The sequence below is a fragment of the Cetorhinus maximus genome, chromosome 1, assembly GCF_964194155.1.
Source record: "Cetorhinus maximus chromosome 1, sCetMax3.hap1.1, whole genome shotgun sequence".
In the NCBI taxonomy this organism is placed as follows: Eukaryota; Metazoa; Chordata; class Chondrichthyes; order Lamniformes; family Cetorhinidae; genus Cetorhinus; species Cetorhinus maximus.
The window spans coordinates 56,146,056-56,290,234 of NC_135879.1; the positions used below are offsets into that span (position 1 = coordinate 56,146,056).

General features: G+C 41.4%; 1 protein-coding gene across 3 annotated transcripts; it reads right to left on the reverse strand.

Annotated features, from left to right (window-relative positions):
• Positions 1-16,313: 16,313 nt before the first annotated feature.
• otud4 (OTU deubiquitinase 4) lies at positions 16,314-118,880 on the reverse strand. 3 transcript variants are annotated; one of them, XM_078540906.1, is made up of 18 exons: positions 118,547-118,880; positions 109,346-109,429; positions 108,710-108,760; positions 101,625-101,671; positions 99,831-99,903; positions 97,677-97,758; positions 92,817-92,967; positions 86,810-86,876; positions 82,706-82,826; positions 82,547-82,611; positions 72,228-72,325; positions 51,374-51,483; positions 50,853-51,051; positions 42,708-42,855; positions 29,418-29,574; positions 28,488-28,760; positions 22,824-22,864; positions 16,314-18,804 (listed from the first exon to the last, which is right to left on the reverse strand). In XM_078540906.1, the coding sequence occupies exons 1-18, from the start codon at positions 118,715-118,717 to the stop codon at positions 17,161-17,163; spliced, it is 3,582 nt and encodes a 1,193-aa protein (XP_078397032.1). In that variant the 5' UTR covers positions 118,718-118,880; the 3' UTR covers positions 16,314-17,160. The 3 variants fall into 3 exon arrangements, with proteins under 3 accessions (XP_078397032.1, XP_078397041.1, XP_078397051.1); XM_078540915.1 differs by lacking the exon at positions 109,346-109,429 and having other exon boundaries at positions 118,547-118,854; XM_078540925.1 differs by lacking the exon at positions 118,547-118,880 and having other exon boundaries at positions 109,260-109,355.
• Between the last annotated feature and the right edge of the window lie 25,299 nt (positions 118,881-144,179).

A 144,179-nucleotide genomic window follows, 5' to 3' on the forward strand; every position in this document is an offset into this window, starting at 1 on the left:
ATGCCCCACAAAGAGCCATTTTTGTGCTCGGAGGCTCGAAGTAGTTCTGAGCAGCTGTCAACATCTCAGGTGGTATTTAAAGTGTTATTATGGAGCATATAAAGTGTAAAAGAAAACAGAAGCTTGCACTCTGAAAAGTCCTTGAATTTGTTGATTTATTGGAATAGTTCATAGTGTAAAAATCATAAAATCATATTATGGTTACAGCAGAAATGGAAGCCATTCAGCCAATAGAGCCTATGCCAGTTCTCTGCTGGTCCAACTCCACATCTGTTGCCAATAGCCCAGCATTTTTTCTTTTCAAATGCTTATTTAATTCCCTTTTTAAAGCCAAGATCAAATCTGCCTTCACCGTACTCTAAGACAGTCTCAGTGCATTCCAGATCCTAACCACTCGCTGTGTAAAAAAGAATTTCCTCGTGTTGCCATTGCTTCTTTTGCCAGTCACTTTAAATCAGTCTCTTCTGCCAACAGAAACAGTTTATCTCCATCTACTCTGTCTAGACCCCTCCTGATTTTGAACACCTCTATCAAATCTCCTTTCAATCTTCTGTAAGGAAAAAAACTCCGCTTCTTCAATCTATCCAAATAACTGAAGTCCCTCATCTCTGGAAACATTCTCGTAAATCTTTTCTGCAGACATTCCAAAGCCTTCACATCCTTTCTAAAGTGCGATGCCTAGGATTAGGCACAATACTCCAGTTGTAATGTTTTCTAAACATTCATCATAACTTCCTTGCTTTTGTACTCCATGCCTCTGTTTATAAAACTTGGGATCCTATATGCCTTTTTAACATTTCCTCAACCAGCTGTGCCACCTTCAACAATTTATGCACATATACCTCCAGGTCTCCATTTCTGCACCCCATTTAGAATTGTACCTTTTATTGTATTGTGCTTCTCCTTGTTCTTTCTATCAAAATGTATCACTTCTCGACACTAAATTTCATCTGCCTCATGTTCTACCAGTCTCTGTCCTCTTGAAGTCTATCACTATCCTCCTCACAGCTCACAATACTTCCAAGTTTTGTGTCATTTGCAAACTTCGGAATTGTGCCCAGCACACCCATGTCTTGGTCATTAATACATCTGAAGAAAATCTGAACACTAGGCAAGGATATGACACTGTGTAGAGTGACTGTCAAATGTGAACTTCTTGTTTTCCAATCAGTGGCATACTAGGAGGAATGGAAGGAGCTTATGTGAAGGCTCATTAGTGAAGATCAAGTGTTTCCCTGCGTAGGGAAATGTGTTTTATCAAGTGGTTTATGCTTCAGTGAAAGCATCTTAAACAAGCTTCACAAATCTTCTTGCTGCTGTTGTAGTTTTTGTGACTGCTTCTTCTTCCGATAACTGATAATAATCTCCATTTATTTCTTTCATCTGGCAAGGCAACCACTATGTATTTAGTGAAATTGTGAACAAATAATACTGTGCTAAAGAGCATATACACACACTGCAATTTTCTCTTCAGCATGTCTATTAATTGCTCAATGTGAACGACATTCTTATGTATGAATCCTTCAATCGCTTATCTGCTGCATTGATAATCCCATGCAGTGGTGTCAAAGACCATTGGCAGAGAGTGTCTTTTGTCCATGTTTGATCCAAGGCTGTAATGAGATCAGGAGCTGAGTTGGCCCGGCAGAACACAGAGTGAGTCAGTGAGCAGGTTATTGCTAATCAAGTGCCGCTTGATAGCACTGTTGATGACCCCTTCCATCACTTTACTGATGATGGAGAGTAGGCCGATGGGCCGGTAATTGGCCACGTTGGATTTGTCCTGCTTCTTGTGTACAGGACATACCTGGGCAATTTTCCACATAGCTGAGTAGATGCCAGTGTTTTAACTGTACTGAAACAGCTTGGCTAGTGGTGCGGCAGGTTCTGGAGCATAAATCTTCAGTACTATTGCTGGAATATTCTCAGGGCCCATAGCTTTTGCAGTATCCAGTGCCTTCAGCTGTTTCTTAATATCATGTGAAGTAAATCGAATTGGCTGATGACTGGCATCCGTGATGCTAGGCCCTCTGGAGGAGACTGAGATGAATCATCCACTCGGCACTTCCAGCTGAAGATTCTTGCAAATGCTTCAGCATTATCTTTTGCGCTGATGTGCTGGGCTCCTCCATCATTGAGAATGGGGATGTTTGTGGAGTCTTCTCCTCCAGTGAGTTGTTTAATTGTCCACCACCATTCACGACTGGATGTGGCAGGACTGCAGGGCTTGGTTCTGATCCATTGGTTGTGGGGTTGCTTAGCCCCGTCTATTATTTGCTGCTCATGCTGTTTGGCACACAAGTAGTCTGGTGTTGTAGTTTCACCAGGTTGACGCCTCATTTTTAGGTATGCCTGGTGCTGCTCCTGGCATGCCCTCCTGCACTCTTCATTGAACCAGGGTTGATCCCCTGTCTTGTGGTAATGGTAGAGTGGGGGAAATGCCAGGCCATGAGGTTACACATTGTGTTCAAGTACAATTCTGCTGTTGCTGATGGTTCACAGTGCCTCATGGATGCCCAGTCTTGAGTTGCTAGATCTGTTCAAAATCTATCCCACTTAGCGCGGTGGTGGTGCCACACATGATGGAGGGTATTCTCAATGTGAAGAGTGGTCACTCCTACCATTATTGTCATATACAGATGCATCTGCGGCAGGCAGGTTGGGGAGGATGAGGTTCAGTACATTTTACCCTCTTGCTGGTTCCCTCACCACCTGCCACCCATCTCGTTTAGGACTCAGCCAGCTTGAACTGTAGTGGTGCTACTGAGCCACTCTTGGTGATGGACATTGCAGTCCTGCAGCTAGAGTATATTCTATGCCCTTGTCACCCTCCAAGTGGAGTTCAACATGAAGGGTGGTGGGGGTTGGTGCTGGCAGTACCTGATAATCAGCAGGAGGTTTCCTTGCCCATGTTTTACCTGATGCCATGAGACTTCATGAGGTCCGGAGTCGATATTAAAGACTCTCAGGGCAACTCCCTCCCGGCTGTGTAGCCACCTCTGCTGGGTCTGTCCTGACGGTAGGACAGGACATATCTAAGGATGGTGATGATGCTGTCTGGGACATTATCTGTAAGGTATGATTCTGTGAGGATGACTATGTCAGACTGTTGCTTGGCTAATCTGTGAGACAGCTCTCCCAATTTTGACACTTGTCCCCAGATGTTAGTAAGGAGGACTTTGCAGGGTCAACAGGGATGAGTTTGCCATTATTGTTTCTGGTGCCTAGGTTGATGCCAGGTGGTCCATCCATTATGGACTTTCTAACAGTCTGATCCAACTGAATAGCTTGCTAAGCCATTCCAGAGAGCATTTAAGAGAGGGTTGGGTCTGGAGTCACATGATAAGGACAGGACATTAATGGACCAGATGGGGTTTTGTAACAATAGTTTTATGGTCATCATGCCGTGGTGGGTTTTAAACCCAGGTCCCCAGATCATTACAGTGGGTCTTTGGATTACGAGTCCAGAGACAATACCACTAGGCCACCACGTGCCCCCCATGTGTGATTCCATTCTTATTTATCCAGTCGTGGCCAGGAAATCACTGCACTGGCTTCTCTTCACACCGTTAGCTCTGGAATTTATTACCCTTGGACCCCTTCTATTTCTTATCCACATGTTGCCCTGCAGTGACATCTTTCGGAAACATATGGCTGGGGACTAGGCTAATAAAACAGAGGGGAGCGCGTCAGGACAGTGACCTGACATAATCCCAACACCTGGGAGGTTTCCCAGTGACAGACTAGGAGCCAGATCAACTGTTCAGCATTTGGAAGGGGCAGCTAGTTTAAAGAATTCAGCTCCTCATTAGAGGTGATTTCTAAGGGCGTGGAAGCCACCAGCTTTGGGGAGCTCATCTCCCTGCACTAGCCCAGTAGGGCTCCATCCCCCAAAAGGGGAGGAAAGGAACATAGAAATAGGAACAGGGGTAGGCCATTCGGCCTCTCAAGTCTGCTCCACCATTTAAATAGATCATGACTGATGATCTACCTCAATGTAATTTTCCCACACTATCCCATATCTCTTGCTATCTTGAATATCTAGAAGTCTTTGTCTTGAGCATACTCAACGACTGAACCTCCACAGCCCTCTGGGGTAGGGAATTCCAAAGATACACCTCCATCAGTGAAGAAATTTCTCCTCTTCTCAGTCTTAAATGGCCTGCCTCTTATCCTGAAGCTGTGCTCCCGGTTCTAGACCCCCCCAGCCAGGAGAAACATCTTGCATCTACCCCATCAAGCCCTGTAAGAATTTCTATGCTTCAATGAGATCACCTCTCATTCTTCAGAACTTGTCTCCTCAATTCTCCTTATAGAACAATCCTGCCATCCCAGGGATCAATCTGGTGAACCTTTTTTTGCAGTCACTCTATTATAAGTATATCCTTCCTTAGGTAGGAGACCAAAACTACACACAATACTCCAGGTGTAGTCTCAACAAGGGCTCCATAGAATTGCAGCAAGACTTCTTCACTCCTGTATTCAAACCCTCTTGCAATAAAGGCCAAGGTACCATTTGCCTTCCTAATTGCTTGCAGTACCTGCATGTTAGCTTTCTGTGGCCTATGAACAAGGACACCCAGGTCCTTTTGGACATCAACACTTTCCAATCTCTCACTATTACAAAAATACTCTACGTTTCTGTTTTTTTTCTACCAGAGTGGATAGCTTCACACTTTTCCACATTAAATTCCATCTGCCATGTTCTTGCCCACTCACTCAGCCTATCCAAATCCCCTTGAAGCCTCTTTGCACCCTCCTAACAACTCTCATTTCTGCCAAGTTTTGCAAACTTGAAAATATTACCTTTAGTTCCTACATCCAAATAATTGATCTAGATTGTGAATAATTGGGGCCCTGGCACTGATCCTTGCAGTACCCCATTAGTCAGCCTGCCAATGTGAGAGTGACTCATTTATTCCTATTCTGTCTGTTAACCAACTCTCAATCCATGCCTGTATATTACCTCCAATCCCATGCACTCCAATTTTGTTTACTAACCTCTCTTGTGGGACCTTATGCAAAGCCTTCTGAAAATCCAAATATGCCACATCTACTGGTTTCCCCTTATCTATTCTGCTAGCTATATCCTCAAAAATCACTAACAGGTTTGTCAAACGTGATTTCCCCATCATAAATCCATGTTGACTCTGCCTAACCCTACCATTATTTTCTAAATGTCCAGTTATCACATCCTTCACAATAGATTCTAACATTTTCCCCTCTACTGATGCCAGGCTAACAGATCTGTGGTTTCCCCGTTTTCTCTCTCCCTCCTTTGTTAAATAGTGGGTTACATATGTCATCTTCCAATCTATAGGAACCATTCCAGAATCTATAGAATTTTGGAAGATGACAATCAATGCATCCACGCTCTCTACAGCTACCTATTTCAACATCATCAGGTCCAGAGGATATATCAACTTTCAGTCCCATTAATTTTTCCAGTACTACTTTTTAACTAATTTCTTTCAGTCCCTCATTCTCGCTAGGCCCTTGGTTCTCTAGTATTCCTGGGAAGTACTTTTGCATCTCCCTCCGTAAAGACAGGCAAAGTATTTATTTGCATTTTTTTCTCTGCCATATCCTGATTCCCCATTTCAAATTCTCCCTGATTCTGTTTGTAGTTTGTCTTTGCTAATCTTTTCCTTTTTACATACCTATTGAAGATTTTACAGTTTGTTTTATGTTTCTCAAGTTTACTTTCATATTTGATTTTCTTTCTTCATCAGTTTCTTAGTCCTCTTTTGCTGAATTCTAAGATGCTCTCAATCCTCAGGCTTACCACTTTTTTGGCAACTTTATAAGCATCTTTCTTTGATCTAATACAGTCTTTAACTTCTCTTGTTAACCATCGTTGTGTCACTATTTCTGCTGGGTTTTTGTGCCGCAAAGGAACATAAGCTGTTGTAAACCACTCTTTAAATGCGAACCATTGCTTGTCTCTCATCATACATTTTAATGTAGTTTCCTAATCTACCACAGCCAATTTGTCTTTCATACCTGCATAGTTTCAAAAGTCATACGGACTCAAAACATTAACTCTGTCTTCTTCTCCACAGATGCTGTAAGACCTGCTGAGTTTTTCCAGCGATTTTTGTTTTTGTTTCAGATTTCCAGCATCCACAGTATTTTGCTTTTATCTTCATAGTTTCTGTTTAGATTTAAAATCCTAATTTTGGATTGAACTACATCACTTCCAAACTCAATGTAAAATTCTATCATATTATGGTCACTCTTCCATAAAGGCTCCTTTGCAATGAGATTATTAACTAGCCCTTTTTCATTGCACAATACTAAATCTAAAATAGCCTGTTCTCTAGTTGGTTCCTCAACATACTGTTCTAGAAAATCATCTCGTATACATTCCAGAAATTCATCTTACACAGCATGTGTGCTAATTGGGTTTACCCAGACTATGTGTGGATTGAAGTCCCCTGTGATTACTGTATTACCCTTGTTATATGCACCTCTAATTTCCTAATTTATACAATGCCCTACATTGCCACTACTGTTTGGTGGCCTATAAACAATTCCCACCAATGTTTGCTGCTTCTTGTTGCTTCTTAGTTCCACCCAAACTGATCCTGCATCTTGATCTTCCAATCTAAGATCCCCTTTCACTAATGTAATGATCGCATCCTTTATTGACAGTGCTACCCCACCTCCTTTACCTTTTTGCCTATCCTTCCTAAATGTCAAATACCCTTGAACAGTCAGTTCCTAGCCTTGGTCACCCTGCAGCTACCTCTCCATAATAGCAATTAGGTCATACCTCTTTACTTCCATTTGTGCCATCAATTAATATACCTTGTTGTGAATTCTGTATGCATTCAGATAGAGTGCCTTTAATTCAATCATCTTATTATTTTTGCAACCTCTCACTTTATCTGCTAGCGCACTCTAAAGTTTGCATGTTCTATCCCTTTCTGCCACACTCAGGTTAATTCCCTTATTGCCACCTTGCTGTCTTGCCATGTCCTCTATCTTTAATTTATCACATCTTCCCTCATTTGATCCTTCACTCCCACTATTAAGTTAAAAGTTTTTAAGTTTTAAGCAGAGGCTGTGCACAGAGGGAGGAAGAGGAGGGCTCTTAATAGAAGGCCTTTCCCACCACAGGTTTTAAAGGAACACATCCTACCTATGCCTCACCCAGGAGCAACGTGTGAGGCATCTATAATTCAGCAAATAGCTAGTCACTGAACTGTGCCACCTCCTTCAACAGGGCCTGCAGTCTCACAGCAGGGTGAGGACAAAGTTGACAGTGGACAAAGTTGCCATCCTACTCAATATTAATGCACACAAATCCTTACCAGAGAGAAGCAGGCAAAAGCTGTGTCAAGGTATCAGTGCAGGGAACCATCGACTGCATGGATATGGCTCTGTGGGCCCCACGTGTAAATGGGGAAAGGTAAAGGAACAATGAGGGATACTATTTCACCAATATGCAGTTAGTGTGTTACTATGCACAGAACATAATGTTGGTGAATGCCCACTACCCTGGTAGCAGCCACAATGCCTTCATCCCATGGCAGTCCTTTGTGCCACCATGACGAACCAGTGGCTGGCTGCCTCGTAACCAGGGATACCTTCTATAGACATGGCTCATGAAATCCCTGCGCTACCCAATCACTCAAGGACAACACAGCTATGAGAGTCCTGCAACCTCAAGCAACCTCCGAGTAAACCATTGGCATCCTGTAATAATGGTTCCACTCCCTGTACTGTTCAGGGGTAGCCCTCCAGGACTCACTAAAGCAGCTCCAAGTTTGTGGTGGTATGCTGCTTCAACCACAGCATCATTATTGAGGACACAGTGCTTTCCACCAGGCATTTGGAGGCCACCTTGGCAGGAAGAAGTGGCGAGGAGGCAGCATCCTGGACTCCTTTGCCCTGGACACGTTGTCTGTGATCAGCTACCGAGACTCTGAATCCCCCAAGACGTCATCCCATCATCACCAATGCTCCACAATTCCATACCTATCAATCCCTCTGTTACGCACTAGCAGTGTTCTCTTAGCCAAAATCCTGAAATAAAAGCCACCAAGAAGAAAACCAGTCTATAGCAACTTTATCTAACAACACATCCAATAATGCAGAAGAAACTGTTCATCCTTGTGCATTCCTTTCATGCCTGTCTCGCCTGGCCTAGTGCTATTATGCAGTGCTATCCCAGTGGTTGCAGCATAGCCTGTGGAAGGCTGCTGACTATCAGTGCAGGAGACTGCAGATGGCCTTGAATGATAACATCCAGGAAGAAGCAACGGGAAAATAAAATCCAAGGGAAGTCTTGGACTTAGCCAATCTCTGATGCCTTCCAAACTGTCAGTTCTGTTCTAGAAGTGCTCAGTCATTTTAACCTTCACTTTGCAGTACATTGAAAGGCATTACCTGCCCTCTCTCCTGCCTTTAACATTGGATCAGACTTTTTACAGTGCCTCAGCACACTATTTTACTTGGGATAGAGTTCAGACTGGGGAAGACTGCAACATTAATAAGAATGCAGGATGGGCATGTTATTGGTAAATTAATTTCAATTTTAGTAGAAATAAGCATGTCACATATTTCTTGGAAAATAAGAGTCTAAATGTCATTGTGGAGCAAAGGGATCTTAGAATCCACAAATCTCTAAAAATTAGTGAAACAGATTCATAAGGCCATTAAAAAAAGCACTAGGGTTCATTTCTAGAGGAACAGAATTGAATAATAGACAAATTATGTTAAACCTGTAGAGACCCTCAATTAGGCCACACTTGTACAGGGTTCTGGTTTCAAGTTTATAAAAAGATACAAAAAGAAAGGATGTACAAAGAAAGTTAACAAGGATAATATTAGGAAGAAAGACAGGTTGGGATAAAAACAAAGTACTGGAAAAACTCAGCAGGTCTAGCAGCATCTGTGGAGAGAGAAACAGAGCTAACATTGAGTCCAATATGACTCTTTGGAACAGTTGGGGTTCTTTTCCATTGAAGAGAACTGAGCAGTGACTTAATGGAGGTTTTCAAGATTATGAAAGGGTTTTGAAGGGTAGACTTGGGAGATGTTTCAATTTGTGGGAAGGGCAAAACTAGGGGCCATAAATTTAAGATAGTCAGCAATAAATCCTACAGGAAATGGACACTTCTTTAACCAGAATGTATGTGTAACTTTCTACAAGAAATAGTTGAGACAAATAGCACTGATGCATTTAAAGGGAAGCTAGATAAGTACGTGAGGGAGAAAGAAATAGGTTATGCTAGTAGGGTTAGATGAAGAAAGATGGAAGTGGGCTTGTGTGGATCATAGACTAGGTCATAATTCTCATTTCGAGCGCTTATGCAGACACGATGGGCCAAATCGCCTTCTTCTGTGCCATTCAAATTCTGAGATTCTGTAAACATGAACTTATTGGGCAGAATGATGTGTTTGTGCTGTACATTCTATATAAATATAAGCAGTAGTGGACCCCTTTGAAGAGCACAAATACGCTGGGAGAATCTTCTCTCAGCAGGCAAGGCTGAAACTCAAACCACCTAAAGGATTATCTAGTGAGTTAAAGGGTTAACCGCTGAAGTTTTCACAAACTTTACAATCCTGGAAATTGTGACTCATTGGTTGACAATACAAATAGAAGTCATGTTGTGATCCAGAGAGAAATGTGTAGATCTAGAAATCAGCACTAAACAAAGGACATGGTAAGCAAAATTGAAATTCAAAAACAATAAACTGTGTTCTTGAATCTGCAGCCAACAGCTGAGAAAACATGCCAAATACAAATCTAAAATATCTCTTGTTTGCAAAATTCAACTGAAGGTAAATTGTTTCATGTCCTGGAAATAGGGGAGGCTATTTATGATTAAACAAAAGACACAAATCAAAATGATACTCATTTACATATAATGAATTAGGGAAGTCCCTGTCTGACAATGATTCCTGATAGTATCAAGTTCTTTTTCTCTCTTTTGCCCCAGTTTACCACCTTATCAAAGGTCAACAGATACTGCAATCCAAGACACCAGTTCTTTTTTTATTTGATATGCAAGGCACCAGTTTTTAATGTTTTGCTCACAAGCACTTCAAAATAAAAGTACAAAATAATGAAGCGTATTTCCACAACTAATGAGCACTGCACTTTGAAAAATAGAAAAAGATACAAAATATAGTTCAAGTTTACATTACAATAAAATAAACCCCGTTAAGGTTCAGTCTAGCTCAGGTTATATTGCATCCCTTTATGCATTACACAGTAAAACATGTACAATGCAAAACAGGCACAATGCAATTAACACCACATCCTCAAAAGTAAACAAACAATCCAATATAAAATAAGAACTAATTGATCTCAAGTAACTTCGCTACTATTACAAAGCATCTCTCAACAATATATTTTCAAGTGTTTTCGTTGATAACTCTAACAAAACAGAAATAAATCATGAATGTAGACACACACACTCTTCCACTTAAATGTGCTATTGTGTGTGAAATGATTTAAGACATCTAATTTGGGCACTAATGTTCCAGTAATAAGTCTTATTGCATAATCATAATTAAAATACACCTATAGTCTCAAATACCATTATATTGTGAATAATGTTTTCCTGATCATGTTAACAAGTGTCAGTGCAATATATAATCCCTGTAAAGATATGTAACAAAGTTAGCAAATTAACAATTCAATTTTTTCAGTCGCCTTTCAGTAAAAAGGTTCCAACATTCATTGTAAACTGGATACACTGATATCCACATTTGTGATGTGCCCACTTATATTGACTTCTAGTTAAGCAACACCTCAGTTTTGAAATTCTCACCCTTATTTTCAAATCCCTCTTATGCTTTGCCTCTCCCTACTTCTGTAATCTCCTCCAGCCCTACAACCTGCTGAGATACATGTGCTCCTCCAATTCTGGTCTCTTGAGCATCTCTTGATTATCATTGCTCAATTACTGGGGATTGTGCCTTCAACTGCCAAGGCCTTAAGTTCTGGAACTCCCTCCCTAAACTTCTCCACCTCCCTACCTCTTTCCTCCTTCAAGATGCTCTGTAAAATCTACCACTTTGACCAAGCTTTTGGTCATCTGCCCTAATATCATCTTATGTGGCTGTGTCAAGTTATACTCTGTGAAGTGCCTTGGGATGTTTACTATAGTAAAGGTGCTATTTAAGTAAGTTATTGTTGCAAATAGTAATTTTTAAAAAAAATTCTGTACTACACTGAAAAATGTCACAAAGGGAGCAATATTTATAAATTTAAAGCTGAAATATTGAGAATGGGCTGGATCAATGCACAGTCACTTGGATAAGGAATATTAGAGAACTTAAGTTACAAGCCTGTAAAGGTATTGCAATTTCTATCGGAAGATTATGCAGAGCTATGGAAGAGCATGGGGTAGTTGAATAGTTACAGTTCACTATAGCAAAGATACAGATACAATAGTTCTAATGGCCTCTTTCTGTGCTATTGACTTCTTTGGTTATAATTTGGAAATCCATAGTATCCTACGAAAGTATACAGGTCAGGCAGGAGTCAAAGTCAAAAAGCTGCAGTCAAATTGTTTATACATGTATGCCAAAAGAAAACAAGGCCCATCTCTGGGCAAAAATAGGTGTGCTTAGTCCACCAATACAAGGTATTGCAGCCAACAATAGAGCAGCAGATTATCATAACATTCAAGGCTCTGTAATTTGAAACAGCTCATTAGCAAAAGTTTGCTTTACAATCTGGTTTGAATTTGAAAATATTCACTTTCATTATTAGCCAAATATATCTTTGAGTTAATAATGTTGTTTTTGCTAATGAAGCCCAACTATCTCTCCCAGATCTTAAATGCTACCACCATCACAGGAATCCAGTGGCCCAAGGTTTCACTGAACCTGTATCCACACTGTGGCTACAAAAACAACACAGATGGAGAAATCTGTGACAAATGGCTCATCTCCCAAAACCTCAAAGTCTCCCCATCAACTACACAACTCAAGTCGGGATTGTGATGAAATATTTACCACCTACTTAAATAAAATGTCACACAAAAATGTTTTTGCAGTTTCTGAAAAGCTTGAGGTTCAACAGTAAGAGTACTTCACAGGAACACACAGCGGGTGCTCAACGTGCTATGCACAAAATGATCAATTGAACTAACATAGATATTGTCTTCCAAGTTCAATGTTGGATCTACCCTTTTAAATCATTGCACTGCTGCTTTGATCAGTTGATTTCTCCCCACTGTACTGTACACATGATCTGTTCCTAACACCTTTAGATCTCTGAGCAGAAACAGCAGCATCGATATTATTTGTAAAACATCAGCATTAAACAAACCAAAAAGAGTTCCAAGCGACAACACACCAGAAAGAGAAACAAAGACTAGGATAAGAAGTTTCATACATGGAGGTTGAACTGCTTTCAAATAATTAATTAGATATCTATAAAAAAAAGTTATTCTAATATTCTTTCCTCATTCGTTTAAGCTTTGTGCATAGAGGAATATAATCAAAGTACTAAAGCAACTGCCAGTAAGACTTCGGGAGGTATATATTCACGTTTGATTGGAGTACTGCAGCACAAAAGCACTTACATGGGCTGTTAGATCAAAGCAGTGATAAAATTATGTAAACTGCTTACAGATCAACATACCTCATGAGCATTAATCACTGGAGAAAAATGCAACATTCAATGTAAATACTAAACCAGAGAATGAGCATGAGCTAACCAGTACCAAAGTTAGCTGAGGTAGGTCTATGCAGCCTAATGCAAAGGCACAAAAGTACTTAAGGAAAGTGGCAGAGACAACCAAGCAAAAAGTGAAACGTTGGATAAGCTTTACAGACCTATTTTGACAACTGCTATCACAAAGTCTCACCGATTATTAGAAAGAAATACAAAACACACTAAATTAACTTTTCTGAGGTGCAGAAATCAAGATTGTTGCTTTCAACAGGAGAAAAGAAACAAAGTTGTCATTCAAAATGAGACCTTAGATTCAAAAGAACAGACACAAGACAAAGATCACCTGAATCATGTGTAGTGCACAGTGCAAATCTCTTTTAAAAGGACAATTCTATATGATTTTTCTCATCTGTCAGATGTTAACCATTTCTAAATTAATGTGAAAGAAGAATTTTCTCCCAATTTATGTTAATCATATAACTATTTTGCCAGACAAAACTCTGGAATGTCAAAAGCTATTAGCAATAACAAACTTGGGTCCAGATTTTGATTGGTCAATGGTCACATGACTAAACTCTAAATCCCACAATAAATTATCTTTATCATTCTTCACATTAACAGCTTAATGAAAATCAACTGCCTAAACAGGTTGTCACATCTATGCCTAGCCCTAATATGTACACTGCAATTGTGAAAGTTAATACCACGACCAGAATTAATTTTGAAATTGTCTAATACTACAACTGACCACAGAATTGATTACAACTGAATATTTTGCCTTTTATGGGTAGCTGTACTTTGCATGTTAATGTGAAAATAATTGTAATTTATTCCATTCAGTGTAAATTTTCCAAACACTACATCACCTTATTAAATTGTGCCCTTAAATACCTAATTTTGAAAAATAATTTTGAGAAGTATTCTTCTTTGGCTTCCTGTCAAGGTGAAATTTATTCCTGGCCAAACAGTACTGCATTCGGTTGGTTTTCTGGGTGCCACTGGATTCATTTTTAGAATTGATTCAACTTTTAGAATCAATTTAATATCATAGCTGTGGCAGCTGGACAAGAATGGTGTTGCATATCAGCTTTAAGTCGTCACTCAAGGAAGGATTTGAACTTAATTCAGAAATTCAGGATTTCATGAAATACAGGTTTTCTTCAATGGAGTGACGGGGGGCCGCGCAGTAGGAAAGAGGGAATAAAGGGATAGATAGGGGAATCAAATTTGTGCAGAGCACTAGGTAAGCTCCCAGACAACCACAGTTACAATTACATGGGACAGGTATGGCATCTACTATCGACTGAGCAAGTGTAGATACAGTTGGAATCACAGAATCATACTGCACAGAACGAGGGCATTCAGACCATGATGCCTGTTCCGGTTCTGTAAACAAGCCAACTAATTTATATCTGAATTAAACTAAATTGTTAATTTAAATATGGAAACTACCCAGGCCTAATTCCCCACTTCCCTCCTGTCTTTGAATAAAGCCCTACAGTATCTCAACTGTATCACGTTCTTTCAGGTTTACACAGAGTGTGGACTTAATATCATCTAAAATGACACTGCCCTCTAATATGTAAGAAAAAGGTTTCTAGATTAACTGAAATGACAAATCTCATATTTTTAGTTTTGACGACTTGCAACTGTTTCTTCCCTCAAGTATTTATCCAGACTTGTAAAACAACCCTGCAAAAGATTGTTGGGATGAAAAAGAAGAGATCCATCATTGTGGCACCTACAGGTTTCACTATAACCTTTACCTATTATGTCTTTTGATCTACTTTAAAAAAAATGCAATGCAGATACCTGTACTCTCAAATCAGCCCATCGAGTTTCTGCCTCATCTATTTATCTTTCCAGATAACACTGAACTACCAAGTTCTTTTCCTGTTGATATCATTATTTAGGAAATTCTATCTATTTAATAGTAATACCTCTGATAATGTAACATGTGTTGTGCTGGAAACAAAGATTAGCCAGGAAAACATTAAGTAAGCAGTCGCAGGCTTTAAAGGCAGAGGTAGCTCAGTACAACCAGCAAGGGGATGGGGCATCTGGATGGCAAAAGAAAGAGAGGTTAAAATGAAACTGAAAAGAGGCTTATGACGAATGTCAGGCACAGAATACAGATGAAAACCAGGCAGAATACAGACTATGCAGGGGGTATTGATAAAGGACATGAAGAAGGACAAGAGAATATGATAAAAGATTAGTGGGTGACATAAAGAGGAACCCAAAAGTGTATTATCAACATGCAAAAAGTAAAAGCATAGCTAAAGGGGTGGTAGGGCCAATAGGGAACAAAAAAGGAAATATTTTTGTGGCACATGACTGAAGTACTGAATGAATACTTTGCACCTGTACTCAAACGATGAGCATGAAGTTAATGTTGCAATAGAGGAGGGAGGAGTAGAGATATTGGATAGGATATAAATAGATAGAAAGTAGATGCTAAATAGACTGGCGTCACTCAAAGTTAACAAGTCACCTTGTCCAGATAGGATGCAATCTGTGCCCCAGAACTGGAGGATTATGTATGTTAGACACCTGCACTAAAAAGGGGACAGGAATAAACCTGGGAATTATGGCCAATCAAACACTAGTGGTGGGAAAACTACTAGAAACTGTCCAGGATAAAAATAATTCTTATTTGGAGAAGCATGGGGCAAGCAGCAGAGATTTGTTAAAGAAAAATCAGACTGAATTTTAACCTAAAAAGGGTGTGTCTGGGGCAATTGGGCGAGAGAGGGTTCATATCTTCAAAAACCTATCTCCCAGCCCAAACCCAACACCAACCTGAGGCCAGAAATTAGGTAATCAGCTAACCTGCTCCAAAGAGGTTTTTTAAATAACTGAACAAGGAGTGCAGCCTACCACACCCTATATAAGCATGGTCCACGGACTCCACAAGACCACAAAAAGGGTAGGTATCCTGGAAGTCCGTGAACCTACATATTCTTCAGTTGTAGGGGACTGCTGCATGCAACACCCTCCACCCGAGGTCCCCGATGGAAAGCGGGAGGACACCTCCGTTGAGGGCCTCCCAACGGGGACCTGAGGTGGACTGGATCTTTAAATAAGTTAATGAGGCTGTCAGCCACATTCTCAAATTTGATGAGGACTAGTTGGATTCAGAAGGTAAGTGCCTACCTTCTGAATCCAAGAGCCTCCACAATCAGGCCACACCCACCACCACCCAATTCCATGGACCTTCCCCGCCACCCTGGAAGTCTCCACGAGGCCCACAATTGTACCCCTGATCACCAGGCTCTGATCTCCCCCACCACCACAAGGCCTCTGTCCCCCTGCTACATCCCCACTCCAGCCTCTGAACTGCAATCCACCTCTCCCCCACCCCAGTATGACACCTCCAATCTTTCCCCCAGTTCAGCAGCCCACTACGTTCAAGACATTAAGCACCACATAACAGGTTAATGTAATCTCTCCTCATACATCTAATCCTTGGAGCCCTGGTAACATTCTGGTGAATCTTTGCTGCACTCCTCCCAAAACTAATATATCCTAAGGTGCACTGCCCAGAACTATATGCCATCCTCTAAATGTGGTCTAACCAGTGCTTTGTACAGCTGTAATAAATCTTCCTCCCCTTTATATTCTAGCCCTCTAACATTCCATTGGTCTCTGATTATTTTTTGTACTTGATGATATTTTAGTGATGTGTGTGTGGACCCCTAAAAATTTCTTTGGACCTATTCCTAGTTTTTCACCCTTTAAATAATATCCTGATCTACCCTTTTATGGGCCAAAATGGATAACTTCACATTTAACTGGGTTATAAGCCATCTACCACATTTCAACATCTTGCATAACCTATCAATGTCTCTTTGTAATTTTATGCTTTCATCATTATTAGCTACTGAATCACGATTATGCCATCGGTAAACTCGGATATATGGCCCTTCGTGTAAACTAAGTTATTAATAAATAGAGTAAATAGTTGAGGCATCAACATATATTCCAGTGGGACCCCACTCGTCGCTTCTCTCCAATAATGGGAGACCTAATAGAGGTATTCAAAACTATGAGGGGGTTTGATAGCGGAAGTAGGGAGAAACGGTTTTCTCCAGCAAGTGGGTCAGTGACCAGGGATCATAGATTTAAAATAATTGGCAAAGAATTGGAGGGGATTTTTGTTTTCATACAATGAGCTAATATCTAGAACATAATATGTGAAAGGTTGGTGGAAGCGGATTCCACAGGAGCTTTCAAAAAGGTAATTGGACATATACCTGAAGAGGACTAATTTACAGGGTTATGAGGAAAAGGCATGGTACAGGACTAAATGGATAGCTCTTTCAAAGAGCAGAGGCACAATGAGCCAAAAGGCCTCTTTCTGTGCTGTAAGATTCTATCAATTCTATGATTGTTGCATAAAAGGGGGCAAAAATGTTTAAATTCTTGTAAAAATTGCTGTAACATCTGTTTAAATGCACTGGTTTTATTTCTAGTTCTCCCAGTGTCAATGTTTACTACTATTTTCTCAGTTACTACTTTCTTGCAGCAGGATTAGGTTTCCCCCCCTCTCTATATCTCTGTTTTTTAAAACTATTGCGTTTCCCTTCACACAACACTCCACTGGCATTTTCCACAACCACCCGATTCTGAAATTCTTTTACATCATGATCTCTCCTGTTGCCAGGACCAGGTTCTTCATCCAGTCTATTCTGACTCATACAAAACCTTTGGTTTTTCACTTTTTCCTGTATATTTTCATTTTTGCTTTCATGCCTGTCAGCACCAAGACCTACAGGTGTTTCAGAACCCTGTGCAACACTGTTTACACCCTGAACACTGCTGTCTTTAATTGGTGACTTGCTCGCTCTTTTTGTGTCAGCTGCTGCGCCCCTACTGTCAACATGGCTGTCAGATAGGCAACATGGGCTTTTTGATGACAAAGGTTTCCCTTGCCATTTTTTCCTGCTGATTTCCCTTTCTCCCTTCTTACGGACATAGGGGGAACGTCGATATACAGTCCTTTCTGAAGAACTATCTTCCTTTATGTAGTGTCTCTCCTTTCCCAAAGTCTGACCGTAAAACTGCACAGGTTTGCTGTTGCTTAACATGGCAGGCATTTTGTAATTATTCTCAGAGGTCTGATCCATGAAGGTGACTTCTACACCATGTGCCATGGTATCAACTTTTGATTCACCAACACACTGCAAAGTTAAATCACTTCTGGATTTTGCCTCAAAGGGCTGGCTAGCAAATTCTGAATGACTTGCATCAACTCCTGCAAGCTTTGGGGGCTCGATATACTCTGCATCCACACCAGCAAGCCCAGTGACAGATGCTGGATTTAGCTTATCTATCAGCAATGATTCTTTCTCCTTTCTAAGGGAAGAGTGCTGCTTTGCACATCCTTCATGAGGATTAGCAGTTGATTGCTCCTCACCAAAGGGGCATTTGTTTCCAATTCCACCACCAGGTTTTACCGATAATTGAGAATTTTTGAAACTAACAGGCTGAGCCTTCGACAGCCTGCCATCTCCAGCACTGGTGAATACTTCTGGCTGTCTCTCCATCTCTCCTATTTCATCACTCTGAGAGTTGCCTGACACCTGTTCACACACATCTGGTGCACCAACCTTCTGGTCATTTTGACAAGCAGAGCTCCCACTATTTACCTGCAATGGAAATACATGATTCGGTAGAGCCATGTACATCGGATGGAAACTGAAAGCGTGCATTTGTGTATTCTGGCTAAATAATGCCTGTGGTATAGGTGCTCTCCAGCCAGAATGCTGGGTTCCATCTGAAATAAAGTTAGGAAAATACCGTGCGAAAAGCGGATTAAAGTTTTGAGGCAGTTGTTCAGGAGTTGGTGCCTCTAGGACAGATTCATTTTTGTGAGGCAGGAGTGGTGTAGTTGCCTGTGGTAGTGGTGAATGGTCACCATCATCATTGACATCTCTTTGCACTGACTGACCAGGAGCATTGGTCTCTGGAGGATTGGATATGTGCGGTGGGATCGTAACATTCTCATTATGCATTAGTCCAGCAGTCACATGGAACCAAGGATTTGGGTGAAATACCGGAGCAGGACCCCTTGGATAGATCCCACAACTTTTCAAATAAGCCTGGTTCAATGGATACAGATACGAATATGGTGCCCACAATGGCAAACTGTAAGCCTAGAAAGAAAAAGAAATGTAAGTTTGATATGAAAAATCACAATCGCTTATATGTGATATAACAAATTGCTGGCTACTAATACAGCAGTTCCCAAACTACTAACATACAAGCTTTCATCAAGTGAGTCAACTTTATTCCTGTGCACTGCAAGTCCTGCTCCACCTCCTGCATAATGCTGCTGCTGCTTCACTCCAAGATTTCACACTGCCACCTTCAGTGAGCCAAACTTCCGAATCACACAATAGCTTTTGGCAGATGAGCAATTCCTGACCTTACTGAAAACTTCCCTGAACAGTGAAGCATCAGCAGCAAAGCTGGAGCAAAACCTACAGATGAGAAAAATCAGTGTGCAATATTATGTTTTTTTCATTCATTCAAGGGATGTGGGCGTTGCTGGCTAGGCCAGCACTTATTGCCCATCCCTAATTGCCCTTGAGAAGGTGGTGGTGAGTTGCCTCCTTGAACTGCTGCAGTCCATGTGGCGTAGGTACACCCACAGTGCTGTTAGGAAAGGAGTTCCAGGATTTTGACCCAGCGACAGTGAAGGAACAGCGATATATTTCCAAGTCAGGATGGTGAGTGACTTGGAGGGGAACTTCCAGGTGTGAACTGGAAGTAGGGGTAAAGTGTAAACAGACAGAAAGAGGGAAAGTGCCTCTGCAAAATGGGCAGGAATTTTTAGAAAGCCGTGGATACCTAATGGTTACGTGGTGTACACGGCAGGGGGGTGGGGAGAGTGGTCAGGAGGTGCTGATGTCTTTTTCAAATGACCAGAGTGTCGAGTCAGGTGAACGATTTAAAAGACTTGTGTGAAATTAAGACGATTCAAAATGTCTGACCATGTCAGGGAAAAGAAACATCATGCAGTGTATGGGATGTTTCCTGTCTTATATAATCTACTCAAAACACAATTTATTAGAGCTATAAGCACCTGCTGCAGGCCTCAATTAATGGACAACTCGTGAAACAGTGATGCAATTAAGATAGTAATCTGATCTGAAGGGGGTCAGAAATAGTAACACAGGAACAGGAGTGAGCATTTGGTTCCTCATGCCTGTTCAGCCATTCAATGAGAGCACTGATCTGCAATCCTTGACTAACAAAAATCTATCAGTTTTAAAACTGACAATTGGTTTGGCATCAATTGCCATTTGTGCGAGAGTTCTGACATATACTACCCTTTGTGTGTCGAACTGCTTCCTAATTTCACCTCCGCAAAGTTTTTGACGATGCATCCCCCCCCTCTCTATTAGATAAATTCATGCAACATTAGGCCGTTAACCAAATCTGGCTCATTACTCACCACTAAATCTAATACGAGCTGCTTACTTGTTAGTTCTAGGGCACATTGTTGCAGAAAGCTATCCTGGACACACAAGAAATTCACACCCTTTCAAACGTGCTAGTCTGTTTATTCAAATCCATGTGGAAGTTAAAATCACACATTAAAACCACTGTCTTTGATACATGGTTGTCTAATCCCATCATTCATATAAGCTACCACTTCAAGGCAACTACCAGGGGGCCTATACACAATTTCTGCTACATTCTTAAATCCTTATCTATTTCTTAATTTGACCCATAAAATCTACACTCTCCACCTACGTCTCATAACATCACTGAAATGATTTCATTCTGAATCACTAAGAGTACTTCACCCCCTCTACCATTTCACTATCTTTCCAGTCTTAAAACCTGGCATATTTATTCCCCAATTCTAACCATCTTGCAGCCATGTCTCATAATAGCTACCATGTCAGACCTTCTAAGTTGACTTTCTGCCTTCAGTTAGTTCCGTATACTTGGTACTTTTGCACAGGGTCTGCTTATTTGGATCACACATCCTAACCTGTCCTTCCGCTCTAATGTTGGTTTAATTCCTTAACATCTTTTAGTTTTTCCCTTTACCTGCAGTGCCTTAAGCATAATTTCTACTGCTCATTCTCTTCCCTTTTGTTTTTGAATTATCTATACTACCTTTTGCACCTGCATTCTCCCTCCTACTTAGTAGCTTAAAGTCCTTGTGACTACCCTATTTATCCTTCCTACCAGGACCAATGTCCCAGCCTGGTTCAGGTGGGGCCCATCCCAACCATACAGTTCCTTCCTTTTCAATACTAGTGTCCCGTGAAATAGAATCCCTCTTCCCCACACCACTCCTTCAGTCACCTCCCTGATCTGTATATTCCTGTGACAGAGATTAGATCCCCAAGGTCCAATTCTATAATTTAGCTCCTGGATCCTAGTACTCTCCAAAGAGGACCTCTCGCCTACTCTTTCCTCTGTTGTTGGTCCCAACATGGACCACAACAACTGGATCCTCCCCCTCCAAAATCCTTTTACATCAGTTTGAGATATCCCTCACCCTGGCACCAGGTAGGCAAATGATGTGGGACTCTCCATTTTGCTTACAAAGGATGCTATCTGCCTCTCTAATTAGTGAAAGCCTTAAAACTACCACATTATGCTTTCCCTCCTCCTTGTCCTATTTGGACTGCCTGGTGCTCCAAGGTGCCATGGTCACATTCTGGTTGTCCTTCCAATAGTCTTTATCCTTACTTTCAGGGACACCAAATACACTGCACCTGTTGGATAGAGTCAGTTTCTGTTTTTCGTCAATATCTCACCTGAGTTCGCCTTAGTGTGCACACTATCAGAGTGCACTATACACACTATTACAACATTATTCTGAACCTGTATCTCTATATGAGGTGTGACCGAAATCTAGAGCAAACTGTCCAGGTACTGCTCCCCTCCCTTAAATGTCGAAGTGTCTCCAACTCTCAGTCCAGTTCAATGATTGAACTGGAGAGACTCGGGATGCGTTCACTCAAGACATCTCTCTGACCACAAACACCCACACAGTGCAGTCCAGACACAGAACTTGTGCTACCATATCTTAGTCTAAATTTATTTACATCATGTTTTTAGTCTGTTGTAAATTTTTTTTTTCTTTTTCAATACATTAACTTGCACTAAGCTACTAAATACTTACTACCTCAACTTCTACATTAGGAGGGGAATAAAAGCTGTACCTCCTTCCCCCTCTGCACCAAATTCCCAATTATGATCATTATGTGTTCCCCACGACTAGCTGGATGAGATGCACTGGATACCATCATTAAAAGAAACACTAAATAGAATGAGGGTTCTTTAATAAGGTATAAAAAGCATGTTATTCTCTTAATTCAGTAAAAATTTCTGTATAGCGTTTTAACTGTGCACACACTTACAAATGCTTAATAACCAGTTGAGAGTGTCCTCGAAATGTAAAAAAATGCCTCAGAATGATCTTGCTCATAGCTCAATGACTAAATGCATAATGTGTGGCAGATCAATAAGATTGCAAATTCCAGTTCTACACTGAGTTAGTTGATGTGGCTTATTGGGGGTGGGGTGTTGACGCATTACAATTAGCCCGATTATTCTCTTAGCTCCTGATGGGATACAGGGAAGAAATCAGCCTGGGATCCTGCTTCCTATGTTTATACAGTTAACTACTATTTGAAAATGCACATATGCAGTCGTCAGGTAATGGCAGGGAAACGTTCACCATGTTTGCTGACACCTGATGTCCAGGCACAGACAGGAAAAGCCACCTGAAGGGAGAAAGTGCAGGGCTACCAGCACCAATGCAAGTGCATCCTAATGAGAGTCACCATCCTTAGGAGAGGGGTGATGGGAGGACAGGGAGCAGAGGAAGGGATGTGGTTAAGAGAAAATGTGAACAAGCATCCATAGGATTGAGCTTAAGTTGATCCCTCACAAACATTTTAATACCATAAAGACAGTAGCAATAGCAATTCATTTCATGAAAAAAGTACATATACTGTAGTGTGCTATAATGGTCACCAAGCTGTTTAAAATGAGAATGTAGTTTTAAGAAAACCAATTAATCTGGAATTAAAATTAGTCATGCAGAGCCATGTGTAATGTAAATCAATAGCGCAGACAAGTTTCCTGTTAATGATCTTTTAACACACTGATGTGAACAGCTACTCCAGGCAAACTGGCCTACCTTAACACCAAGGTTGTAGAAGAAGCGTAGGATGCTTTTATCTATTTGAAGAAAGGAGACAAGAAAACAAGGTCAGAAATAATGACTCTTCCTACAGTTGCCACAAGTGCAATAATGCAACAATCCTGCGGGGCTTCAATCTTCATATAGACTGGGCAAACCAAATTGGTAGCTTGGAGGACAGGTTCATGGAATGTATTCAAGTCTTCTAGAATAATATGTTAAGGGAGCAACTAGGGAACAGGCTTTTTTAGATCTAGTGTTGTTTGAAGGTCAATAAGTAATTTAAATTTAAAGGATCACAACATGACAAATTTCATAGAATATAAAATCGAAACAAAAAAACCTGAAAATACTCAGCAGGTCAGGCAGCATCTATGGAGAGAAAAACAGAGTTAACTTTTCAGGTCAATGACTTTCCATCAGAACTGATGAATTTCATAATCAGGTTGAGAGTGATGTTGTTAGGTTTGAAACTAGAGTCCTAAATTTAAACAGCCATTTACAGAGATACGAGGGGCAAGGTAACGGAGATTAAGAAATATGAAAAATATGACAGTAGTTAAGCAATAGCAAACATTTAAAGAAATAATTCAGAATAGTCAATGGTTATTCCCTCCCTTAAGGAATAAAAGCTCCTATGGAAAAGTGGTACAGCCAAAGCTAACTAGAGAAGTATTAGATTAAAAGCAGTTTACAATAGTGCCAAAAAGACTAGTAAGGTTGAGGATTAGGAAAGTTTTAAAAATCAGCAATAGACGACCAAGAAATTCCTAAAGAGGTGATTATTAGAGCTTTTACAAATTTTTTAAATGGTGAAGAGTACCAAAAGTAAACATGGGTCACTTAGAGGCCGAGATGGGGGAAATTAGGAAATAAGAAAATAGCAGAGATATTAAATAATTATTTTGAGTTTATCCACACAGCAGCAGACACAGAGAACATACCGTAAATTGTGGGGAATGAATCGTCTAATGAGAGTGAGGATCCTATTGTAGTTAATATTAGGAAAGTAGTAGTACTGCAAAAATTAAGGAACTAAAAGCTGACAAATCCCTTGACCCAATAGCCTAGATCCTAGGGTTTTAAAAAAGAGATGGTTGCAGAGATAGTGGATGCATTGGTTTTGAAATTCCAAAATTCCCTAGATTCTTGAGTGGACCCAGAGAATTGGAACGTAGCAAATTTAGCCTCATTGTTCAAGAAAGGAGGGAGAGAAAAACAAGGAACGATTGGCCAGTTAGCCTGATGTCAGCAGTAGGGAAAATGCTGGAACCTATTAAGAACATGGTAATGGAGCCTTGGAAAGTCACCATGTTGTTAGGCAAAGTCAAAGTTTAAAAGGGAAATCACATTTGACAAATCTTTTGAGTTTTCTGAGTTTAAACAAACAGGGTAGATAAAGGGTAACCAGTACATGCAGCATATTTGGATCTTTAGAAGGTATTCACAAAGGTGCCACAACACAAGTTGTTACACATGTTATGGGTTCAAGGAATCAGGAGCAATATGTTGGCATGGATAGAGGGTTGTTTAACAGACAGATAGTTAGAATAAACAGGTCATTTTCAGGATAACAGGATGTAACTAGTGGACTATAGCAAGGATCAGCACTTGGGCCTCAGCTATTTAAGGTCTATTTCAATAGCTTGGGTGAGAGGGCCTCTGTGTAACATACCCAGGTTTGATGACATATTGTATGGTTTGGTCTCCTTACCTAAGGAAGGATATACTTGACCTTAGAGGGGATATAATATAAGTTCATTCAATTGATTACTGAGATGAAAGGGCTGCCCTATGAGGAAAAATCAAGTATAACAGACATACATTTCTTGGAGTTTAGGTTGATGAAAAGACGATCTCATTGAAACATACAAAATTGTTCCAGGGTTCAACAGGACAGATGCTGAGAGGTTGTTACCCCTTTCTGGGGAGTCTAGAATTAGAGGCTATAGTCCCAGGGCAAGGGGGCAGCCATTTAGGACTGTGATGAACATTCTAACAGTCACATGGGTCAAGGACAGAACTGGAGCCTAATCTTTACAAGCTTTTATCTACAGAGACACAGTACTGATATGCATCTCCAAACCCAACAACCAGTTTCAGTCTGCTCCTACACAAAGAAGCATAAATAAATCCCCAGTTAATGCACATCTCCTGAATACACTTAAGCACTCAAAATAATGTGTGTTAACAAGGAGAAACCTCTTCACATATAAGGTTGTGAATCTTTGGAATTCTTTACCCTGGAGGGCTCTGGATGCTCAGTCAATAAGTTTATTCACAATTTATATCAGCAGATTTTGGGTCCTAAGGGAATCAAGGGATAGGAGAATAGGGCAGGAAAGTGCAGTTGATGTAAAATTCAGCCATGATCTTATTAAATGGTGGAGCAGGCTCAATGGGCCATATGGCCTAATCCTGCTCCTATTTATATTCTATTGGGCCTGTCAAGTTTGCCACATTGTGCATATCCTAAATTATATAACAGTCTTTGAAATCCAAGTACAATGCACGATGTGTTGGAAAAGCCACATGGTGTGTATTTGATGTCATAGCACAGTCTTGAACTTAACAATTCTCATACACAGGAGCAAGAAAGATGAGGAATTAACTTCAGACCATTCCCACACATTTCACAAATAGGTAGCTCAAAATGGAGGCCTGGAACCAAGTTTCTCCAATCTTTCCTCATCGCTCAATCTAACCCTTTAAGATTTAGAAGAATGGATAATAGACTGATAATGGGGTTTGCTCTAAAATACTATAACTTCTTTCACACCCAATTTTCATATGGGTTCAGTTTCAATTCAGATGCCAAGAGGCTAGTATCCAATTCTGGTTTTAAGCTACTGAATCTAGCTCCCTTACCCTGGCAGTAGCTTCAATAATCCACAAGAAACATTTGGCTCAAAGCATCAGTCTCCCAGAATAAAACTAAAACATGACTAGCATAAAAGTATCTTTGTTGAATGATTTAAACTTCACAGGGCAATTATTGAAAACAGAAAGTACCGGAAACACATCTGTACTACTATAACAACAACTTGCATTTATACACGATAAGCACCTTTAACATAATAAAACATCACAGGAGCATTATGAAAAAAAAATTGACACTAAGCCGCATATGGAGATATTAGGACGTTTGGTCAAGGAGGCAGTTTTAAGCAGTGCTTTCAAATGAGGAGAAAGGTAGAGGCAGAGAGGCTTAGGGAGGGAATTCCAATGCTTAGGGCCTCAGCAGCTGAAGGCACACCCTCCAAATGATGGAGCGATGGAAACTGGGGGTGGGCAAGCAAAAAAGACAGTCCGATGTTTTGGATCGGGAGCATTCATCGTGTTAAATATCAATGCAGCTTTTATCCTGATATTTTGGGAATTTTTCCCTGACATTCATATGTGAAAATGTTTGGGAGAAAGAGAAGGTTCAAACCAAATAAATCACTCATGTGTGTTGCAATGTAAAATCTTTTCAAATTTCCTAAGCCAGTACTTCAGATTTTCTTGAAGGGATCTGCGAATAATCATGGTTATGCCTCATTGAGTAAGTATAAGGCACTAACTGGGGAACAGCAATGTGGAAAAAGGATTGTTGCATCTGATCAGCTTCAAAATAAGGAATGATCGCGTACAAATAATTTTCAGCAATTATACCAAAAATAAAAATCAAAAAGGGCCAGAGTATATGTACCTCATAGTACAGAAAGGAAACTTCATGACTATGCAGCAGAATTCCATGTGAAAACTACAGATCAGCTTTGCTCATTTGGCAACTTTACTCATGCATGGGGAGCAAAAGGATGTTCCTCCCTTCCACAACAATTTGGTATTTAGTGAATATTTCTCACTGATGACAATTTTTAAAATAAATTTGCAAATCCAGTTACAATTTAGCAAAAGAAAAATACTTTGAGAGTTCTGCAACAGTAAACAACAAACTCCCATCCCAATCAGATAAAAATGCCTATATAAAAGGAACAGCATCCATTTTGAAACATCAAGTGCAAGAACAAAAATGCAAGTCAGTTATATTTTTTTTAAAAACGTCATTTTTAGCCAGTTTTAGAAGGGTTTCATATCGGCAGAATATACTTTCTCTTATGTCTCTTGATATATATTAAATTAAACAGAAACAGATTTGTTTCAACTACTATATTTTGAACCAATCAATTAAAGAAAGAAATCTTGACATTCTACTGTCTAAATCTCTAAAGGTCAATGCAGTTAAAAGAGCAAGAGCAAACAGAATGTTGAGGTGCATTTACAGGACAATTGATCAGAAAACAAACCTTACTATTCTGTCCTTGTACAAAACTTTGATCATGCTTCAGTAGTGTGTTCAGTTTGGTCTCTTCACATGATGGGTGATAATGAGGTTTGCAAGGGTGCAGAGGAGGACCATTAGACTAATTAATAGCATAAAACATTTTAGTTATGAAAATAGGTTCAAAGAGCTGGGACTCTACACCTTAGAGAAACAGATTCCGGGAAGGACTGATTGATGTTTATAAAATGATGAAAGGAATAAGATTGTGTTTGAGTTGACGGGTTCCAATTAAATAGGTCAGGGAGGACCAGGGATTGCAATTTTTAAGTTGTATTAGGGCAGATCTAGGTTAGTCGTCAGGAGCTGGTTCTTTTCCCAGAGAATTGTGGACTTTTGGAACAGGTTCCCATCGTGCAATGGATGTCAATCCACTGTTCTTTTAAGCAAGAGCAGTACCTGTTTCTGGTTGGGGAGGACGTCTGGCCTTTCAGGGCCAGAGTGATCTCCTGGACAGGGCTCAATGATTTAGATGTGGAGGAAATTTTTTTACCCAAATTTACCAAATTAATCTGGGTTTTCAATTGGGCTTCTTGCCTCTCCCAGGTGACCACATGGTTTCTGGTGGGGTGGAGAGTGCAGATAATGTGATACACAGGTGTCACAATTGTGAAGGCTGGATGGACCAGAGTGTCTTCACCTGTCTGCCTATGTTTGTAATTATATGTAAGGTTCCTGAAAGACAAAGCATTTAGTGATATTCATGCTTCTTTAACAAGTTTACACAATTAAAACTTTCTGTTTTTGTCCCTTTCTTCCCTCAAAAATACGCCTATACTGCTAATTAGATCCAACTAGTTGTAGAATAATCCTGAACTCAAGTAAATTCACTGCAGTTTGTATAATGTGTTTTCCAGATTAGCCAATTCAGTTTTTGAGTAACTATATGATACAGTAGGCTAACACAATGCCGGTCACCTCTGGCACTTAAGTTCAATTAGATGGGAATTTATTGGCGCTAGATGTCCTACACAAAATGAATTTGGAAAGGCTCAATCCTGGGTATACCGACAAGAGAGAATGACACACAATTTGGGCCAAATTATCACTAACAGAGATGAAAAAGTAGTAAATGCTGCAAGTGCAAAATAAAAACAGAAAATATTGGGAATAGTCTCACAGGAGCTGAAAGGGCAGCATACAATCTAATACATTAGCCTATCTTCCTTTCAGACAATGACTGGCTTGCACTTTACAGCATTTACTGTTATTTTTATTACAAAGTATCGGTGTTTATAAACCATGCTCATTAAGGCCATAGGATGTCAATACAGGAAAAGAGAATTCCTAGCAACTTTAGAAGTAAAAGAAAATCTAAAAAAGTTCACACTATTTACCATTCGGAAGATCAGCTCCATTTTTGCTGTATGAATACACAGGTGCGCTGGTGAGGTACTCTCCCTTTTCATTCACAGCAAACCCAGGGTACAACAGATCATCATAAGAGCTTGGAATCTGAGGTGCAGGCACTGGTGGCAGATTAGCACCATGCATAGGAGCACAAAGTGGGGTAATAAATGCTGAGGTCACTTGAGCCTGTGACACGGCTGGACTGGACATCACTGAAGGTGATAGAGATACAGGTGGGATGACCGTCTGTGGCAAACTCTCTGTCAAACAGAAGATGCTATCTTCAATATGCTTTCTTAAAAATAAAAGAGTCACACAATAACATCACATTGAAACTGTGAATTATATTCACAAATTCTTAAACTTTTTCTTTTCAGAAGACAAGTGTTCATTAACAAGTAACTTGAGCATCTGGCTCCCAACTATGTGGTTATGAAAACAAACGTTCTATGGCTTTATTAGCATTACGCAAATTTCTAAAGCCGATTGTTACAAATGTATCACCCATTTTGTTACAAGAAATACTAGAATTTTGAAAAGCTGCACTTAAGGAGATTAATCCGCTTTTATTAAAATCCCATGGTTATTAAATGTGTTCCAAATTTTTACATTAAATTCTTAATGCATTAGAAATCAATTCTAATGCACTTGTGGGAAAAGGGGTAAAACGCAATTTTCTAAGTACTCCTACCTGTAACGTACACCTGAAATACTCCTAAAATAAACCTTAGAACCTTTTCTGAAGGAGGTGAATTTTCAAGGTTGGATGACCTTTAACAACCACTTCACTCAGTTTTTAAGATGTAATTTGAATTCCTCCTTACATTGGAAAATCTAAAATTAACTGTACATTACATGCAATACATAACACAGCTATCTTTTCAATTAGAGGTTACAGGTATTATTTAACATTTTACCTGCTGATTGACAAGTGACTGACTCAGGTGGATGTACTGAAAGCACCGGTGGAGTCAATGATGTTGCTGAGGAAGGAAGATGTGACATCCTCAGATCTGATTGAAGGACAGGATCCATTCTTTGGGTTGCAGTGTAAGCGGACATCTCCAATGGATTCTTCAAGACAGAAATTTAAAGGAAATTGTTATAGAAATTATAAAGAAACATATAATTTATGCAATTTTCTGATTACTAGTTTCTTGCACACATGACTCCCTTCATTTTACTTTAAATTAAAGACACAGTACCAAACAAACTTCAATTATAACAAGTACATTTTCAATTACTCCTTTAAGAAAGCTTTGTCAACGGCGTTTAGTAAATGTGCTGTTAGGTCATTTCATTAATCAAATACATGAAAGTAGTGTTTGATTGCGCTTTCATACGAACCAGTCACTGAATACTTGGTACCATGTTTCTGGCATTCAACATGCGAAGACCCATATATAGCAACGAATAATAGTGCCTTCTATTTCATCCAAACTCCAGATATGGTTAGATACAGAATAGAAAAAGAACAATTTATAGTGCACCTTCACATCCTTAGGATATTCAAAAGTGCTTCATAACTAATTAAGTATTTTTGAGGTGTAGTCACTGGTGTGATGTTGGTAAACATGGCAGCCCATTTATTTATAGGAAGGTTCCACATATAGCAATGAGATTGCTGTTTAAAAATAAGAGGTCGTTCATGAAAGACAGATGAGGGGAAATTTTCTCTCTGAGGGCTGAGAGTCTGTGGAACTCTCTTCCTCAAAAGACGGTGGAAGCAGAGTCTTTGAATATTTTTTAAGGCAGAGCTAGATAGATTCTTGATTAACTAGGGGGTGAAAAGTTATCGGGGGTTGGCAGGAATGTAGGGTTGAGGTTACAATCAGATCAGCCATGGTCTTATTGAACGGCGGAGCAGGCTCGAGGGACCAAGTGGCCTACTCCTGCTTCTAATTTGTATGTTTGTAGGTTCGTAAATTACCAGATAACAGCATCAGAAATAGAAGCTAGAGTGGGACATATGCCTGTTCAGTTTATTCCATCATTCAATATTATTGCTGATGTTTTACAACAACTCCACTTTCCAACCTTACACCCATATGCCTTGATTCTCAACGTCCAAACATCTATTGATCTCAGTCTTAAATATACTCAACTGAGCATCCACAGCCCTTTGGGGTAGAGAATCCTAAAGATTCACAACCCTCTGAAGTGAAGAAATTTCTCCTTATCTCAATTTGAAACAGCCGTCATCTTATCGGAAAGGCTATGCCTTCTAGTTCAATACCCTCCATAAGATTATATAATAAAGAGCAGTAGGCCATTCAACCCCTTTAGTCTGCCCCACCATTCAATAAAATCATGGCTGATTATTTTTGTGGCCTTAACTCTACTTTCCTACCTGCTCCCATAAGTCTTGACTCACTTGTCGATCAAAAATCTATGACAGCCTTGAATGTATTCAATGACCCAGCCTCCACTGCTCTTTAGGCAAGAGAATTCCAAAGTCTAACAACCCTCAGAGAAGAAAATTCTCCTCACCTCCGTCTTAAATGGGAGGCCCCTTCTTTTGAAACTGTGCCCTCTAGTTCAACTACACTTCCAGCATCCACCCTGTCAAGTCCCCTCAGAATTTATATGTTTCAATAAGAGCACCTCTCATTCTTCTAAATGCCAATGAGCATAGGACTAACCCACTCAACCTTCCCTTATAAGATAACCCTTCAACCCAGGAATCAGCTGAGTGAACATTCTCTGATGCAATTATATCCTTTTTCCAAATAAGGAGACCAAAACTGCACACACACCACACCAGATGTGGTCTCACTAATGCCCTGTATGGCTATAGCAATGTTTCCCTACTTTTAAACTCCATACCCCTTGCAATAAAGGCCAACATCCTATTTGCCATGCAAACCACTACGTGCATGCTCGCTTTTTGTGATTCAGGTACCAGGACCACAAGATCCCCATGTATCATGGATTTCTGCAGTCATGGAGTCATAGAGATCCACAACACAGAAAATGGCCATTCGGCCCATTGAGTCTGCACCGGTCAAACAAGTACCTAACTATTCTAATCCCATTTTCCAGCACTAGGCCCATAGCCTTGTATGCCATGGCATCGCAAGTGCACATCCAAATACTTCTTAAATGTTATGAGGGTTTCTGCCTCTACCACCCTTCCAAGGAGTTCCAGATTCCCACCACCCTCTGGGTGAAAAAATTCTTCCTCACATCCGCTCTAAACCTCCTGCCCCTTACCTTAAATCTATGCCTCCTAGTTATTGATCCTTCCACCAAGGGGAAAAGTTCCTTCCTGTCTACCCTATCTATACCCCTCAATTTTATACACCTCAATCATGTCCCCCCTCAATCTCCTCTGCTCCAGGGAAAATAACCCCAGTCTATCCAATCTCCCCTCATAACTAAAATTCTCCAGTCCAGGCAACATCCTGGTAAATCTCCTCTGCACTCTCTCTAGTGCAATCACATCCTTCCTATATTGCGAATTCCAGAACTGCACGCAATACTCTAGCTGTGACCTAACCAGCATTTTATACAGTTGCAGCATAACCTCCCTGCTCTTATATTCTATGCCTCGGCTAATAAAGGCAAGTATCCCATATGCCAGTCTGTCATTTAAATATTTGGTTTTTCTAGTCTTCCTGCCAAAGCGGACAAACTCACATTTGCCCACATTATATTCCCTCTGCCAAACTGATGCCCACTCACTTAACCTATCTGTATCCCTCTGCAGACCATCTCCAGCAAGAGAGAATTTAACCATTGCTCTTTGACGTTCAATAGCATTACCATCACTAACAACATCCTGGGGGGGTTATCATTTACCAGAAACTGAACTGGAATCACCACATAAATACTGTGGTTACAAGAACAGGTCGGAGGCTAGGAATCCTGTGACGGGTAACTCGCTTCCTGACTCCCCAAAGCCTGTCCACATCTACAAGACACAACTCAGGAGTGTGATGGAATACTCTTCACTTGTTTGGATGACTGCAGCTCCAACAACACTCAAGAAGCTTGACACCATCCAGGACAAAGCAGCCATCCCCCTCCCCCCCGCCTGATTGGCACCACATCCACAAATATTCACTCCCTCCTCCACTGACGCACTGTAGCAGCAGCGTGTGCCATCTACAAGATGCACTGCAGGAATTCACCAAGGCTCCTTAGACAACACCTTTCAAACCCACGAGCACTACCATCTAGAAGGACAAGGGCAGCAGATAGATGGGAACACCACCGCCTGGAAGTTCCCTTCCAGGTCACTCACCATCCTAATTTGAAAATATATCACCGTTCCTTCACTGTTGCTGGGTCAAAATCCTGGAACTCCCTTCCTAACAGCACTGTGGGTGTAACTACGCCACAAGGACTGCAGTGATTCAAGAAGGATGCTCACCATTGCCACATCAAGGGCAACTAGGGATGGGCAATAAATGCTGGCCTAGCAGGCGAAGCCCACATTGCCTGAATGAATAAAAATATACTCTTTGTATCCTCCTCACAATTTACTTTCCTACCCATCTTTGCGCCATCAGCAAATTTGGCTAGCACATACTCAGTCCCTTCATCCAAGTCATTAACATAGATTGTCAAAAGTTGAGACCCCATCACTAATCCCTGGGGCACTTCACGATTTGCAGTTTGCTGATCCAAATATGGCCCACTTATTCCAACTCTCTGCTTCCTGTTAGCTAACCAATCCTCTACCCATGCTAATATGTTACCCTTAATACATGAGCTCTGGTTTTATGTGGCACCTTATCGAATACCTTTTGGAAATCCAAATACACCACATCTACTGGGTTCCCCATTATCCATCCTGCTTGTTATTTCCTCAAAGAAATCTAATAAATTAGTCAAACATGATTTCCCTTTCACAAAACCATGGCAACACTGCCTGAAATGTCCTGCTATTATCTCCTTAATAATGGATTCAAGCATTTTCCCTATGACAGATGCTAGGCTAACTGACCTATAATTACCTGCTTTCTGTCTCCCTCCACCAAGGTGTTATACTTGCAGTTTTCCCAATCTGCTGGGACCTTTCCAGAATCCAAGGAATTTTGGAAGATTACAACCAATGTGTCCACTATCTCTGCAACCACTTCTTCTAACACCCTAGAATGCAGGCCATCAAGTCCAGGAGACTTATCAGCTGGGGAAACAGCCCCTCAGCATTTACTCTGTCAAGCCTCTAAGAATTTTATAAATTGGATCACCTCACACTTCTCAACTCCTGAGAATTTGGGCCCATTCTACTCAATCTCTCCCCTAGGAGGATCTTTTCATCCCAGGAATCAAATTAGTGATCCTTCATTGTTCATTCCTTAAGCAAGGAGACCAAGTAGATACAATACTCCAAGTGCTGTATTTCCAAATTCCTGTACAACTGCGGCAAAACATCCATGCTATTGTACCCCACTAGTCATTTCAATAAACACCAACATACCTTCCTAATTGCTTGCTGTACCTAGGTTAATTTTTTATTTCTTGTACGAGGACACCCTAATCCCACTAAACACCAATATTTAAATGGTGAGAAACTTTAAAAAAAATTTTTCTATTCTTCCTAACAAAATTAATAACCTATTTCCCCTGCTTCTTGCCCACTCACTTAACCTAATATTCTTTTACAGACTTACACACCTAGCTTTGCATCATCACCAATTTGGATAAATTACACTGGCTCCTTTCATAAGTCATCAATATAGACTGTAAATAGCTGAGGCCCCACAATGATCCTTGCGACACCCCCATTAGTTACAGCCTGCCAACCTAAAAATGACAAGTTTATTCCTACGCTCTATTTTCTTTCCTTTAACCAGTCCTCTATCCATGCTAATCCAACCCCAATGAGCCCTTATCTTATGCAACAGCCAGTGTTGTGACATCTTGTCAAATGACTTTTGAAAATCCAAATGTACTACATGTATTGGTTTCCCTCTCTCTATCCTGCTAGTTACAACCTCAAAAAAATGAATAGATTTGTCAGACACAATGTTCCTTTTGATTTTTCGGGTGTCATATTACCACTCCTTTAATGATGGATTCCATCATTTTCCTGACAACTTATGTCAGGCTAATTGGCCTGTAGTTCCCTATTTTCTCTCTCCTTTCATGAATAATAGTGATATATTTGCTGCCTGCCACTAGGACCATTCCTAAGTGTAGGGAATTTTGGAAGATCACAAGCACTGCACCTCTCTGCAACCAACTCTTCTCAAATCCTAGGAAATAGGTCACCAGGTCCAGAGGATTTGTCAGCTTTAAGTCCCATTAATTTCTCCAATATTTCTTCTTTACCAATATTAAATTAAGCTCCTCCTCTCTAATTTTATTAGACTCGCATTTCCCCACAATGCTTTGAGTGTCTTCTAAAAAAATGCCCTGCATTCATATAACACTTTTCACGACTACCAGACATCTCAAAGTGCTTTACAGCCAATGAAGTACTACTTGAAGTGCAGTCAGCGTTGTGATGCAGGAAACGTGGCAGCTAATTTGTGCTCAGCAAACTCCTATGAACAGCAATGTGGCAATGACCAGATAATCTGGTTTTTTTGTGATGTTGTTTGAGGGGTTGGCTGGGACACCATGATGTGATGCCTCTTGAGGCTCTTGCACCAGCAGTCCGTGAAAAGAGACAGGTCCTTTTCCACAGATGGAACGAGGCAGCCATCAGTCATAACCAAGGCGGCATGAATGAAGGTGGCTGAAGTGGTGACCAGCCAAGGAGTCATGCCTAGAACCTGGGTTCAGTGCAGCAAGCACTATGACGACCTGCTCTGGTCTGGAAAGGTGACTGGCATTAACACATTGGCATCTGGAAGTCCAGGATTAAGTGAAAGATGCCCGTGGTGGTGAACCCAGGCATGGGGCAATATCAAGCACCAATACTGGTGTTGAGGAACACTGCCACGCAGCAAAGACTCATCCTCAGGCATGGGTAAAAGTTACACTGAGATGGCTAAATGGCCATCTCACCATGCCATACCATAGGCATGGCACTGAACATTTACATTGACTCAGATGAAGCAGCACATAATGCCATAAGACAGCACTGACACTGCCCATGTTCATGTTTATAGGAGAAGTGTGCCCAGAATGCCAGGTAGTGCCAATGGACCGGAGCTGGAGTAGTCATTATCACTGACTTGATGCTAATAGCGGAAGCAGCTTTGAAAATTGGTTGGGTCACTGCAGGGCAGCCCGTCACTGAGGGTGAGACAGGCATAGAAGGTAGAGAGAATTCCTAAAGATTCCGTTGCATCCAACTTTCCCTAGACCTTATATGGCATTAGGCTTATGTGAGGGCTTTCAATGCCACTGGAAGTTCTTCACAAAGGGGAGGACAAGGGTATTGGTGGCAGAACCAACACTTACACTTTATTATTTTATCTTCACCAGGTGCAGAATCAGGCGAAGGACAGACGAGTGATGTATCCATCCTGGAAAGCTCACAGGATGTAATGCCATTGGAAGACACTGCATTACTTTATTCCTGTGCACCCTCTTTGCGCATGTAGACTTGGTGGCCCTCTCGGGTAAACACTTCACAGAAGCGCAAGGGGAGATGGTGGAGGCAGTGACAGGATCGGTACTTTCTCTCGGTGGAGCGAAGGGAGGCCCAGTAATGCTCAGGTCCAAGCAGATGGTGATCCTTGGGTGTCATCAGCGAAGAGGCAAAGGCTCCAGCTCATGCAGCATATGTGTGAGGAGATGTCGAGCTTCAAGGTAGTGAAGTCCATGCTCAAACAATGGAGGTGTCCATCCATGACATGAGTGGCTCCATATCTCTGGTGTGTGAATGCATGGCATCCTCCATTGAGAGTGGCAAGCCTCATGGAGAGACATATGGAGTGCACCGCCAACTAGATGCAGGAGTTGTGAGGGGACATGGCCTCAGCCATGATGTCAGTGGACAAAGGGTGAGAGAGATGGGCCAGGCATGTAATTCCCCATCGCCTGGAGAGCAACTACTCCAGGCAACCACTGGAGTTTAAGTGAGGTCTCAAAGGGCAGAGGAAGGGCAGGCTTCAGGCAATGGGGGCTCCTCTCAGGGCATCTCCACCACTAAACGCAGATTTTCAGCCCCTTCGGACCCAGTAAGGCTCACACACCCAGAGGATGAAAGGCCACAGCCATCTAATGCACGAAAGCAAGAAAGGCAGCAGCCTTCCCCCACATCACCTCAAGCTGTGGGGGAGGGGGGGCACCACATAGAAGTTTCAGTAAGGGTGCACCTCGATGTATGGACTAGTACTGGGGGTTTACTGGGTGATACTAATCTTACAAACACATACTTGAATTTTGGTTAAAGAGAATGTTGCTGAATTGCGGCCTGAAGTGATTTGTACATTTATTTCCATACAACATTCGACATTGTACAGAGGTTTAAACCACTGACAGTATATTCTGAAAAGGCCACATGATCAGGTTGTGTAATGTGCAGCATATGACAATGGTGCACGATAACCATGAGGGTCTGGGCTGCAGGGCTCCCCCAGATCTATCAAGGCATCGAAACCTCATCTCTAATAAGCCAATGTCCTGCTTGATGGTGGTCCTTGCAGTCATCTGGCAGTGGATATATTTGTCTTCTGCCTGTGAATTAGGCTGTGTACAGGGGTCAGAAGCTATGACTTAAGTGGATACCTAAGCCCCCTAGGATTCAGCCATGAAAGCAGCTTTCTGGAAAACTCACACACACCTCCAGGAAGCACTTATGGAGGTCACAAAGAACCTGAGCACTAAGCAAGTGAAAGTCCCAAACAGCCCGGATAAGATTGCAATTCCCTGGTAAAATCTTGGTCTGTTGCCTCCTTAATTATGTAAAGTACTTTTGCATCTCCTTCTGTCCGACTTCGACTCACCACACTGGCCACTCTCAGAAAAATTGCCGATGGTGGGAAATGGTCAGGGATCCTGCCCAAAGCATTCCTGCATCATTTAACCAGACCCCTTCCTTGTTCCCGCCTCATGTGAGCTGGTAAAATTCAGGTCCTTTTATTACTCTCATTCTACTTTTATCCTTTTTAATCAATTTTTTGGTCATCTTCTGCTTGTATCTAAAACTCTCCCAATCCTCACTAGAAAAAGTAACAAGCCCGAGGATTGGGGCCAGTTTAGAATTCAGCAAAGGAGGACCAAGAGATTGATTAAGGGGGGAAAAATAAAGAATGAGAATAAACTTGAACGGAACATAAAAGCAGGCTGTAAAAGCTTCTATAAGTATGTAAAAAGAAAAAGATTAGTGAAGACAAACATAGGTTCCTTACAGTCCGAAACGGTAGAATTTATAATAGAGAACAAGGAAATGGCAGAGCAATTAAACAACTACTTTAGATCTGTCTTCACGGAAGAAGACACAAACAACTTCCCAGAAATGCTAGGGAATTAAGGGTATAGTGAGAAGGAGGAATTGAAGGAAATTAGTATTACTAAAAAAATAGTGCTGGAGAAGTTTATGGCATTGAAAGCTGATAAATCCCCAGGGCCTGATAATCTACATCCCAGGGTACTGAAGGAGGTGCCCATGGAAATAGTGGATGCGCTGGTTGTCATCTTCTGAAATTCTGTAGATTCTGAAACATTCCCAACAGATTAAAGGGTGGCAAATGTAATCCCGCTATTTAAAAAAGGAGGGTGGGAGGGAGAAAGCAGCAAATTACAGACCAGTTCGTCAAACATCAGTAGTAGGGAAAATGCTAGAATCTATCATAAAGGATGTGATAACGGGACACTTAGAAAATATCAATGGGATTAGACAAAGTCAACATGGATTTATGAAACTCCATGTTTGACAAACCTATTAGACCTTTTTTTTGAGGACGTAGCTAGCAGAATAGATGAGGGAGAACCAGTGGATGTGATGTATTTGGATTTTCCAAAAGCTTTGATAAAGTCCCACATAAGAGGTTAGTGTGCATAATTAAAACACATGGAATTGGGCGTAATATATTGGCATGGATTGAGGAAACAGAGTAGGAATAAATGGGTCTTTTTCAGAGTGGCAGGCAGTGACTAGTGGGGTACCACAGGAATCACTGCTTGGGCCCCAGCTATTCACAATGTACATCAATGATATAGATGAGGGAACCAAATGTAATATTTCCAATTTTGCTGACGACACAAAACTTAATGGGAATGTGAACCATGAGGGGGGTGTTAAGAGGCTTCAAGGAAAATTAGACAGGTTGAGCGAGTGAGCAAATGCATGGCAAATAAAGTATCACGTGGGTAAGTGTAAAGTTATCCACTTTGATAGGAAAAGCAGAATGGCGGAGTATTATTTAAATGGTGATAGATTAGGAAATGTTAATGTACAAAGGGGCCTGAGTGTACTTGTACACCAATCACTGAAAGCAAGCATGCTTTCATGGTGCAGCAAGCAGTTAAGGTGGTAAATGGCACGTTGGCCTTCATTGCGAAAGGACTGGAGTACAGGAGCAAAGATGTCGTACTGCAGCTGTACAGGGCCTTGGTGAGACCACACCTGGAGTATTGTGTGCAGTTTTGGTCTCCTTACCTAAGAAAGGATATACTTGCCATAGAGGGAGTGCAGCGAAAGTTCACCAGACTGATTCCTGAGATGGCAGGATTGTTGTATGAGGAGAGATTGGACCACTAGGCCTGTATTCACTGGAGTTTAGAAGAATGACAGGGGGTCTCATTGAAATGTATAAAATTCTGACAGGGCTGGACAGACTGAATGCAGAGATGAAGTTTCCTCTGGATGGGGGTTCTAGAGCAAGGGGTCACTATCTCAAGTTACAGTGGAGGCCATTTAGGACTGAGATGAGGAGAAATTTCTTCAGAGGGTGGTGAACCTGTGGAATTCTGTACCACAGAAGGCTGTGGAGGCCAAGGTCACTGAATATAATTAATAAGGAAACAGATCAATTTCTAGACTATAAAGGCATCAAGGGGTATGGGGAGAGAGCAGGAGCATGGCGGTGAGACAGAGGATCAGCCATGATCATATTGAATAGCGGACAAGACTTGAAGGGCCAAATGACCTACTCCTGCTCCTATTTTCTATGCTTCTGTTTCTAGCCATCTAAGCTAGCTCTCCACCAAATGTTTTAGCCAGCAAATGTTTTTCCAAAACCACTTCGAACAATTTATAATTTAGACCCACATTCCAAAACTCCCCATTATTCCTTTTGCCCAGCTGCTCAACATGATTTTTTTCCCTCAGTGTAAAGAGCTTTGAGGTGTCTTCCTGCACCAAATAAGTGTTAAAAAAAATTTCTCACAGAATTAAAAATTGGAAGAGATGTTAAATTGGCTGCCGATTCACTATCACCTGTTTTTACACTATCGCATGAAGATCTACCCCAAGGAGTGCTATAGGAAAGGTTTAAGTGGAGCTGAAGTGTCAATACTACATTCAAACGGTTCAGTTAAAGGATTCTACAAAGAATGCAAAAGATTTGAACATATTATTTTAAAAAATAGTTTAAAGTATTGTTCAAGTTCAACATTGTATTGCTATTTGTTTACTGCATTTGTTAGATATAATCTTACACCCTATTAATAAATTCAAGGTTTTAGTCTGAATTATGGTCAAATGTTGCATTTTCCACCCATTGGAACTGATAAGAGCAGGTGATGAGCAATATGACCCAATGCTCAATACCATGGAAAAGTGCAATTGTTCACCCTACGGCATACTATCCCATACACAACATGCGCATGGTTGTAGGTTTGGGCCATAATGCAATACGAGGACATGGATTCTCTCACTGTTGAGTACCGTAGTTTCGCTTTCACTCAAATTTTTAACTAAGAATTAGAACCTCTCTGGATACTCAGACAATATATCGAAGGTTGGATACAAAGCATGAATACATTGCATGCCACTACTACTCTTACTATTAACTGCCATGAATCAGTAAAGAGTGCCAAGATGAGGCTGTAGCACATTGTGTGTTGCTGATGTAAACACTTGTTACCCTGAAATGCTGGTCCAATCAGAATCTTCCGGAGGACTATCAGCTTTACCAGACCTGTTTTATGTTGGAGAGGGTGGATTTTTGCTTGGAGTAGATTAGCCTCTGGACAGCTAGTTTGGATTGCACCCAGCCTATTGTGGGTTTGGGAAAACAAGGCTATAATACTTCATTATGTGGATATTGCCTTTGACGAACACTGAAATTTCGAATGGTGATAAATAATCGCCTCTCTTCTAGCAGACTTTCTAGCCGTGCTCACCATTTGTTTATCCTGGTCACCTGAACTGATTACCAAATTAAGGAACTGAAGTTTTGAAGAATTTCCAATCCATGCAGAATTAATGTCAGGATAGAAAAAGCAACTTATTGCTATCATGATCTTAGAGAAAAAAATTACATTTATTTAGCACATGACAAGACAAACTATATCATAAATTGCATCTGTGAAAAAATATGCTGGAAAAACATTTCAGGGTAAAAGCAGGACACAATGAGGCTGGTGTTTATCAATCTTTCTTCATTACTACTAATTTCATGAAGCCTTCCCCGAACAGTTAGACTCTTTCCCAATATTGCCCCTTAACAGAAACATTTTCCATGTTTTCCAATTATGAAAATTTGGACATGTTCTATTTCTCCTTTAGCTGCTAATCCCATGCCCGTTTTGTCTCTCTTCATCCTACTCTGCAATCTCTGACCCCTCATTCCTGCCAACAATTTGTGGAACTCTTCCTATTCTCTAGAGATACCACTGCAAATGTCTAATTCATAGTTCATGTTAATATTTCAGAGGTAATGTTTAGTTCTGGGGAGATTAAAGTTTAACTGTAGAAAATGGGATAAATGCAGCTAAAGCAGCTTGGAGTCTATTACACCTAAAATGTTACTAAGGTTATTACCTTAAAAGGTTACACTTAAGCCATGTTGATTTAAGGGATTAACAGCTAGAAATGCAAGATCCTAAAACAGCAGGAGGGCTTACGTAGCTGGAGATGTGATGTCTACACAGTTAGCAAAGAAGTGCAGTCCAAAGAGATGTTTTGTTTTGGGAGTTACAACTAAATAAGTTCAAAAGCATTCAGTGAACACTGAAAGGCTATGTCATCATGGAGATGAATGGAGCTTAAGGCTCTGGTTTCAATTTATCTGTGTTTGCTGGGAGCGATAGTTAGTTGCAGTTTGGACCTAGTATGGTTTGCAGCTCACAGGAAACCCCTGGAAACCATTTGCTGCAGTGAGGGCTCAGGAGAAGTCCCGTGGAGCTTAGAAGGTGGCAGAGGTTCGTTGGTTCTGTGCTGGAGACAGTTAAGCTCAGAGAAGCCCCTCGAAGCCATTTATAGTTCAGTGCTGCTGGAAAATTAGTGTTTGGAGAAACCCTGGGGCGGTGCCAGCTCAGTGAAGCTAGTGGTCTGCAAAAAAAAGAGTTGGAAGTCTGCTGGTAATTAGAGGCAGGGGTACAGCTTTGTGAATCCCATGGAACGCAGTCTGGAGAAGAGATTGAACCGTGGGGAAGTGAGCACATGTTGAGGCAGTTCGAGCTGGAGCAGCATTTGAGGGAATTCAGAGGCTAGATCTTCAAAAGTGAGGAGTTGAAATTCCTCATGACAGAGACAGAGTTTTAATGAGATTTTGAGATTCAGTGATCACTGACATCTGGGTGGGTTGCTGAGAAATCCATGGGATCTGTCCTGGTCACATATGCCATTTAACCTGCAGTGCGGTGTGTTCAACCACAGTTTGCTTGTTAATTCATATTTACCTTATGTTAGTTCTGAATGTTAGAGTATAAGGTAGACATTGTAAATTGTTTTACTTTTCTGACTTTGTAAAGATTATTTTGTTTATTTAAAACAATGGAATCATGTGGCTTTATTCGCTTTGTGAGTAACTGTGATTTCAATCTTTATCTACTTTAACAAAAATTTACTGCTCCCTAACCAGATCATAACATTACATACTGATCTTGCCCAGTGGTGCTATTGAGTTATGAGTACCAATACGTGAAGAGAAACAATGTTTCAATGATTTGCCAATAAACTTTTTGCTTCATTCTCTTCAAATCATCAACTTAATTAGCATTCACCACTAAGACCTGTAACCATAGTACTTTTGCTGAAGGCAGTACAGCTCAAGATGCTCTCTCCAGATACAGCCTTGGAAGGACAGAATCTGTGATTATGCTGTTTTCTCTGCCCATGATCCAACTTTCAATAACCTATACATGCTGAAATCCCAGTGATACAAAATGAAATAAAACAGCATCAAACTCACATGGAGCACTGGAAAGGATTGCTCAACTCTCAGGTGCATTTTAGGTGGTGCTTGTACCTCATCAGTCTCCGGTTCAGCCTTTACTGAAGGAGCAAAATGTTTACATTCTACGTTTGTGTAGTCAGGTTCCAAGCCTCGATCATATTTTCTACAAATAACATACAGTTAAAGAAATATCTCAAAAGAATCATTATTTAACATAGTCAGACTTGCTTTATTCAGAACACAGGAACAAAATAATCAAGAAAATTGCATAGCAGAAGGTAAAAAACATACATTCGGGGAAACTATAAAAGTACAAATGAAATACAGCGTACCCTCAGCAGACAGAGCAACAGGTAATCAACAGATGCAACTTTCCAGTTTACCATTTAATATTTCAGATTGCAGAGAAATTTAAAAAGACTGAATTTAAAAATCTTTAACTGGTTTCAACTTATATGAAGTATTCTTACTACATGTAGTTCATGATTATTGCCCAAGGACAAACTGATTTACACTATTACATTAAAACAATCAAGATTAGAAAATCAACAATTTGCATTTATATAGTACCATTAGCATAGCAAAGCACCCTGAAGAAGCAGGGTGCTTTACTATGACACCAAGCCACATAAGGAGATGTTAGGGCAGATGGCCAGAAGTTTGGATTACGGAGCATCTTAAAAGGACAAGGTAGAGACAGAGAGGTCTTGAGGAACTTGGAACAAAGGTAGCTGAAACGAAGGCACGAATGTGAAGCGATTAAAATCACGGATGCATAAGAGGCCAGAATTGAAGGAGTTCAGAGACCTCGGGGTTTGGGGGGGGGGGGGAGACATAGTAAAAAGGCAGCAAGAGGGGAAAGTTGTGAATTTTAAAATCAAGGTGCTGCCAGACCAGAAGCTAAAGTAGGTCACCAAGCACAGAGGTGATGAGCAAACAGGACTTGATAGAAGTTTGGATATGAGCAGCAGAATTTTGGATGACCTGAAGTTTATGGAGGTTGGAAATTCCAGGTCAGCCAGGAATGCATTGGCAGTCACAAAGGCATGGATGATGATCTGTCGCAAATGAGCTGAAGTAGGAGCTGAGACAAGCTATGTTAGGAAGGTGGAAATAAGCAATCTTGGCGATGGAGCAGATATGGGGTCAGAAGCTCACATCAACGAACAGCTTGGCCAAGAGTGCGGCAACTTCTGGAGCACAAGTCCTTAGTGCTATTGCCAGAATATTGTCAGGGCCCATAGCCTTTGTAGTTTTCAGTGCCTCCAGCTGTTTCTTGATATCACGTGGAGTGAATCAAATTGGCTGGAGACTGGCATCTGTGATGCTGGGGACCTATGGGGGAGGCAGAGATGGATCATCCACTCGGCACTTCTGGCTGAAGATGATAGCAAATGCTTCAGCCTCATTTTTTGCACTGACGTGCTGAGCTTCCCCCATCATTGAAGATGGGAATATTTGTGGAACATCCTCCTCCAGCGAGTTGTTTAATTGTCCACCGCCAATCACAACTGGATGTGGCAGGACAGCAGAGCTCAGATCTGATCCATTGGTTGTGTGATTGCTTAGCTCTATGACTTATTGCTTATGCTGTTTGGCACACAAGTAGTCCTGTGTTATAGCTTCGCCGGGTTGATACCTCATTTTTAGGTATGCCTGGTGCTGTGCCTGACATGCCCTCCTGCACTCTTCATTGAACCAGGGTCGATCCCCTGGCTTGATGGTAATGGAAGAGTGGGGATATGCCGGGCTATGAGGTTACAGATTGTGTTCGAGTACAATTCTGCTGCTGCTGATGGCCCACAGTGCCTCATGGATGCCCAGTCTTGAGTCAATAGCAGTCCGTGCCAATATGCAACAAGACCTGGACAACATTCAGGCTTCAGCTGATAAGTGACGAGCAGCATTGACACCACACAAGTGCAGGCAATGTCCATCTCCAACAAGAGAGAATCTGACCACGTCCCCTTGATATTTAATGGGGTTGCCATTGTTAAATCCTCTATCAACATCCTAGGGTTTACCATTGACCAGAAACTGAACTGAACGAGCCATATAAATACTGTGGCTACAAGAACAGTTCAGAGGCTAGGAATCCTATGGCGAGTAACTCACCTCCTGACTTCCCAATGCTTGTCCACCATCTATAAGGCACAAGTCAGGAGCGTGATGGAATACTCTCCACTTGCCTGGATGAGTGCAGTTCCCACAACACTCAAGAGGCTTGACACCATCCAGGACAAAGCTGCCCATTTGATTGGCACCCCAGCCACCACCGTAAACATTCACTCCCTCCACCACTGACGCACAGTGGCAGCAGTATGTATCATCTACAAGATACACTGCAGTAATTCATCAAGCCTCCTTCGACAGCACCTTCCAAACCCTTGACCTCTATCACCTAGAAGGACAAGGGCAGCAGTCATGGGAACACCGCCAGCTACAAATTTCCCTCCAAACCACACTACGCCCTGACCATTCCTTCACTGTCACTGGATCAAAATCCTGGAACTCCCTTCGTAACACCACTTGGACTGCAGCGGTTCAAGAAGGCAGCTCACCACCATCTTCTCCAGGGCAATTAAGGATAAGCAACAAATGCTGGACTTGCCAGCGATGCCCACAACCCTTGAGAGAATAATAAAAAAATTGTTCCAGAGACAAGGGAATTTAGCTACAAGGTTACATTGAAGATGCTGAGGTTGTTCTCCTTGAAGCAAAGGAAGTTGACAGACGAGCTAATAGAGGTGTACAGGCCTAGATAAGGTAGACAAAGAAAAGCTAGTCCCAACACCAAAAAAAATCAAGGCTGACACTCCAGGGCAATACTGAGGAAGTACTGCACTGTTGGAGGTACCATCTCTTGCATGAGATGTTAAACCAATGCCCCATCGGCCTGGTCGAATGGATGCAAAAGATCCCATGGCACTATTTCAATGAAGAGCTATCCTGGCCAAAAACTTTATCCCTCTATCAACATTACAAAATCAAATTATCTGGTCATTAACAGATTTCTGTTTGTCAGGGTATGCTGTGTGCAAGCTAGCTGTCAGGCTCCCTGCAACAGCAACTACACTTCAAAAAGTACTCCATTGGCTGTAAAGCTCTTTGAGATGATCAGCAGTTGTGAAAAGCATTATATAAAGAGAGGTCTTTTTTATTAGTTGATTGTATAAGGACTAGCAGACATAGATGCAACTTTTGGGCAAGAGACATAGACGAATTTCTTTTTAAACAGTGAGTGGTGATGACCTGGAACTTGCTGGCTATGAGGGTGGTTGGAGATGATACGATAGAAGATTTCAAAAGGAAACTGAATGGGGACCAGAGGGAAATGAACCTGCAGAGCTATGGAATAAAGCAGAAAAATGGGATTGTCTCGACTGCTCTTCAGAGAGTTAGCATGGACCTGATGGGCCCAATGACTTCCTTCCGTGTCATTATGGCTGCGGTCTACATTTTATGAGGTGCTGCGGTCCTCCCACCCATCTGGCTCAAAGTTCTGGGGTTGGGGCAGGGGGTGGCAGCAGGAGCCTGCTCACGATCCCGACAGCTGCCCCACAGCATTTTTAACACTGGGAGCAGAATTAATTGCTTTAAGGCAAGACCTCCGCCCCTTTCTTGGGACAAAGTCCCACCTTAGGGAGCTGCTGGCCAATCGGAAAGCCGCAGCTCTGTAACTCCTACAGTGCTTGCCAGGAGTAGGGTCATTGCTTGGATAACAGGCAGTTCCATCATGCCAAGGGCCTCAGGTAAGTCCGCTGTTGGGAGTTTCATCGAGGGGAGAGGTCGGGTTCAAGAAGCCAAGGGGAGGTTTACCTCTGATGGCCCCTGGTAACGCACAAAATAGGACCACCCCGTGCTTGACACCACCCCACGCAGCTAAAACTACCAGGCTTCCCCACTCGTGGGCCTCCCCACACTGCAGATAAAATACTGGTGGCCCTTAATTGATCACTAACTAACACTTAAGAGCAGCAATTGGCTCAAGGACAGGCAGGCTGCCCAACACCCACCCCTCACTTCGCAAATAATTAAAAATCCCAGGCCAATGAGAATACCGGTACTGGAATGCATTGGGTTTTTCAAAACAGCTGTGGGAAGGATCTGACTCTTTAACTGATTTAATTTTGAAACAGTTTAGCATGATTTTAATACATTTATTTTACATTAATCCATATTTTTAAAAATTATGATTTAAAATGATTATGCTAAAATCGTTTGTTCCAATGCCTTTTTAGGACGACAGTTACTGCAGCAGCTTAGTTTTGACAGATTCTGTGGACATGGGTTTCTGCACCATATGATCTGTCCTTTTCATCTGTTCTGGAGAATGCTATGGAGCCATGCTGAGGTCCACACCATTAGAGAATCCTCCCACCTTGCAAGTGAAATTTGTCAGCCCACCAGAGGGTCATCAGACTTTGGAATTCTCTTTTGCAGACAGCAGTGGAGGCTGGGTAATTGAATACATTCCATGTTGAGCTAGATTGTTGATCGACAAGGGAGTCAAGGGTTATTGGGGGGCGGGTGGGGGGAGGTGGCAGACAGAAAAGCGGAGTTAAGGCCACAATCAGATCAGCCATGGTCTTAGTGAATGGTGGGTATCAAAGGTCCGAATGGCCTACTCCTGTCCCTGTTTCTTATGATCTTATGATATTATGCCCATTACATTAGGTAAATTTGCACTTCACTTTAAGGCCAGTTACAAGCTGACTGCAAAATCCAGGCCATTATACACAGAAACCTTCCCAATATGTATATTATTGAAAATCAGGAACTGTGCTCTGACAGGTATGCAAACCTGCAGCACTGATTGTTTAATGAATTGAATTGAAAGCCTAACAGTGGAGAAATTGCAAATACATTTGAGGGTCATAACCCTTGAATATTGCCCACGAGTAAATGAAACTGCATAAACAAAACATGTGCCAAACTGTTCAAAGAGGCAAGTGACACCATACTGAGAAATGCATTCTCCACTTTGAAGACAAAATTCTCAGTTTTCATCTCACACAGTTTGGTTGTACTTTGCATACTCTAGCCCTCCACTATTGTTAAAATCCAACTCCACCTCTCTCGTGTCTGAAGGAGAAACAGGAAGAACTGAGGTCAAATATGTAAGGCAAATTTTCTGTTGGAGAGTTGTGTCCATTGGGAACATGAGAATACCCAAGTCCATCTCAGTTATTTTTATTTCACGATATGGGAGATACAGGCAAGGTCATATTTACATTCTATTCCTAATTGACTTGAGAAAGGTGTTGGTGACTTGCTGCAATCCTTCTGGTGATAGTGTTTCCATGATGTAGTTCAGTAGTTAATTGAGAGACTAATTTTAATGAACTAGTAATGTGTAGGTTTGACCGGACAGTGGTGTCAGTTTCCTTTCCTTAAAGGATATTACCAGAGAAGTTCATCTGGTAGCTTTCATGCTAATTTTTCTGGTGCTCAAATTACCAGTTATATTGGTTTGGATCTTGTGGTCCTAATAACAGTGAACATTGAGAAGTTTGCTGTTATTGAGGGCTGCAACAGCAATGCAACTTCAGGGAGCCCACTTACGCTGAAACGCAGAAGTTGAAGTGCGCCTAAAATGAGCAGACGCTGATGGTTCTGCCACAGCCTGTCATTCAGGAAGCTGGGTTGATTATCCAGCAGTAATAATTCTTTATACATTGATGCTTTTGGGGCAGCTCCAAGCAGGTGCAGAACCTGCTCAGCAGCACATTTCTTCAAAACATGAGTGTTAAAAAACTCCCACTCCTCCAGCACCATTCCCCTCTGCAGCCCCAGCACCTCTTCCCCCTTTACTCCTGGCTCCTCCAGCTCTCCTCCACCCCAAAGTCAGAAATAGCACTTGATGGAAGAGAAAAACCTCCATCAAAAATGGAGGGCGTGTGCCTGGGGAGGGGCGTGTTGTGTTTGCCAAAGGAGCAGAGGTGGTTGGGGTTAGGAGGCTGTAACTGAAACTACATCAAATAAGAAATTCCAAAAAAAAAAATCAAGAAACACTTGCCTGTCATTGAACTGATCAGAATGACCTCATAGGGCATGTCGTCAGTGCATGAAGTATAAAGGGAGCGTGGCAATACATCTCACCACTAGGGCCTCTGCTCGAACTTTGGCATGGATCCATGCTGCAGCTGGGAGAGCAAATTCCCACTGGAACCTACGACCAAGATAGGGTAGTGCCTCTTCAGGCTGTCAGCGAACACCTCCGCTTCACCGCTGACTGCAAGATCTGCACCATCAAGTTCAATTTCGGAACATATCATGGTGAGATTTGAACTGACAACCTCTGCAATGCTAGTCCAGTGCCAAAACCACTACAACTGCTACAACTACAGTAATCAAGCAATTAGCTGTCTCAGCCAATTGACACCTTTGGGAAAACTCTGTTACATTAGATGTAAATGTTGCAGAAATATTCACCACAGTGCCAGCAGGGTTGCCTCAAGTGGCTGCTGAAAGCTGTACCTGGGCTGGATCGAAAAGAACAAATAACAACCAAGATATTTGCTCCAGATTACTATCCAGGGATTCCATGTGACAGGGTTGGGTTCAGGTTCAATACCCAACAGTTAGGAATTTTACTATCCCACATTGCTTAGACTTGCGCATCAGCAATAGCCACAAGGACAAAGTTATGGAGATTGTATTTATGGAACAATTTCCCAGCATGAGTCAGCCTCTTCAAAACAGGGAAACAAATTGGGGGAAATATTTTAAAAATGGCAAGGAAGTGATCTTCATTGGCACTGAAGGAGATCATAGACAAAGGGAAATGTGAAGTCAGCCAGATGATCAGACCAATGAAAAATTCATGAAAATGTCTTAACCTATCCCAATGAATCATAGAAATTTATAGCATGGAAGTTCATCATTCAGCCATCATGTCTGCGCCAAAGATAACCAGCCAAATCCCACTTTCCAGCTCTTGGTCCACAGCCTTTTCTGCTGCAACATTTCAATTCCAGATCCCCAATACCCTCTGGGTGAAAAATACTTCCCCTCAAAACCTCTTAAATCTATACCCCCTGGTTATGGACCCCTCAACCAAGGCCTTCCTAACCATTCTATCTACACGCCTCAAATTTTATACACACAAACTTCTCTCTGTTCCAAGTAAAACAACTCTGGTTTATCCATAGAGATAAAAACAAAAAACTACTGCGGATGCTGGGAATCCAAAACAAAAACATAATTACCTGGAAAAACTCAGGAGGTCTGGCAGCTGCTCAGTTCTGCTGAAGGGTCATGAGGACTCGAAACGTCAACTCTTTTCTTCTCCGCCGATGCTGCCAGACCTGCTGAGTTTTTCCAGGTAATTCTGTTTTTGTTCTGGTTTATACAGTCTTTCCTCAAATTCTCCAGTCCAGGCAACATCCTCGTAAATCACCTCTGTACCCTCTCTAATGCAACCACATCTTTCCCATTACTTTCCAGAGCTACATGTCGTACTCCAGTTGAAGCCTAACCATACTTTATTGTTCCAGCATAATCTCCTAGCTCTTATAGTCAATGTCTCAGCATCCTGTATGCCTTCATGGCCCATCTAACCATTTTCAGGGATGTGGACATACACTCCAAGGTCCCTTGGTTACTCTACACTTCTCAGTATCCTACCATTTATTGAGTATTCCCTTGCCTTCTTAGCCTTCCTCAAATGGATCACCTGACACTTCTCGGTATTGAACTCTATTTGCAACTGTTCTGCCCACCTAATTAGTCTATTGATATCTTCCTGCAGTCTACAGCTTTCTTCTTCATTATCAACCACATGGTCCATTTTAGTATCATATGCAAGCTTCTTAATCATGCCCTTACATTCAAGTCCAAATCATTGACTTGTACCACAAAAAGCAAGGGATCTGATGCTGAGCCTTGCAGATCGCACTGGAAACACAGTCTCCCAGTCACAAAAACATCCACCAACTATTACCTTTCTGTTTCTGAGCCAATTTTGGATCTAACTTGTCACTTTGCATTGGATCCCATGGGCTTTTGCTTTTCATGACCAGTACGCCATGTGGGGCCTTATCAAAGGTCTTGCTAAAATCCATACAGATTACATCAAATGCACCACCTTCCTTGTTAACTCCTGAATTATCGTTAAACTTGTGCAACCAGGAAAACAGGAGTTTCTCCAATACTCACTTTGAGAGTTGTGGAAAATCTTCATCTCGTCCTACATACTCAGTCGATGATTTTTTGGGTTGTTGACCTGGGGTCTGCTGTGTAGAGCTTTGCTGCCTGGTTCCCATTGTTTGCTGCAGGCGTGGTGGCAGGCTCGACTGCAATCGGCTTGGTTTATTTACAAAGCTGCTTGAATTCTTCACTCCCTTGAAGTCAGCTTCTAACAAGAGAAATGCATAATTCTTTAAACACTATTTTGGTTCTGACTGTATGATAGCATGGCATGATGCATTAGAATCAACTATCAATAAAATGTCTTTTTGGCATACTTGATGTTCACGGGTGATATCAGAAATTAGATGCCATACATTTGCATCTGTATTTGAACATCACAACATTGCCTTTGTCTACATCTGCTTAGCAAGGTAATAAGTCTGTTTATAAAAATGGATCTAAACATTGTTTTGTTACTGCCACATTCTGATTTATGCATCTCCTCTTCCTTTACAATCAGAAAATTACTTAGAAAGAAAAATCCTTACCAGAGTTAATGCTCATTAGTTTCTTAGTTCTTTTCCCTTGAACTCTGTTCCAGGTTGCGCCCCGAGGCACCTGTGTAAGTGGCCGAAGGTTCTGAAGAGGGACACTGTGTCTAAACAGAAATATATACATATTATAGTTACACTCAGCTCATTATGTTATGCCTGGACCATGTTTTTGTTTTAGCAGCTCTTGCTGGGGATTGTGCTACTTGTGTTTTCATTAATCAATCTCTTTCTTTTGTATTTTTTGACATTTTCAGTCACTTCTTGATTTCATGGTTCTGTGTTTGCACAAGTTAACTTAACCCAATAAAGCAGGTATAAAATTAGAATGGAGTCTGAAATGTATCTATGCAGTATTCACCAGTAACCTATTATTTGTTTGCATTTAGTACATAAAACTGTTTAGTATTCTGCAAATGAAAGGAACCTAAAATGAATATGAAGCCGTAGTTCCTCCAGCAACAGACCAATGGACGGACCTTACCCACATACAGTTTGAACTCAGCCACAGCTTCTACACTCCTCCCCAGCCAGCCTTAAACAGACAATAATTTTCAGCCGCACCACTAGATGGAGCACTGGCCACTTTCTCTCAGAAAGAAGAAAAGCAAATCCTGAGAACTGATGCATGATCTGAATTTTGGGAAATTTTTGAACTCAGACTTCTAATGGACTTACTGGCAGATTTCCAATTTTTCCTTTGCCTCCAGTACCACTGGTAGGGAGTGTACAGAGGGGGCTGGAAAATATAGGCAACCAGAGTTATTGACATACTAATGCTTGTGCTTTTAATAATAGTTAGGGATCAGCCCAGCTACAGTGCAATTTAATTACATTATCTCCCCTCTATTCCACTGACTTTCTATATTGTTGCTAGTGAAGAAGCCACCTATAGTGAGGACAGCTATAGTTAACCTCTTTTAAATTCTTCACTCTCATTTCCATAACATTGAGTGATGAGACTAATGCAAGATGAACTTCATTTAAATAACTCTGCCATCTCCTGATTTACTTCCATCTTTCCTGATGTTACTATGCTGGAGTACAATTCCCCCGAGTTAGAATTGGCAGTTGTCCACATCCCCAGTCATTCCCAGCTTTGAGCCCTCCTCTTCAAGGTTAAAATTCATATCAGTTTATCACTTGTATAGGTGTTTCACACAAGACTGGATGCCTGCAGTCTGGGTGAGAAGGAAAGCACACTTTAGTTTGATCTTACACTCATCAGGTGACTACTTCCAAGCCTCCTCGTCAGGGAAAACGATTTCATCCCAGTTGAGTGTGTGGCAGAGGGATAGTGAGCACGCCAAGATAGTCATCAGTTTCATCTGTTGTGAGATGTTTTTATTCCATTTTAAAGTAATTGAAATAAGGTGGGAATGGATTTATTGGAAGCAATAATTTGCTACCACCCACAGGTTTCGATGGGAAACTCATGACTTAGGGGCATAGACTGCAAGTAGTAATGAAGAATTTATACAAATTAATGGGTTAGATCTGAGTTAGAGTGCTTGTGTGTAGCTCTCAGTTCCCAGTATAGAAAGGTAATTAAAATCATAGAGATTGGACATTATGGATACACCAGAATTATGCCATGGATCGAAAACGATACAATGAAGAAAGGTCTGGAATTTCTTCTACCAGTGCAGAGAAGGCTAAGATGAGATCCAAGTTATTAAAATTATGAGCAGTTTTGATGGTGTGAACAAGAAAGACCATTTCCTCAGGGTGAGAAATCAGTGACAAGGGATCAACAATTAAAAACTGTCACAAAAGGCAAAATGAGGGGAGAAAATAATTCTTTACACAGAAGATTACATGAGCATTAAGTACTTTGCCCCAGAAACCACTATGTTTTTAAGGGGAAATTAGATATTTAAAGGAGAGGAGGATACAATGCTATGGGTCATATTGCAACATTAGTTTTGAAGTACTCTAGAGAAGAGCCAACACAGGCACAATAGATCAAATGGTCTTACTGTGTGTTGCAACGGTCTACGATTTATGCTGAATGTAAAAGATGTATGGAGTAGAAACTACACAATGATTTGGACCAATTTTTTTCACCCCTGATCTAAAGGCACTTAGGCACAGTATGTGAAGCTGAGCACTTTCAGGAAGGAATGCAGGGAAACAAAAATAATTTGGAATTTTAAAAAAACTAGCATCAAATATGATTGTGGTAATCTGAGGTGCAATACACCTTTAAGAGAATGTGAGCAGATTGACTACGTGATTGCATTACCCAATTACTGTGTAGCGCAGGCTACAATGTTAATCAGTTGTTTAAAATAGGGGCTGATTGGAGTAGCACACGTGTAAGTGCTCTGCCACTTGTGTTAATAAACAGCATGCGACCAGACCACCGATGACTGTCACACATTTTGGCCAACGACCTATCAGGGGAGGAGAAGAGGCGAGCGATCCTCATGTCGACAAGTGTCAGTAAAACATATGGCCTAATTCGTAGTCTAACTGCACCCAATGTCCCAGATTCCAAGAGCTTTGATGAGTTGGTAAATCTTATGAAAAGCTATTTTCAGTTGAAACCCTTGGTAACAACAGTGTTTTAAATTTAATTCGAGGTGTCGGGTCCCTGGAGAAACAGTTGCTTGCTATATGGCAGCCTTAAAACAACTGACTGAGCACTGAGAGTTCAGAATGTCATGTTAAGAGACTGATTAGTATATGGGATTAATGAAGACACCATTCAAAAAAGGTTGTTGTCAGAAGCGAATTTAGACTTCAGCAAGGCGCTGGAGTTGGCGCTCGCGATGGAGAGCGCAGTCAGGGATTCAGAAGCAATCAAGGGAGCACAAAATGGTGCCATCCTTCGTGTCGGGAGGGAAGCACCGATTAGAAATGGCGCGGAAGAGCTGGGCTCTGCTGAAAGGCAAGAAACAGCCACCATTAACAGACCAGCAAAAAGCAATGGTTTGAAAGGGAAAACCCACAATAATAACAGCAGAAATGGAACAAGACAGCCTGCAAGCGAATGACAATTTAAAAGAATTGAGTGCTTCTACTGCCATCGTAATCGGCACATTATGCGATATTGTAAAGACAAATTAAGACAAAATTTTAGGCAGAAAGGTAGAAATCGTGAAATCCACATAATAGAGAAACCAGAAGAAAGAGTCAGATATTTACTCACCACACTTAAAAATGGGTAAAATAGAGCCAATCTACGTGACAGTGAAAGTCAACGGGAAGCCCATCCGAATGGAGGTAGATACGGGGACATCCACAACAGTTATAGGGGAACATGCATTCAAATATCTGAATGGAGGAGACCACTCATTAAATCAGATGCTAAATTAAAGACCTATGCTGGTGAAGACCTACGAGTAAGAGGTACTTGCAAGGTTCCAGTACAGTATGGAAATCAGTTTGTCAATTCACTCCTGTTGGTGGTAGCAGGGAAGGGTCCAAGTTTACTTGGTCGGAACTAATTAAGGTAATAGAGTTGGAGTGGACCAAAATTTTTCAACTCAGAATAAAAGACCTGCAGGAATTATTGCAGAAATAAGCCTCTGTTTTCAGGGAAGATTCAAGGGCTGCAAGCGAAAATCCACATGGATCCTGGGGCAACCCCAGATATTTGAAGGCAAGGCCAGTCCCCTATGCATTACAAGAAAAAGTTGATGTCGAATTAGGCAGGCTGGAAAGGTTGGGATTCTTACAACCCGTACAATTTTACAAATGGGCAGCACCTATAGTTCCAGTACCAGGGTGTATGAATATGCAGGGACTACAAGTTGACCGTTAACAAGATGACCAGACTTGACAGGCAGCCTACACCGAAAATTGATAAACTGTACTCCAAGTTGGCAGGGGGAACCACATATACGAAGCTCGACATGAGCCACGCTTACTAGCAAATCAAGCTAGAAAAGGCCCCTCGAGATTTTGTGGCTATCAACACACATAGGGGGTTATACCATTACACCAGGTTACCCTTCGGAGTCTCATGCCTTGTGCTATTTTCCAACGGACAATGGAAAATTTACTTCGAGGTTTGCCCCATGTTGTGGTTTATCTTGATGATGTCCTAGTAACAGGATTAACTGATGAAGAACACCTAGCTAACCTGGAAGAGGTATTGAAGCGTTTCTCAAGCTGGAGTACGTTTGAAAAGAGAAAAACGTATCTTCCAAGCAATACACGTGGTTTACCTGGGTCATAGGGTCGACTCGTAGGGCCTTCACCCAGTAGAAGACAAGGTGAGAGCTATTCATGAGTCACCAGCACCGAAAAGCGTCATAGAACTTAAGTCCTTCTTGCGAATGATTAACTATTATGGCCGTTTTCTCCCAAATTTTTCAACAGTACTGGCTCCATTATATGGTTTGCTCAAGAAAAGCCACAGGTGGACTTGGCAAGCACCACAACAACAGGCTTTTGTGACAGTAAAGCAGTTGCTACATTCATTGGCCCTGTTGGTACATTTTGACCCAAAGAAAGAATTCATTTTGATCTGCAATGCATCCCTCACAGAATAGGGTCAGTACTCTCCCACCGGATGGCTCTGAACAGCCCACTGATTATGTCTCAAGAACACTCAGGTGTTGCAGAACGAAAAAAAAGTATAGAGTACAAGTATAATTAGTCAAGAAACAAGGTTCCTAGCTAACATAAATAAGGCCCCGAGCTAGCGTATTTTTTAAGGGAGTAACTAGCTTAATCGAGAGGGACGTCATGGCAGGAAAACTCAGACCCGTGATATGCTCCTCCTGCAGGATGTGGGAAACGAGGGACGCTTCTAGCGTCCCTGGTGACCATGTGTGCGGAAGGTGTGTCCAAATGTAGCTTCTTGCTAACTGGACTTCGGAGCTGGAGCTGTGGGTGGACTCATTGTGCAGCATCCGTGATGCTGAGCAAGTCATTGATAGCATATTTAGCAAGGTGGTCACACCGCAAGTAAAGATTACACAGGCAGAAAGGGAATGGGTGACCATCAGGAACAGTAAAAGACTCAGGAAGGTAGTGCAGAAGTCCCCTGTAGTCATCCCCCTCTCTAACAGATATACCACTTTGGATACTGTTGGGGGGGGGGATGGCCTCTCAGGGGAAAGCAGCAACATCCAAGTTCACAGCACCATGTGTAGCTCTGCTGCTCGGAGGGGCGAGAGGAAAACAAGTGGCAGGGCTATAGTGATAGGGATTCAATGGTTAGGGGCACAGACAGACGCTTCTGTGGCCGCAAATGTGAATCAAGGATGGTATGTTGCCTCCCTGGCGCCAGGGTCCAGGATGTCACAGAGTGGCTGCAGGACATTCTGGGGAGGGAAGGTAAACAGCCAGTGGTCGTGATACCCATTGGTACCAACGACATAGGTAAACTAAGGGATGAGGACCTGCAAGCTCAGTACAGGAAGTTAGGAGATAAATTAAAATGCAGGACCTCAAATGTAGTAATCTCAGGATTATTCCCAAATCCACGTGCTAGCGAGAGCAGGAATAAGAGGATAGACCAAATGAACACGTGGCTGGAGAGATGGTGTAGCCGGGAGGGATTCAGATTCTTGAGACACTGGGACCGGTTCTGGGGAAGGTGGGACCTGTACAAACTGGACGGGCTGCACCCAGGCAGAGCTGGGACCAGTGTCCTTGCGGGGGCTTTTACTAGTTCTGTTGGGGAGTATTTAAACTAGTGTGGCAGGGGGATGGGGTCCCAGGAGTAGGATCAGATATGTCAGATTCAGATCAGAAAAATGGAGGTAGAACATTAGCTAGGGACGTTGTGATAGACATGGAGTTACAGGAGAAGTAAAGTTTACAAAGTGTCCAGCAAGGGAAATTGACGAGGTTAAACTGTTTATACTTCAATGCAAGGAGTATTACAAACAAGGTAGATGAGTTAAGGGCACAGGTAGACACATGGCAGCAGGATGTCATTGCTACAACGGAAACCTGGCTAAAGGAGGGACAAAACTGGCAGCTTATTATCCCTGGTTATAGAGTCTTCAGACACGATAGAGTAGGAGATAAAAAAGGAGGGGGGTAGCACTAATGGTTAAAGAATCAATTACAGTTGTGAAAAGGGATGATATACTAAATGGGTCAACAAACGAGGCTTTATGAATTGGGCTTAGAAATAAAAAAGGGGCAGTCACACTACTGGGAGTATACTACAGACCCCCAAATAATGAAAGGGAGATAGAAGAACAAATATGTAGGCAAATTTCTGCTTGTAAGAACAAGAGGGCAATAATAGTAGGAGACTTCAACGATCCTAATATCAACTGGGATTCAAACAATATAAGGGGCAGAGGGAGAAAAATTCATGCAGTGTGTCCAGGAAAATTTTTTCAACTAATTAGTGACAAACCCAACGAGAGGAAATGCAATTCTAGACCTAGTCTTGGGGTACGAAGAAGGGCAAGTGGGTGAAGTGACAGTTGACAACCTTATAGGGACAGTGATCACAATTCAGTTAGATTTAGCATTACCATGGAAAAGGACAGAGATAAGGCAGAAGTAAAAGTCTTGAACTGGGGGAAGACAAATTTTGCAGAAATGAGAAGGGACTTGGCTGAGGTGGACAGGACAGCACTCCTGGAGGATAAAACAGTGGAAAACCAGTGGGAAGCACCAAAAAGTGAGATCCTAATTGTACAAAGTAGACATGTCCCCTACAAAAATAAGAGTGGTACTGCCAAATCTACACCCCTCTGGTTGTCTAGAGGAATACAGGAGAAGATCAAACAGAAAAAGAAAGCGTACAATAGGCACAAAGAACTAAGCACTGCAGATAGCCTAGACGAAAATAGGAAGTGCAGGGACAAAGAAAAAAAGAAAATAAGAAAATCAAAGAGAGGGCATGAAAAAAGATTAACAAGTAAAGTTAAAGATAACCCAAAGAAGTTTTACCAATACATTAATGCTAAAAGGTTAGTTAAGGAAAAAGTGGGACCTATCAGAGATGAAGATGGAAACTTGTGTGTAGATGCAGAGGCTGTGGGAAGGGTTTTGAATGAATATTTTGTCTCCGTGTTTACAAAGGAAAGGGAGGATGTAGATATAGTAGTCCAGGAGGAACACTGCGAGATATTGGACGGGATAGTCATAAAGAGAGAGGAAGTACTCGATGGGTTGAAATCCTTGAAAGTTGATAAGTCACCCTAGCCAGATGGATTGTTTCCGAGGCTGCTGAAGGAAGTCAGGGAGGAGATAGCAGATGCTCTGAGGATGATTTTCCAATCTTCACTAGATACAGGGGAGGTACCAGAGAACTGGAGAAATACAAACGTAGTTCCATTGTTTAAAAAGGTATCAAAGGAAATGCCAAACAATTATAGGCCAGTATCAGTGGTGAGCAAATTAGTAGAATCAATCCTGAGAGATAGGATTAACTGTCATGTGGAAAGGCATGGACTAGTCAGGGATGGTCAGCATGGATTTGTTAAAGGAAGGTCTTGCCTCACAAATTTGATTGAATCCTTTGAGGAAGTGACAAAAAGGGTTGATGAAGGTAGTGCAGTGGATGTTGTGTACATGGATTTTAGAAAGGCATTTGACAAGGTCCACATGGCAGATTGGTTAGGAAAGTAAAAGCCCATGGGATTCAGGGTAATGTGGCAAACTGGATAAAAGATTGGCTTTGTAACAGGAAACAAAGGGTAATGGTCGATGGATGCCCTTGCGAATGGAAAGTTGTCTAAGTGGTGTTCCACAGGCCTCGGTGTTGGGACCCTTGCTGTTTGTGTTATATATGAACGATTTGGACATGAACATGGGGGGCACAATTGGGAAATTTGCAAATGACACAAAGATTAGCCGAGTAGTGGGTAGTGTAGAGGATAGCCATAATCTCCAAAACGATATAGATAGGCGGTAAAGTGGCAGATGGATTTTAACATAGAGAAGTGTGAGGTCACACATTTAGGGAGGTCAAACATTTACAGGGATTACACAATAAATGGGAATATACTAAGAGGGGTAGATGAAGTGAGAGATCTTGGCATACAAGTACACAGGCCCCTGAAGGCAGCAGTTCAAACAGACAAGGTTGTAAAGAAGGCATATGGAATGCTCTCCTTCATTGGCAGAGGTACAGAATAGAAAAGTAAGGATACAATGTTGGAATTGTATAAAACACTGGTGAGGCCACAACTGGAGTATTGTGTGCAGTTCTGGTCACCACATTACAGGAAGGACGTAATAGCTCTGGAGAGAGTGCAAAGGAGGTTTACAAGAATATTGCCATGGTTAGAAACGTGTAGCTACGATGAGAGATTGGATAGGTTGGGATTATTTTCCTTAGAACAAAAAAGGCTGAGAGGTGACTTGATTAAAGTGTACAAAATTATAAAGGGAATAGAGTGGACAGGATAAAATTGTTTCCCTTTGTGGAGAATCCTAGAACCAGGGGACATAGATTCAAGATAAGTGACAGAAGGTGTAAGGGGGACATGAGGAAGAACTTTTTTTATGCAGAGGGTAGTGGGTGTCTGGAATTCGCTGCCCAAGTTGGTGGTAGAGGCAGAAACTCTAAACTCTTTTAAAAAGTACCTGGGTTTGCACCTTAAGTGCTGTAAACTACGGGACTATGGGCCGGGTGCAGGAAGGTGGGATTAGAAAGGGCACCTGGGTGTCCTCAGGCTGGCATGGACAAGATGGGACGAATGGCTTCCTTCTGCGCTGTAACTTTTCTATGGTTCTATGGAAGATACTCACAAATAGAGAAAGAAGGCTTATCCATTGTATTTGCTATTAAGAAGTTCCACTAACATGTCGATGGTCACCACTTCATCATTGTATCTGACCACAAGCCACTACTAGGCTTGTTTGGGGAAGATAAGGGAATACCCCCAATTGCCTCTGCACGCATCCAAAGGTGGGCACTGATTTTAACTGTTAGAAACAGCAACATAGAAACTAGCAGGAGTAGGCCATTTGGCCTTTCAAGCCTGCTCCGCTATTCAATATGATCATGGCTGATCCTCTATCTCAACGCCACATTCCCCCTTTCTCTCCATATCCCTTGATGCGCGTAATATCCAAAAATTTATCAATTTCCTTCTGGAATATACTCAGTGATCCAGCCTCCACAGCCTTCTGTGGTAGACAATTCCACAGGTTGACCACCCTCTGAGTGAAGAAATGTTTTGTCATCTCAGTCCTAAATGGTCTGCTCCATATCCTGAGACTGTGGCCCTTGGTTCTAGACACCCCAACCAGGGGAAACATCCTCCCTGCAGTCAGTGTTTAGCCCTGTTAGAATTTTATACGTTTCAATCAGATCCCCTCTCATTCTTCTAAACTCTAGTGAATACAGGCCCAGTTGAACCAATCTATCCTCATGTGACAGTCCTGCCAACCCCAGCATCAACCTAGTGAACCTTCGTTGCACTCCCTCTATGGCAAATATAATCCTTTCTTAGGTAGGGAGACCAAAACTGCAAGCAATACTCCAGGTGTGGTCTCACCAAGGCCCTGTATAACTGCAGTAAGACATCCCTACTTCTGAACTCAAATCCTCTTGCAATGAAGGCCAACATACCATCTGCCTTCCTAATTGCTTGCTGCACCTGCCTATTTACTTTCATTGACTGGTGTATAAAGATACCCAGATCCCTTTGTACATCCACATTTCCCAATATATCACCGTTTAAATAATACTCTGCCTTTCTGTTTTTTACACCGAAGTGTATAACTTCACATTTATCCATGTTACCCTGCATCTGCCATGTGTTTGCCCACACAAACAACTTGACTTAAATCGCCCTGAAGCCTCCTTGCATCCTCCTCACAACCCTGCCCAGTTTTGTGTCATCAACAAACTTGGAAATATTGCATTCAATTCCCCCATCCAAGTCATTTATATATATCATGAATAGCTGGGGCCCAAGCACCGATTCCTGTAGTACACAACTAGTCACCGCCTGCCACCTGGAAAAAGATCCATTTAGTCCCACACACTGTTTCTGGTCTGTCAACCAATTCTCAATCCATGCCAGTATATTACCCCCAATCCCATGTGCTTTAATTTTTCCCACTAACCTCTTATGTGGGACCTTATCAAAAGCCTCTTGAAATCCAAACATGCCACATCCACTGACTCTCCCTTATCTATTCTACTAGTTACATCCTCAAAAAATTCCAGTAGATTAGTTAAGCATGGTTTCCCTTTCATAAACCCATGCGGACTTCGTCTAACCCCGTTAATGCTTTCCAAGTGTTCTGTTACCACGTCTTTTATAATAGGCGCTAGCATTTTCCCCACTACTGACATTAGGCTACCTGGTCTGTAATTCTGTTTTTCTCTCCTCCTTTTTTAAATAGTGGGGTTGCATTTGCCACCCTCCAATCTGTAGGAACTGCTCCAGAGTCTATTGAATTTTGGAAGATGCCCACCAATGCATCCAATATTTCCAGAGCCACTTCCTTTAGTACTCTGGGATGTAGATTATCAGACCATGGGGATTTTTCAGCCTTTAGCCCCATTAATTTCACTAGCACCATTTTTCTTACTAATACTGATTTTCTTCAATTCCTCCCTCTCACTAGACCCTTGGTTGTCTAACATTTCTGTGAAATTACTTGTGTCCTCTTTTTTGAAGACAGAACCAAAATACGTGATCAATTCTTCTGCCATTTCTTTGTTCCCCATTATAAGTTCCCTCGATTATGACGGTAAGGGACCTATGTTTGTCTTCGCTAATCTTTTTCTCTTCACCTATTTATAAAAGCTTTTACAGTCAGTTTTTATGTTCCTTGCAAGGTTACTCTTATACTCCATTTTCCCCTTCTTGATCAATCTTTTGGTCCACTTCTGCTGAATTCTAAACTGCTCCCAAACCTCAGGCTTGCTGCTTTTTCTGGCAATTTTATAGGTCTACTCTTTGGATCCAATACTATTCCTAATTTCGTTTTTTAAGCCATGGTTGAGCCACCTTTCCTGTTTTATATTTGCGCCAGACAGGAATGAATAATTGTTGCAATTCATGCATACGCTCCTTAAATATTAGCCATCGCCTATCCATTGTCAACCCTTTTAGTAAGGTTCCCCAATCCATCATTGCCAACTTACCTCATACCCTTTAAAATAAAGTTCCCTTTATTTAGATTCAGGACCCTAGTTTCAGATTCAACTTCTTCACTCTCCATCCTAATGAACAATTCTATCATTTTATGGTCGCTCTTCCCCAAGAACAACAAGACTGTTAATTAATCCTTTCTCATTGCACAATACGCAGTCTAGGATAGGCTGCTCTCTAGTTGGTTCCTTAACATATTGGTCTAAAAAAAACCATCACGCACACACTCCAGGAAATCCTCCTCCACAGTATTATTGTTAGTTTGGTTTGTCCAGTCTACATGTAGATTAAATGTTGTACACTTTACAGTTGTACCCTTATTGCATGCGTCTCTAATCTCCTGCTTAATGCCTTCCCCTACATCTCCATTACTGTTTGGGAGCCTATAGACAATCCCCACCTACATTTTCTGCCCCTTGGTGTTTCTTATCTCCACCCAAACAGATTCCACATCATGATTTTCCAAGCCAATATCTTTCCCCACTATTGCATTGATTTCTCCTTTACTAACAATGCTACCCCACTTCCTTTCCCTATTTGTCCGTCCTTCCTAAATAGTGAATACCCCTGGATGTTCAGTTCCCATCTTTGGTCACTTTGCAGCCATGTCTCCGTAATTGCAACTATATCATAACCGTTTATATCTATTTGCACTGTTAATTCATCTACCTTATTGAGAATGCTCTATGCATTAAGATACAACGCCTTTAGACTTGTCTTTTTAAACTTGTCATCATAGCTTTATTTTGCACTCCGACCCCATTTGTTTTTCACCCTTGTTTTTTCTGCCTTCCACTTTTGCTTCTTACTTTTCTGTCTTTTGCTTCTATCCTTGTATCCCCCTCCTCTGTCTCCCTGCTCAAGTTCCCATCCCCATGCCATTCTAGTTTAAACCCTCCCCGGCCATGCTAGCAAACACCCCCCAAGGGTGTTGGTACCGGTCCTGCCCAGATCCAACCGGTCCTGTTTGTATTGGTCCCAACTTCCCCAGAACCAGTCCCAATGTCCCATGAATCTGAATCCCTCCCCGACTACGCCATTTCTTCAGCCACATATTCATCGGATATATCCTGTACTCTCGTTAGCACGTGGCACTGGTAGTAATCCTGAGATTACTATCTTTGATGTCCTACTTTTTAATTTACGTCCTAACTCCCTAAATTCAGCTTGTAGGACGTCATCCTTTTTTTTAACCTATGTCGTTGGTAACAATATGTACCACGACCACCGGCTGTTCACCCTCCCCCTTCAGAATGCCCTGCAGTCCTCCGAGACATCCTTGACCCTGGCACCAGGCAGGCAAAAAACCATCCTGGAGTCTCTTTTCCAGGTGCAGAAATGCCTGTCCCCTTGCTATCAAATCCCCTATCACTATAGCCCTGCCACGCTTCTTCATCCCCTCTTGTGCAGCAGAGCCGCTCACAGTGCCATGGACTTGGCTCCTGTTGCTTTCCTCTGAGAAGTCGTCTCCTGCAACAGCATCCAAATGGCGTATTTGTTAGAGAGGTGGATGGGCACAGGGGACTCCTGTACTACCTACCTTCCTCTACTCTGCCTGGTGGTCACCCATCCCCTTTCTGCCTGTTCAGTCTTTATCTGCGGTGTGACCTCACTGAATGTGATATTCACGATAATCTCAGCATCGCGGATGCTTCACAGTGAATCTACCTGCAGCTCCAGCTCTGAAATGAGGTTAGCCAGTAGCTGCAGCTGGACACGCTTCCTGCGCACATGGTCGCCAGGGACACTGGAAGTGTCCATGACTTCCCACATTGCGCAGGAGGAGCATATCATGGGTGCGAGTTCTGCTGCCATGATTTAACTTTAGATTAAGCTCTTTAGTTACTTCCTTTAAAGAATACTAATTACGGTAGGGGCCCTATTCCACTCCAAACACTCCCACTACAGTCCAATGTCCTCACCTTATTTTCTTTAAGCCAATGGACTGCAGCATTTTAATTAGTAGAAAAAGTAGAAGTAGAAGTACTCACCTGACCCTACTTACCAATCAGCTGCCTCCCTTGCATCATGTCACTTTTTGAATCGTGTCAGCCTCGCACTGCTTTCAGCCCTGAGTCTAGCTGCCGCCCTTTTTATTTCTCCTCCCCAGGTGCTGCTCACTGCTTGTCCCAGGGTCCTCCTCTCACACCCTCCTCTAGGTGCTGCTGACTGCCTGTCCAGGGTCCTCCTCTCTCACTTTTCACACATGAATATACTTTATCCACCAGCCGGGAGGCCAGATTGCAAATGCTGACGTACTGAGCCGATTACCTCTAAAAGACAGCAATGTGAACGTCCCAATTCCTCAAGAACTTGTCTTATTAAACTTTCTGGATTCATCACCAGTATGTGCCAAACAAATAAGAGAGAGTAGACAGACCACAATCCAGTTTTGTCTCAAGTAAGGGAACAAGTTTTACAGGGATGGTCTAACGAGCCAAAGTCTGATGAAATGAAGCCCTATTTTAATAGCAGATACGAGCTCACCTGCCAGGGTGGCATCTTGCTGTGGGGAGCGAGGGTCATTGTGCCTCCAAGAGGAAGAAAGCCATTACTGACCGAATTGCATAGTGCTCACCCCAGCATCTCTAGAATGAAAATGTTGGCATGGATGGATGCAGAAATCGAAACTTAGTCAAGAGCTGCATAGTGCCAACAGGTGCAGAAATTGCCCCCCGTTTGCTCCAATGCATCATTGGGAATGGCCTAGGAGGCCATGGGCCTGCCTCCACGTCGACTACGTGGGGCCTTTTTTGGGCACAATGTTCCTCTTGATTATAGATGCTCATTCAAAGTGGATGGATGTATATGAGGTGAGGTCACCCACATCTGCTGCCACCGTAGACAAATTGCGTCAGAGTTTTGCAATACACTGGTTACCAGAGATAATCGTGTCTGATAATGGACCAGCTTTCACCAGCGGGGAATTCCAAAGATTTACAAGTCTCAATAGCATAACACATGTTAAGACCTCACCATACCACTCTACATCCGATGGTTCGGCCGAGAGGGCAGCCCAGACTTTCAAGTCCGGAATGAAAAACTGGATGAAGACTCCACTGCAAACAGATTAAGTTTCCTACTCAGCTATACACCTATGCCACACTCTGTGACCACCGGTATTGCCACCGCAGAGTTATTGATGAAGAGACATCTCAGGACACGTTTGAGTCTCATAAGGCCAAATTTGGCGGGGGCGGGGGGGGAGGAGGCCCAGAAAATGGGCACAGCCATGAAAGAAACTTCATTGTTGGAGACACAGTTTTTGCAAAGAACTTTGGAGATGGGCCCAAATGGCTATCAGGTGAAGTTAGTGCAGTGACAGGACCCCTTTCCTATCACACATCTGCCGAAGGTCAGATAATTAGGAGACACGTAGACCACCTAAGGAAAAGGGAAACAGATCTACAAGAAAGGCTGTGCCAAGCATTTCCGTTGGAGTCTACACCACATGTGGAAGGAACTCCACTTGGTTTGGAAGCGCCTGTAGGATCTGTTGAGCCTGAGAATGTCGAAGAAACAAAGCTATGGGTTCCAATTGGAGAACCTAATGGACAAATAACTCCTTGGAGGGAGGCCTCGGATAAACCATCCGAAGTCATAGAACTACGACATTTGACACGTTTGATGAAGCCTCCAGAGAGACTGAATTTGTAGTTTATTTATGTGAATAGTTGATATATTGTAAAGATTGTAAGTTGCACTTTCGAGTAAAGGGGGAGGGATGTGGTAATCTGAGGTGCAATACACCTTTAAGAGAATGTGAGCAGATTGACCACTCAATTGCATTACCCAATTGTTGTGTAGCGCGGGATACGATGTTAATCAGTAGTTTAGAATAGGGTCTGGTTGGAGAAGCACACGTGTTAGTACTCTGTTACTTGTGATAATAAACAGCATGTGCTTCAACTTACATTGGTCTCTGTGTCTGCAGTATCTTGTTTACCAACTCACTCACCAGTAGATAGGTATACAACCGTGTTCACTGAGCAAAGCAACCCAACAGAAGGAACATTACAATGATGTTACTGCTGTAGATAAAGTTTAGCAAAACTAGAGGCCAGATGTACACAGAAGCCGCGTTTCCTTAATTGTAGCAGTGAGGGTTGCATTTTGCAGACTCAACCTTGTCAGTTTTCATATGTATCATAAGTATGTTTCAATAGAGATATAACAGCTCAGAAAAACCTTACCAGTCTCACTGGAACGCCAGCTGACATTCAAGTTCAGAATATACAGGCAAACATCAACCCACATTAGCCTTGGTAACCTTCAGTACAATTACACTGCTAGGTAGAGTCTTCACTATGTCAGGAAGTCAGATTTTACAGTCATAACCAATTAAGTGCTACAAGTAAAAACTGCAAGGCAACTTGATCTGTTTCTTTGCGAAGTCTCAGAAAATATAGGCACAGAATTGATGTGCCATCTCTGAATGCACTAAAAACATTCTCCGAAGGACACATTCTCCGGTCCAAGGGAAATCAGTTGGCCTGCTAATTTATTCCCCTAAGGGCCAGTTACTCCAAATTGTAACTTGTAGCACACCAGAAAACTACCACATGTGCTGTTAAGAGGTTCTAAATCAGAAGGATACATCTATTACAATTAAAATAACTGCTCCATGAATGATCAATAACGCATTAGAGTGAAACACAAGAAAAATTTTGCAGTTTCTGGTCCAAAAGCTCCAACATCAGCTCATTACAAATAGGTATACTATTTATTGTATTAATGGTATCATGTATGTTTTGAGATGATGAGCAACAGCTTGAGGCATATTATTGGACATATGCCTCAAACTATAACTCATCACCTCAAAACATATACACTTACATTTTTAAAGTGATTCAGTAATATTAATGTTAATTAGCTTCGGATCCATAGGAACAAGCACTCAATAAAATATCTAACAGGTCATATCTTGTTACAGGTCATTACACGAGTAAACTATGAAACACAGGCCCAGAATTTGCTAAGAAAATAACAATGTCTGAACAACACAATGGTATTAAAATGCAAGGCAGCCAGCAACCTGTAGCAAGGAAGAGGGGCCTTGTGAATTGCAAAGTCACAAGCTCTTGGTAATTTGTGGTGCTTTGCCGTTAGCTTTACAAAAACGGGATCTCATCCTTAACCTCCTTAACTTCATGAATTTTCATGAAGTTGCTGCATTTGTGCATTAGTCTCGCTACAGAAAGTTAGGTCTGGTAATTAACATGTAAATACCCTTTTAAGAAAGATGATAAGAACTTAAATAGGAGCAGAGGCCGTATGGCCGCTCAAGGCTACTCTGCCATCAAGATCATGGCCGATCTTTCACCTCAATTTCATTTCCTCACCCAATCGCTACATCTCTTGATTCCCCTAGTCCTGAAATCTAATGAGCTCAGCCTTGAATATACTTAACAACAAAGTATTCACAGCCCTCTGGTGTTGATAAATCCAAAGATTTATAACCCGCCGGAGTGAAGAAATTCCTCACCTCAGTGTTAAATGTTTGGCCCCTTATAATGACATTATGGCCTCTAGTTCTAGACTTTACAGCAAGGGAAGACAATCTCTCAGCATCTATTCTGTCAAGCCACCTCAGGGTCTTCTATGTTTCAATGAGATCACCTCTCATTCTTCCCAAATCCAGAGGCTTCAGGGCTATTTTACTCAACCTCTCTTCATAGAGCAACCTCTCATCCCAAGAATAAATCTAGTGAACTTTCGCTGCATCACCTTCAATGAACGTATATCCTTCCTGAGAGGAGACCAAAACTGCACACAGTGCCCCAGGTGTGATCTCACCAAAGCCCCAGACAATTGTAGCAAATCTTTCTTATTCTTATACTCCAAGCACCTTACAATAAAGGCCAATTTGCTATTTGCCTTCTTAATTGCTTGCTATATTTGCATGTTAACTTCATGTTTCTTGCATGAGGACACTCAAAATTCCTCTAGACATGAACACCTACGAGTTTCTCATCACGTAAAAAAATTCTGGTTTTCTAGCTTTCCTATCAAAGTGAATAACCTCGCATTTCCCCATATTATGCTCCATATGCCATATGCTCCAACTGCCCACTTAACTAACTTGGCTATAATCCCCTTACAGGCTCTTAGTCTTCCCATAAGCTTACTGTCCCACCTAGCTTTGTATTGTCAGCAAACTTGGATACATTACTCTTGGCACCTTCATCCAAGTCAGTGTTATCAATAGGCTCATCACATATGGCGAATCAGTCAGACACATGACAAATTCATGCTGTTCATTTTTAGAGCCACATAATACCGAGTTGTGTTAAAGTTGCAGTGGTGGGTATGAGTATGGGTGTCACATACTGGACAGCTATTTGTCGTCCATCCTAAAGGAACAATCAACCACGCTGCTGTTAAGCAGGAGTCACACATTGGTCAGAGCGTGACTATGTTGATCAGAATATAGTACAGTTGTCAGGTTTCTAGCAACCTGGGTATCGAAGGGCCACTTGCTCAATGAAACAAGAAAAATAACATGCCGTTTGTTACCTACTCTGTTCCTAATCTTTCCGGGTGTCTCAAATTTAAGACGTATTTAGATCAGTAGAACCATTCTGTAGAGTACTATGAATGCAGGACTGACCTTCGGAAAGTCCAACCGTTCCCAAGATTTTATTGGGGAATGCAGTTAACATCACCTGCGTCCCTTAAGAACTTGGTTTTGTTTAGTTGGTAGTTTTCACAAAACGGTCGAGCTGCATGAGCAACAGAGAGCACTGCATAGCTGCCAATGAAAGTTTAAATATGCCACTTTGGCAAGCTGGGCCGGCACAGCAACATTCAAATGCTTTCAGCTTTCATCTTAATTGGTACGTCGAAATGCGTAATTGAAAAGAACAGGGCCCTATTGGGTCCAAAGGAGAAATTACAGGAGGTTAGGCATGATCCAAAGGTCTATTAAATGTCTGGACATGGCAGACGACAGAATGTAAGCAAGGCAAGAATCATAGCGCAGAAGCCAATACGCAGAGATTTTCTCTCCCTAAGTCACCTGATATATCAACTCTGATCAAACAGAGATAATTTACTCCTCAAGAGATATGCGATTTTGAAAAACTGGAGCACACTGTCAGAAACAGAACACTTCAGTTAACAGATTGTCACCACCCTTTGATTGTGTATACAGTAAGCTTGCTTTACTGAACATTTGGATTGCAAAACCTTTTTGAAGCTATTCTCCAGGGTTTAGCAGTGAGTGTAATCAGGGGGAACATTATCCCCCCGTCCGCAGGGGCTGGGAAAAGAGTGCGAGAGCGGGTGTGCTTCCGATCGGGGGAGCGCCACCATTTTACATGGGAGGGCTAATTAAGGCCCGCCCAGCGTGACGTGCGCCAGGAAGCATTATGCGCTCCCTATGCGGGCGGGGGTTCTCTCTGCTGGGAGTGCACTCTTTTGCGCATGCACAAGAAAGAGCGCACAAATCACCAAGGCAAAGCACTGCCTCAGGGAGATCGGCACTGATATAAAACTTTCAATAAAGATTAGAAAAAAATTTCCCTGCCATGTCCCCTCATGTGACACTGTCACATGAGCTGGGACATGTCCATAACTTTTACTGTAAAATATTCTGCATTTTTTAAATCACTCATGAAACCTCATCCCGCCCACGGGTGAGGTTTCATGTCTTTTCACAAGCCCGCCTGGGCTCCCGGCCTGCCCGCCAACCTTAAGGTTGGACGGGTAGATCCATTAATGAGCTCAATTGGTTTTTTAATGGCCTTAATAGGCCGTTGACAGGTCAGTGGGTGTGCATCCGAGTCAGATGCGCGCCCGCCAAACTGACAATCTAAGTGACGCGGGGGGACATCGAGACACACGCCTGGCGTCATCCCGCATCATTTTACACGTCATCAAGCGGGCCCCACCCCCACTCGCCGACCAGTAGATGCTGGCCTAGGTTTGATTACTTACGGTTTAAAACCTCAAACCTAATTTTAAAAGAATGTACATGTTTTATTAATATTGCATATATTTTGTATCATGTGGTAAATGTGGTGATCTGATCACAAGTTTTGGTGAGCATCCAATCCTATTGGATGAGAGCAATCCAAGACATTAATATAAATTGTAAATAGTTGAGGCCCAGCACTGATCCATGCGCCACCCCACTAGTAACAGCCTGCTAACTTGAAAATACCCCATTTATCCCCAATGTTTTCTGTCCATTAACCATTCCGCTATACCTCCAACCCCAATTGCCATGATCTTTTTTAATAACCTTTTATGCAGCACCTTGTCAAATGCCTTTAGAAATAAATATAAACATTAACTATATACACTGGATCCCCTTCAGTTACTTTGCTGGTTACAAATTTACTAGTTTTTTGAGGCTGTAAGACATGATTTCCCTTCATTAAACTATGTTGACTCTGCCTAATCATATGATTTCTTCAGTGCCTTGTAAACACCTCCTTAATGTTATATTCCAGCAATTTCCTGATATTTGATGTGAGACTCAACTACCTGTATTTCCCTGTTTTCTCTCTCCCTCCTGTCATGAATAGTTGTGTTACATTTGCTACCTTCCAAACAGCTGGGACCATTCTAGAATCTAGGGTATGCGACTGTCAATCAACCTATTCACCAGGAAGTGAACAATTAAAAAAGTGGAGTTTCATTTCTTTGGGTATGAATCGTTGTTGGAGATTTTTTAAAATTTCAAATTTTATTTTATTTTCTAAATACTTTTTCTGTCTTTTTTCTTTCCCTGAATCGCACCATTCTCTCTCTCTTATTTCTCTTCCTGTACCAATTTGACGTTGAGGTCACACATTCTAATTCACCCTCCTTCACAGTTTATTTCAATCCTTACATCTCATTGGTTAAGGATGTACACACTGTCCCGTTTTTCACCAAGGTCCTAGATGCCCTGTTGCCATCACCTATTATCAGCTTGCACTTACAGCAACTGTTTGGGAAAAAATATGTTTAAAATCTAACATGCACAAACAAGTATAAGGAATACGGTACACCGCAAGATGCCCTGCTCCAGCAAAATCTGCACAAAAACATTCCATTAAGAACTGCATCCACAGGAGAAGGTAAGTGAAAAAGTATTTTCCTTCCCTCCAGGTAGAGGCCATATTTCATGCATGAGACTCGCCAGTGAGCATCAGAAGACTTTCCAATCATAGGAGCATTACAGCACTGCCAGATCCTATTCTCAACCAACACCCACATGTATACACCTTTCAGTCGAGTTCAGTGGCGAGAAATCAATAGCAGGAAGTCTATTTGATTTTCTTCCAACTCCACCACCACTTCCATGGCCTATAGTTCTTATCGACAGTCTGGATGAAATTACCCAATTCTTTCCATTAAAAAGTATCTCTTTGTAAAGCCTTCATCCTCCTTCTCCCAACCCTCAAGATCATTTTAAGGTCCTTTATTTTTTGTAAAAAATCAGAACCTGAATCTGGTTTTGAGAGGGGCTCATAGCCACTATTCCCTCAAGTAGATCAGTTGGGAAACTGGGAATCTATTGCCCCTGCAAGTGCACAGTCCAATTACACTTGCACAGTGACATTTGCTGCTCTGTACATTCATGACAGTCCTTGATCTGAAACATTATCTCCATTTCGCTCTCCCGAGACGCTGTCAAACCTGAGTATTTCCAGCATTTACTATTTTTATTTCAGGTTTCCAGCATCTGCAATATTTTGCTTTTGCTGATATACTGAATCTAGACCAAATTGTGAAGCAGTCATCTAATTCTATTAAATAGAAATTGAAGAAGTGAGGGACAATGTAAGAATAGTTAAAATTAAAGTCACCAAACTTACTTTTCTCCTAGCTGTTCTATGTAGACAACAACAGGTCCATTATCAGGATTGACTGCCTGAATATGTGCATTGTAGCATTTACCATTATCCAGGCATACCTAAGGGGTTATGAAAGAATGTTTTAAAATATGTATATAAACTTTCTAATAGTTTTTATTATTTACCTATGCATGCATCCACAAGAACAAGCAAACCAGAGTGTGTTTCAAAGCAATAATCCAACCAGGACCTTCAGTGAAAGAAACCATGGGAATGGGATGAAAATACTGGGGAAAGACATGGGCTGAGATGATGAAATATTCCATAGGACATGTTGATCGGCTGCAGCAGGGACCAGAGAGTAATGTTCTCTGTAGACGGCAGTAGGCCCAAACAGATGCATATTCCGTAGTAGTTTGATTTTGGGAATATCCATCTAGATATACAGAACATTTCTTCAGGAGATAGAATGAGTGGGTTAAAGAGTCCAAAATAGAGTAGATCAGTATACACAGTTAGTAGAAGTAACGGGGTGGGGAGGGGTGATGGGCCTTTTCTTATTCCAGGCTTTATGTTCTAATGAGTCACTGCCTTCAGGAGAGGAAGAATTAAAAGGGGGAAAAAAAATCAGTCGAAAAGAAAATTATATTGTATTATTTCTCAGTAATTTCCCAATAATTAACTGATCATTACACAAATTTGGAGTGATCCAATAACAGTTCCTACACTCCTCATTAGACTTCCAACTATTTGGCTCCTTTGCTTTTGCCCACTGCCTTTACGCTTTAGAGCATTGTTAGAGTCCTGACCAATGAGCTTTGCCAATTACCAACCCCACCGACACTCACGTTTTCCAGTGTTCAAAAAATGCCTCTAATGTGAAAACAACTTGGTTTTCAAGACTTCAGTTGACCAAAGTTCAAAGTGGCCGTTCATATTAGTTGTATTTTTTAAAAAATAACTTGATAGTGAATTTTCTTTTAATAAATATAATTTCCTAGAATGTAAATGAATATTGTGACCAAATCATTCCTAGGCTGCACTGGAATGTTGCTTTGGGCTGGATCAGAATGCTTCAGTTGGAATTTGGTGAGAAGATGGGTGGGATCCTTTCATTTTCTACCTTTCCTCAGTAAGAAGGGCCTTGGTAAGTAGCACCTGGTAAGTATTTCTTCTGTCCTTAATATTCTCTAAGCTAAAGGAAGTAAAAGTAAAGGGAGTAATTTAAAAGTAAGTCATGGCAGGGCAGCTGGGTCAAGTGGAATGCTCCTCCTGTGCAATGTGGGAAGTCAGGGGCACTTCCAGTGTCCAGGGTGACCAGGTGTGCAAGAAGTGTCCCCAGCTGCAGCTACTCAAAATCCACATTTCGAAACTGGAACTACAGCTGGAGTCACTGTGGAGCATCCGCAAAGATTAGATCTTCATGGATAGCACAGACAGTGAGGTGGTCACACTGCAGGTAAAGAGTGCACAGGCAGAAAGGGAATGGGTGACCGCCAGATAGAGTAAAAGCACTAGGCAGGTACTGCAGGAGTCCCCTGGGTCCAACTCCCTCTACAACAGATTTTCCATTTTGGATACTGCTGGGAGAGATAATTTCTCAGGGGAATACAGCAAGAACTAAGTCCGTGGCACCACAAATGACTCAGCTGCCCGGGGCGGGGGGGAGAGATAAAAAAAAGCGGAAGAACAACTGCGATAGGGAATTCTATCGTAATGGACAGGTAGACATTTCTGCGGCTGCAGACATGACACCAGGATGGTACGTTGATTCCTTGGTGCCAGGGTCAACGATGTCACTGAGCAGCTGCAGGACATTCTGAAGGGGGAGGATGAACAGCTAGAGGTCGTGGTCCATATCGGTACCAATGACATAGGTAAAAAGAGGGATGAGGTCCTGAAAGCAGAATATAGGGATCAATCTCAGGATTACTCCCAGTGCCATGTGCTAGCGAGATCAGGAAAAAGGAGAATAGAACAGATGAATGCGTGGCTGGAGAGATGGTATAGGAGGGAGGGATTTCGATACCTGAGGCATTGGGACGGATTCTGAGGAAGATGGGACCTGTACAAGCTGGACAGGTTGCACCCTAGGAGGTCCGGGACCCATATCCTCGCAGGAGTATTCGCTAACATTGTGGGAGGGTTTAAACAAGAGTGGCAAGGGAAAAGGAATCTAAGCAGGGAGACACAAAAAAGAGAAACAAAGATAGGAATGAAAGGCAGAAAAGTAGAAAGCAAAAGTGGAAGGCAGAGGAAACAGGGACTAATAGCAAATAGGACCATAGTACAAAAAAAAATGTAAAAATGTTAAAAAGACAAGTCTAAAGGCACTGTATCTGAATGCACCGAACATTCGCAATAAGGTAGACAAATTAAAAGCACAAATAGATGTAAACGGGTACGATATGATTGCGATTATGGAGACATGGCTGGAGGGTGACCAAGGGTGCTCAATATTAAGGACGGACAGGCAAGAAGGAAAAGGAGATGGCGTGGTGTTATTAGTTAAGGATGAAATCAGTACGATAGTGAGAGAGGATATTGGCTCAGAAAATCTAGATGTAGTATCAGTCTGGGTGGAGCTAAGAAGCAAGAAGGGGCGGAAAACATTAGTGGGAGCTGTCTGCAGGCCTCCAAACAGTAGTGATAAGGTAGGGTATGGTATTAAGTAGGAAATTAGAGATGCATGTAATAAGGGTGCTACAGTAATCATGAGTGACTTTAATCGACATATAGACTGGGCAAACCAAATTAGCAATAATGCTGTGGCGGATGAATTCCTGGAGTGTGTACAAGATGGATTTTTTAGACCAGTGTGTCAAGGAACTGACTTAAGGAACAGGCTATCCTAGATTTGGTATTGTGCAATGAGAAGGGGTTAATTAATAATCTTGTTATGGGGTTCCTTTAGGGGACAGTGACCATAACATGAGAGGATTCTTCATTAGGGTGGAAAGTGAAGAAGGCTGATCTGAAACTAGGGTCCAAAATCTTGAAAAAGGGAATCACGATGGTATGAAACGTGAGTTGGCTAAGATAGATTGGGGACCTTCATTAAAAGACATGGATAGTGGATAGGCAATGGCTAATATTTAAGAGACGAATATATGCATTGCAACAGTTATACATTCCTTTCTGGCGCAAGAATGCAACAGGAAAAGCAGCCAAACCATGGCTAATAAAATACATTAAGGATAGTATTAGATCCAAAGAGGAGTCATATAAAGTTGCTAGAAAAAGTAGCAAGCCTGAGGATTGGGAGCAGTTTAGAATTCAGCAAAGAAGGACCAAGAGGTTAAAATAGAGAGGAAAAATGAGTGTGAGAGTAAACTTGCAAGGAACATAAAAGCAGACAGTAAAAGCTTCTATAAATATGTAAAAAGAAAAACATTAGTGAAGACAAATGTAGGTCCCTTACAGGCCGTAACAGGAGAATTTATAATAGAGAACAAGGAAATGGCAGAGCAATTAAACAACTACTTCAGTTCTGTCATCATGGAAGAAAACACAAATAACCTCCCAGAAAAATAGGAAAGCAAGGGTCTAGTGTGATGTGGGAGAAATGGGTTCCGATTCATGGGGCACTGGCACCCGTATTGGGGAAGGAGAGAGCTGTTCCGTTGGGACAGGTTTCATTTGAACCATGCTGGGACCAGTGTCCTGGCGAATAGTATAACTAGGGTTGTAGATAGGACTTTAAACTAATTAGTTGGGGGGAAGAGTTCAAATGAAAGGAAGTTTAAAAAAATCAAAAAGAAACGAGAGATCAGAGGTACGGGGTAGTGAAGAGGCAGACAGGAAGGGGCAGAAAATATAAGCAGAAAAGTGCAGAAGTCAGAACCAGAATGAGCAAAAATGGTAAAAAGTCAAAGCTTAAGGCTCTTTATCTGAATGCACACAGCATTTGTAACAAGGTCGACGAATTGACGGTACAAATAGAAATAAATAAATACGACTTGATAGCAATTACAGAGATGTGGTTGCAGGGTGACCGAGAGTGGGAATTAAGGGTATTCAATGTTCCGGAAAAATAGGCAAAAAGGAAAGGGAGGTGGGTTAGCTTTGTTAATAAAGGAAGTTATGACTGCGGTTGTGAGTAGTGATATAGATGCAATAGATCATGATGTGGAATCAGTTTGGGTAGAAATGAAGAATAGGAATGGGAAGAAATCATGGGTGGGAGTCGTCTATAGGCCCCTGAGGAACTGCCTCACTGTAGGACAAATTATAAATCGACAAATAATGGAGGCGTGTAAGAAGGGCGCTACAGTTGTCATGGGTGATTCTAATCTGCATCTTGACTGGACAAATCATGATTGGCATGAGTAAAATGGAAGACGAATGCAGAGAGTGCATCAGAGACTATTTCGTAGAGCAATACGTTGCAGAACTGACTCGGGAACAGGCTATTTTAGATCGAGTAATATGTAATGAGGAAGAATTAATAAGAAAGACCATAGTTAAGGGTCCTCTAGGGGGTTGCAATCACAACATGGTAGAATTTCAAATTCAGTTCGAGGGCGAGCAACTCTGGTCTCAAACCAGTGTCCTCAACTTAAATAAGGGCAATTACAGAGGTATGAAGAAGGAGTTGTCTAAAATGAGCTGGGAAAATAGATTAAGGGGAATGTCAGTTGATGAGCAGTGGCAGACATTTAAGCAGATATTTCATAACGCTCTGCAAAAATTTATCCAGGTCAAAACTGAGGACTCGATTAGAGGGATGAACCACCCGTAGTTAACAAAGGTGGTCAAGGAGGATATCCAATCAAAAACTAAGGCATACAAAGCAGCGAAAACTAGTGATAGGCCAGGGGATTGGGATTTATTTTTTTTTAGGAACCAGCAGCGGATGACTAAAAAGCTAATAAAGAGGGAGCAAACTGATTATGAAAGTAAATTGGCAAATATAAAAACAAACAGAAGAGCTTCTACAGGTATATAAAAAGAGAGTGGCCAAAGTGAGCGTGGGACCCTTGGAAGATGCGACTGGAGAATTGATAATGGGGAATAGGGAAATGGCAGATAATTTAAACCAATATTTTGCATTGGTCTTCACAGTGGGAGACACTTGAAACATCCCAAAGATATCAGATAAGCAAGGAGCTAATGGGAGGGAAAGATCTTGTAACAGTTTCTATCACGAGGGACAAAGTATTTGACAAACTAATGGGACGAAAGGCAGACAAGTCACCAGGACCTGAAGGCCTGCATCCAAGGGTTTTAAAGGAAGTGGCTGCAAAGATAGTGGAGGCATTGGCCAAAATATTCCAGAATTCACTGGTTTCCGGGAGGGTCCCAGCGGATTGGAAAACCGCTAATGTGACGCCCCTGCTCAAGGGGGGAGGGAGACAAAAAGCAGGAAACTATAGGTCAGGCAGCCTAACATCTGTCGTTGGGAAAATGCTAGAGTCCATTCTTAAGGAAGAAATAGCAGGACATTTAAAGCTTAATGCAAACCAGAGTCAACATGGTTTTATGAAAGGTAAATCATGTTTCGCAAATTTGCTAGAGTCCTTTGAGGATATAACAAGCAGAGTTGATAATGAGGAACCAGTAGATGTAGTGTATTTGGATTTCCAGAAGGGAGGGCATCCTGTGATTAGGACATAAGGAATCTGCAAGGGATACAGGCAGGTTGAGTGAGTGAGCAAAAACTTGGCAGATGGAGTTTAATGTAGGAAAGTGTGAGGTCATGCACTTTGGTAGGAAGAATCAAAAGGCAAACTATTATTAAATGGAGAGAGATTCCAAAAAAGTGCAGCACAGAGGGATCTGGGTGTTCTTGTGCACGAAACACACAAAAACACAAAACCCAAAAATGGCCTGTGATACCGTGAGCTGAATTTGGATTGTGCAGTTTCAGCATTTGCAATGTACCTAATTTCACAGGATTCATTAGCACTGTTTAGTTAGCCTTACTTCTGGGATGTTTCTGTTTACCTCCCAACGGTTTCTTACATGAGATTGTCTTCAAATAATTTTGATGAACAAGAGATAAACTTCAAAGCTTTACAGAGGTAAGCTTTATATGGAGTGTTCTTAAAGAAAAAGCAGCTGTGTGCATGTTTGACAAAAATACGAGTGCCCAATTCTACACTTGTTACAGTTTTTTTTAAAGTGCATTGCGCTGAGAAGGGAGAGAGAGAGATTTCTTCATTTAATGTTACTTCAATTTTCAAAGAATACAAGCTGAAGTTTGAAGCCACTTGGTTATCTCTACCTGTGTTTTGTTGACAGAAAAAAGTCAAAGCTACTGGCTTATACCTGTGAGACAGAGATGCCAATTTTGCTTTATTCATTCATGGGATGTGGGCGTCTCTGGCTATGCCAGCATTTATTGCCCATCCCTAATTGCCCTTGAGAAGGTGAGAATTTCTGAGAGAGAAAAGTAGAAGGGTAGCTTTATTTTAATTTGATTTTTAAAAATAGAGTTGCATTCAGAAAGCAAACAAAGCCCTCTTTAGGGGAAATGTAATGAGGTAGTGTAGGAGGGAAACTAGTCAAAACTGAAAAGGGCTCTGGCTTCTCAGGACCCAGCCCGGGCTCGATGAGTGGGTCTGTGGAAGACCGGATAGAGTGTTGTGGATGAAGTAAGTGACAGCGGAACAAGGGGGAGGATTGGGGACAACAGTCCAGTGGATTGTTCAAAGAAAACAAGGCAGTAATAGTGATAGGTATTTGAGGGTGGTATGAAGGGCAGTAAGTAACAGGAAAAGTGAAGGAGTAGAGGATGGGATGGTAATGAGGTTATGGGGGAAAGCTCAAGTAATTGGGGGAAGAGGGTATAGAAAGGGAGTCACAGACAGTTGCATTTTCCCCCACAACTCCAACGCTGAACGTAGCCTGTAATTATCAGTAGCTCCTTCCCGTCACCAAACCACACAATCACCAATCTAACCCGAAAGGAAAGAAAAACAGACAAATGCAAAAATTAGTATATGTGAGAGTAACAGATTAAGAGAAAGAGAAAGAAGCAGGATAGGAGAGACAAAAATCAGAAAAATAAAGACTGAAAGGTAAGGAAGTGAACATTAATACGAAAGTAAAATAATGCAGATGCTGGAAATCTGAAATAAAAGCAGAAAATGCTGGAAATACTCAGCAGGTCTGGTAACACCTGTAGAGAGAGAAACAGAGTTAACATTTCGGCCTATGACCTTTTATTAGAACTGGGAAAAGTCAGAAAGGGTAGGAAGTGGAGTGGCTGTTGGGGGTGAATGAAGATTGGTGCAGAATATCGCGGAGTGAACGGTTCTCCCAGAATGCTGCAAGGGTGGGAAAGGAAGATGTGTTTGATGGTGGCATCATGCTGGAAGTGAAAATGGCAGAGAATGATCCGCTGAATACAGAGGCTGGTGGGGTAGAAGGTGAGAACAAGGGGAGCCCTATCATGGTCCTAGGAGGGGAAGGGACGAGAACAGCCGCAGGCCCTATCAACAACCATGGGGCGGTGGGCGGAGGAGAAATCTTCAGTTGAAGGAAAAAGGAAGACATATCAAAAGCACCAGAATGGATGGTTGCATCATTAGAACAGATGTGACAGAGACAGGGAAATTGGGAGAATTGGATGAAGTCCTATCAGGAAGTTGGGTGTGAGGAAGTGTTGCAAAGTAGCTGTAAGAGTCAGTGGTCTTCTAATGAATATTGGTTGATAGCCTATCGCCAGAAACCGAGACAAAGACATCAGGGAAGGGAAAAGTTGGAGATAGACCATGGGGAGGCAAGGGAAGGGTTCAAATTGGAAGCAAAGTCAATGAAATTTTCCAGTTCAAGACAAGAGCAGGGAACGGCACCAATGTAGTTAACAACATGCCAGAAAAATGGCTCTGAGTTGAACTGGAAAAAATATTCCACATATCCCACAAAAAGGCAGACATGGCTCAGACCCATGCAGGTACCTATAGCTACCACAAATTGAACATATTTTCTGACTGGAAAAACTCAGGAGGTCTGACAGCATCTGCGGAGAGGGATACAGTTGATGTTTTGAGTCCGTATGACCCTTCATCAGAACTAAGGCATATAGAAATGAAATGAAATGAAATGAAATATAAGCTGGTAGAAGGGGGTGGGACAGGAGAGCTCGATAGGAGGCCAGTGATAGGTGGAAGGGATAAATTGAGGGGAGTGCAAGTGAAGCGCTTTCCGCAGGGATCGTTCCCTCCGGGACACCCTGGTCCACTCCTCCATCATCCCCTACACCTCAACCCCTTCCCATGGCACCTTCCCATGCAACCGCAGAAGGTGCAACACCTGCCCCTTTACTTCCCCCCTCCTCACCGTCCAAGCGCCCAAATACTCCTTTCAAGTGAAGCAGCATTTCACTTGCACTTCCCTCAATTTAATCTACTGCATTCGCTGCTCCCAATGCAGTCTCCTCTACATTGGAGAGGCCAAACGCAGACTGGGTGACCGCTTTGCGGAACACCTTCGGTCTGTCCGCAAGCATGACCCAGACCTCCCTGTCGCTTGCCATTTCAACACCCTGCTCTCATGCCCACATGTCTGTCCTTGGCCTGCTGTAATGTTCCAGTGAAGCTCTACGCAAACTGGAGGAACAGCACCTCATCTTCCAAATAGGCACTTTACAGTCTTCCGGACATAATATTGAGTTCAACAATTTCAGATCATGAACTCTCTCCACCATCCCCACCCCTTTTCCAATCCCCCTTTTTCCAATAATTTATAATTTTTTTAGAACTATGTTTTTTCCTTTTCCCCCCTATTTTTAAATTTATTTCCATCTATTGTTTCATCTCCACCTTTTATCCCATTTCAATCCCTTCCCCCCACCCCACCTGCACAAGGGCCATCTGCCACTAGCTTGATTCCCTTAATGTCCCCATTAGCACATCCTTTATATATCACCACCGTCAACACCCCTTTGTCCTTATGTCTATGACATCTTTGGCAATCTCTTCTTGGCCTCCACCTATCACTGGCCCCCTATCGAGCTCTCCTGTCCCACCCCCTTCTACCAGCTTGTTTTTAATCTCATTTCTATATATCTTAGTTCTGGTGAAGGGTCATACGGACTCGAAACGTCAACTGTATCCCTCTCCACAGATGCTGTCAGACCTGCTGAGTTTTTCTAGGTATTTTTGTTTTTGTTCTAGATTTCCAGCATCCACAATATTTTGCTTTTATAATATTTTCTGACTGGCCTGGCACAAAGGAGACAGAATGGTTTGAAAGTATAAATGAAATATAGATTGAAACAACCCACACAGTACTTGTTACACTGGTAGATGGCACTGTGGTTAAGCATTGCAATATTTCCAGCTTTTAAACAAAGCCAAACGAAGTGTCCATTGGAATATTTAATGCATTTTTCCCACTGCCCAGGAGGTTGGCTCGGCAGGTACATCCGCCAACCAAAGGCCTATCAATTAGACAAGTAACTTGCTATGTACTTCTTTTTATTCTTTATTGGGATGTGGGCCTGGCAAGGGTCACATTTATTGCCCATCCCTAATTGCCCTTGAACCGAGCAGCTTGCAAGGCCATTTCAGAGGGTGCTGTGGGTCTACAGTCACATGTAGGTTAGATCAGATAAAAACAGATTTCCTTCCCCAAAGGGAATCAGTGAAACAGCTGGGTTTTTTGACATTTGATGATAATTTCATAGCATCATTATTCAGACTACCTTACAATCAATTGAGCTGTCATGGTGGGATTTGAACCAGTATCCTCAGAACATTAGCCCAGGCCGTTAGTCCAGTGACATTAACACTATGCCACCATCTCTCCTCTTGAAGCAACAGTATTTGTTATGACACCCTAATTAGTATTATTTCTTCAACCCCCACCCTCCAATATGCGTTTCTTTAAATCCACTCTGGTATACTCCATTGCCCTCCTGCTGTGTGTGCTGAGGGCCTTGTGTCCATTTTTAGGCCATGGCGAAAACCCCACAATTTCCTACCCCTTACCCCTGTTGAGCAAGTTCCTGGACTGAGGCCTGATCTTTGACTTGAAATATGTGGGCATATTTCAGGCCTATACCATAATCTTCTGCAAATGACCCCATCCTCCTCCAAGCGTGTTTTGAGATTACAACCTCATCTCCACACCTTCCGAACATATTTTCAGGCCTGCAGCTTGAGCCTTTTCCTGCAGCAACCAGGGCATTTTTGGGGTTGAGTTTCAGATTTCAGCCCAACCTCCTATCCCTCATCTTCTGCTCTTTCAGTACCAATCCTCTTCTTTGGCCCTTCCCAAAAGGCCAAGAACAAACAGCAAGTTTTGCACACACACACAAAAAAAAAAAATCACCAGAATTCTTAATTCAAAATTGAAACATCAAAAAACAAACATTATGCACCAATGCTTACCTTACATTTGTCCCCAACAGTGTACTGCATTCCAGCAGCAATAGAATAATCTCTCTTCTGCTGAGCTGAAAAGTAGTTTAAATATAAATATTTAAAAGCAGCAATGTGTGAAATAGCCAACTCAGAATCAAACGGTTGCAAATAATACAAGACACTCACCTTGTTCTGATTTCAGCCAAACTTCATACTCAATATTTCTGTAAACATTTGGATTGAGTGCTTGGAGGACCTTTCTAGGAAAGGTTATGTGGGCAGAGCTTTCACTTTTCATTTGCTGTTTCTGAGAACACAAGAGATGATAAACACAAAAGTTTGAAATACTTTAAAGATTTGCCTGAACATTAAAACATGTAGGGATAAATATTTATCTTGGGCAGTGGCACAAATAGACACTATTAGATCAGCCAGCAGTTATACACAACAGCTGGTATTTAATACTGGAGTGTCAGGAAAATATAATAATTTTCAGAAATGTTATTGGAATTTATGGTAAAGTAGAAATAGTATGTGTCTACGGGTCTGCGTGTGGGTTTTAACTGAATTAGACAGCTGGTCTGGGTGCTTTGATGCATCAGATGGGAAACTAGGTTTGAAATGCTAAGTAGGTAAACATGGGGGAAGTTTTAGAATGTGAGGTGTAAAACGATCATTTGCATTTTAAAATAAACCAGACTAGTTTGAATTCAAAAGAGGGGGTGAAATGTTTCACCTAGCCAGGAGAAGTTAAGAAACAGTGTGTTTATTTTTCCCAAAGATTACTGGTAAAATTGGTACTATGATTGATTTTTAATATTAGAGGGGTAAAGTCCAAAGACATAGTGAAACAATGGGAATTTGCATTCAAAGGGGAAAATATGTATAAAGGAGAGAAGGCTATGTGCAAGGAAAAGGCATTCTAAGATCTAACAAGTTTGAAAAGCCCCCAGCCTCTGTGCCCAAACTGCTGTCTGCAAGGACTGAAGTTAAGAAAACTCACTTTGAATTCAACTGTTCAGGCTATCAAGTTACTTTACCCGGCTCTTTTAAAATCTATTCGTTTTTACTGTTGCCTTAACAGAGGTGTAACTGAGTTTTAGATTAATTAGGGGAGCTAGGAGTTATCATAGTAGTAATTTGTAGACCTATGTATGTGCTTAACATTATTTCTTTTATTAATAAATGTTTAATTCAGTTTTGTAAAAACCCTCTAAGCCTCGGTAGCCTTCTTTTTACTGAATTCAAAGTCCGCATCTCAAAATAAATACAAATGCAAATAGTTGTGACAGCTGCTTCACGTTTCCCTCTGGGATTTCAACAGCTTAGCATTTACCACCTGCTGTGCCATAACAGAGTCATACTTAGCACAAAGGAAGACGGTTACGGTTGTTGGAGGTCAATCATCTTAGTTCCAGGGTATCACTGCAGGAGTTCCTCAGGGTAGTGTCCTAGGCCCTATCATCTTCAGCTCCTTCATCAATGACCTTCCTTCCATCATAAGGTCAGAAGCGGGGATGTTCGCTGATGATTGTACAGTGTTCAGCACCATTCGCGACTTCTCAGGTAGTGAAGCAGTTCATGTCCAAATGTAGCAAGACCTGGACAATGTCCAGGCTTGGGCTGACAAGTGGCAAGTAACATTCATGCCACACATGTGCCAGGAAATAACCATCTCCAACAAGAGAGAGAATCTAACCATTGTCCCTTGACATTCAATGGCATTACCATAGCTGAATCCCCCACTATCATCATCCTAGGGGTACCACTGACCAGAAACTGAACCAGACTAGCCGTATAAATACTGTGGCTACAAGAGCAGGTCAGAAGTTAGGAAACCGGCAGCGAGTAACTCAACTCCCATCTCCCCTAGGCCTGTCCACCATCTACAACACACAAGTCAGGAGTGTGATGGAATACTCTCCACTTGCCTGGATGAGTGCAGCTCCAACAACACTCAAGAAGTTTGACACCGACCAGGACAAAGCAGCCCACTTGATTGGCACCCTATCCACAAATATTCACTCCCTCCACCACTGACACATGGGGGCAATAGTGTGTACCATCAACAAGATGCACTGCAGCAACTCACCAAGCCTCCTTAGACAGCTCCTTTCCAAACCCATGACCACTACCATCTAAGAAGATAAAGGGCAGCAGACAAATGGGAACACCACCACCTGTAAACTTCCCTCCAAGCCACTCATCATCCTGACTTGGAAATATATCGCCCTTCCTTCACTGTTGCTGGGTCAAAATCCTGGAAATCCTTCCCTAACAGCACTGTGGGTGGATCTATACCACATGGACTGCAGTGGTTCAAGAAGGCAGCTCACCACCACCTTCTCAAGGGCAATTAGGGATGGGCAATAAATGTTGGCCTAGCCAGCGACACCCACATCCCATGAATTAATTTTTTAAAAAACTTATTTTTACATCGATTTAACAGCACAGAAACAGGTCATTCAGACCAACTGTCACATGCCAGTGCTTATGCTCCACATGAGCCTTCCCTACCCTATTTCATTGCACCCTATCAGCATATTCTACTATCTTTTTCCATCATGTACTTAACTAACTTCCCCTTAAATGTACCTATGTTAATTGCCTCAGTTGCTCCGTGCGGTAACAAATTCCAGATGTTTCTCCTACCTTGGTTTTCTAACCCAAGAATTTCCATCAATGCTACGCTATAACCAGCTGCTTGTGCAGAAAAGCCCAGGGAAATGACACACTGTTTTCCAACCCACTTCCCTTCCTTGTCAAGGGGTGTTTGGCCTCTGCTCTGCAGTACTTTACCAAATGGACTCATCAGGATGAATTTTAACACAGGTGAGTGGGTGGATTAGCAGAAAAAAAGCAAGTGCTTCAGGAAACTAGTGCCAACCCACAAGCTTCTGGGCTTTAGTCAGACGAGACAAAAGGCAGGCAGCCAACCTGCTCCCAAGCTGGCATTTTAAATCTATTAATGAGGCTAGAAGCTTCAACATTAACTGCAGCTGATCAGATTTCTCAGGCCTAGAGAAACCTGGCAGTTGCAGCAAAGTGAGGACAGCCTCAGAAAAAAGGATAAGTGCCTTCACAGTACAGCCTGTGGGCCAGGGGGAACAGGAGTGCTTCCTTTTATCTCTGAATCATCAAAGCACCTTCACATGGGGTCAGGAATCAAAGCCCCTTTGAGATCACCATCACCACAACCCCCCCACCCCCAACCCCTCCCTGGATCAGGGAATCAGGCCGAATTGGTAATTTGGCCTCCACTGGAGCGTTCGCTGTCAGGCTTGGCTTCCAGTCAGGCAATCAGGGAAATTTGGACTTGTGGGTTTCCTGCGCACTACCAGGTCCCTCTGCTTCCAGTGTGTCAGAATGTTAAAACCCCACTTCATTTGGGGAAACCTCAGATGCAAACTCATTTCCTACTACTCTATGGCACATGACATCATGGATCCTCAAATTTTCCACGACACAAGCAAGTTACAGTTAAGGGTAGTAAGTCACAGAAATTTAGGTGGAGATGGGTCCTGGGCTTGATCCCTCATTTCTCCAAGTTAGCCGTCTCAGCCAAGACAATGATAGAGGTATAGCAAAGGTATCTAGCAAGGATCTGCGCCCCCACAAAGGTGAAAAGAAAACAAATGAGATATAGACAGTCTAAGCTAAAAACAATTCTCTGCTAATCGTGATATAATTGTGTCAGAAAATGTTATATTGTCCAATAGTAAGCCAAAGGAGGATTAGAGCTTTATGTCTGGGATTGGTGGGGTCTGTGGGCTTGCCCTTAATGTTACAGCTTTAAAAATGCTTTTGTAGAGTAAATTTTCCTATCAATTGGCTATACAGTGGAACCAATTATTACAAATAAAGTCATTATACATCTCATTTGCTTCTTCAGGCAGCAATTCCAAACATTAAGAACCTTAACAAGCATGACTTCACTGTTGCCAATTTTGTAATAATGATGTTTGACTGTATTTACTAAGTGGTATGATTTGAATGTGCTCCATCAGTAATGAGCAATAGATTTGTGCTGTTAAAAAAGTGTCTATTTGGTTTAAGCCAATTCAGTGTGTATTCAAATGTCAATTTGGCTCAGGCAATAACATTCACACCACTGAGTTAGGAGGTAATGTGTTCAGGCATCATCATGGATTTGTACAGATAAATTTGTGTCAACGTTTCAATGTAATACTGAGGGAGTGCTGAATTGATGGAGGTGCTGTCTTTCAGGAAAACATTAAACTTGTAATACCATATATCAAAGTTTACAATATTACATAATTTAAGCATTACCTTCTGGGCTTTATTACATGACTGGAGCTTGAATCCATTCATGTCACCCTCATTAGCAGTTTTGCCCCTGTTAAAGATTGTAAAAGGATATTAAAGTATGACCATGCTAGAATAATATATGTTTTAAAGCAGCAATAAGACAGCAGCAAAATTGCAAAGAAAATTCACCAAAATGACCTGAGAAACATTATAATTTAAACTTAACCCTTTACAGTTTCAAAAGAAACTAAACCTTCTAAGCAAATATTTTAGCACAATACTTAAATGTTCACTCTTCCACATGAGATTACAGTATCCCCATGTGAATGTTAATGTAAAATGCTGGATATATTAACATCCCCACCACTAGGACAAATAATCAGATTAGTTTTTAAATTAACATTAAATTCCAAAACAATAATTGGGTTAAAACTCTTGCAAGGAACCAAGACAGCTAAAAAAACAAGTATGAGAATCTAATTAACTTCCTAGTTACCACCTACCACGGGTCAGGGTGTTCTTGTCCATTAACAGCATCACCAGGTGATAGTTCCTAATGAGCTGTCATGGATACTGGTCTTTTCTGACTAAAACTCACAGATTAACAAGGTTGAAATAATGATCACTATGGTAACTGCTCTGTGAGAAATGTGGTTTAATAATTTTTTCTGTACAGGACACCAACACTGAAGAAATGAACTGTAAATAGCAAGTCATCGTCTCTAGCTGTGTGCAGGACATTTTTAAAAATATGTGCAGGGTATTTTTGTACATCAGCTTTGAAATCTCCATCTTACATTCCTATTGGTAATCCATATAATGCAAAACAGGCAAGCATGCTTCGCTATCAATTAAGAGGAATTTATTGAAAGCATAATTAGATCTTAATGATATCATCAGCATGTTCAATAGTCGTATCTTAAATCAACCATGCTTTTGTTTTATTCACTGTCTGCCACATTTTTAACTAAAAAACGAGAATGACATAGGCATAGAGCAGGTACAAGTCTGAGACAAAGTGAGAGCAACATTAAATGATGCTTTCAAGCAAAACAGACCGAGGAAAAGATAAAGATCGATGTACGGCAATGGAAAGTAAGAAAGCAAGACAAAAACTGAAAGTCTAAATCTAAAAATGGGTAAAACCAAGGATTAGCACAGTCCCCTTAATCTCTTTTTAAAAAGAACTCAGATTAAGTCCAACTAACATGGGCACATTGATTTTAAAACTTCTGGAGTCCAAACAGTTTATTGTTTTTCTGCAGAGGTAGATCCCAGGATGCGAGATTAACTGAACTGTAACCCATTGTCTACTTGGATTTTCAGAAAGCTTTCAATAAAGTACCTCAAGAGGTTTCTCTTTCAGAGAGAATGTTGTGAAATTAGTGATAATCTGCTTCATTGGATTCAGAACTGGCCTTATGCCTCGAGGTAGAAAGTCGCAGTCAGTGAATTTAAACAGAAAAATTGCTAAATGAAAAAAAGCTAAAGTCCATCAAACTCACTGGTATCACCCTGGTAGCCACATGATATAACAAAATGGAACCGTTGACCAATTACAGCATTCCCTCTATATCAATTAGTTCACAACAGATCCAGGCATGATTCAAAGAAAATCCAGTGGAAAGAGCTTTGGAAACCATGGGTCCAAGGAAAGACAGACAGACTTGCATTTATATAGCGCTTTTCACAGCCACCAAATGTCTCAAAAGCAATTTTACAGCCAATGAAGTGCAGTCACTGTGGTAATGTGTGGAACTCAGCAGCCAAGATGTGCACAGCACACTCCCACAAAGAGCAACATGACAGTGACCAGATAATCTGTTTTAGTGATGTTGGTTGAGGGATAAATACTCCTCAGTTATCCACCAGGGATAACTCCACTGCTCTTCTTTGAGAAAATGGCTTGGGAATTTCTGCATCCACCCAGTCAGGCAAATGGGGCCTCAGTTTAATGTCTCACCAAAAGATAGCAACTCTGACAGTGTAATGCTCCCTCAGCACTGCATCAGAGTGTCAGCCTTGTCTTTTGGGTGCAAGTCCTGCAGTGGGAATTGAATTCAGAACCTCGTGGCTCAGTGACCAGAATGCTATCAACTGAGGTATGGCTGACACTAGTAAAGTCACTGCCCAATCACATTACACTTACCATAGACATTCAAAAACGTTACTTTCGAAAAGAAACCTATCTAATTTGTATTTGAATAAATCCACTCTAACTGCTTCCACCATCTCCCTAGGAAGCTTGTTCCATAGATTGACCACTTGCACACTGAAATATTATCTCCGTGGATTTGTTTTGAATTTACCCTCTAAACACTGACTGTGTCCTCTGGTTCTATTGCTTTCGACATGGCGATAGAGCTTATAATATCACATTAGCCAGTAACTTTAAAATCCTCAAAACAGCAAACATATCATCTCTAAACCTTTTCTTGTCCAGTAAATGTTCATTTTACATAATTGTTCCTCATAATTCAACTCCTTCATCCCTGCAATCATTCTGGCTGCTCTTCTGTATTCTTTTAATAAATGCAATTTTTAAAAATATTGTGGCAACCCACTGTTTTCTCCATCTACTGCCACTGAGAATTGTCGCAATAGCTTCAATTTGTCAATCACGGCCCCCAGATTTTTTAATTTTTATGCACCTTATTTTCTTTCCATTTAAATAATAATCCTTTCTTTGAATTTTTGTTCCCATGTGAAGTGCTTGGCTTCTCTCTACATTGAATCTGGTCTGCCAACTGCCTGTCCAATTCCCAATTATACTCAAATCCTCCTGTAATTTCCCCTGTTCAGCTTTGGGGCAGGATTTTTGCCTTGTTGGGCAGGCCTGGGAACGGCCGCGAAATCAACCGCAGCCCACAATCGGGCCCCAACTGCAATTTCATACTGCCTGACAAATTAACGGCCAGCCAGCGTGAATCGCGTGCTGCAATACTCAGCGCTGCTGGGGTGGGGGCGGGAGGAGAGTGAGCGCGGAGGTTTGCACATGCGCACAGGTACGCACACTGAAAGCTCCCTGAAGGCACAGACTCTGTCACATGAGCAGGGACATGTTATAAATGAGATTTGAACATTATAGTTTTATTTCTGATTAACGTCAGAAACCTCATCCTGCCCGTGGATGAGGTTTCCTCAAAACTCCAAAAGGCCGCTTGGCCTTTTTGCCCACCCACCAACTGAACGGTTGGACAGGTAGCGAAAAATCGGATTTAATTAATTAATGGCCTCAATGGGCCTCTTAACTGTTGGCGGGCACACTGCCGCCTCTTGCAGCGCTCGCTGAGCGAAATATTGCGAGTGTGTGTAATGATGTCAGGATGCTCGCCCAGCGGCATCACGCACTATTTTACTCTTGTTTGGGTCGGGTGCATGCTCGCCCGACGAGGGACAAATTCTGCCCTTGGACTCTACAACATTCATTAGCTTTGTATTATCTACAAATTTAATCACTGTGCTTGTGACTCCTAGATCCAGTGATAACATTCTCATAGATTGATGACAATCCCATAACAGTACCCTCAGTCAACTCACTATGCTTTCATCATAAAATATTTCCACTGATTTCTGCTTTATTTTTAGTTCTCGCCTTTCCGGAGAACTGTATCAAAGATCTTACTGAAATCCAAGTACACCACACCCAGTACCTTACACCTATCAAACTCATTTGTCAAACCCTCAAGGAAAACCATTAAGTTGGTTTAGCAAGACCTCTTCTTGAAGCCATATTTTTCACCTTTTTTGATCTTATTTCTATCCAGCTGCTACATGAACTTAGTTATTAATAACGTTTTCCATAATCTTACCAAAAATTAATCTCAAACTCACTGGTCTGTAGCTTCCTGGATTAGTTTTGTGACCTGCTGAAAAGTGCAGTATAACAGTACCTTTACAGTGCAAAAGGAGGCCATTTGGCCCACTGAGTCTGCACTGGCTCTCCGAAAGAGCACTCCACCCAGTCCCACTTCCCCTGCCTTATCCCTGTAACCTTACACATTCTCTCTTTCCAGGTAGCAATCCAATTCCCTTTTGAATACCTCAATCTAACCTGCCTCCACCACCCTTTCAGGAAGTTTGTTCCAGATTCCAATTACCCTCTGGATGAAAGATTTTTCCTCACATCACGTTTACTCCTTTTGACAATTATTTTGAATCTGCCCTCCAGCTCTTGGTGTGCTCTTGAGTGGGAACGATTTCTCACTATTTACGCTGTCCATACCCCTCAAGATCTTGAATACCTCTATCAAATCTCCTCTCAACCTTCTTTTCTCCAAGGAAAACAGTCCCAACCTCTCCAATCTATCCCCATAGCTACAGTTCTTCATCCCCGGAATCATTCTTGTGAATCTCCTCGGTGCTCTCTCCAATGCCTTCACATCCTTCCTCAAGTATGGTGCTCAGAACTGAACACAGTACTCCAGATGAGGCCTAACTAGTGTCTTATACAAATTCAGCATGACCTCCTTACTCTTGTACTCAATGTCCCTATTAATAAAGCCTACATTCTTTATTATCTGCTCTCTCAACATGCCCTGCCTTTTTCAATGACCTATGTACATATACACCAAGGTCCCTCTGTTCCTGCACTTCCTTTAGAGGCTCTCCCTTTATTTTATACTGTCTCACCATATCTTTCCTGCCAAACTGAATCACCTCACACTTCTCTGCATTGAACTTCATCTGCCGCCTGTCTGCCCAATCCACCAACATTTCTATGTCCTTTTGAAGTTCAAGACTATCTCCATCACAGTTGACAACATTCCCAATCTTATCAACTGGAAATTTTGAAATCATGCCCTGCCTGAACACCACAGTCTAGGTCATTAATATGTAACAGGAAAAGCAAGGGTCCCAACACTGACCCCTGAGGAACCCCACTACCAACCTTCTTCCAATCTGAAAAACAACCATTTGTCACTACTCTGTTTCCTGTCACTCAGCCAATTTCTTATCTAAGTGCCTACTTTCCCTTTTATTCTGTGACCTACAAGTTTTCTCAAGTCTGTTGCGTGGCACTGGATCAAGTGCCTTTTGAAAATCGAAATGCCTTTTGAAAAGCAGGAATAACATTTTTCTTTCTCCAGTCACTGTAGCATTCAATGATTTCTGCAAGATTTTTGCCAGCGTTCCTGAAATTTCTTTCCTTTATTCCTTACAGATCCTTGAATACATTTTATCCAGCCCGAGATTTATGCGCCTTAGGTTTGTACAGCTGTCCTGCAACCATGCTGGTCATAATGTGAATAGTGTCACAGCCTACCTCACTCAGTTTCTTTTCCAGATCTAATTAGTTACCTGTTTCCTCCATGGTTAAAACTGGGACAAAAATCTTATTTAGCACTTTTGCAGCCTGTGTAGCATCAGGTTCAGACCCTCACCTGGTCCCACATTCAGCAAGCCTACTTCATCCCTGTTTCTTTTAAAAAAGCTTATGAAGGGATCAATGTTAGGAACCAGCACAGAGATCAGTGTTAGACTTTTCGCCTCTCCCAGGAGATTAAATGGCTGCAGGCAAGTGGGGAGGAGTTTGCAATGTGATCCATTAGACATCACAACTATTTGGGATGGTCTAGTGGGTCTTTTTCTGTACTGAAAAACTAGACAAAACAAGGTTTGACATGTGTACTTCACTCCAGAAACACAGGCAGTATCGCAAGGGAAGATGCACGCTGACAGCGTACATGTGTGCGTGCATGAATGAGAGAGAGCAGCAGTGTGCGACATAGCAAGAGAGAGGGGCAGAAAGAAAGAGGTAGAGATCATCATCAACTATTTCCTACCACCTGGGTTCAATGCCTTCACAGGAGCAACCAGAGTGCAATTGAGAATATTGATTTTCATTCAAAAAAATGCTGCAGATGCAGGCCACGGTATTGATTTTTCTCTGGTAAAAAGGTTTGGTAAAATTTTCAGGTATTGTATATCTGACTGTGTCCCTATTTTTGACTTCCCCCGAATCTATTCTTTGTTTAAAATTTCTAAATTTTGTCCTGCAAAATCTGTATTCAATTTGACTGCTTACCCAAACATTACTATTTCTGTATCAGAATCGGAATCTTCACTGGCATTGAGGTGTTCCTCATTTACTTCGCTGTTTGCATCCAGCATTGCAGGCATTATTGCAGCAACATCAACCTTGAATACATTCTGGTAAAGCATTTCATACAGAATGGCTGCAAAATAAAACAAGGTTCAAGTTTACACTTCTATACACACTGGCCCTAAAAATTCATGGGATGAGATCCCAGCGATTTTTCTATGATTACGCCCACCAGTGATGATGACCCTGCCAAAGTTAGTCAGATCAATCCCCACAACTTTGAGCTAAACCAATTTTCTTTCATGTGGGAGCCTCCTCAGTACATAAAATCTACAGCTTTGAAATCTTAACTGAATTTAATTGTAGCACCTGATATGCACAATATAGGCTGATTCTGCTTAAATCAGAACTACTTCGAATTCACACAGATTCAATGAATGATCAATTCTTGTGTGTAAATACTGCCTGCAATTTGAATTCAAGTATCTCCCCAAATCCTTACAATATGAGGTAGGTGGCATCTGAAGCAAACATTATGATTTCAAATGGCACTGGTGTGTATGTTAGAAGAACTATTAGGATGGAAGGATTGTTCGATCTGGTTATGAGCAATGAAATAGATTGTGTAAACTAACTAACTGTGGGTAAACAACTTGGGAGTAGAACACAATAAGACAAAATTCAACTAGAAATGGAAAAAATACAATAAACTAGAACATTCGGATAAGGGCTGATGTTAAAAATCTGAGGAGCAAGCTAGCCAAGGTAAAGTGGAAGGGGAAATTGTCATGAGAACTATACAGTAACAGAACAGAGGTAGACATTTAAGCAGATATTTCATAACGCTCCGCAAAAATTTATCCCGGTCAAAAAGGGCTCGGTGAGAAGGATGAACCAACTGTGGTTAACAAAAGTGGTCAAGGGGAGTAGCCAATCACAAACTAAGGCATACAAAGCAGCGAAAAGGTCAGAGGATTGAGAATTTTTCAGGAACCAGCAGTCGATGAATAAAAAGCTAATAAAGAGGGAGAAAATTGATTATGAAAGTAAATTGGCGAGAAATATAAAAACAAACAGCAAGAGCTTCTACGGGTATATAAAAACAGAGTGGCTAAAGTGAGCGTGGGACCCTTGGAGGATGCGACTGGAGAATTGATAACGAGGAACAGGGAAATGGCAGATAATTTAAACCAATATTTTGCATCAGTCCTCACAGCGGAGGACACTATAAACATCCCAAAGATATCAAATAAGCAAGGAGCTAATGGGAGGGAAAGATCTTGTAACAGTTTCTATCACGAGGGACAAAGTATTTGACAAACTAATGGGACTAAAGGCAGACAAGTCATCCGGACCTGAAGGCCTGCATCCAAGGATTTTAAAGGAAGTGGCTGCAGAGATTAGTGATGGCGTTGGTCAAAATATTCCAGAACTCACTGATTCTGGGAGGGTACCAGCGGATTGGAAAGCTGCTAATGTGACGCCCCTGTTCAAGAGGGAGGGAGACAAAAAGCAGGAAACTATAGGCCAGTCAGCTTAACATCTGTCGTTGGGAAAATGCTAGAGTCCATTATTAAGGAAGAAATAGCAAGACATTTAGAAAAGTTTAACGCAATCAAACAGATTGTTTTGTGAACATGGTTTTTGAAAGGGAAATCATGTTTGACAAATTTGCTAGAGTTCTTTGAGGATATTACAAGCAGAGTTGATAATGGGGAACCAGTAGATGTAGTGTATTTGGATTTCCAGAAGGCATTCAATAAGGTGCCACATAAAAGGTTATTGCACAAGATAGGAGCTCACAGTATTGGGGATAATGTATTAGCATGGATTGAAGATTGGTTAACACACAGAAGAAAGAGAGTCAGGATTAATGGGGCTTTTTCAGGTTGGAAAGATGTAACTGGTGGAGTGCCACAAGGATCAGTCATAGGGCCTCCATTATTTATTATCTATATTAATGACTTGAAGGAAGGGCAGAGTGTAATGTATCCAAATTTGCTGACAATACAAAAATAGGTGGGAGGGCATGTTGTGATGAGGGCATAAGGAATCTGCAAGGGGATTTAGATAGGTTGAGTGAGTGGGCAATACTTGGCAGATGGAGTTTAATGTAGGAAAGTGTGAGGTCATGCACTTTGTTAGGAAGAATCAAAAGGCAGACAATAATTTAAATGGAGATAAGACTCCAAAAAAGTGCAGCACAGAGGGATCTGGGTGTTCTTGTGCATGAAACACAAAAAGTTAGCATGCAGGTGCAGCGAGTAATTAAGAAGGCAAATGGAATTTTGGCCTCTATTGTTAGGGGATTGGAGTTTAAAAATAGGGAAGTCTTGTTACAACTGTACAGGGTGTTGGTGAGGTCACACCTGGAGTACTGTATAGAGTTTTGGTCTCCGTATTTATGAAAGGATATACTGACATTGGAGGCAGTTCAAAAGAAATTGACGAGGCTGATTCCTGGGATGAAGGGGTTGACTTATCAAGAACGGCTAAACAGGTTAGGCCTTTATTCATTGGGGTTTAGAAGAATGAGGGGCGGTCTTATTGGGGGGGCTTGACAGGGTAGATGTTGAGAAGATGTTTCCACTAGTGAGGGAATCTCGAACTAGGGAACATAGTTACAGAATAAGGGGACATTTATTTAAAACTGAGATGCAAAGGAATTTCTTCTCTCAGAGGGTAGTGAATGTCTGGAATTCTCTACCCGAGAGAGTTGTGGAGGCTAGATCACAAAGTATTTAAAAAAGAGGTAGATAAATTTTTGAAATATCGAGCAGTTGAGGGCTATGAAGAGCTGGCACGAAAGAGGAGTTGAGGCCTGGAGCAGATCAGCCATGATCTTTTTGAATGGCGGGCATGGGCTTGAGGGGCCAAATGGCCTAATCCTGTTCCTATTTCTTATGTATGTTCTTAAAAAAAACGAGATTGCAGAGATACAGAATAAGCATAATCCACAAAAAGGAGAGGATTGTCAATTTGTAGATTATCAAAAAATGGCAGAGGTATTTAATAACTTGTTTACATAAGTCTTTATTGAAGAGAAGGGTGTCAGAGAGGAGGCAAATCCTGAAGAAGTTGTGGAGAATGAGATGAGCAACATTATGATAGATAAAAGGAAAATTTTAGGTAAGGAGATAGATTGGAGGACAAAATGCCAGTGCCTGATTAGATGCATCTTAGGATCCTGAGAGAGATGAGCCAGGAAACTGTTGAGAGCTTAGTAATTAATTTTTGGGTTCTACTGAATGTGGGTATGTGCTGGAAGAATAGAGAGAGAATGGAAAATGAATACAAGCTCATTTGCTTAACGTCTGTGGTATGGACAATGTTATAGTCTTTTATTAAGAATGAAATTATCAGGTATCTAAATATAAAGAAAATAACTGGAAATAGCATAAGTGGATTCTATTCATAACAAATTTCAGACACGATACATAGGAGGAAATACAATGTGCTTTAACATCAGGGAAGTCTTTGACAGGGGACCACATTGCTGATTTCCAGGGAAGGTTAAGGGAAGATTATCAATCTGATTGAAAAAATGGTTAGAAAGGGGAAAACAGTAGGAATTAAAGCCAATTTTTCCCCCAAGTGTTTAAATGTATATGAGTTTACCACATGGTTCAACTCCGTACCACTTATGTTCACTGTTTAAATCAATTATTTGAATTCAGGCCTGGAAGGAATGACATTGAAATTCGTAGATGATACCAATCAGAAGGTGTAGTTAATTGATGTGGGGAAATTGGTAGGTGGAATTCAACGTTAGTGACACATGGTATACTTTGTTAAAAACACATAAGTAATTACACTCTGATAGAAGGAGTTTCATGGGACATTAAAGCAAATTCATTAAAATTGGTAATGCCAAAAGAACCTAATCAAATTCTAGGTTTTATCTCAAGAAGCATTGAACTTAAAATCCAAGAGGCGATATGAGCCTATTAAAACCTTTAGATATCAGTTACAACACTCTGCAGCATTGGGCTCCGTACTACAGAAGGATACTGAGACTTTAGAGAGGGCAGATTTATTAGGAGGCTGGCTGGTACGAGGAAATACTAATATGAAGAAAGGCTTAAAGAATTTGGGCTTTGGCTTTAGAACAAAGAAAATTATGAGGCAATATAACAGGAGTGTTTAAAAACTATGGAAGAATGGGACAAGGTCGATAATAACTTTTTTTGACGGAGTGTGAGACATTGAAATTCACTGCCATGTTAGTTGTTTGGGCAAAAACTGTGTGAACCTTCAACATTAAATCAGACAACTGAACGAAGAAAAAAGTGTTGAAGGGATATGGAAGCAAAGCAGATAAACCAGTTTAGGATTATTTGCTTGCATGGTGGGTAAATACTGACATGGACTAGTTGGGCTCAATATTCTCCTTTCATGTTGTAACTTCTACACGCTGCTATGTATATGCATGGCAGTCTTGAAATAGAATCATCATAATTATGTATTCTGCAACCAGTCCTATAACCTTTTAGATAACAGCTACTGCTTGTGCATCCAGTAAGAGTACACAATTCTTTTCTTTAGCCTCCACATTACATCCAGTGTTCACTTGGAATGTACAACCAGTTCTCTAAGCAGGATAGCTAAATGGAGAAATGCATGGCACAAAAGGAATTATGGGGCAAAGTAGAAGTTTGTATCCAGACATTCAGCTGAAGGTAGGGATACATTTGTGTGAATTAAAACCTCTTTTAAAGAGCTCTTTAAAAAAGAAAGCACAGGGTTTTTGTTTTTAATGAATGCATGATTGGAAATTTTGAATAGCTAGTTCCAAATTATAGACAACAAAAGTAATTTGCAAATTAAAATCAGAGTACTTACATTGGCAAAAGGCTGCAGCATCCACAAATGTCCCTGGGTAGACACTGTCATAATGATTTCCATTTGAAAAGCACAACAAGATCTAAATGCAAGTCAAGAAAATAAATTGTTCAGTTAGCCTTTCTATTATCATCATTGGACATCAATTAATTGTTAATCTATATCCAAATCTTCAAGTCAAGGGTAGAAATCCTGTCTCCAGTCAATTAATGCTCCTTGGAGCATAAAATGGCTGCTGGGCTACTGTGATTGGTGGGAATGAGTTCCCCACCAGCTCTTCGGGTGGCAGGGCAAAAATCCCGCACTAAGTTACAAAATACAAAACATTCTATCTTTGCATTTTGAAAGCTAAGAAAGGGAAAAATCAAGTTTAAGGCTGTTCTTACAGTTCAGAACAAAACCCCAAAATGTATGTGGCAAATACCATTTCAGGATATTTTAGTTCTATTTGAATTCTAATTTCCTGCCACAATCAAAACCTGTCATTCATTTCAGGCCTGCTTCAGTGATGTGCTAATTCTCTTGAGCAGCAATGGATCAACACTGCAGGCCAGGCTCAAGTTATGACCACCACTTCCACTCAACTCGCACATCCCCACTTCACCCCACCCCTTGTCCCTTTCCCACTGAAGTAAATTCAGGGTGCATCGTTGACAACACTGGTATAGTCACTGAAGAAAACAGGCCTGAAATGACAGATTTTCTTCAGGAGATGCATATGTAAATTAAACAAAAGACTAACAGATTTATAGTTTTCACAGACATTTGGGGTGGAGGTGGGGCTTCTCTTAACAGAAAGTACTTGTCAGTCAACGACTCTTTAATTTTCCTTTTAACTTGGCAGAGCTCAGAACCAAGTTCAAAAGCATTCTGTACAGGACCTAACAATGTCAAAATATTTTGGTCATCACCTCTGGTAATTTATAAAGTTCTTCCACCAACAACAATAACTTGCATTTAATTATCTCTTTTAACATGACGATATGTCCCAAAGTATTCGCAGGAGTGTTAATAAACAAAATTTGACAGAACCGCATCGGAGATTTAGGACAGATGACCAAAAGCTTGGTTTAGAGGAGCATCTTTAAAAGACCAAAGCAGCTGAAAGCAACTTTGTCAACGGTGGTACAATGAAAATCTGGAACGCACAAGAGACCCGAATTTGAAGAGTGTAGAAATCTTGAAGGTGAGTGGGTTGGGGGTTACTGATATGCATACTTTAGAGGGATTTGAAAACTAGGATGAAAATGTTTAAAATCGAGGCCTTGCACAACTAGGAGCCAAGCTAGATCAGCAAACACATGGGTGAGACTTTGTGTAAGTGAGGATAGGGATAGCAGAAATTTGGATAAGCTCAAGTTTTTGGAGGATAGAAGATTGGAGGCCAGCTAGAACAGCATAGAAATAATCAAGTCGAGACATAACAAAGGCACAGATGAGGATTTCAGCAGCAGATGAGCTAAAGTAGAGGTGGAGATGAATGGTGTTATGGAGGTGGTTTGGAGGCACAGGGTTGGAAGCTCAGCTAAAGGTCAAATAGGACACCAAGGTTGTGATATAGCAGTACTTGAGTTCAGTGATGAAGGTACAGCTTTCATGTGTAATATTGATAAACTCAACGGGCATCTCTGCAACTTCTGGTGCTCCTAACACAGCAAAACATTTCAGAAAATTCACCTGTGCTGTTCCATCTCTGATTTGTAAATGGTAAACATGTAGAAAGAATTAACTTGATTTATATAGTACCTTTCACAAATTCAGGACATTCCAAAGGACTTTATAGCCAATTAAATACTTCTGAAGCACAGTCACTATCGCAATGTAGGAAATGCGCCCGTAAATTTGTGCACAGCCAACTTCTACAAACAGCAATGAGTTAATGACCAGAAAATCTGTTTTATTGATGTTAATTGAGGGACGAATATTAGCTAGGACACTCAGGAGAATTCCACTTTCTTCATCAATTAGTGTCATGGGATCTTTCATATCAGCTTAAGGGAGCAAACAGGATATCACCTCATCCGAATGACTAAAACTCTGCAGTATCACCCTACATGATATGCTTATGTCTCTGGAGTTGAGTTAAGTAGTGGTTTCCTTGTATCTTTACTTAGAGCCAATGTACATGATTGTGTCAGGTCTTCTGTAACTTACCGTGTCAGGGAATGCATTTTCAGTTACATGAGCAGGAGGTCTATTTGGTTCCTGGTAAATTATAAAATCTCGTCTGTGAAATTAAAAATAACAGATTAAAAAATATCTTGAAGCACCCATGACAAATTTAATCATGCTCTGTCTTACTGTGCAGACCATGAGATAACAGCCATCACAGCTCAATTGTTTCAAGCATGATATAATAGCCAGAAAGTCCCAGGCGTAGTTCCAGAACTGTGCCGAGTTAGCTAATCTCAGCTGAGCTGGCTGTTGGATCATTTCAGTTATCATATTACTTAGTCTAAAATTTAACAGCAGAAATCTTAGTCATGATTGCCTCAGTTGACTTCTGATAAAACATATGCATATCTATCGTCATCTGGTGAGATCAGCTGAAGCCAAGGCGTTCCCCATATTTGCCAAACTCATACATTGAAAGTGGGCACTGAGAGGGGTATTGGGTTGCCGTGTGAGATCAATCATTGGGACATACAATGGTAAAACCACCGTTGTTTTTTTCATTTGAACATTTTCATTTAATAGTTATATAATTATTGGAGATGGGGAAATAAGGTGGCTTGGCTAAGTGGGGCAATAGCAGATGGAAGATCATGTGATGAAACCTCCAAGAATACGTCCAACAAGAGTTGGCGTCCCCAGTTCTGATCTGTACAGTATAAAACCACACCCTACCTTCATGTCTGCTTTGTACAGCAGGTTGTAAGGCCATGGTGCTCCTCCCTGATTCCAGTTAAATTCTGGGTGGACCATAGTGGAAAATGATAAAAAATTTGGGTGGAGGGGCTTACTGCAACTGCCCAATCCTGACTTGGATTTACACCAGCTACTCCCCAACTCCTCACAAAGATCTTGCAGACTCTTCCATCCATATGTGCCACAAATGAACCTTTGGGCCAGAAAGGATTTTCCCCACTTATGCACTCCCCTGCCCTTTACCATTACTGCCTTGGCAGTCATATTAAAAGGTGGCAGTAGGCCCTGGCAGCAATTTTCTCGAGTTTCCCCAATGGATGGATACTTCTGCTCCTGGAATAATCTAATAAGCAAGATAATAAAGGCAAACATCTGAAACTATTTTAAATATAATTAGATGCCATGATAGAAGAGTTAGTGTAGCGGACAGATGAATTAAGATTAACTAAATGGTCTGATCATATCTTTGACAGATTTGGAATAATAATTGGCGAGGATTTATGGATTAGAATCTGGACTGAAATAATAACATTCAAGCTGCTGCATATTGATGTTCTTTACACAATGGATAGGTAGAGGTTTTAAATCGCCATTTTCATTGATAATTTTTCCAGCATGGCTACTGTGTTGTGGGAAAATGGTGTTCACAGGAAAATGCTTGCTATAAATATTGGGCACTGTTTATGAAAAATCAGTTACTCAAAATATAACCGTGTACCAAGAGTCTCAGGTGCTCAGCAGTGGCAAAGTACCAGCTTGGCTCAGTAGCAGCACTCTGACGAGACTCAGAAGGTGTGAGAGCCCTACTGCAGGACTCAAATCACATAGTACTGTGCTGAGGATGTATTTCATTGTCAGAGATGCTGCCTTTTGAATGAGAGGTTAAATCGAGGCCCTCTTCAGTCATGAATTGGTTGCAACTTATTTGAAATGCCCTCCAGACAAGAAAGGCACTATAAAACGCAAGTCCTTTCTTTTGGTATGTTTCCAAGTCACTATGAATCAAATAGAAAGTAAAAATGCCTAAATTTGTAAGGTACAAAATATTTTCAGTAAACTAAATATCCACAGTGGTCTTACTTGTACATGAGTGACAGAGCACTGATTTCCACTTGTCCAACCCATTCCTGCATTAGAAAAAAAAAGCAATTTAGAATCTACTTATTAAAAATTAATAAAGGTTAAATATTTTCAATACTGTTAGAAATATAGTTCTAGCACATCAAGGAGTGCACTACTGCACCACAAAGCGGAAGCATGCCATTCTCCTGATCCCTAGCTGGCCCATCAAGCATGAGTGCCGAACAAAGACAGGTTTTGGTGGTGGTGGGGGGCAGTGCAATGGTGTTATCACATATGGAGAACAATCCAGGACACTTCTGCAGCTTTTTACAGACCCAATAATTAGAGGCCCAAGGGCCGCTTGCCTATCCTCAGAGAACAATGCATATTACAGTAGAAAGCAAGAGTCAAATAATTCCACTTATTATGAAAGAGCTTCATTATCTGGAAAATTACATAATAATAGTGCTAAGAACTTTTGTCACAGTTCAAAGTGTGAACTTGTATTTTCCCTTCTGGTTTATACTTTAAAGCATAGATTTTCTGATCAGTTATTTTAACCCCAACTTGAAATAATTTAAAAGAAATGGACTATCGTCAGTGTTGAAGCAAAACCAAATTGGAAAATCTAAGTTTAAGAAAACTTTATATAAATATTAAACCGTATAATTTCAGAGTTGTACCTATGGCAACGATTATTCAGAAATTAAACAATAAGTGTTAACATTAAGGAATATCAGAGACCAGGTATCAGGAGTCAAGGGGAAGAAACCAGTCTCTTGGAAAACCAGAGTTAATCATTAGTGTTGAAAATAGTACGTCAAGGAAGGACATATGAGGGAATTTAATCAGGCCTTAAGCAGAGATTAATACAAACACTAACACAAAAGGGAATACGGCAGATGGTCCAAGTGAATGAGGTGTATCAATATAGATAGTAGAACAAACTGAAGCTAACTAAAATGATTTATATATCTGATATAGCATAGGCTGTATACAGGATAAAGTTCCCTTTACTCTGCCACTACTGCATTAGTGTGACATTTCCATTTCCTACAATTGGTCACATTCAAGGTTTCTAAATGAGATTCCCCCAGTTGGAAGCACATCAAGTAGATGCTTTTGTCCATCTACTGTATTTCCTGTCAACTTATTCCATCATAAATTCCTATGTTCTCATTCATAATGGAAACTGACTATACAAATTTGTCACATTTTCCTACCAGTGGAACACTGCATGGCCACCACTGGGCTAGGCGTAATTAAATCATGACACATTTTACAGAATCCGTTTCTATTATAAATATGAATGCAAAAATTTATAATGGAAATTCAAAAATAAGGGCAGAAAATTCAGCTTGAAAAGGTGCCTTAATCGTGCCTTGGCCTAATTATCCCCTTTCCTCTAACTATGCTTGCCCTGAAGATTACACATGGATTTGATTGTGTGTGCGTAATGCCACATGAGATCAACTCAAACAATCTGCATACAGTAATTCAAAGGATACATTAATTCTCACCTGGCTTCTCGTGTCTTTGTGCTACTACTTCTCATCTGCTTCCCTCCCTTTTACTCTTGTATTTGCTTCTCTCTCTCACCTCTTTGCTTCTTTTCCCCTTCTGATTCACTCCCTTTATCACTTTGGCAAGAATTTTTCCATCGGCAAGCAGGGGCGGGGGCTGCTCGCCAATGCGTAAAATGACGTCGGATGGAACTCCCGACGTCATCCTGCATCATTTGCATTTTCAGGTCGGTGGGGACGCAGCCAAACCAACTGTGCACCTGCCGACCTGTCAACGGCCTATTGAGGCCATTCAAAAAGCAATTAAAGCAATTAGTGGACCTGCCCATCTAACCTTAAGGTTGGCCGGCAGGTCAGGAGCACTGGCGGCCACCTGAAAAAGCATGAAACCACATCCACAGGCAGGATAAGGTTTCATGACTGAATTTAAAAATTAAGATTAACTTTTACTTAAAGTTATGCCCATGACCCAACTCATGTGACATTGTCACATATGGGGACATGGATGGTAAATGAAATTTTCGAAGCAATAACTTTTTCCCTTTGGGAACCGACCTCCCTGAGGCAGTACTTAGTCTCAGGGAGATCAGAGCATTCCTTCACACGCACGCACAAAGGAGTGCACTTCCACATTTGCCATTCCCCCCCTTGCCCGCACAGGGAGCGCGCAGTGCTTCTGTGCGGACATCATGCTGGGCGGGCCTTAATAGGCCCGCCCACAAAAAATGATGGTGCGCCCCCAATTGGGGGCACCAATCGGAGGGCCGCCCACCCATGCCCGCACTCCACCCCCCCCCCCCCCCCCCCCCCCCCCCCCAAAAAACAGGGGGGGGGGGGGGGGGGGGGGGATTTTTGCCCTTAAACTCCCCCCACTCCTCACTTCCATCACATCCACTACACTTACATCTTCCCACAGCCCTTTCTCCTTCCCATTACCCATAAAAAGCACACCTCAACCCTGGTATTCTCTTCGCTCTATTAACACTGGAAACATGTTTATGCATCCATCCACTCCTCTTCATTTCCAGCTTGTGAAAGGCAAGAGACATTCTCGTCATCAACAAATTTCTCTTCGCCTTTCCCCCGCCCCCCCTCACAAATCGTTTCCTTCAAAAAGGTTTTGTTTGCTGTCAAGATTCAATTTTTAAAAAATCAACTTGAAAAGAAAGAAGAAATTGAGTGGCTACCTTTCCCTATGTCTCTCTAAACTCTTCACCTGCCTCTCTCAAATGCACAATCCTTTTTGTATTGAAATAATTTTCAGAAGTTCTTTACTATATACAAGGTTACCTTTCGGATTGTATACTAGATATGCTACTTTGGCACTGCATAAACAATTAATTCAATTAAATAGATCTCACATGTCTTATGCTCCAGAATGTGTCTTTAGCTGCAAAATATCTACATAAGCTGCATCAAGATCCAAGTACCAAACAAAGAGCCCATTTTTCCTTCTCTTTGGTAGGCAAATTGAACATTCACCATCAGACTAGGATTCAAGTTATAATCAAACAAAAATGTTCTGGAGTTTCTGCATGATTTCTGCCCAGAATAAGCGCTAAAGATTGTGAAATAATAAACGCAAGTGAGTTGCACCCATAACTGCTTTAATCAATTATCCATGATCTTTTACACTGGTTCAAACATCCATCTGCCTAAAGCATTCCTGCCCACAAAACTCACTGCACCCCAGGTCAGAACGGTGTGTTTATGCCAAGTACATCCATGTAGGGAAGTTCATTATGTTGTGCCCAGAATCTCAGATGCACAGGTACCTGTGGTCACATGAATCCACCATTACCACCTCCAGTAGACAGTCAGCTGAAGCCTGACCTTATTGTGCTTCTCCTGTTGCTGCAATTAAATTAGCCAAAATTCAGTCAATTACAGCAGAGCAAAACCTGTGTGGCCTCAGCCGACTGCAGGTCCAATGTATCAAGGGTAGATCAAAATAGTACATTGAAGCCAATTAAGAAATACGAGCAAGAGCAATAAATCAGTCAGTTAAATAGCTCATTTGTGCGCAATCCCCCTTCCTGTTTGTGATGATGGAGGGTGTCTTGTTCCTGTTATGAATCCCTTCCAATTGATTAACAGCTACTTGATACACTGATTCAGAGATTTTATGAGTTTATGCAAATGAATTTGCATGGAAACTGGAAGGTAACTGCATGTCATCAAAACCAGCACAGCGTTGGGCACATTCCACCAATTGCACATCAGCACCAATTCCATGACAATATATGAATATATGTAATACGAAACTGGTAAATGCACAGACTTCACAATTATACCGACAAATTTACAAACTTCTCTATTCTTCATGATGCATTATTATTTTTAAATGTATTTTTCCCTGAGCTATCCCCTACACATACGATGATCCTTGAAAATGGATTGTCACATTTTACATGGTGAAGTATCACCAGGGAGTCAAATCTAGTATTCAATCGTTAGTGATGGATTGATTTCCGAGGAAAGAAATCCAAAAAGTACAATGCTAAATTATTTGTGAATGGGCTTTATTTCAGTAGGACTTCATGGAAGTGCATTTCCTTTAACAGACAGTTGGACATTCTTTGTTGTCCTACATCTGATGTTTGCTATCCAGCTTGAATCACCTGCAAGTGGAATTTCATATCTTGTTCTTTAATGCAAGTTACTGCACCATTCCTTTACCACTAATTTACATTTGTACATTAGCACCACCTTTTGTTTTAGGAGGAACAACATACTTAAATCATACATAAATATCCCCTCCCAATTCTTGCATGGGTTCTCATCCACATGTAATGGCAGCAATCAGAGAGTGCATATCAAAAATTTCTAGACTGTATGGTAAATTCCCTCCAGTTTGCAGAAAATAGCTAGCAATATCTAATCTCACCCCCTTATATACCATTACTAATATGAACAAATTAAAAGTTATATAAGTAATTATTCCATATAATGCCATTAACATCATAAAATGCCCAAGGCAGTTCAGTGGAGCATTATAAAACAAAATACAACACAGCCACATAAGAAGATACTAGACCAGTTGACCAAAAGCTTGGTCAAAGAGGTGAGTTTTAACAAATGTCTTAAAGGAGGAAGGTGAGGTAGAGAGTTGTCGGGAGGGAATTCTCGACCTTAGGGCCTAGGCATCCAAAGGTGATTAAATCAGGCTTCAAGAGGCCAGAATTCGACGAGCGCAGATATCTTGGAGGGCTGCGGGACTGGAGAATATTACAGAGATACGGAGAGGCGAGGCCTTGGAAGGATTTAAAAACAAGGATGAGAATTTTAAAATCAAGGCATTGCTTGATTGGGAACCAACGTAGGTCAACAAGCACAGGAGCTTGACCAGGCACCAGAGTTTGCAGAGGGTAGAATGTGGGAGGCCAGCCTGTTGGAATGGTCAAGTCACGAGGCAACAAAGGCATTAATGAGGGTTTCAGTAGCAGGTGAACAGAGACAGGAGTGAAGTTGGGCAATGCTGCAGGAGGTGGAAATAGGCAGTCTTAGAGACAGCATGGACATGTCGAAGCTCATCTTGGGGTCAAGTATGACACCAAGGGTGTGAACAGACTGGTTTAGTCTTGGGAGAGGGAAAGAATTGGTAGCTGAAGAACAAAGTTTGGAGCGAGGACTGAAAACGACGGCTTCAATCCTCTCAATATTTAACTGGAGGAAATTTCAGCTCACCCAATACTGGGTTTCGAATAAGTAGTCTGACAATGTAACAACATTTTGTTTCAGAAAACATATCAAACCGAAAGACAGAAATAGAGAGTCCAAAGTGTGTTGAAAATTGAATTTAATAGTTGCATAAATATCTTCCCCAGTTTAGAAAAACCTCAGTTTCGCCTTCCACACTGATGTTACAAACCAATGACCCAGAGTTTGACCAAAGCTCAGATCTATTCTATACTGCTGCTAAATGCCAGGCACCCACCTAAATTGCTCCATCTTGCAAAAATCATCTTCACTTCTAACCTCATCTTAGAAATGTTAAGGATTAAAGATACAATATTATGGTAAAGAAATATACATAAAAAAGGCAATTTTCACAGAATAATGGGCAAAGTCATGAGGTGACATCCTCAAAGAGCAGGCTAAAATCTCAATACATTTTATGTTACATGCCATAATACTCCTATTATTATAATGAATTTAGAATTAAGATGAATTAAGATGTTTGTATTAAGATAAGCAATGTGAACTATTAAACATTACAAATCACTCAAATCCACCCAATTCCTGTAAGTTACTTATTTTCTGTCATGGCCTATTTCAGTCACACTAATTTAAGTCACACCTAAACTATATTTAAGAATACTTCCCATTGATGCTGTCCTCTTAATCCCATATCCAAAATAGATGTGCCTTCTAGCTAAGCATCCTGACTTCCTCCTCTCACTTAAGAAGTTAGTCATTTTTTTAAAAACCTGAACCAACATTTAGCATGTCGGAAGGCATCTAAATTGCAAAAGACCTGATCAGAAAATTCATGATCTAGGAAGCTGAGCTTTAGAGGGCTGAATTTCACTTTCCTTATGTTATGACAGATTTCTGAAACTGACATTTAGGCAATTGAGATTAAGTGGCCCCAAAACTTGTAGTTCCATTAGCAGCAAAACACTCCTGCCCCTCCTCCCTCCCTGGGTCCTTAATATCGCAGATGTCAGAGAAGAGCTGGGGGTTGATGGGTGTGGGTATGGGTGTGGGTAGGGGTGGAGGGTTTGGACAGCCAGAATTGAAAGAACCCAGAAAATCAAAAGAAACATTATAAATTCATTACAAACACTTACCTGTCATTACACTGAAGACAAACTGCAAGGGTGTGTCTTTAGCTTGTGATAGCAAAAAAGGTGGAATTGCACCTCATCATTAGGCCTCCCTGCTCACCTTTCACCTTGCCAATGGATCCACACTGCAGCCAGGAGAGCAAGTTCTCACTGCAGCTTATGAAAAAGGTAGGAATGTGGTTTTTAAACGCAGTCAGCAGCGTATGCCTGCACTTTGCCACTGACCGGAAGATCCAGACCATTATTTTGGAGTTGTTAAAGCTACTTGCTGAGCTTTCATTGATCAGCTACTAATAAATCGAACCTTCATGCAACATAGACAATAGGGGTAATTGTGAAGTCCATGGACAGTAAAGCCAGGTGTGTAAAACCAGCTCTGCACCCAATTCTGTGGGTCTCCAATCAACAAGTAGGTTCAAATTACACCCAATCTTTCTAACTTTTGTTTTAGAGCTACAAACTATTCCTGATAATTCAGTTATTTTCTGCACATAAATATTGAATTATCCAGCAATTTGAATGAAACAACATAAATAACACAGCAACATGAAATTTCAGTGTTTAAAAATATTTAATTATCAGGTAATTTAACTTAAGCAACTTTGAATTAAGCATAGACACTAATGTAACAGTTAACAGGTTTACTTTCGAGTATCATTTAGGATCTGAAAATTCAGCTTCTCTTCTAAAGTTTCCAGTTATTAATTTAGATACTGTTCACTGATTGCTCAGATAACATTTTGTTTAGGTAAAAATGTAAAACAGCATTTCTAAAACATAAATACCATACCTGCGGCTTTTCAAGATGCTTTAAATATTCATCAAATGATCCTTCGATGAACTGCAATAATGAAGTAAAAATAAAATCTTACAATTGATGCAATGCATAAGTACATAGAAACAAAAGCAGGCCATTCAGCCCCTCAAACCTGTTCTACCATTTAATGAGATCATGGCTGATTTGTATCTTCAACTGAAGGTGACGTGGTGGAGTTTTGTTAGGCAAGGGTATTAAAACTATCAGAATTTATAAATTTTTGGTTGGTTGGCCTTAACAGTTTTTTTAGGTAGTGAGTTCCAGATTTAGACTATCCTAAAGTTTATGTTAAGAAATGCTTCTGAATATGCATGAATTTCCATACCTAACTAGTTGTGGTACTGAAAAATAAATGTTAATAAAAGGACAATGCATTGTATCAAAACACTGTGCCAAAGGACAGTTGCTTCCTCTATTAATGTAATACTTTCTTTCACAAGGGGGACAACAAACTAGCTGTTGTGTACCCAGTAGTCAGCTCAACATTGTTTCTGATGTAAATCAAAGTAAGTCGTCCGCTCACCTGCCCACCCAGAGGATGATATTTTCCATTTCTGTGTTTGGATACATAAATCAAATCTTTTTTTTAAAACCTCAAAGAAAGCATACCGCTTCAAACTTATCTCTGTTCTTCCTCAGGTAAGAAACACAAGCTCTTCTCACTTCAAGGTGTTTAGACTGTGTGTGGAAAACCTGAAAAAAAAATAAACTGAAATAATTCCTGTGAGGTTGTTCAATAAATTATTTACAATCAGATCGTCTCCTGTGGCTTTGCTCACATGAGGTCGGGGCAGTTGTGATGATTAGCTGCTGACACCGTAATATTTAACCTAAACTGCCTCGTTAAGGCCAACATTTAAATCAAAAAAGAATTTTGATTTACATAGTGCCTTCCAATGCCTCGGGCCGACCCAAAGCACTTTAGAACCAAGGAAGTATTTTTGAAGTGTATTTCTTATAATGTCAAAAACGCAGCAGCCAATTTGCGCACAGCAAGGTCCCATAACACCAACATGATAATGACCAGATAATCTGTTTTAGTGATGTTGATTTCAGGATAGCTATTGGCCAAGACACCAGGGTGAATTCCCCTACTCTTCTTCAAAATAATCCCGTGGGATCTTTTCCATCCACCCTAGAGCGTAGATGAGGCCTTGGTTTAACATCTCATTCAAAAGACTGGAGTGACAACCTAGATTTTATGGGTGGTGAGGAAGAAGTGATAATAAATGCACAAATTCAGGTAATTGTTGCTGCTTGTCACTTCCCAAGGTGAATTTTAGGGAAATTACAGTGATTTGTAAACTTCAGGCTCCATGTGAGAAAAACACTGCACGATTGCAACAAAGTGTCAACAAGGCCTCTTCGTAAGCTGATGTCTTGTGGCATTAATCACACAAAGTCAGAGCTTGTTTTTAAATACAAGAATGAGATTGTTATGTCTATTAAGAATGAGATTGTTATGTCTATTATTGGAGAAGGAGCTGATTTAATAATATGATGTGGGTCAGATGATCTAATGATATTTTAGGCAGGGTGGACACTTGCAGGGTTGGAAGGGAAGGATGAGGGCTGGATCATCCAAGAATGTAAGAAAACAACTTACGTGCACATGGCACCTTTAAGGGTACAAGGCACTTGAGAGGGGTGTTAATCAATCAATATTTTACACTGAGCCAAATAAAGCGAGATTAAAGCAGATGATCAAAAGCTTGGCCAAAGTTAGATTTTAAGAAGCGAGGTAGAGGGATACAGAGGTGCAGAAGAAAATTCCAAAGGTTAGGGTCTTGGCAGCTGAAGACATGGCCACCAATGGTGGAGCAAATAAATTGGGAGTCTGCCAGAATTTAAAAATTGGGAATCCATGTGACAAGCCTCTCAAGCAGTTTACTTGCCTATCAACATCATCTGGGTGCTTGAAACATATAGTCAACTGGAAATGTTAATCCCTTAAATATCTAGGAATGAAGTCAAGACTGGAAATCACTTATGAGTCTGCTGATATTCAGAATTGCTCAAATTAATAATAACCTTCTATGTTTTCAAGGCTGCCCACTGGAACAAACTATCAAATGAATTATGAGATAAGACAATGCTTACTTAATGCACACCGGGCAGTTGTGTGTAACTATGGAAGTCCAAGAGGCAGCCAAGTGTTAATTAAATACAAAGTTGGACTGAAGCAGTTCTCAGACACCATGTTGAGGTTGCAAGTTTGGTGAGGAGGAAATAAAGGTGTTAGCTAGTAGAAGAAAAACTCAGTCTGTTGTGAATATTAGATGCCATGGGGCCAGAGGCATAGAAAATTGGTGCTTAAGGTCAGATGGAAGGTACAAAGGTGCATCAAAATAGCTACACCTGGATTACTGTTACCTGAATAACGAACACCTAATTGAAAACCATGCAGTTTAAGCATAGGTGGACCAATTATGAGCCAACTTCAGGTATTACAAGGAAAGAAGAATTAAAGATTGTTACACTCTTTCTCGTTGGCAAAGTTTCTCATTAGTATTCCATACTTCTTTTCCCCTTGCTGTGTCCCATGTAAATGTGTAAGATGTATCAACAGCTTCATCATCAATCCTGTATGCAAACAGTGTAAAGTCAAAGAAGCTGAGAACCTGTGATGATTCAATAAGTTTAGAGTGAATAGAGTTGATAATAAAAGTGAGAACCAGGCTGAATATTGCAAGTTCGGTGAGAAAGTAAAAAAAAGAAATAAGAGGAACCTAGAGAGTGCATGAGAAGAGACTGGCAACTAATATACAAAGGAATCCAAAAGTCTTCAATAGACATATAAATAGTAAAATGGTAGTAAGAGGAGTGGGGCCAAAAAGGAAACCTACACATGGCAGCAGAGGGTGTGTAGTAGTGACAGGAAACAGAAAGTCGTTCTTTTTTTGACTGGAGAAAGACATACAGCGGTGTTTCCCAGGGATCAGTACTTACCAGTGCTTTTCTTGATCTATATTAAATGACTTGGCACAATTTCAAAATTTGCAAATTACACAAAACTTTGAAACGTAGAGAACTAGGAGGGGGATAGTGACCAATTCCAAGAGGACATCGACAGGCTGATGGAATGGGCAAACGCATGGCACAAATTTAATGCAGAGAACAGAAAGTGGTACACTTTGATGGGAATAACAAAGAGTGGCAATATAAACTAAAGCATACAATTCTAAAGGGAATGCAAGAACAGAGACACCTCTGTACACAAATCGTTGAAGGTGGTAGGACAGGTTGAGAAAGTGATTAATAAGGCTTATAGGATCCTGAGTTTTATAAATAGAGGCACAGAGCACAAAAACAAGAAAGTTATTATGAACTTTTATAAAATACTGGTTCAGTGTCATGTCCAGCAAGTCCAATTCTGGGCACCGCACTTCAGGAAGTATGGGAAGGATTTAGAGAGGGCGCAGAAAAAATTATGAGAACGTTTCCAGGAATTAGGAACTTCAGGTACATAGATAGACTGGAGAAGCTGGGGCAGTTCTCCTCAAAGAAAGGAAGATTTAGAGGAGATTTGATTGAGGCATTCAAAATTATGAGGAGTCTTAGACAGAGTAGATAAAGAGCTGTTCCCACTGACAGGAGAAAAAAGAACTAGAAGACAGATTTAAAGTGATTGACGAAGAACGAGAAGCAACATGTGAATACACTTTACGCAATGTGTGGTTAGGATCTGGAATGTACTGTCTGAAAGAATGGTGGAGACGGATTCAATCGTGGATTTCGAAAAAGAACTGGATAAGCACCTGGAGGGAGAAGAAATTAAATTGCTCTTGCAGAGAGCCAGCACAGGCTGGGAGGGCTGGGTTACTTCCTTCTGTGTGGTAACCATTATGCCATACTAATTAAAAGAAATCTGACTGCTGTCTACCAACGCTTGAAGGGTTTCCACAGACCTCAGTAAAGCCAATACTTATTCTGTAATAATGGACCTCAGGTCTCAGCATGGAATTTCAAGAAATTTGCAACAGATTGGGACTTTGAGTACATTATATCATCTCCAAATTATGGCCAGTCAAAACAAAATACAGTTACGACATCAAAGGAACTGCTTGAAAAAGCTAAGATTGTTGGCAATATGGGCTGTTAAAATGGAGAAACATTCCAATGGCAGATTCAGCTATTCTCCAATGCAAAGATTGATAAAAGAAATATTCCCAATTTTGCCAAATATTCTAAAGTCAATATTGTGTAGATATTATTTTCTAGCTTTTAGCTAACAAGAAAAAACAAACAAGTTTATTACAGGTTAGGGGTGTGCCAATTACCAGAAGTAAAGAATAATCATGGCCAGATGTTAGCAACATGCGGTTGAGAAAAGTAAAGGATCAGGAAGAATGCTCTTGAATTTTGAGATGGAAAGTAATGGAAAAGATCACAGGTAGAATCACAAGCTGTGAAACAAAAGAATCTCCTGATCTGAGCTACAGGAGGAAAGATAATTCTAGATACAGAAACACAAATTTTGTTACCTCAAAAAATTCTGCATTGAGTTAACCTGTACTGGATGGACAGAAGGAACTAGGGGGAACAGCAAATGACAAATCTGCTGTAAAGAGAGTCAGGAAATCCCATCTCGAATACAAAGGAGATGGTTAAATGGCAAATTAATCAAGCTTTGACTGAAGTTAAACAAGTGTAATTCAGGTATTAAAATTTCATTTTACATCCCTGACTGAGTGGTAACATTCTCAATTCAAAAACCAGAAAGTTATAGGTTCAAGCTCCACTCCAGGGTCTTAACCCATAACATAGGCCAACACTAAGTGTAGTACCGAGGGAATACTGTGTCAATTGTGTATATATTTGCATTTAATTGTATGCGGATAGTAGGCATTAATTGGGGATTCACTCATGCACCTATAAATAGATAGTGAGTGAAACTGTAGTTGTTGGGTGAAGAGGTGCCTGTATCTCTGTAAATAAATGTTCATAAACTGTAAAAGATTGTCTCCAGTTCTATCCTTCATTATCTGGATTGATGAAATTCAGCATGTTGCACTGTCAGACCTGTCAGCTTTCAGATGAGATAATAAACAGAGGCCCCATCTACCATCTCAGGTGGATGTAAAAGATCCCATGGAACTACAGTATTCAAAGAAGAGCTGGGAGTTCCTCCAGTGTCCTAGCCAATGTTTATCCCTCAATCAACATCACTAAAACTGATGATCTGGTCACTATCACATTGGGATTTGTGGGAGATGCTTTGTGCAAATTGGCTGCAGGTTTCCTATATTCCAACAGTGACGATACTTCAAAAGCATTTCACTGATTTGGCACATCCTGAGGTCATGAATGATACCATATAAAAATAGGTCTATATACTTTGCTTCATAAACTAAATATGGTTTACAGCAAATGAATTAAGGGAGGTCCATAAGTCAATATGTGGAAGAAAATTTGTATATTCAAACTCAGTTTTAAAATACTTTATTAGATAGACTTTTTTTATATTGGAAATATCACAATAATTTCAGAATATTCTGGGATATTGTGCGGTTATATGGTGTAGACACAGAAGCCTAAAGATCATTATATACATTTTATTTAGATACACAAATGGATTTAACTAGTTTGTCATTGTTTTCTAAAGCAGAAATAAGATTTCACTATTTAAAAATAGAAAGCAGCTTTGAGGTTGTAACAATGGCAAAACTGTCAGAGATCACCGTCATTCCAAATGCAAAAGTGAGAACAGCTTAGGTTTATCTGTGTGCACAGACATCAGGTGTTAATAATCCAGAAGTTGCTGTTAGTGATTGTCTGCTCCTCTCTTGGATGCACTGTTGAAGTCCCTACAGATGGCAATCTTTAAAAATCACTTGAACCAAATGTGAACTTCCCCTTTTCCATTGCAATATCACTGTTAAAAAAAAAACCTTGAAAAAGTTATGCGCCTAGGTGGATAAGGTGTAACTGGATTTTTAAACAGTGTACTGAGTCCTATCTACTACTGAACAACCTCACTGGTTCTGAAAAACTAATATCTGTGGAATTACCACATTAAATTAAATACTTATGGAATTTTTAAACTTCTAAAAAAAAATTGATACAATATTTTAGCTTCTACCTTATTACCATGCACAGGTCCCAATCTTTATTTTATTCTCTGGAAACATTATTTTAAAAATGAACGATAATCAGTGCATTTTGCTCACTTTGAGAATTATTCATTTGTGATTGATGCTTAGCTGGCTTGATGATACCACTGTTGCCACTAAATCCCCTCGACCTAGTGCCAGAGTTCCACTAACGTTGGGAAAAGTGAAACGCACACCACAGAGATTGCTAGATCTTAGTGGAAAGCCTTCTTTGAGATCAACCATGAACACCATCACTTCACTGCTGACTGCAAAATCCAGGCCATGGCCTGTTTGTAAGCATCGCTGAGCACAAATTGGCTGGCAAATTGTAATTAATGCTTTATAGCCAAACAAGGTGAAAATCAGCTGAATGTTCTCAGAGACTGAAGAAAATTAGTAAAATGATGAGATTATAGCGAGGAATCTGACTCAAAGGAGGCGATGTTGAGGTCGTATCCACTTTTTGTCAGACCGCAGCTGGAGTACTATGTTTAATGCTAGCCTCCATTTTACACAAAAGATGTAGAAAATTACTGGAGTAAATTTGAAGAATAGGAGGCTGATTGTTGAACGTAGAAAACCAAGTTATGAAGAAAAAGATTATTTCTTCAATAGTAACTTTTGCCTGTCAAGTTAAGTTTTTTTAAGAAGGCTGGAAATGTTGGTTTCAGTTTCATTTCCAGTGATAAGCAGAGGCTGCAAGCTGTCTTTTTGTCCACTCAATCTATGGCTTTGCATAGCAACTCCTCAGAGAGCATTGTTACAGAATTTGGTCAAGATGAAGCCTTGATAAGGTGTAAGAGAAGACTTCACTTTAAAGAAAGTGAGGTGGAATTGGTTTAAAAAAGACAGAAAACCATGTTTTTTTCAAAAAAAAAACAGCTGGATAAATTCTTTGTAACGGTCATTCACTCCACTAATGTAACCTGATGAGCAATTTGGAAGGATAGGCTGCATTAACCAATAGGCTTCTACTCAAAACTATTGAGTGTCTTCTCTCACATGGGGTGACCTCTCTCAGACAAGGTGTTAAACAAAGACCATGTCTGCTCTCTCTGGTGGACATAAACGATGGGTTAAACTGTACATTCGGCACCTATCGTGCCCTTGGGAAATTCCAAATTATTTCACAACCAATCTGTAGTACGTTTGTTTTGCAGACATTATTTGAAGATCAGCAGGGGAGATCTCCCAGTGCCATCGGCAACATTTATACCTCTACCAATATCACTATAAAACTATTTAATTGGTCATTTATCTGATTGCTGTTTTGTTAGTCCTTGATTTGTACAATTTGGATACCATGGGCTTTTACAGTCCCTAGTATGGCATGTTTTTGGTTGATTGTTGGGGGCAGGCGGGCGGGGTGGCTTGTAAAATATGACAGGTGGCTAGCCCACCGCCTTCCTGCTGACCCCCCAACCAGGTTCCCATAAAACACTAGGCGGGTGTATGGCAAAATTGGCAGCCGACCTGCCATTTCTAAATAAATAATTCACGGACAATTGAGCTTGTTAGCAAGCCAACTGACCCAAATAATGCACTGCCCATGCCCATAAAATGGTTGGCATGGGCAGACAGGCAAGATTCAGGCGGCCGTTTTATAAATAACTTTGTGGAAAAGGTGGGAAGGGGAATGCCTGTGTGATCAGAGACATCCCCCCCACCCAATCTACTACTGCCCCTTTGTTCCTCCCTGCCTGGCCTTCAAAACCCACTCTCCCCCCACTCCCCAGCTCCTCGATCCCCTCCCGCCCTAAAAGCCTGGGACTTATCTTAGTCCAAGGTCCATTAATTCCCCCCACCCCCATAGAGGGCCACCCTGCAGTCCCAGCAGTGCCCGCTACTGAGCTCTGGCATTGTAGGACTGCTAGTGCTGTCGGCTGGAAGTTCTTGAGGGCAGGACTTCCTCCATCTGCGAAGTGGAGGTCTGTCCTTCACCTTTGCTGCGGGGTGGCCTTATTGAATGTTGGCCAGTGCGGCATCAACTTTCCTTCGGGTGGGGTGGGGAGGACAGCAATACAACCCTCCCCACCCCCAGGTAAAATTCAGTCCCATTTTCCCTTTATTACACTGATCTTTCAGGAAAATTAACAGCATGTCAGCGCCACTGTTACTAATGTGCAATTCGGCCAGTGAGTTCAGGGGACTGAGAGATACATCATGAGTTCAAAAAATCACCAAAACATAGAAACAAGTGCAGGCCATTAAGCCCCTAGAGTCTGTTCCACTATTCAATATGATTATAGCAGAAGAGTATCTTATCTCCATTCACCCACCTTGGCTCCTCAACTCCTTAATACACATGGCTAGCAAAAATGATAATTCTCAGATTTAAACTTAGTCACTGAGCTAGCAACTGCTACTTTTTGAGTAAGAGGGTTTGATACTTCTACCATTCTTTGCATGAAGAAGTATTTCCTAATTTTTTTTCTTGTGAATGGTCATTGTCTGATTCTAAGGATACGTCTGCTTTTATTAGACTCCCCCACCAGCACAAAAAGTTATCCATCAATGCTATAAATTCCTCTCAAAACCCTAAAATTAACAATTAAATGACCCCATAAAATCCTATATTCCAGCAGATACACGAGTAGTTCATCTAACCACTCTTCATGATCTAATTCTTGGAGCACTAATAACATTCCAGTGAATCTGTGCTATGCTCCCTCTAGGGCCAATATATCTTTCCTGAGGTGCACTACTCAGAATTATGCACAGTTCTCCATATGTAATCTAACTAGGGCTTTGTATGACTGCAGCAAAATTTCCTCCACTTTAATGACCAATCATTTTTAATGCGATGCACACGACCTTTCTGACCCAAAATGGGAGCAACTTAAGCTCTTAAATCTCATTCTTGCACTTAGTCAATAGTTATACTTTTGAAAATGTCAAATTTAAAAATCAACATTTTTACTCTGTTCTTTGCAAACCAATCCTTCTATTTCTCATTTTGTACCTGATCTGATTTGAATTCACACTCCTTCAGCATCATTCCCTTCTAACTCCTTAAATATCATTGGTTAAGGATATACAACATTGGTGCCATCATTCACTAAGGTCCCAGATATATGTTTTTGCCCTCATCACACCATTACAAGATCAAACTTCCAACAACTTACAGCGCAAAATTTTGTGCAAAAGGATGCAGAAAAATGTCTAAACAATGGAACACACCATGAGGTGCTCGAAAACAAATGCTTAATTACACTTCAGAAGCTCTTCACAGACTGTGAAGCACTTTACGGCATCCTGAGTTTGTGAAAGGCACTAAATAAATGTAAGTTCTTTGTTTCAAACATTTACACAGAGTATTTCAAACCTGAATATAAATACACTTTCACATTATTTGGCTAAAAATTACCTTTAAAAATGTTAAAAAGTAGAAAGCAAGTTATGACATTCATGATATGCGGAAACATTGCAATAGAAAGTCACAAACAATAATCTCATCACTAACATATTTTAATATCATATAAATTATTTAAATTTGTTTAGCTCGAGTAGATTACCAACGAGCAACCAACACCTTTCGTGTTCTGGAGAAATCCTAATGCACAACGTGATCAGCTTTTTTTGTTGGCAGGAGTGGCGCAAGGCAACTGAGAAAATAACATAAACAGTTTACGGAAGTCTTGGTTGTATGTCACACATGTCTTATTTAATTATACAACGTGAAAAAACAATGTTTTGATTACTTAAACGTGCGAACCTGTTCAGAAACAGCTCTGAAGAGACAAGATCCATCCTTCGCAATTCTTTTCCGATACAGACCCTGGTTTTTCAAGTATTCGTCCAGCAGAAGTTCGCCGGGATGGCTGGTGTTGCAGCGCTCCGAGGCCTCGTAGCCTTTGCCTTTACCGGCAGCACCGCCCTTCTCCATCTCAAGTGGCCGCCTCACCCCTGATGTGCGAGCACATGGTTATATTGACTCGATAACAGCGCGTTCGGCTCCGGGACAAAATTCCAACCCTCGAAATCCGATTGTCCTGGAGCGAGAGCCCGACTCCGTGCGGCCATTTGTTTTGACAGGGTGCATTCTGGGTGATGTAGTCCTCCCTCGGCTGCGCTCTCGCCCTCCTACGCAGGCGCCGGCCCACCAAAGGACTATAGAACCCACAACGCAACGCGAAGACGCTCGACGGAAGCTGACGAAACGAAAAGCGAAAGCTATTCCTCTATAAACAGAAAGAGGAAGTATTTGAGTAGGGCAGTGTTTAATGCGAGAGGTTATGTCGGAGCTAAATGTTAAGCTTGAAGCTTTTAATCGATTATAAACCTGCCGAACCACGAGACTGTGGTTTTTAAAGGCAATTGTTTATCAGACAAAATTTGACACCGAGCCATATAAGGAGCTGTTAGCACAGGCGATCAAAAACTTAGTCATGGAGGTGGGTTCCAAAGACTCATTTAAAGGACGAGAGCGAGGTTTAGGTAGGGAACTTCAGAACTTAGCGCATCGGCAGTTAAAGGCGTGGCCTCTAATGGTGAAGCTTTGGAAATTGGGGATGCACAATAGGCCAACATTCGGGGAATGCTGAGTTCTTAGAGGGTTGTAGGGCTGTTGGAAGAGGTTGCAAAAAAAGGGAATGGACAAGGTCATGGAAGGATTTAAACAGATGAAAATTTTAAAGTCGAGTTATCATCAATCACGGGAGCCATAGTAGGTCAGGAAGTACAGGGTAAAAGCAAAATAATGCAGATGCTGGAAATCTGAAACAAAAACAGAAAATGCTGAAAAAAACTCAGCAGGTCTAACAGCATCTGTGGAGAGAAAAACAGAGTTAACGTTTCGAGTCTGTATGATTCTTCAGAGCTCTGAGGAAGTACAGGGTGATGGGTTAGGATGCAGGCAACTTTTTTTTTAATAAGAATAAAAATACCTGGAAAAACTCAGCAGGTCTGGCAGCATTTGCGGAGAGGAACACAGTTAATGTTTTGAGTCCGTATGACTGTTCAACAGAACTAAGTAAAAATAGGTGAAATATAAGCTGGTTTAAGGGGGGTGGGACAAGTAGAGCTGGATAAAGGGCCAGTGATAGGTGGAGATAGCCAAAAGATGTCATTGACAAAAGGCCAAAGAGGTGTTGAAGGTGGTGATATTATCTAAGGAATGTGCTAATTAAGGGTGACAAGCAAGGTACAGATAGCCCTAGTGGGGGTGGGGTGAAGGAATCGAAAAAGGCTAAAAGGTAGAGATAAAACAATGGATGGAAATACATTTAAAAATAATGGAAATAGGTGGGAAAAGAAAAATCTAGATAAATTATTGGAAAAAAAGGGGGGGGGTCGGAAAGGGGGTGGGAATGGAGGAGAGAGTTCATGATCTAAAATTGTTGAACTCAATATTCAGTCCGGAAGGCTGTAAAGTACCTAGTCGGAAGATGAGGTGCTGTTCCTCCAGTTTGCGTTGAGCTTCACTGGAGCAATGCAGCGGGCCTAGGACAGACATGTGGGCATGAGAGCAGGTAGAGTGTTGAAATGGCAAGCGACAGGGAGGTCTGGGTCATGCTTGCGGACTGACCGAAGTTGTTCTGCAAAGCGGTCACCCAGCCTGCGTTTGATCTCTCCAATGTAGAGGAAACTGCATTAGGAGCAACGAATGCAGTAGACTAAATTGAGGGAAGTGCAAGTGAAATGCTGTTTCATTGAAAGGAGTGTTTGGGCCCTTGGACGGTGAGGAGAGGGGAAGTAAAGGGGCAGGTGTTGCACCTTCTGCGGTTGCATGGGAAGGTGCTGTGGGAGGGGGTTGAGGTGTAGGGGGTGATGGAGGAGTGAACCAGGGTGTCCCGGAGGGAACGATCCCTGCGGAATGGCACTGGAGGGGTGAAGGGAAGATGTGTTTGGTGGTGGCATCATGCTGGAGTTGGCGGAAATGGTGGAGGATGATTCTTTGAATGCGGAGGCTGGTGGGGTGATAAATGAGGACAAGGGGGACCCTATCATGTTTCTGGGAGGGAGAGGAAGGTGTGAGGGCGGATGCGCGGGAGATGGGCCGGACACGGTTGAGGGCCCTGTCAACCACCGTGGGTGGAAGACCTCGGTTAAGGAAGAAGGAAGACATGTCAGAGGAACTGTTTTTGAAAGTGGCAACATCAGAACAGATGCGACGGAGGCGAAGGAACTGAGAGAACGGGATGGAGTCCTTACAGGAAGCGGGGTGTGAGGAGCTGTAGTCGATGTAGCTGTGGGAGTCGGTAGGCTTGTAATGGATATTGGTGGACAGTCTATCACCAGAAATTGAGACAGAGGGGTCAAGGAAGGGAAGGGAAGTGTCAGAGATGGACCATGTGAAAATGATGGAGGGGTGGAAATTGGAAGCAAAATTAATAAATTTTTCCAGGTCCAGGAGAGAGTATGAAGCAGCACCGAAGTAATCATCGATGTACCGGAGAAAGAGTTGTGGGAGGGGGCCGGACTAGGACTGGAACAAGGAATATTCCATATACCCCATAAAGAGACAGGCATAACTGGGGCCTATGCGGGTACCCATAGCCACACCTTTTATTTGGAGGAAGTGAGAGGAGTTTAAGGAGAAATTGTTCAGTGTGAGAACATGTTCAGCCAGACGGAGGAGAGTCTTTTAGTGTTTTTTTTGGTTGATTTATTTTAATTTTTGAAGTAGACCCAGAAAATTACATTTTGATACACTCAAGTTTCCAGAGGATGAAAGATGGAAGTCTTTCCAAAGGTGTATTGCCATATTTGAGTCTGGTGGAATCCAAAGTATGGATGAGGTTTTCAGCAGCAGATGAACTGAAGCAGGGGTAAAGATGAGAGATATTATGGAGGTGGAAATAGGTGGTCTTTGTCATGGTGAGGTTATGAGGCAGGAAACATAGCTCAGAGTAGAATAGGGCAACAATGTTGCGATCATACTACCAAATCTTGTCACAGTGGCCCTGGAGAATGATGGAATTGGTGGGAACATAACATATTTGTGTTGGGACTAAAAACAATGGTTATGATCTTCCCAATATTTAATTGGAGGAAATAGCATTTCATCAAGGACTTGATATCAGTCACGGATAATGACAAAACTAACGCAGTGGAGAGGTTGAGCTGGGTAATGGTGAGGTCGAGCTGGATGCTATCAGCATACAATTGGAACCTGACATGTCTTCAGATGATGTCGCCAAGGGACAACAAGTAGATGCAAAATAAGATAGAGAGAGGAGGTACTAGCAGGTTTAGTGGCCTTAAAAGTGGATAAATCCGCAGGCCCGGATGAGATGTATCCCAGGCTGTTGAGGGAAACAAGGGAAGAGATGTCGGGCCCTGGCAGTAATTTTTTAAATCCTCTCTGGCTACAGGTGAGGTGCCAGAGGACTGGAGGACTGCTAACACTATCCCATTATTAAAAAAGGGAGGAAGGGATAGACCAGGAAATTACAGGCCAGTAAGTCTAACCTCAGTGGTGGGGAAGTTACTAGAAAGAATTCTGAGGGACAGATTATATCTGCACTTGGAGAGACACGGATTATTCAGGGATAGTCAGCATGGATTTGTTAAGGGAAGGTTGTATTTGACAAATTTGATCGAATTTTTTGAGGAGGTAACCAGGAGTGTTGGTGAGGACAATGCATTTGATGTGGTCTACATGGATTTTAGCAAGGCTTTTGATAAGGTCCCTCCTGTCAGACAGGTCAGGAAAGTAAGAGCCCATGGGATCCAAGGCAAAGTGGCATGTTGGATCCAAAATTGGCTGAGAGGTAGGAAGCAGAGGGTGATGGTAGAGGGGTGTTTCTGTGACTGGAAATCTGTTTCTAGTGGGGTTCCGCAGGGCTTGGTGCTGGGGCCCTTGCTGTTTGTGGTGTACATAAATGATTTGGACTTAAATGTAGGGGATATGATAAAGAAGTTTGCGGATACATGAAAATTGGTAGGATGGTAAATAGTTGAGGAGGATAGCCGTAAACTGCAGGAGGACTGGTCAGGTGGGCAGAGCAGTGGCAAATGGAATTCAACCAGGAAAAATGTGAGGTAATGCACTTGGGGAGGGCCAACAAGGCAAAGGATGACACTGTGAATGGTAGGACCCTGGAAAGTACTGAAGATCAGAGGGACCTTGCTGTGCATATCCACAGATCCCTGAGGGTAGCAGGGCAGGTAGATAATCACAGAATCACAGAGTGCAGAAGAGGCACTACGGCCCTTAGAGTCTGCACCAACACGTGAGAACCACCTGACCTACCTACCTAATCCCATTTACTAGCACTTGGCCCATAGCCTTGAATGTTATGACGTGCCAAGTGCTCATCCAGGTACTTTTTAAAGGATGTGAGGCATCCCGCCTCCACCACCCTCCCAGGCAGTGCATTCCAGACCGTCACCACCCTCTGGGTAAAAAAGGTTTTCCTCACATCCCCCCTAAACCTCCTGCCCTTCACCTTGAACTTATGCCCCCTTGTGACTGACCCTTCAACTAAGGGGAACAGCTGCTCCCTATCCACCCTGTTCATGCCCCTCATAATCTTGTACACCTCGATCAGGTCGCCCCTCAGTCTTCTCTAATCCAATGAAAACAACCGAAGTCTATCCAACCTCTCTTCATAACTTAAATGTTTCATCCCAGACAACATCCTGGTGAATCTCCTCTGCACCCCTTCCAGTACAATCACATTCTTCTTATAATGTGGCGACCAGAACTGCACACAGTACTCCAGCTGTGGCCTCACCAAGGTTCTATAGAACTCCAACATGACCTCCCTACTTTTGTAACCTATGCCTCGATTGATAAAGGCAAGTGTCCCATATGCCTTTTTCACCACCCCACTAACATGCCCTTTTGCCTTCAGAGATCTATGGGGACACACGCCAAGGTCTCTTTGTTCCTCAGAACTTCCTAGTGCCGTGCCATTCATTGTCAAATTACTCCTTCCAAAGTGTATCACCTCACACTTTTCAGGGTTAAATTCCATCTGCCACTTATCTGCCCATTTGATCATCCCGTCAATATCTTCCTGTAGCCCAAGACACTCAACCTCACTGTTAACCACCCGACCAATCTTTGATAAGGTGGTTAAGAAGGCATATGGGATATTTGCATTTATTAGCCGAGGCATAGAATACAAGAGCAGAGAGGTTATGCTGAAACTGTATAAAACGCTAGTTAGGCTACAACTGGAGTACTGCATGTTGTTCTGGTCACCACATTATAGAAAGGATGTGATCGCACTGGAACGGGTGCAGAGGAGATTCACCAGGATGCTGCCTGGGTTGGAGGGCCTGAGCTGTGAGGAAAGATTGGATAGGCTAGGGTTGTTTTCCTTGGCGCAGCAAAGGTTGAGCGGGGACCTGATGGAGGTGTATAAGATTATGAGGGGCATAGATAGGGTGGATAGGAAGGCAATTTTTCCATTAGTAGAGGGGTCAATAAACAGGGGGCATAGATTTATGGTAAGAGGGAGTTGAGGAGAAATTTTTTCACGCCAAGGGTGGTGGGAACCTGGAACTCACTGCCTGAAAGGGTAGTTGAGTCAGTAACTCTCGTAACATTTAATAAGTATTTAGATATTCATTTGCCTCCAGGGCTATGGGCCAAGTGCTGGAAAATGGGATTAGTGTAGTCAGATCTTTGTTGACCAGCATGGACACGATGGGCCAAATGGCCGCCTTCTGTGCTGTAAACGTCTATTACTCTAGGATGTGGCCAAGGATAAATCCTTGGGGGAATCCAGAGGTGTGCACGAGTTACCCGTTCCTTGTGTCTTCACCATTTCTTCAACAGAACAACATCAACTGCAAATTTGGCAACAACTCTCCCACAGGAATATCCAAATGATATCACATTTAGTTTCCAAAACAAGATGTTTGGAGAGTGCAACATGAATAGTAAGTGAAAAAGAAAATTCTCTATAGGTTATATAGCATTTTGTCTCATTTCTCTGCCTTTTCAATTCTGGGGCCATAGCTAGTTCAAGGGGCTTATGATAGGGAGGAGTTCCTAGCTTCCTTGGAAAATTCTACTCTTGAAAAGCCTCAATGGAACTTGCATTTTCATTTGAGACCTTCTGAAGGTCAGCAGCCCTTAATTGACTAATTACAATGCAAGATAAGTGTCTTCATCTGGGGCAGAAGACTGAAATTTTTTTTTCTATGTCATTGGGCACAGGGGTTCAGGGGATTTTAGAAGGTGAGTTTAGGGTGGGTGCCTCTGAGCACTTCTATAACTGCCAGAAGCCCATTCTGCCCATATAAATAACCCCATCACAGGAAGTTGGGAGCATTCTGCAGCCTAAGATGTTTGTGTTGTCATACTTCGTGACTGATGCCCAGTTCTGGATGAACTGCAACTCCCTCCAATTAAACATTGGGAAGCCATAACCATTGTCTTTAGCCCACCACAAATTGTGTTGCCTCGCCACCAATTTCATCAACCTACCTGGCCGCTGTGTGAGGCTTTGGCAGATTGATTGCAACATTGGTTTCCTGGAGCTCCATTGCCAGTGGAGTGAACTTCTTAGAATTTCAGGACCAGAGAATACAAAAACATAGAGGGAATGCTGAAATTACGTAGAGTCGATAATATTTAGCCCAACTAGTCCGTACCAGTGTTTATGCTCCATATGAATCTCCATCCACTCCTCTTCTTCTAACCCTATCATCATATCCTTCTATTCCTTTCTCATGCTTATCAGCCTTTCCCTAAAGTACATCTCTGTAATTTGCCACAACTACTTTGTCTGCAAATGAATCAGGGAGAATTGTGTAGTAGGATATTTCAAGAACATGCTGTAAAGTGAAAGTGCCTTCAGACTTAGCAGCAATACATTTTCACAACATTCAAACATATGAATTAGGAGCAGTAGGAGGTGATTTGGCTCCTTGAGCCTGCTCTGCCAGTTGATAAGATCATAGCTGATCTGATTGTGGCCTCAACTCTACTTTCCTGTCTACCCCTTATCCCTTTGACTCCCTTGTCAATCAAGAATCTATCTACCTCTGCCTTAAAAATATTCAATGACCCTGCCTCCATTGCTGTCTGGGGAAGAGAATTCCACAGACCCTATGAGAAAAAGAATTTCTCCTCATCTCCATCTTAAACGAGAGACCCCTTATTTTTAAACTGTGTCCCTTCTAGTCTCTCTCATAAGGGGAAACATCCTCTCAGCATCCACCCTTGTCAAGTTCCCTCAGGATATTAGATGTTTCAATAAGATCACCTCTCATCCTTCTAAATTCTAATGAGTACAGGCCCAACCCAGCCAACCTTTCTTCATAAGGTAACCCCTTCATCCTAGGAATCGAATGAACCTTCTCTGAACTGCTTCTAAAACAATTATATCCTTTCTTAAATATGGAGACCAAAACTGTACACTGTACTCCAGATGTGTTCTCACCAATGCCCTGTACAATTGTAGCAAAACTTCACTACCTTTATGTTCTATTCCCCTTGCAATAAACAAAAACATTCCATTTGCCTTCCTAACCACTTGCTCTACCTGCATACTAACATTTTGTGATTCCTGACTTGGAAATATATCACCATTCCTTCACTGTCACTGGATCAAAATCCTGGAACTCCCTCCCTAACAGCACAGGGCCTGCAGCAGTTCAAGAAGGCAGCTCACCGCCATCTTCTCAAGGCCAATTAAGGATAGGCAATAAATCCCTTTGTAGACTCTTTATGTCCTCCTCACAACTTATTTTCCTAACTATCTTTGTGTCATCAGCAAATCTAGCAACCATACATTTGGTCCCTTCATCCTAGTCATTTATATATATAGTAAATAGTTGAGGCTCAGCACTGATCCCTTTGACACCCCACTAGTTACAGCTTGCCAACCTGAAAAGGACCCATTTATCCCTGCTCTCTTCTTCTTGTTAGCTAACCAACTTTCTAGCCATGATAATATGTTACCCCCTACACCATAAGCTCTTTTTTGTGTAATAACCTTTGATGTGAAACCTTATCAAGCACCTTTTGGAAATCCAAGTACACCACATCTACAGGTTCCCCTTTATCCATATTACTTATTACTTCCTCAAAGAACTCTAATAAATTAGTCAAACATGATTTCTCTTTCACCTAACCACGTTGATTGTGCCTTATTGCATTAAAATTATCTAAATGCCCTGCTTTAACATTCTTAATAGATTGACCTATGACAGATGTTAGGCTAACTGGCCTGTAGTTTCCTGCTTTCTGTTTCCCTCCTTCCTTGACTAGAGGAGTTACATTCGCTATTTGCCAATCTGATGGGATCTTTCCAAAATCTAGAGAATTTTGGAAAATTACAACCAATGCACTGACTACCTCAGCAGCCACTTCTTTTAAGACCCTAGGATGAAGTCCTTCAGGTCCTGGTGATGTGCCAGCCTTTAGTTCTAAAAGTTTTCTCAGTACTGTTTCCCTGGTAATTGCAATTGTTTTAAATGCCTCCCTCCCTTTCACCTCTTGATTTACAAGTATATATGGAATGTTACTTGTGTCTTCTACAATGAAGACAGTCACAAAATATCTGTTTAACACTTTCGCCATTTCCTTATTTCCCATTATCATTTCCCCAGAGCCACTCTCTGGAGGAATCATGCACACTTTAGTTACTCTTTTCCTTTTTAAATACTCGTAGAAACTCTTACAATCTTTTTATATTTCTAGTTAGCCTTCTCTCTTACTCTAATTTCTCCCTCCTTAGTACTTTTTAGTCATTCTTTGCTGGTTTTAAAATTCTATCCAATCTTTTGACCTACCACTTTGCAGAATTGTATGCTTTTTCTTGCATCTGATACTATCTTTCTTAGTTATCCACGGATGGTGCATACCTTTGTAATTGCCTTTACGTTTAAAACACTAGTTTTAAACCTACTCTTCCTCAAACTTATGTGAAATTCAATTATGTTATGCTCACTACTACCTAGAGGCTCCTTTGCTATGAGGCAATTAATTAACCTTGCTTCATTGCACATTACCAGGTCTAGAATAGCCCGCTCCCTAGTTGGTTCTAGAACGTGCTGCTCTAAGAAATTTCCAAAAGCACTCTATTAACTCATCTTCCAGGATACCTTTGCTGATCTAATTCATCCATTCTATGTTATTTCTTCCTGTATACCCGTCCTACAATGTAGTTACTGTTAGAAGGCCTATAAACTACTTCCATAGTTGACTTCTTACCTTTGTTGTTTCTTATCTCTACCCAAATTGACTCTACATCTTGAAATTTAAAACTAAAGTAATCTCTCACTATTGTACTAATGTCATCATTAACTAACAGAGCAACCTCATCACCTTATCCTAGCTTCCTGTCCTTCTGAAATGTCAAGTACACTTGAATATTTAAGTCTCCAGCCTTGGTCACCAGGCTACAGCTCTGTAATGGCTATCAGATCATATATATTTATTTCTATTTGAGCTGACAATTCATCTGTTTTATTACGAATGCTATGGGCATTGAAATACAGAGCCTTTAGTTCTGACTTTTTGCTATTTTTGCAAACTCTGGCCTTATCTGCAGTCGCATTCTTAAGTTTGTACACTGTCCCTTCCTGCCACACTCTGATCATCCGATTATTGCTTGTTATTACCTTGCTTCTTGCCTTGTCCTTTCCTTTAATTTACCACATCTTCCCTCATGTGATCCTTTGCCCCCACTATTTAGTTTAAAGCCCTTTCTAATGCCACTCTACAACTATCCACAGTGGTTTTATGGTCAAGCTTGGTTCATTGATCTTTGATGCTCTCTTTGTAGATCAGTCCTATGTAGCTGAGCACCTCTAACCTAGTGTGATTGCTGTGGAGAAAATCCTGCACACACCTCAATGCTGGTAATAAGATATTCTACCAAAGTATTTCAGCTGTGTTTTGAGGACTTAAAGTTTCTGGATGTACCACCGCATCCATTTAGAAAATGCTGATAGCTTCCATATAGAAATATGGTCAATTGTAACTTTTCAGCAAAATAAATTTTACAGCTCTCCAGACGTCACAATTAGTTCATCCAGTGAGTGATGGAGCTACTAAAGATACAGGTTCAATCCAGTTTGTGTTGAGTTAACCAATCTAGGTTAGGGTTTCAGTAAGGGAGTCACAATTGCCTTAGTATCCCAAGGTTAGGGAGTGTAAAATGGCCAGAGTGGTCCTTCTTAATCACTGTCCTTGACAACTGGTAAAAATGTATAAGTTTGGATGTCAGGTGCATACATGATCAGGCTGCAGCTGACAGGAACGACTTGTGAGTGTGATATTATAGGAGCAAAATAACAATGTGGATGATTTAATATTTATTTCTATTTTAGTATTTTAGTTTAATTTTAGTTGTGGAGGCTCTGATATTATAAATGGTGCTCTCACCTCCGGAAATGTCCTTCTCCTTTTTAAAAACTGCCATCTTCAACTTTTCTTTAAAAAAACCCTCTGATTTCTCTGTCCTTGCTAATGCTGCCCCAATTTCCCTTTCCTTTTCGAAGTCGTTGAACATGTTGCCAACCTGTGCCACAACTCTGTTTTTGAATTCCTCCAGTCAGGTTTCCAACCTTGCCCCAGGACTGAAACAACCCTAATTTGTTGAGAGTCATTGAGTCATAACACCACAGAAGGATCCCTGCGGGCTCTCTAGAGTAATCTAGTCAGTCCCATTCTTCTGCTCTATCCTCATAGCCCTGCAAGTTTATTTCCCTCAAGTGCCCATCGAATTTCCTTTTGAAATCATTCATCATCTCTACCTCCATCACCCTCATAGGCAGCAAGTTCCAGTTCATTACCATTCACTGCGTTATAAAGTTCTTCTTCACGTCCCTCATGCCTCTCTTACCCAAAACTGTAAATCTGCATTCCCTAGTTCTAATCAGCTAGTAGGAAAAACTTTTCTTTGTCTAATTTATTTAAACCTGTCATCATCTTGTAGACCTCTATCAGATCTCCCCTCAACCTCCTTTGCTCCAAGGAGAACAACCACAGCCTCTCCAACCTAACCTTGTAGCTAAATTCCCTCATCCCTGCAACCATTCTTGTAAATCTCCTCTGCACCCTATCCTTCTTAAAGTGTGGTGACCAAAACTGGATGCAGTACTCTCAATGTGTGCTATTCAGAGCATGATGAAGGTTCAGCATAACTTGCCTACTTTTGTACTCTATACCTCCATTTTTGAAGCCCAAGCTCCCATATGCTTTGCTAACTACTCTCTGAATGTGTTTGCCACCTTCAAACATCTATACATATGAAACCCCAGGTCCCTCTGTACCTGGTTCTAGTAATCAGGGTTACATATTACATCCTTTGCAGCCTTTGGCACAGTTGACCACACCATCTTGCTTCAAAACCTTTCCTTCATTGTCCAGGTTAGTGTGACTGCCTCATTTGGTTCCACTTTTACCTATCCCATCATAGCCAGGGAATCTATAGCAATGGCTTCTCACCCATCCATAATCCATTACTTTTATAATCACCAAAGATCTATCTTTGACATCTTTCTCATCTATATGCTATCCCTTGGCAACATAATTTAAAGACACGAGGTCAGTTTACACTTGCACATCAATGAAACCCAGTTGTACCTCTCTGCAGTCTTTTTCAACTGCTCCACTTACTGAAGTCATCACGTTGGGTCCCCTCTATAAACTCCATATCCTTTCCATTGATTCCATTTCCCTCCCAAGCCACTGTCACAAATTGAACAAGATTGTCTGTAATCTCTGCATCCTACTCATCCCAAGCTAAGCATACAACCCATTAGCTTCTCCATCACAAAGACTGCTTATTTAAATCTCTATAATGGAACTTAGTATAGTTTTGGATAAGCTAAAATTTACATAATGTGCAAAACAGAATCCTAGACAGAAGAGGATTGAAATAACCATGTCTAGGAATTATAAAGGCATGGATGAGACTTTCACAAGCGGCTGAAGCAGCCCTTGTCCACAGGCAGCAAAATCTGGACAGAAATTTCAAGCTTGGGCTGATAATTGGCAAGGAACATTCGCACCACACAAGTGCCAGGCATCTCCAAAAAGAGAGAATCTAACCATCTCCCCTTGATATTCAATGGCATTAACATCACTGAATCTGATGCTATCAACATCCTGGGTAGGGGGGAAGGTTACCATTGACCAGAACCTGAACTGGACCAGCCATATAAATGGGGTTATAAGAGCAGATCAGAGGCTGGGAATTCTGCAGTGAGTAGCTCACCTGCCAATGCCTCAGAGCCTGTTCACCATCTGCAAGGCTCAAGTCAGGAATGTGATGGAATACTCTCCACTTGCCTGGTCGAGTGCAGCTCCAACAACACTCAAGAAGACCGACACCATCCAGGACAAAGCAGCCCACTTGATTGGCATCCCATCCACCACCTTAAGTATTCACTCCTTCCAACACCAAAGCACAGTAATAGCAGTTTGCACCATATAGAAGATGCACTGCAGCAATTCGTCAAGTCGCCTTTGACAGCACCTTCAAACCCGCAACCTCCAAAATTGGCCACTCTCTAAATTTTCCCGTCCCGCCTGCGACGTTGTCCATCACTGGCGGAACCAGAAGATCCAGACCTAACACTTTCTAGATATGATTGTTGATTCAAGGTTACTCCTGACCTATTCTGATTAATGTCTCAGCCTTTATATTTAAAGGCCCCCTGAAGCCTGACTTACAATTTTAAATTCCTCTTTTATCTATAACAAATTGCTCAAATTCTGCAGAGCCTCCCCATACAGCACAATAAAGATCATAAAGATGCCTGAGATTTTCTCTTTGTGATACTGCCAAACGGGGAGATGGTGGTGTAGTGGTAATGTCACTGGATTAGTACTCTGGGGACATAGGCTCAAATCTCACCATAGTAGCTGGAGAAATTTAAATTTAATTAAATCTGGAATTGAAAGCTAGTCTCCAATAATCAATTGTCTTACAAATCCATCAGGTTCGTTCATGTTTGGGGAAAGAAATCTGCCATCCTTACCTGGTCTGGCCTACATGTGACTCTAGGCCCACAGTATGCTTGATTCTTAACTGCCCTCTGAAATGCTGAGCAAGCCATTTAGTTCAAGGGCAATTATGGATGGCTTTGTCAGTGACTCCTATATCCAATGAAAGAATAAATTTTAAAAGACTGATGTAACTGAGAAATGCTATACCCCCAACATGTCATTTAGTTTCCGCAGCTTCCCCCCCTACATCACTTGTTTCTTTAGATGGTTTCAAAAACACTTCTCTTTGAAATATTTTACCCTGCAAAAATGTGCCTTTTATATTGATACATTGCCACGAATATGTGGCTAACAGAGCTAACAAAAGTTTCAAGATCACTTTTCCTGCTGTGGGGGAGTCCACTCTAACATCTTGATTATAAAGTCTCTCTTCGAAATCCTGAGCCACTAGTCTTGCTTTAGCCTTGTATTTTTTTTAAATTTATTTACAGAATGTAGGCGTCTCTGCCTAGGCCAGCATTTATTACGCATCCCTAATTGCCCTTGAGAAGGTGGTGGTGAGCTGCCTTCTTGAACTGCTACAATCCACATGGTGTAGGTACACCCACAGTGCTGTTAGGAAAGGAGTTCCAGGATTTTGACCCAGCAACAGTGAAGGAACGGCGATATATTTCCAAGTAAGGATGATGACTGGCTTGGAGGGGAACTTCTAGGTGGTGGTCTTCCCATCTATCTGCTGCCCTTGTCCTTCTAGACGATAGCGGTCGTGGGTTTGGAAGGTGCTGCCTAAGGAGCCTTGGTGAATTCCTGCAGTGCATCTTGTAGAGCAGAATACTGCTGTCATTGTTCGTCAGTAGTGCAGACTAGTTTTTTCAGCCTTGTATGTCAATCTGGGAGTTCTTTTTCTACACATATCCATCTATGTGATACAAATTATAGTCTCTTCAAGGGTCAGGGGATTTTCACACAGCGCAGAAGGTTTTTTGGGATTCCTCCCATGGACCAACTGATATGGATTATAGCCCCCAACCATTTGAAGTGAACTCTTCACATAGACTGCCTATATCAGGGCAGTTATTAGCTAGCAGTTTGATTGGCTAAGATCTTATGAAGCACCTCATTGATCACCATATGATTTCTTTCAGAGTCCATTACTGAAAGGACTTTCAGCTGCAGTGTTCATAACTACAATGTTCATATTTTCGCATGTTTCTAAACTCGTCATTGGCAAATTCTGTCTATTGTCAGTCAGGAATTTAGCAGTGCTCCCAGTCCGGTCCCTGTCCATTTTACCATGATTTTATCTGCAATCACTTCTTTGTCTTTACCATGTATTACTGTAGAAAGGCTGGATCTGGTTGTCATGTCCATAACATGCAAGATGAAAATGTTTCTGTCCTTGTCCCACACCTTTAAATCCATAGCTGCTACTTCATTAAAGCCTTACAATAGACTGTGAAGGTGTCCTCTGATACTTTTTGCATATATCACATTTTTCACTAATTTGTTCAATGAGCTTTGTGTACTCATCATCAACCACCCCTGCATCCTTTAGTAGGAATTTTGATCTGTGACAAGAGGGATAGAAGCAAATTGTCAATTTAACTTTAAGACAATTTGCCTTTTTTCTCTCAAACTGCTCTCACCTGATGCCACTAACTCTTCTTTAATATCCTGATTAGAGATGCAAGGTTTTGTTAAAGAGATGCAAAAATGTCCTGATTGGGTAAATTGCAAATCTACTGATTTTCCAAAGACAATTGCTTTATCATGTTCCATGTCTAGTTTCATTTGTGCCCTTTTCATGGAAGGCTTGATCAGCAGCAAGGATATCTCACTAGATACCACATCTGTATCATAATCACCACTCTTTTCAGTGCTCTCAATGTGTTGTCATCCCCGAACCTGAAGCAAGCAGAACTTGCATATTCCCTGACCTTACTTTGATCCTTGCTACTGAGTGAATCTAAATAACATTTCAACCAATCTATTCCACATACTGTCAATGTGCAACCACTATCCAACACAGCACAATTAAGTGAATCCGCGACTAGTACACTTATTACCGGACTGATGCTTCTTGTGACCAGTACAACTCCCTCAGACTGATCAATATCATCTTCAACTTCCAAACGTTCCATGTCACACATTGCTTCAGAAACCGTGTTGTTCCACTTTGAACAATTTACTGCATAATGATATTTTGAGTCACACCTGAAACACCTGTTAACAGTTCCCCGGGCATTCCTGGGTTTCTATCATCTATTATTATTACTTTAATCCTGTCATCCGTGAGATCTGCTAAAAATGTCTCCATCCTAATTTCTTTTGTCTGTGATTCTTCTGTTGTATTGATGCCTGCACCCCAGATCTGAACATCTCGAAAGGCTGTGATCATTGAGTCCCCCATCTTCTCTGCCATGAAGGCAGCTGGAAATGACTGCTTTCCCAGGAATTTTTTTTAAAGAATCAGACATTTGATCCAAAAGCATATCTTTCTGAGAATGTTAAGACCAGGAGCCTAACCATTTGCAACACTTCAGCACAATCCAACAATTTGAAAGCGAGCACTGAACAAGAAATTTCCAAATTTCTGCAATCTTTTATATACTCTATTAAAATGCATGATGTATTTCTCTATGGAATAACCATCCATCTTTCTAAATCTATCAAAGTCTGACCATGATTCATAGGCATTTAATAGATCATCTTTCTTATACATTTTCTCCATGAAACATAATAGGATATCCAAATCTTCATGAGTGTCCGACTGATGGGCACCCAGTTCACAAAAACCTTTGCTGCTGATTTTGCTTTTATCAGCAAATGACAATGCCAAGGCCATCCTTTGTTTTCTCTTCGGTAAAGCTGTGACCCATGTCCATATAGCCCCTATATTTTTCCACTTGTTATACGGTTCGGATTCAGAGAATAGCGGTGGGTAATCATCCCCTGACACTTTATTCCTGCTTTCAACCATTTTCTTTCACAAAAGTAACTCAGATTACAATCTTCTGTCTGAAAAAAAAATCTTAGCTTCCAAAATTCACCTTTAGGCAACCATCCTCTGCTACCATGTTAATCCAATCCCAAGCTAGTTGGTGAAGTATGAAACTAGACACTACTATTTTTCTTGCTAATGAGTTTATTCACAGAATGCAGCATTACATATGTTTGCTTCCTACTCACAAGCCCAGTGTCCCAGCAATCTCCTTCTATACTCTTTTGAGAGAACAGTTAAACAAATAGGCAAATTCAATTAAAATGATAGCCCCTTAAAAGGGCACTGTAACAAAAGTCAAAATTTTTTTTAAGGAAACTTAAGTAACTAAATTAAAATGATGTTCCCAGAGCTGATGATGATGCCAGCCTCTGCGGTGCTCACCAGTCACAGAAGGAATTTCTTTCTGTAAGTGCTTTAAGCACTTAATTAAACAATGCCCTTCACCTGTGCACATTAACAATATAATTAACATACCATCAACATTGATTTTGCTTTCGTCACCATCTAATCTGCACAATATTATCAAGAGGTATACAATAATGACCATCTATACTAATACCACAAGGTAGGAAATTATTTGCACCCAGGTGTGAATCTGTATGTTGGTCCTTCAGTGTGGACTGGGCATTTACACTCATAACGAGTCTTACTGAGGAGAGGGAGTTTGGAGCACACTTGCAGTACTCCTACTTGCATGGTTCACCCTTGCCTTTGAGTCAGAAGGTTGTGGGTTCATGTCCCACTCCCGGAAAACCAAAAACTATGAATGTGCTCGAAAGAGTTACAATCTGTGACTGTTGATAACTCGAAAGAGTTACTTGCATGGTTCCTTCATGCGCTTTGCATATATGGTAGGAGTCACTCTATGAGCCTTTATGGTGGGATGTTATCACAGCACACCACCAACCCCCAGCCCCCACCAACGCCCCCCGCCCCTCACCCGCCCGCCTGCATGGGGCGAACTTTGGTGCTATTTCCTCCTTTCGTTTCGGATCCAAATGTCCACATGTACCATTGATAGGAGGTCTATGACTTTCACCCCTGATGATTGTGGATGGTGAGAGATATGCTGTTTGTTTTAAATACCGTTATCCATGTGGTAATTTGGTAAAAGAATTCATCAGTAACGTGATCTGTGATTACAATCAACTTGGATTGGCACTCCCCATGTGCAGATCATCTCACTCAATAATATTCCTTAACATTCCTTATTGTTTTGCAGAGGTGTTGTTAATTCAAAATTATTGGCAAGTTGTAAGTGTGGCGGCGTAGTATTGTCACGGGACTGGTAATCCAGAGACCCAGGAAGTTTCCTCTGGGGACCCAGGTTTAAATTCAATAAAAATCTGGAATTAAAAGTCTGATGATGAACCTGAAACTATTGTCAATTGTAGTAAAAATTGATTTGGTTCACTAATGTCCTTTAGTGAAGGAAATCTGCCGTCCTTACCTGGTCCTTACCTACATGTGGCTCCAGATCCACAGTAATGTGGTTGACTCTTAAATGCCCTCTGAAATGGCCTGGCAAGCCACTCAGTTGTATCAAACCACTAAAAATGAATGAAACCCGATGGACCTAGGTGCCGGAAACAACAGTGGCAACCCAGCCCTGTCAACCCTGGAACTCCCTAACACCACTGTGGGTGTACCTACACCATGTGGACTGAACCACTGCAGTGCTGTTAGAAAGGGCGTTCTAGGATTTTGACCCAGCTACAGTGAAGGAACGGCGATATAATTCCAAGCTAGGATGGTGTGTGACTTGGAGGGGAACTTCCAGCTGGTGGTATTCCCAAGCATCTGCTGCCTTTGTCCTTCTAGGTGGTAGAGGTTGTGGGTTTGGAAGCTGCTATCTAAGGAACCTTTGTGCCATTCAAGCGGGCTGCTTGCTGCATTTGGACATGGACTGCTTCAGAGTTGCAATGGTGTTGAACATCGTGCAATCATCAGCGAGCATCCCCGCTTCTCACCTTATGATGGAGGGAAGGTTATTGATGAAGCAGCTGAAGATGGTTGGGCCTAGGACACTACCCTGAGGAATTCCTGCAGTAATGCCCTGGGACTGAGATGATTGACCTCCAACAACCACAACCATATTGCTCTGCGCTAGGTTTGACTCCAATCAGTGGACAGTTTTCCCCCTTATTCCCATTGACTCCAGTTTAGTGAGGGCTCCTTGATGCCACATTCGGTCAAATGCTTGCTTGATGTCAAGGACGGTCACTCATTCATCTCATGAGTTTCAGCTCTTTTGTCCATATTTGAACCAAGGCTGTAATGTGGTCTGGACCTGAGTAGCCCTGGCAGAAACCAAACTGAGCGTCAGTGAGCAAGTTATTGCTGAGTAAGTACCGGTTAATCGTACCGTCGATGACACCTTCCATCACTTTGCTGGTGATCAAGACTAGACTGATGGGGTGACAATTAGCCAGTTTGGATTTGTTCTGCTTTTTGTGGACAGGGCACACATGGGCAATTTTCCACATTGCCGGGTAGATGCCAGCGTTGTAGCGTACTGGAATAGCTTGTCTAGGGGCACAGCAAGTTCTGGAGCACAGTTCTATTGCCGGAATATTGTCAGGGCCCGTAGCCTTTGCAGTATCCAGTGCCTTCAGCCGTTTCTTGTGGATTGAATTGAATTGGCTGAAGACTGACATCTATGATGTTGGGGATTCAGGAGGAGGCCAAAATGGATCATTTAATCGGCACTTCTGGCTGAAGATGGCTCCAAATGCTTCAGCTTTGTCTTTGGCACTGATATGCTGGGCACCCCCATCGTTGAGAATGGGGATATTTGTGGAGTCTGCTCCTCCAGCGAGTTGTTTAATTGTCCACCACCATTCACGACTGGATATGGCAGGACTTAGAGCTTGGATTTGATCCTTTGGCTGTGGGATCGCTTAGCTCTGTTGATTGCATGCTGCGTCTGCTGTTTGACACACAACCAGTCCTGTGTTGTAGCTTCATCAGGTTGACATCTCATTTTTAGGTATGCCTGGTGCTGCTCCTGACATGTCCTCCTGCACTGTTCATTGAACCAGGGTTGATCCCCCAGCTTGATGGTAATGGTAGAGTGGAGGATCTGCCGAGCCATGAGGTTACAGATTGGGGTTGAGTACAATTTTGCTGCTACTGATGGCCTACAGCACCTCATGGATGTTCAGTTTTGAGTTGCTAGATCTGTTCGAACTCTATTCCATTTAGCATGGTGATAGTGCCACACAACACGATGCAGGGTATCCTCAATGTGAAGGCGGGCCTTCGACTCCGCAAGAACTGTGCGTGGTCACTCCATCTGATACTGTCACAGACAGATCTATCTGTGGCAGGTAGATCGGTGAGGATGAAGTCAAGTAGGTTTATTCCCCTTGTTGGTCCCCTCACCACCTGCGGCAGACCTGGCCTAGCATCTATGTCCTTTAGGACTCGGCCAGCTCGGTTTGTGGTGATGCTACTGAGCCACTCTTGCTGATGGACATTGAAGACCCCCACCCAGAGTACATTCTGACCCCCACCCATGTCATTCTCAGTGCTTCCTCCAAGTGGCGTTCAACATGGAGGGGCACTGATTCATCAGCTGAGGTGGGGGAGCAGTTCGTGGTAATCAGCAGGAGGTTTCCTTGCCCATGTCTGATACCATGGGACTTCATGGGGTCTGGATTCGATGTTGAGGACTCCCAGGGCAACTCCCTCCCAACTGCATACCACTGTACCGCCACAGTGAAGGGTGGTGAAGGGTGATGGTGGTGTCTGAGACATTGTCTGTAAGGTATGATTCCCTAAGTTGGAAGCTCAGCTCAAGATCAACTAGAACGCAGATGTTGCAAACAATCTGGTTCAACCTGAGACAGTGACCAGGGAAAGGGCTGGAGCTGGTATTGAGGGTATGGATATGTGGTGGAGCTCAAATATGTTAACTTTAGTCTTCCCAAGGTTTAACGGGAGAAAAACACAGCAGCAGTGGTGGAATCAAAGAAAGTAATGGACAGGCAGAACTGGGGGGCATCAGTTTCCTTGTGAACACTGATTTCATGTATTATTGTAAGTGTTAATGCCATGTTCTTCTGTTTTCCTACATCCACCAATCCTCTGAGTGTAGACAATTGACGGGTGATTTGATTGAGGTGTTTTAAAAAAAAAGGATTTAATCGGGTAGATAAAGATAATCTATGTCTTCTGGAGGATTCCAGAACAAGAGTGCGTAATCTTAAACTTAGAGACCAGCCATCTAAGAGTGAAATCAAAAAGCACTTCTCTACACAAAGGGTAGTAAAAATCTGAACTCTCTATACAAAGAGCTATAGATGCTGGATCAACTGACATTTTCAAGACTGTGATCAATAGATTCTCGTTAGGAAAAGATATCAAATGATATGGAGCAAAAGCAGGTAAATGGGATAAATGTACAGATCAGCCTGATCTTATTGAATGGCAGAACAGGCTTAACAGACTTCATGGTCTACTCCTGTTTCCATGTTCCATTCATTCATGCAGAAATTATGTTAATTTATGAAAAATATTTATTCTCATCACTTGCTACATAATTTAGCACTTCTACTTCATTCTCAATTAAAGCATTTTTGATGAACTATTGCATTTGCTTCATCAGAAACACACTAATTAGTTATCCTACTTAATTATTGCAAACATTACACAAAAGTGCAATTGCTCCTTTAATAATATGCATATTTATCACAGCTGAAAATTGACCTGAAAATATATAATGCATGAGTAATCCTCATATAGCAGAGTACAACAATCATAAGTATAATTTTCATAATATGCTCCTTCAAGTTATACTGTACAATGTTTGGTTTTGAATATTCTTAGGAATTGTGTATATTGCATTTTCAGTGAGTACTTTCAATAATAATAGGATCAAAGCAGTTGAGTCTTGATCTTTATTTATCCTATTACCCATAATTAGCAAAAATCACAGAGGCTCTTACAATCTTATTTCTTTAATGAAAGATGTTCCTTTTAATATTTTGTCCTTAACCAGAAGCTAATGAAAACATTAATATTTTTTAATAGTCTTCATTGATTTTGTTAAGTTTTAAAATAGGATTTGAGAAAATTAACAACAGAGACACCATCGAGGAAGTTTGTGGCAGATGCACAAATGAGGTCATTCATTTTGCTGAAACTTCGTTCTTTCATCTCATGAGTATAACTAAATAGCAGTCACCTGTACTAAAACAGATGAGGATGTTCTTCTCTAACAAAGTGCCTGTATCATGGCTTGGGTCTAAAGTTGGAAAAACATTTGCATCAGCAATTATTTCCTGTAGTATGCTGCCACAGATTTTCTTTATAAGAAATTATTTTAAAAAACTGTTAAAAATGAATAATTAATCATTCACAAATATAAAACTATTTCTTCAGAATCAGTTCTGTTCATCATCAAACTTTCTTAATCACATTGACATTAATTCCTTGTGACTTAATGTCACTGCAGCAAGTTATGCTGACAAAAACAGGCACAAATAGATTTTGGACCCTTGCTTGTAATAGAATTTTGTTAATGGAAAATCAGATTTGGGTAGGGCAAAGTTGTCAATTAATTTAATAAGCAAATACTTTTAGGAAGTTTAGAAAAAGAAAGGTCTTTGTTTAATGGATAAACAAAATCTGAAAACAGTTTTTGCAAAATCTGAGTGCAAACAAGAATAAAATTATTTTGAATTTTGCACAGTATTTATTGAAAACTATTTTCTAACAATAAAATAGAAATTACCATTGCCAGTTATATGAATACTTGATGTGTTTATGTCAAATTGTTCTCTCTGCTATTTCAATAAAAACTTAAAAAGGAGCGAGAGGAATTTGATACAATTAAATTACATCGTCCACAGTAATTTCCAAGGTAATCAGCTGTACTTTGCAATGGGGTGTGGAGGCAGTGGGGTGACAATAACAGCAAAACATTAGCTGGCAGTCACTAAAATCAACGAGAATTTCAACTTTCTGACTTCCACATGGCTGCTAGAAACCCCATAAAAAAACACCTTGTACAATCAGGTGTAATTCAGTTTTTAACATCAATTTGATTGATAAATTTTGATGCACAACAGAACTGACCCTGAAAAATTAATTTTACAATTGTGGAGTGTTGTTAAATAATTAATTAGTAGATTCTTTAGCCTAAACTTTTTAAATAATTGTTTTAAGAAGATTTTTTTCAGCATAGTTTAGCTTCTACCTTCACCCCATGTGTATGGCCCAATCTTTAATTTGCTCCATATGAAAATATTTTTAAATGATTTTATTTTTGTGCTTCTTTTTCCTGGTTGTGTGTCTGTGAAAATCCTTTAATGTGATTGGTTGGTTGGACAGCCTGATGACATCACTCCAGCTCCATGTTGGGAATTCCACTGTAAAGAAAGCTGAAATCAGTTGATCACTCAATGGCAATAGAGGTGAAATTCACGCCAGAGGGATCATTGGATCTCTCATCAAGACTTACTTTGTGACCAGCGGTAAGCACCCTTGCTTTGCCACTGGCCATTGAATCCAGCCCAACAGGTTTCTGTTTCATGAAACCAGATTGTAAACCATTTATAATTTTTTTCAGATTATGCTGCACTCACTCCCACCTTTCCTTACTAGAAGATTTGCTTCTGCTGGTGACCATGACTCACTGGTACATTGCTTAAGTGGCTATTCTTCCCTTGAGTATTGAGAGATCATTTGACTGTAGAAAGCTTTACACCCAAAGCTAATCCTCTCCTCACCCAATGTGGACAATTCTTAGCTGGAATCACTGCCCATCTTTTAAAATCCCTGGTTTAATTATGCAAGCTCAGGAGCCAAACACCTATTGTAGAAATTAAATTCCTGTTCTAGACTAAGATCTACTAACAGACCGGGGAACGAACCTAGAACCTTCCTGGTCCATATGTTCCTCACTGCAAGCTCAAGATTAGGCTTTAGCCTAAACCCCAATTGTGAAGTGCCTTAGGATGTTTTTCTACATTAAAGATTTCATATAAATATGAGCTGTTGTCGTAGCCAGAAATATCTGCCAATATTATTGGATTAATGCTTAATTCATTTGGAGCCATTCCTCTGTCTGCTATTTTAGTGGAGGGCAATTAAATCACTGAATGCCAGTGAAAAATAGTGGACAGAGGTAAGTTATACAAGCAACATCTTGCATTCATTAAAAAGCATCTTTAATGTAAAGAAATATTAAAAATTTGTTGAAACATGTGGGTTTTAATGGGGATATTAAAAGATGGACAACCAGTTCTTGATGCAAGAAAGCTTATGAGCAGCAGAGCTTTGGATGTGCTTAGGCGAAGGAAGAGAAGCCAGCCAGGAGAGCATTGGAATAACTCAGTGGAGGTGACAAAGATATAGATGAGGGTTTCAGTCACAAATGGCTAAGGTAAGGATATAGCTGAGTCATATTATGGAGGTGGAAGTAGGCAGACTTTGTGATGGAGCATATGTGATTGAAAACTCAACTTTAGGTCGTACAGGACACTATGGTTACAACAGTCTGGTTCAGCCCAAGGCAGTGATCAGTGAAAGGGGTATAATCAGTGATGAGGTGGAGGTCTTCTCAATGTTTAGATGGCAGAAATTGCAGCTCATCTAAGACTGGGGGGTGAATTTTCAAAGGCAATCAGGATCGGAGACAGGCAGGCCTGCAATTTGGTGTTGCCAGCCATCGAGGCACCATGAAGCCAACCCCAAGCCATTTTCAAAGAGGATGGGTTGAGCCATGGATGGCTTTCTGCCTGCTAGTGGCAGTTAGCCAATGCAGATCAAATTAATGTAATTAAGGGGCCTATTAAGACCCATGTTCCTTCACCAACTGGGATTTCCAGTTGGCATGGAGGCAATCCACATTGGCCTGGAACAATGCAGGCCAATGCAGTGGGCTCAGGTCTGGAAAGGTGGGGGTCGCACACAGTGGCGGATTTAGAGTTAGTGGGGCCCTGTGTGCAGCTTCATTTTCAGGTCCCCCCTGGGACTTAACAAAGTCAAAAGAAATGTGTAGCTCCCTCACACAACACAGGACTCAGAATAACTTTTAGGTTCTGCTTGTTTTGATGCAAGACCTTTTCTGACCATCTAGTCTGAGGAGAGAAATGAATGCTGGTGTAGGTCAGACTCCATTTTCATGTGATATCCCTGGATTTAGACACTCAGAATTCTTCCTAGATTTAAAGGCAGATGAGCAGTAGTTCTCTCCCCCACCTAATATCCAGGAGCAGGCTGCATTGCTGCTATCGTTGCCCTAGATTTTAGTGCAACATAAAGAGAATTAGGCCTGTCATATTGCTCACATAAAATATTTCCTATCAAAGCTCTCAAGCTCTGGTCACTTCCCTGGGTCAAAGATATGCCAAAAAGAACCTTCAACTAAAATCCCACCTTTTGGTGTTCCATTTTTTAATCACCAGTACACTTTTTCTTGAGATTCCAGTATGGTTTCAATTAGACACACTCCTACACCAGGAATATTTCCTGTCCACTCTCCCATGCTCATCGTCCTATGACATTTGAAAAACCAATTTGAAACCCTGCAAGAAAATTTAAAAGGCTTGCCAACGTCAGTCCAGTGACTGGCCACAAAGATCGTTGCACCGAATCAACCCGCTTGCATTTTTGTTATGCATATTGTAAATCTTGCTCCAAACACACAGAATGATACTTTTAGATTTATGCTGCTTGTTTAGGGCACTGAAAGCGATCCTGACGGCGCTCTGGAGGCGGATGGAGCATTTCAGAACTTTAAAGAGTTCCCGCCTTGAATTTGCAATATTTCCCGCAGAATGACTGTAACTATGCTTCAAGAGTAATTCGTGGGCTATTCCGCACTTTCGGAAAGATGATCTCAGAAATGGTGGAACACGTTCGTAAGATTGAATATCTCATTGCTGCACCATATTTCACAAAGTGTACAGAAAGTTGTTCATTTCTAATAGCTCGGCCATGTGATACTACGGTATACATCAATATTTGCATCTATTGAGAGCGGATAATTAGCCGGGGTTTCCATGCTTGAACTTTGGCCAATGACTTCCACCTACAGGTCTCAGTTCAGGATAACATTTGTTCAGTTGGATGACTTCCACAACAAATGCCCACACACTTACACATGCGCATCTATGAACATGCTGACATACTCGCATCGACATGCAGCGCTGTCAAAATCGTCGAAACTTCTACATGAGGTATTACCACTTTGAGATGGTGCAAAAATTGGGTGAACAATCCTTAGCTACTCTTTCTGATGATAACTTCAGCTGTTAGTTTTGGATTAAACTACATTTAATGGAAACCCAGTGGCTGTATTTGCCAGTTTCAGTGAGAGACACAGTGTGCTTGGCAATTGGGCGTTAGCTGCTTGCGATATGAGGTTACTCCATGGTTTCTTCCTGTGCACATTGGCACCGAACCTCCCACTGCTTTGTTTGGACTTCGTATTCTCAAACTTCATTTGAAATTTAAAATTAACTGAAA

Bases quoted from the DNA above. Each gene is read 5' to 3' on its own strand.
- otud4 (XM_078540906.1), bottom strand. From the start codon at position 118,717: ATGGAGAAGGGCGGTGCTGCCGGTAAAGGCAAAGGCTACGAGGCCTCG. The intron at 101,672-108,709 runs GTATGGTATTTA...TTTCTAATGCAG, and splicing joins AGCATCTTGAAAAGCCGCAG to GAATGGGTTGGACAAGTGGA. The intron at 82,612-82,705 runs GTGAGTGTCTTG...ACTACTTTTCAG, and splicing joins TTGGCTGAAATCAGAACAAG to CTCAGCAGAAGAGAGATTAT.